The sequence below is a fragment of the Haliaeetus leucocephalus genome, unplaced genomic scaffold (genome assembly GCF_000737465.1).
Source record: "Haliaeetus leucocephalus isolate CR32 unplaced genomic scaffold, Haliaeetus_leucocephalus-4.0 Scaffold506, whole genome shotgun sequence".
Taxonomy (NCBI): domain Eukaryota; kingdom Metazoa; phylum Chordata; class Aves; order Accipitriformes; family Accipitridae; genus Haliaeetus; species Haliaeetus leucocephalus.
In genome coordinates, this window is record NW_010972942.1 from 2007701 (window position 1) to 2151879 (window position 144179).

The 144179-nt window shown below is 41.2% G+C and overlaps 1 protein-coding gene across 1 annotated transcript; it reads left to right on the forward strand.

Moving 5' to 3' along the window:
* The first annotated feature begins 15855 nt into the window (after window positions 1–15855).
* On the forward strand, window positions 15856–87810 carry ZNF704 (zinc finger protein 704). Its single transcript, XM_010575854.1, has 8 exons — window positions 15856–16082; window positions 64717–64820; window positions 68890–69122; window positions 72621–72721; window positions 74758–75019; window positions 80016–80120; window positions 85541–85635; window positions 87432–87810. Exons 1-8 carry the CDS (start codon window positions 15856–15858, stop codon window positions 87541–87543), a joined length of 1239 nt encoding a protein of 412 aa, XP_010574156.1. The 3' UTR covers window positions 87544–87810.
* The last annotated feature ends 56369 nt before the right edge of the window (window positions 87811–144179 follow it).

Consider the following 144179-nt stretch of genomic DNA (forward strand, 5'->3'; position numbering starts at 1 on the left):
TTGTTGTCCTTTAAATCAAACTTTCAGCTTCACTGTTTGAATGGGCTATAGGCTCATCTTGGGCAAAACAAACTTTTTTTTTGCTTGATTAGCAAAGTGCTATTTAATTTAGCTTTCATATGTGTGTGCAAATATATTTTAACAGGCAATTTGCAAAATGCAAACTTCAGATACCACATTCGCTTAGTGTGGAGAGATCTCCAAAACCCATTAGGAATTTGCATGCTAACCTAAGAGTAAACTGAAATGTTCCCTCTCAGACTAATAATGATAAAGATATTTTTATAAATACTACTAGTTATTAGAACACCAGAACTCATGTTCTGATCTTGGAGCAGGATCCTGTTAGGCTAGGCTGTGTACAAACTCAGAACAAGCGTGATCCTGCTCTACCCTCTTCTGTGAAGTTGAAGAGTAACACAAGAGATAATGAATGGATACTGATGGACTGTGGGGAATAACTAAAGGGTGAGACAAAAGCAGCAGATAAACACCAGCAGCTTAGCCATATTTTTGTAACTAGATAATTAATTTTTAAATTTCAAACTTCATTCAGTTTCTTGCAGTCCTTGAGTGAAAACCTGGCTAGTGAAGTTGGTGTGGAAACTGCATGACTAGACTTGGGATTTTTTTTCTTCCTCATTAAAAATAAAAAAAGTTTATACGTAGTATGTATTACTGGAGGCAGAGCTTGGCGTGGTGAGATTGCAAGATGGTATTTTTTCTCCACTGTCCCATAAAAAAGAATGGATAGGAGTAATTTGCTGAGGATTTTTGATGTAGTCTTGTTGTTGTTTGTTGGACGCTGACCAAACATCACCACTTTGCCCTTAAAAGTAATTGTATTAGAAAACTGTAACTATGTGAGAGTAATGAGGTACAGTGGAGCCACTAGAAGTTTTGATCCTTATTTGCTGGACTGTTTTCAGTCTAGAATGAGTTCAGTTGAGAATGATCAGTTGGCTGCCTTCAGGTGTGCAGTACTTACTGGTGGATAGAGACGTGCTGCTCAGTCTTTATCACACAATCACAGAATGGTTGAGGTAGGAAGGGACCTCTGGAGGTCATCTGGTCCACCTCCTCTGCTCAAGCAGGGACACGCAGGGCAGGCTGCCCAGGGCCTTGTCTGGATGGCTTTTGGATATCTCCAGGGTGGGAGACTCCACAGCATTCCTGGGCAACCTGTGCCAGTGCTCAGTCACCCTCACAGTGAAAAAGTGTTCCCTGATGTTCAGAGGGAACCTCCTGTGTTTCAGTGTGTGCCCCTTGCCTCTGGTCCTGTCATGGGGCAACAGTGAAAAGAGCCTGGTTGTGTCTTCTTTGCAGCCTCCCTTCAGGTACTTCTAGACATCAATAAGATCCCACTCTTCTCCAGGCTGAACAGTTCCAGCTCTCCAAACCTTCCCTGACAGGACAGATGCTACGGTGTGTTCATTGTCTTTGTGGCCCTTTGCTGGAATCTCTCAGTATGTCCATGTGTTGTGGTTTAACCCAGCCAGTAACTAAGCACCACACAGCCGCTCACTCACTCCCCCCACCCAGTGGGATGGGGTTGAAAATCGGGGGGGGAAAAGTAAGATTCATGGGTTGATACAACAGTTTAACAGAACAGAAAGGAATAAACTACTAATGATAATAACAGCATTAAAGTTACAATAATAATAAAAAGATTGGAATATACAAAACAAGTGATGCACAATGCAGTTGCTCACCGGTTGACCGACCAATGCCCAGTTAGTTCCTGAGCAGTGATCCCCCTGGGCCAACTTCCCCCAGTTTATATACTAGGCATGATGTCACCTGGTATGGAGTATTCCTTTGGCCAGTTTGGGTCAGCTGCCCTGGCTGTGTCCCCTCCCAACTTCTTGTGCCCCTCCAGCCTTTTTGCTGGCTGGGCATGAGAAGCTGAAAAATCCTTGACTTGGTGTAAACACTACTTAGCAACAACTGAAAACATCAGTGTGTTACCAACATTCTTCTCATACCGAACCCAAAACATAACACTATCCCAGCTACTAGAAAGAAAATTATCCCAGCCAAAACCAGGACACCATGTCTCTCCTGTACTGGGGATCCCAGAACTGGCCCCAGCCCTCCAGGTCTGGCCTCACCAGTGCTGAGTAGAGGCACAGGATCACCTCCTTCCACCTGCTGGTGATATTTTGCCCAATGCAGCCCAGACTACCATTCACCTTCTTTGCCACAAGTGCAAATTTCTGGCTCGAGTTCAACTTGGTGTCCACCAGGACCTCCACACCTTTTCTGCAAAGCTGCTTTCCAGCTGGGCAGCCCCCAGCATGTACTGGTGCCTTGGGTTGTTCCTCCCCAGGTGCAGGACTTCACATTTCCCTTTGTTGAACTTCATGAGGTTCCTGTTGGCTCCTTTCTCTAGCCTGTCAAGGTCCCTTTGGATGTCAGTATGACCGTCCGGTGTATCAGCCACTCCTCCCTGCTTTGTGTCACCTGCAAACTTGCAGAGGATGCACTCTGCCCCATCGTTCAGTTCTTTAATGAAGATCTTGAACAGGACTGGATCCAGGATTGACCTCTGGGGTACACCACCATTTACTGGCCTCCAACTAGACTTTGTGCTGCTGATCAATACCTTCTGGGCCCATCTGTTCAGCCAGTTTCCAACCGACCTCACTGCCTGCTCATTCAGCCCATACATCAACAGCTTGTCTGTGAGCATGTTACAGGAGATGGCATCAAAAGCCTTCTTTAAGTCTATATAGAGAATATCCACTGCTCTCCTCTCATCTACCAGGCCAGTCATTTCGTCCTAGAAGCTCATTAGGCTGGCCAAGCATGACTTCCCCTTGGTGAAGCCATGCTGACTGCTCACGATGATTTTCTTGTCCTTCACATGCCTGAAAGTGGTTTCCAGGATTAGCTGCTCCATCATGTTCCTGGGAATCAAGGTGAGGCTGACCTGCCTGTAGTTCCCTGGGTTCTCCTCCTTGAAGATAGAAGTGACTTTTTTTTTTATCTGAAAACTTAAGTATTCAGAAAATGCTTTTCATGGTCTGGTAATTAACATTTGTAATGTGTCCTACAAGTGCAGATGCACAGACCATTTATGCCTTTCCTGACCCTGTGCTCTTCCAACCTTGCTTCTGGCCCAAGGTTAGGGAGAAGCCTCACAGTCTTGTAGATCACCTTTGAACCCTCGAGTCCTACTCTGTGTTTTCCCAGCTGCTAGATAGGAGAGCACCAGAGGGATCTTAGCAGACTGTGGGATAAATCTGTGCCTCAAACTGTGCTATTTGGCCATCTCAAGGATGGGAGCTTTGACCTGGCTGGTGTCTGCTCTGTAAATACTGCTGTGGATTGAGCAATGATGCTCTTTTATAATTTTTTTCCCTCAGAATGAGAGAGCCCATTGGCTTTGTAATACTTTCAAGTGATTTACTGAATTGCTTATTTCTAAAAATAGTGAGCAGCTTGAACCATTCCCGCTGCTTGAGGCCAGCCGAAAGACTACAGAAGGACGGCAGGCTGAGAGAGACACTCTTATTAGTGTTTTTGTTTATTTGTGAGAATTGAACAGGAAATATGAAGTGAATAGAAAGAGTGTTCATTAGCTCCTGTGGTGATCAGCTTCAATTTCACGAACTTGTGTTGTTTCTCACTGTAGCATGTTGCCAAACAGAGCATGTAGGAATTTAGTATTATTGGCGTTGCTGAAAAATCTGTGATGGGATCAGTTTCACCGCTCTGGCACCTTGCCAAACTTTCCAGTCCCAAACGATGATTGCAGTGACATTTGTCTCATTGTATTAAAAGTACATGTGTGGGTGGTATTTGTTGTTTGACAACAAAACTAATGAAGACAGGAAACTGAACAACTTCTGTTGCTTGAACTTTGGATAAAAATACCGATCTTTTTGTTGGTGTTTTTGCAAAACATAAAGAATCAAATTTCCGTAAAATCCTGAGCCAGCTGAAGTTGATGGAGAAGTCCTGGAAGTTTAAGCAGATTTGGGATTTCAGCCGAATTAGGTAAACCACAAGGGTGAGTCCATTAGTCTCCTAAAACCTTTCCACAGTGGTCCTAATAATTTTTAAGTGTTGCTTCAGACTATAGAAGACTGTTATGATCACTGGACACAGAAACAGAGGGAATGTAAAATGCCTCAGTGATTAGATACTCAAGTGTGAAATGATACAGTTTATTGTTTTACCATCTTTAATGTATTTTTTTAACATAGTGGATAAAAGGTTACTTGAACTTTAGATAGGCAGCGCAATTATGACAAGCAGTCATAAGACTGGATGGTTACTTAATTTTTTTCTGCCTCAGCAGATAAAATGGCTAATGCCTGCATCATATTGACGTAGAGAACAAACTGTACAATCACCTTCTATAAACTGGACTTTGTGAAGTTGGCGAGCTAAATGTTTGAGCTAACCTGATCTTTTATGTATACATGCATATCCCTTTGAAATGGCGGTAAGAACTCTCTTTGGATCAAAAATGCTTTCGAACTCGTATTTCTCAAGAAGTCTCTTTTTTTTTTTTTTTAATGTAATTGTGAGAAATGTAAGTATTGCCAAAGGAAAAAAAAAATCTGATTTTTCTGCTTTAAAATACTTGTAAAGAGAAAACTGTGATGCAGTTCTTGCTGCTCTTAGGTCTAGGCTAGTGGTAGTTCCTCTTTAGCTTAAGGTTCATAAGGCTGTGGAAAGTGGTCCTCATCTGGCTTAGAGCTATATGGAAAAAGCAGAAAAATGAATAAGGGTGAACAGGTGGTTGCTAAGGATTTATAGTGATATTTTGCTTCAACATGTGTGGCCACCACCGTTCTGGACAATTGTCCTTACTTTGTCAGGGCAGGAGAGAAGTGGTTGTTTTTGCAGGTGTGCCCGGGCACTGGGTAAAACCAGGCGGCGTTTGTGGAGTCACGGTGAGATGATTTAATGTTTTGTCAGTTCCAAAAAGGGTAAAGCATTCCCCTCTCCGGCCTTCCAGCCTTCCTCCAGCTCCCAACCGCGCACTAGCTACCTTGGGCTTGCGCCAGAATTCGTTGTGCGTTTTTGTGGGCTAGTGAAACAGTGGGAAACACGTGCAGCAGAGAGTCTGTAGACTCTGTAACTCCAATAAGTTAGGGTGACTCAGGGAAGGTCTTGTCAAGCATGTTGATAGTGCAGAGAAAAAGATGGGATATCACAGCTAGGGCATGCATAGTAGGGAGGAAAAGAAAGGCAAGAAAGGGAGCAAGCCTTCCTCCTTTAGAGGACAGCAGCCATTTGACTGCTGGTTGGGCCAGGCTTGACTTCGGGCTTGATTGTTCTTCAGGTTCTGTGTGAAGGCTCTTCTCCCATGAGACATCGTTGCATCCCTCTGGTGGTTTGGGAGAGGGCTGGTTTCTGGAGTGGCTGAGGAGGAGAAGGTCACGTTTGGCCTCTGCAGGTTTCTACTAGTGTTACTCCATTGCTTCCAGGGATAATGAGATGTAACTCTGTGATACTACTTCTCTGTGTAGTCAGACCCAAAAATAAACTCATTTTTGGCACCTCTCCCACTCTGAACAGGAAAACTGCTAAATGTTTTTGTCTGGAGCTGAACATAGATTTGGGAGAATCTCTTAACAGGGGACAGCACTCCTTGCCTCTTGATCTCCTCTGAAGGACCATGTTTTCTACTTACAGGCTTGAGATTAGTTAGAGGAGATAAGGATGTGCACTTAATTGTGATTTTGTAATACCTCCTCCAGGCTCTCAGCTTCAAGGATCAGCACAGGACCTGGAAGCTTTCATTCACAGCGCCAATTTCATTCAGAAGTTACAGCAGTTGAATACATCTGTGAACTACCTTGGTTTAATTTCACTGAAATCCCATCATTTAAACAAACAAACAAACAAACGAGCAAAATCTCTTTATTCCCAGGATGTTAAGGCAAATGGATTCCATTTCCATACCCTTTTAAAGTGGTCTAGGATCTGCAGCATCTCATCTCAGCTGGCTGCTTCCAAAGTCAGACAATAGCTTCTGACCTTAGAAATCTCGCACCTCTCTGAACCTTACTTGCAGGAGATCTTGAAAATAAAGCTAATCTGTTTTTCTTTTCACTAGACACACTCCACTGTATATCTATATCCAGCCAGAGGAGGAGGGCTTTCAAATGCAGATGAACTGATCAAGGGTTTCTCACTGAGAAGCAGTGAGGCAGCATTTCAAAGTCTTCTACTAACTGTGGGGAGCTCCCCACTGCCTCTTGTGTGGTCTGATTTTTGGGAGCTCTGCTTGCTTGATCCTGAATGAGATGGTAGAAGAAGTGATGGTATTTCTCCCTTCTGCTTTGAACCACTGCCATCCTTGCCAATCCCAAATCACCAACAAATGAAAAGAGAAACAAGTGGAGTTTCTCATACATCTTCAGCAATGGTCTTGAAATGGTTGAATTTAAAGATATTTTATTTGCACATGAAATTTGGGAAATACAGGCCAGATTGATATTTCTGTCCGTAAGACAGTCTATACACAAGGCTGTATTAAGCTACTTAAACCTTAAGCTGTTGTGTACAACTTCTTAATATAGACAGAATCAAAATTAGGGGCAGCAAAGACAGTAGATACTTGCCCACTGGCTTCTAGGTCCCTCTTTGCATCTCTGGCAAGTAGGAAAAATTGTCATTTCAGAGAAAATAGATGTTCATAGGCATATCGTAGAAAATACCCTGACGTGAGGTTTTGGAGCTTCAGCCAGTGCAGTAGGAACACCTGATTTGATGGCTCTCACTAATTACAGCTTGTAATTACAACCAGTAACGTAATAGAAATAAGAACAAAAAAATTTGTTTGAACTTCCCTGCTACCCTGTGTTAGCACGCTCGTTTTTATCTCCAATTCTAGTCTTTTTAAACTTTCCCAGAGGTGGCCAGCAGCACCCAGGTGTATCCTCCTCTTCTGTCCTTCAGTGCTCCTTGGCCAGCCCAGGGCACATGTTTCCAGTCCCTCTCCTGTCCTGTGCGTGGCCGCAGCTTGCCCCGGCGGCACTGGGCACTGCTCACGCTGCCTTCGCCGCAGGAGAGGCGAGGGGAACCTGCTTCCCGGCAGGCACCCTTCCCGCTTGGATGGCCAGGCACGTACGTCGCTGTGAGAAAAGGTGGTAATTGTTTGAGTTCATTTTAAACTCACCGTTTGTGAAACCAATAATTGGGAAGGCAATTATGGCTGCCCATTCTTAGCCCTCCAAGTCCTTTTTAGCCTGGTGGATTACGCGAGTGCTCAGTGGTGAGCGTGTTTAGCAAAGCTTGAAGTGCGGCAACAGGATTGCTAAATGAAAAAGAAACCTGTTTTTAGCAACTGTGATCCTCCACTTTCCTTCTGTTTAAGGCTTTCCAAGCTAGCTTCTTAATTTTTAGATGTTTAGAGGCAATGTGTTTCTCAAGGTCTTGTTTTATTTAAGAAAACAAGGCTGAAAGACCTCTGCTGAGATCTTCCCAGAGATGCCATGCCCAGGGGCCATTGTCCAGTTGAACCCAGCTAGCCGGGTTTGCAGAGCGGTGACTGCAAGTCGTCCACTGGCATGCACAGCATACCCAGAATACAGAGCATGGAGTCGCTTCTTTGAGACTTAAACATTGCAAGCAAATTTTGAAGATGCATGCATTCAATAATTAGTATTAATATTTGGTAATTGTTACTAATTGGTGTCTGATTACCTTAGAAGTCATGTCATGTACTTTTCTGTAAGGAACTTACTATGGCTGTTTATGGGATGGGAAGGGAAGCTGCCATACTTTGACGGCGTCATCCCTTTGTTCATGTGGTGGAGAGAAAAAGGCTCAAATATCTTTGAGACGTTTTTGTTTAGACCTGAAAATGGTGTATGGGAAGGACCATGGATTCCCAGTGTTCCTCGCTGTCTTACCTGGTAATCTTAGTAACACCTCCCTGTCCCGTTTTAACATCTATGCTTCTTCTGCCAGTTAGTGCAGAATTACAGATGTCACAAGTTGGTCGTTGTTTTATTTGGGGTACAACAGGTACCTGGATGGGTACTGAATTTCAAATGTGGGAGTGAAAGTTTCTGTCCTTCATCTGGATAGATGCTGTATAATTCAGAAACACCTTAGGCTGGTGCTGGGATAGACGGTTTTTGTAGATGCATTATATTTAGTCAGATAAGCACTGATGTACACGTGATGATGAAAGCGTAGAAACTTCTTGCTGACTCCAGTTCTTGTTGCCTAACACCGTATTGTGAATCCTGGCAACATAAATGTTTAGATTTGTATTTTAATATCTAGAAAATATATTCTGTCGATCATTTTGTATATTCAGTGAAATGGTGAAGATAAGGGTTTTGTCCTAGTCTGGTTGAAAATGAATACTACATTACTATACATTAATGCATACTATATATTGTAAAGAACACATACAGTGACCTTAAAATGCATTATCTTCTGTATTGTTAAGAGAGCAGCAGTTTACAAATGCTTAGAGTGATTAGATTGACATGGTTTATGTGTAATGAGCAACCACTGGTGAAGTGAGTAATTAAATGCAAAGTATACTTGAAAATGTAATAATACATTGAAATTCAGGGCAGATTATTTCCAAGCATCATTACGAGAATCTCTCTTATCTCTTTGTATTCCAGTATGAATAGAGATTTCTGGCGAAATGGAAATTCAGTGCATTCTTTCGTTCCAGTGAGGATGCTGTTTGGGGATGGCAAAAATTAGAGCCTTTTTACGTAAAAAAACACTGTTACAGGAACTTGAACTGGAAATACTGTACGAAGTAGTACAAATAAACCAAAACCTTTGTCCTTCCGGGGATTTAATTTAAATATTTTTTACTTGCATGATGTTATCTTGGTAATAAGTTTGGTGTTTCTCATTGCTGCTTGTTGTATTTTGCTGTGAACTTTACTCCTGATTTCTTTCTTGCTCAGAAAAGTGGCTTATTCCTGTCCCTAGAGCATAGCCTAGCTGTTCAGACTGGCCTGAAAGGAGTCTTGCAGTTATTGAGCTCTTGTTTTGGCTGAACTTTTGAAATGTGTATCATCTTAAATATATACATTTCATTATTGTTTTCCATTAATACACTAGGCTGAAATACACTGATTCCTTCTTTCACTTCCCCCATTGAGCTGCATATTTGTTCTGTAGTGGATCAAAAATGTTGCTAAAGCCTTGTTTAAAAAAAAAAAATCCTGTGACTTTTGTTTTCTTACCAGATGGAAGTTTTATTGGCAGTCCCTAACACTTAGCATGCTTACATCTATTTCAGAAAATGGAAAGAGATGATCACAAAGTCAGAATGAAAAAATTGTTTATAAAGAACGAGTTATACGGCAGGTTGGCTGGTGCTAAACTGTCTTGTAGTTATTGGTGGTTAATCAAAAGTTTTTTGATGGAATTACACCAACTGATTACATAGTAAATCAGATGAAAATCAGAAATCTTCATCCTGAACTCTGTCTTCTTTAGCAGCTATATAGTGTTAATATTGCACAATTGAGTTAAAATTATTTATCTGTTGACAGTGCAAATTGATCCAGAATTGGAGCAGTGTGTTGGGTGACTGTTGTTGGGGTGGGGGTTTTTCATATGTGTTTTTAAATTAGCATATCCCCTCCCTCTCCTGCCTCCCCCCCAGTCTGGAAAGCAGCCAGTGTGGCCTGTGAGGAATATTGTTGTTTTTGGAATGAAGTGACACTGGGGTTGAGTCCAGTTATGGTGGCCTGTGGCTGAAGTAAAGGAAGAACAGCTTTACGAGTTGAGGGAGAGAAGGAAGTTTGTACGAAAATGGAAACATGGCAATGGCATCAGGATTATTAAGATAAGCATATTAAGTTTTTTTAAGCAGCTAGTTTCCCAAAGCATATTCCCACTAGCATGTTTTTTTTTTACAGGGAGTTTTGGACGCAGTCAGCTTTTGTACGGATACTTCCCTCCACCCTTGTAAAGTATCTTTAGTGGTTTTTAGAGGTACTTTAATGCCGTCGTTGTAAAATGTTATCTGTATGAACAAAACATAATGGCACAAAATAGTCCATAGTTGCGAGATTATTTAATTTATCCCGGCCTCTAGGCTTCAAACTGTGCACGGAGGGGACGTTCTCAGACATCTAAGTCCTTCCGGAATCCCAGTCGGCAGCGTGAGGAGAAACAGGCGTTAGCTGGTGTCCCCCCGGGAGATCAGGGGAGCCTGCGGGGCTCTCACTGCCGTCCCGCTGCCTGACAGCGCGACGCAGGCCGCGCTGCGCCGAGCCTCCGTTCGCTGCCCTGCTCCTTGGCAGGCAGACGCAATCCCACGTGCGGCCACGTCGTCTTCAGCTGACGGACATCGGCGTAGCTTTGTCGAGGGCGACGCTGCGTCGAGTTCCAGGGCCGGAGGCAGCGCCGCCCGGGCGAGCGCTGCGCTGCGCTGGGCAGCTGCCTTCTGCCTCTGCACTTCGTCACGGCAAGCGCCCGCTGCCCGACTCCTTGTCGGTAAATCAGCCCCCGAACTGTTTACGACACCGTCGGCAACGGAGGCGTGGTACGTGGCGTGGCGGTTCTTTCAGTGGCTTTTTCAGTTGCCACCTCTCCGTGTAGACCATTACAAAGCCTGTTAAAAACGAGGTCTGTCCTCCCGGTGCGCCCACCTGGATCCACGGGTGCTGCACAAAAAAATAGGAAGTTTGAAAGAATGTAGGTGGGAGTCAGTTTTTACATTGGAAGGCATATTTCTATACGTTTGGGTCACATACAGGTAAATGATGCTAATATTCTCGGGAGTTTAATACTTGCCATTGTATAGCAAACACAGACATCTTGATGCCTGTTAAATGCTAGTGAACTATTTGAAAATAAGTAACTTCAGTTTTTAGGCAGCAGTGCACCAGAAGCAAGGGAAGATGCTAAAGCCCAGTCAGGTTGTACTCAAGAGATGACATATATAGTCTGTCAAGTGTAAGTCTCTGCATTTGCATATAAATATGATAGGTCTGCTTATTCTAGTGTTTGCTGATCCTTTGACTAGGCGGTTCAATACTTGAGCTGTCTGTTTGATCAATAATTTTTTTGCTGTTCAGGGCAAAATCCAAGCTGAAATTTAACTGAAATTGGAGAAGACTGAAGTTTGATTGCAACGTGAGTATCTTATCAGGATGTGCTTTTCGGCATAACAAAAATCGACTGCAGCTAAGTTAGGGCCTAAACTACTGCAAAATTGCAGTCTGTACATCCTCTGTAAAGAATAAAGAAAAAATTCTCTAAATTCCTCAAAATTTGTGTGGATGTTGAGCATGCTTTAATTTGGGCAGGACTTCCATTGCAGTGCATGGTCTTGATTGGGACATGTGGAGTTTAGGGCTAGCAACTTGGTTATGACAAGATACCACCAAATACAAGTTCCTATAGGCTGGTTAAGATGGCTTTTGCTATGAAAAAATATTAATACACTGCTGAAAATACTAACTGTGGTAGTCATTTAGCTGTCATGTGGAGTATTAAACTTCATCACTTAAATAATAAAAATGAGTCAAACAAGAACTTTAACTTAAAAGTAAACCCCTCAACCTAAATATATACCATTGACACCTTCAAAGCAGAAACTAAAATGCTTTCCTTTTTTTGTTTAATAAAGTTTCTGCTTAGAAACCAAAGCAGGAAATTACTTTCAATTTTTGCAGAAAGATTACCAGACTCCCTGGTTGGAGCGGCACCTGTCTCAGTCTGCCGGAGCAGGGCTACCACAGCACCGTGCGAGCAAAAATACGTCAAAATGAGCAAGGGAAGACCACTCTGTGACCCAGCTTTTGAAGAAGTTAATGGAAGTGGTCGTGCTATGAGGTGTTGACAACTCGGAGGAGAGTAAGGGGAAGGCCAGTGCTTGCTGAGAAGCAGTGGAAGGAGTAAAGCCAGATCAGACCCCAAGTGCGGGGCAGTGCCAGAGCTGGGCTCCATGGGGGGAAGGTGCAGGTAATACCGAGCTGTCGTTTCCAGGCGGCAGCGTATCAAAAGTTTCCCTTGCCCAACGCTGATGGGAGGGAAGTTGTCAAAGGCAGATGAGGGTAACTGCAGACAGAAACAAAGCTAGTTTTTAAAATTTGCAAATGGTTTATAACTCCTGTTTCTGTGACTGAACTTCCAAGCAACGTTCGTTGCCCGAGGCCAGGTTGCAAAGGACTCGGTTGAAAGTGAGCTGAAGGTTGCTAATGGCTTAAGGGTGAAAATATGCAATTAATTGCATAGAAAAAGAGCCTATTAAAAAATGGCTTGTATGAGCAATGATTATTCAAGTGTATGGAAAAAACTGTAAGTTTTTATCCGCAGTTGATAGCGGAGGCAATAGGGTGACAAATAGGGAGGTACGATGATAAGAAAAGCCAGACCTTTAGGGAACAACATAATCGTGGAGTTTGAGAACAACTAAGGAGAGAGAAAAGCAAAGTATTGGAAGTAAGCTGAAATAAATTGATGTTACAGTGTTAACATCTGGCTGTCTGCGAGACAGGCTGCATCTGCTTGGACTAGACCTTCCACAATATTTTTGCTGAAACATGTTATGGACTTGACCACCACAAGCCTCAAAGTGGTTAAAAGAATATGAAGGCTCTTTGGCAACAAAAAAAAGTTCCTGATTAGATGTGACAGAACAGTTAACTTATCTAGAAAGATATATTGGAAGTTGCCTGTGTTACCTCCGAACTGTGAGTGATGGTGAAGCAGAGCTTGAAAGCAGAGGGGTCCTGGTAGTTAACGTGTTTGCCACAAAGCAAGGAGCCTGATCAGTCAAGTGACTGTGGCCCTCGGTGCTCCCCACATCAATGGCTGTTTGGGTAGGTGGTTGGATTTCCAGCAGAAGACCCCATACCCTTCCAGAGGAAATGTCTCCCGTAGACATGGATGAATTAAAATAGAAGAACTGCCTGTAGAGTGGGAGAAAGCTACTGGAGAGTGGCCACCAAGGGAAACTCTTGGCTTTTTCTCATGATCACCTGCTTTTAAAGCAGAAAAGATTCTTTATCTGCAGTTGCTCTCAAGGGAAAGTTTAGAAAGAGGTTGATATTTCCAAACATCTGTTGAAAACGAAAGGAGAGGAAGGGGGTTAGTCTGAGCGTTGGAGGTGGTCTTCTGCTGTTTCTGGCCATTTAGCCAAAGGACCTGAACTGCGTGGTGGCAGCTCTGCAACCTGAGCACTTGCTTCTGTGGGTTTTGTCATTCCTCACTTCCATACGCTTGCACGGGGTTGGCTATTAATTATGGCACATTGACACATGAAAACCAAGCTGTTATCTGAATATATCTGAACTGGATGTGAGTAATTTTGATCTGTATGATTAGATTATCTGGTATCACCGTACAAGTATTCTGCTCTTTATGTTTTAGGCTTTATTTGTACAGCTGTGGTCTGAGTCTGCAACCTTTTGTCATTACTATTTAGGCCTGTAAAGAAAACTTAATAATATATGGCACAATACGTTTGCTAAAACTGAGTAAAATATTACAGTTCCACAAATTGAGGGAAAAAAAATCATCCAGATGAATACCTTGTTCAGTCTGGCATCGGAGAGTAGGGAAGGAGGGAGGCTGCTCCTCTCCCATGCTTTCTCCAGTAAGGGTTATGCAGAGCAAGGAGAGTCGTGCCTCGTATGTGGGTGCACCAGCACCCTACCATGCACAGAGGGTGTAGCTGCTCTTGCCCTGTGCAACACCGTCCTCTGCACCAGATAGGGTGGAAGTCCTGGGAAGAGAGAAAAAGGTGTGTGGTCGTGCAATGGAGGAAGTGGAATTCAAGACTTATACGTACCTTTGTTTGGCATTATGTAATTTCTAGGGACTGGATATTGGAACTTGGCTGTTTTCAGGCTTTTTTTTTTTTTTTTTTTTTTTTTTTGCTTTAGCGCATCACTTCTAAGTCAATTTTCATGAAAATTGAAGGCAACACAGCATCTGTTAAGATCTTCAGACCCTCAGAAAAGGGCTTACTGTAAATCTAAGTTTTCAAAGAATTAATCATTAAATCAGAATTAAATTTATATTGTTTATATGTCTTCTAATTCTGTGTGACCACATGCTGACTGTTTTGTCTTCCATTCAGATTTTCTTGGTAATGTGTCATCTGTTTGTGTGTGAAGATGTGTAAAATGACTAATTCTTCCTACTTTTTACATTCATAAAGTAACAATTCTGGTTTTGTTCTTGAAGGAACTGCTAAAAGGCCTTCTGTGGAAACACTAGAATGAGATAATTAAATCATTGGTCCTAAGTGTTTATGTGTTTGTGATGACATGTACTTTACTGAACAGAACAAATTACCTTGGCAAGATTGACTTTCCTGTGAACTTAAAATAGTTTGCAGCATTTTTATACTTGCCAAGGTTTGAAAGCTATAAAAGGGGAGATTTGTGAGGAGAGAAATATATTTTTATTTATTTTTATGCATAAATATATACACATACATATTCATTAATTTTTTTGGACGATGAAAAGGAGGAGGAGTAAGCTGGAAGAATTTACGCAGGAATTCCAGCTTATTGGTGCTGTTACTATCTGAGGGTGACACACCCTGGATTTCTCCACTGTAAAGATCATCAATAATTTACAAGTATATAAAATCCAGTTTGCAAGTCCTAGAAGGCTTCTGGATTTCTCCAGGGTGCTGCGTGTGGCATGGAAGTACCTCTGCTCAAGGTGGGACAAGCAGACATTTAGTTGGGATGTATTTTGCTCGGCTGTTTGGGTTGGGTGGAGGGGTTGCCACCCTAGTGCATCTCCTGGACTTTCAGCAAGTTAGTAGTTGAAGCTCCTGATATTAAAAACACAGATCTCTAGAAATTACTCTGTTAGCAGATGCTTCCTGTAGGCTTTGTCTCTTCCACATGTGTTTGTAGGGACGCGAGGAAGCTCACCGGCTGAGGGCTGGAGGAGTTCGGCCGATGTACGGCAGGGCGAGAGGCTCATGACAGCCTGTGAGATGGGTCAGCCCCCGTGAAGCTGGGGAAGCCTAGCTCGCCAGGGAATGGTATTTCAGAGGAAAATGAAGATACTGGGTTTTGTTTTGCTTGCTGGCGAGGCGGAGTGGCTTGGTTCTGTTGGCTTTCCATGCTCTTCACTGCAAGCCTGCAGTAGTTTGCTTTATAAACACCAACACATTGTATTCCAGAGAGATAGGGTATTTGTTAAGATACCTATTTGCTTGGGAAGTCTTTGCTTATGGGAAGCAGCAGGCCTGAAGATCTGGGAAGCGCTGGCAGCCAAAGAGGCAACCTGACACTGCTTCTGTGTGTGTCCACGGTCCTCACCGCTGGCTGTCGGTGGTGGAGCTGGCCAGGCTCCTTGCAAAGATCCTGCCAGCATCACTTGCTCCCCTTTGCCTTCTGGCAGCTGAGTTGGATCATAGTGAATTATTTTTATGCTCATCAAGAAACCCTCTTTACAAATACAACTGTTAAAGAACCCAGTAAGTGACTGTCAGAAGCCTTTGATTTCTTGGTTGCCTTTTATCTGGATAAATTCTGCCTTTTTTCCTGAATTTTAGGAGGAGGGCAGCTAGGATTTCTTTTGCGTAGTTATGCAGTGCAGGTGTATCTACATTAAATACATGTGTGTATGCTGTCGTTTCTGATACTCCAATTCACATACCTTTTTGATTTAGCATTAAGAGGTAACTGAGTGCTTCATCAAATGGTCAAGAATTGCTTATTTTCCTGGATAGTCTTCAACACTGTTGAGAAATTAATGGCAGTTTCAGACTTTACGAAGGGCAAAGAAATGGTATTCTCTGTTTCAAAGAACTAATTAGAAGTAAATGCCTGTGGGTATTGGATTCTCCCCCTTACATTTTAGGAGAATTAGATGAAAATTTAATAATTGCTTTTAATTTTACAGGCAGCCAGCATCAAGCGTGAAATGACCTTCTCTGCATTTCAACAGGACGATGTAAAAAGTGACATCAGTCAAAAACTGCCAGACCAACAGTTTCTCCTGTTCACCACAAAGGAGGAAGATTTAAAAACAGCAGAGACCAAAAAACCAAACAGAGCTCATGAGTATGAAAAGGAAAACACTCGCTCTGTTTGTCTTCTGGAACAGAAGCGCAAGGTTGTTTCTTCAAATATTGATGTGCCTCCAGCAAGGTAAGGAAAGTTGGCAGGTTTTGTGGTGTTTTGTTTTAAGCTTTTGATATTAGAGGCAAATTTGGTAAGCAGTATAATGAACTGATAAGACTAGTATTTGTCTCTAAGCAGTCCAAAGTCAATTACAACTCCACTACTTGAGAGATCTGCTAGAAAGTTGAAAACGCTGGTAGCAGAAACTGGGACTATCTGCAGCGTAGGACTTTGTATTGCTTTTGCAATGTTTTTGCTTTTCTGACATGCTGCAACTGAGGTACTCCCAGAAGAGGACGTGTCTTAACAGGAAGAGATTGTTGACCCAGCTTTACCCTGAGAAGTAATCTTCTAAATTAGATGCAGAGTCATCTTACCTGCTAGCAATTGTTTGTTTGGTTTGTTGTTTTGGGTTTTTTTTACTGTGATACCTGCAGCCGCTTTATACTCATGCAGTGACTTACGCTGCATAGTGAGGATGTAGTATCTTATGTTCTGTTATATCCCTGGATAGGTATAGAGCTGAATCATAATGTGGTCTATGAAATTAATTAATAGAAAAAAGTAGTGAGGAAAAGCCAAGGCAGAGAAATAAAATTTGTACAAAACGTGGATTTGGGGATTTTGGTATTGCTTTTTAGTTTGTTGTCCCTTGAGGATCTGTTGTGAATGCACATAAATGTTTGCGTCTTCAGCATTCGCATCTGGGCAGTTACACTTTTAATTATAAACTATTTCTAGGGAATTATTTTGAGAAAAATAATTGTTCTATATCTGAGACTTGATGTATATCACAGCAAGAAATTCAGGGTTTATTTGTTGATTTTCTTCCTTCCTGCTATTTAAGTGGAATAATAGTAAGAGAAGGAGAAACCGAGAATTTCTTACTGGCTAGTGATTTAAAGAGAAGGGGCTTGAAAATACAGAGTCTAGAACCTTGAACTTTGGGGAGGGACTTCACTTTGAGAGGGAAAGGGAATGACTCCTCTAGGAAATGCTGAACATTATTATAAAAGAAACATATCCAGTAATGCTAAACACGCACTTGTATCAATGGTGAAAAACTGACAACAAATTGGATATTCTGCATTGTGAGATGACAAGTGCTTTTTCTTTTTATTGTTTGTGATTTCATGTTGGCATCAGTCTGTCTGCAAAGATTTTTTCCTTAACCTGCCTGATAAATTCAATTGCACATAATATCCAGTGAAACACCTTCCAAGTTTATAGTGCCACTTAAAAAATATGTAGTCAAACTGGATGTTTTGTTGTTTTTTTATTTGTTTGCTTTCTAAAAGCCAACATAAACCAGCAGGTTCTGCCACATCATCCAGAACAGGATGACTGTCATTTTCCTCTGGCTCTCATAGATGACGCTTGTGAAAACTGCAAAGTTCACGAGCATTTTGACAGGATTTCCCCCCATACACACATATCTAGTAAAAAGCTATGCATTAAAAGCTTGAAAATGTTAGGATACTTATTTGAGATTTTCACCAGTAATCAACCCTGTAATGGCTGAGTGCCCTTCTCATTCATGCTTATGTCTCTCAAAGCATATAGGATCATCAGAAAATGGAGGTCAGCAGGGACCTCAGGAAGTCACCTAGTCCAACCTCCTGCTCAAACCATGTGTTAGCATTTTCATTTTACAATTCAGGCAGCCAAGGTACAGGATTTAAGTGCCTCTTTGTGTGGCTTCATGCAGATAATCCACCTGAAGGAGGAGTCGGGCTCCCTTTTCTGTAACTGCAAGATATCCGTCCTTGGAGGGATGGACATTTTTTCCCCAACAAGGTGGAAGAGAGTGAATAAACATCTTTAATGCCACCTTAAGACTAATTGTGACACCAGTTGTGAGCACAAGATGCTTAAGATGATAGGAAATATGTTCATTTGCAAAGGTATCTTCTAAAACTGTTCATTGTTCCTGTGTTTTGCTGTGAACAGATAAATGATCATATCTTGTTGCATGTTTTCAGACATGCAGGTTGAGCGGTGCTACATTAGCAGAATTAGAGAACAAAGTAGAAAACAAACCTAGAGTTTAAATTTGGTAGTATGATAATAAACATCTCAGCCACTATTGCTACAGTTTTGAGGACAAGTTTAAGTTTCCCTTTAAATGTGAGGTGATTTATTGCACCATTTGTCCACACGGAACAGGATGAGCGCTAAAAGCTTTGCTTGGAGATCTTACTAAATACTTGTTGTTGTATTGAGGGGAATGCCACATCTCTCTTCCCCTTCAGCATGGTTTGATCTCTTAAGTCATATTCTCTGAGAAGTGAGAGTCTAGGCATTTGATGTTCTCCTGCCTCTTTGTAAGTCCCTTCCAGTCTTCTGTCTAGGACTGTGCTGGTAGAGTTGCGTGTTCCCCAACGGTGAATTCCTTCTCTGTTCTCCTCCTGCCAGGACTTGTTGGGTCGACTGTCCTCTCCTCTGGTGAGAACGTCCATCCACCTTTGCAGCTTGCTTTCTTTGCCTTCACAGATGATGTGTTGTATCCAGTTGTGAAGGGTAATCTTGAATTGATCAGATGATGTTTACAAATGCATGGGAGAAAGAAGGAGTTTAATATGATCTTCAGTTTCTTATTGCTACATAATCCCTCTTTTCAAAAAACTTTCAGCTGTCATTTTGAAGCAGAAAAATGCTATGGAAATGAAGCTTGCTTTTTTTTTTTTTTTTTTTTTAAACCTTAGTGGAGCTGAGAAGGTTACCCACTTTACTTCAGTTGCCAAGGTAGAGGGTAATGTTAAAATTTGCTGTATCCTACTCAGGAAAACTCAGGAAAATATGTAAGGGATTTTGAGACAGAAGTTTATCATACTGCAGAATCCTTATTAATGAGGGCATATGAGTATCTCTGTAAAAGCTCTGAAAAAGTGTGTGCAAAAGAGCTGGTAACGTGGATAAGTATACTTCACTTTGACCACAAAATGAAACAAAGTCCATCCCATTTTCCTGTTTTTAAGGATCTCAATGAGTAAGAATGAAAATCTTTGTGAGGTATTGTATCCAAAATAACTGACAGCTCAGAAAACACCAGCATAATAATTGTTGCTTCTGAGGCATTCAGCCGCAGGGCTTTCGTTATTACTTAATAGACTCTGAAATTTTAGAAATGTGAAAATATCTTAACTGAGTCCCTGATATTTCAGGTGATTGGTACTCAGGTGCAATGAAATTACAGTAGATGGAACTGTAGAGCTGTGTGGTGGCTGGTGGCTGTCTCACGCGCACATTTAGGAAAATGGGAAACTAATGGAAATCGTGGACACTTCAGAATTGTGTTTGTTAATGAAATCTGGAAAGAAGGGGTAGATCTAATTAATTAACAAAAGAACCTGAACCCACACCTTCCACGCTCCAGGCAAGTACGTAACTGTTGGGCTAATTAGATCTAACTGATAGCCCAACAGTTACACACTTGCCTGGAGCGTGGAGGGTTGTGGGTTCAGGTTCTTTTTTTGTTGTATTTGGAGCAAGGACCTGAACTAGGGTTTGTGGTGTACAAGGGAGGTGTCTTAACCATCAAAGTCCTGGCATATTCAAGGTGCTTCACAGGGCAGCTCTTCGAAGTAATAGTGTCAGCCTAAATGTAGCAGACCTGAAATAAATATTTTATTGCATGCAGGAGAATTTTAATATTGTAATGAAATTAAATTTTAAAGTTCATTGTTTACATTTGCTATTTCATCTTGCAAAAATACTGCAGACCTTTCTACGTTACGTGCTGTACTGGAAGTGTCTTTTGGATTAAAATAGGAGGAGACCATAACTACTACTTACTGATTTTTTTGTTTTGGAATGCAAAAATGAAATGAGAGGTTAACAGCATTAAGTCTTCCCCTTTTCAGATTTCTTCATTTGGTCATTTTGAACAAAATTTATATGAGTTAAGTAGCTTTCCTACTTCTGAAACTCAGATGAGCATAAATGAAACTGTTCAGCTTGAGTAGATGAATTATTTAATATAATAAGGAAATTTGAATTCCTTACTTTACCTTTAAAGTTTAAATTTATTGGTAGTTTTGGTGCATAAAGGACTGCTGTCTTGGAGGAAGGGGTCTGACCACTCAACTATAACAAACTGCAGTTATCTCAGAATTGAGTTGTTATCTGTACAACGGAAGAGAATACACTTTAGATTGACCTCCAGTTCAAACATGAGTGATCAAACACAGCCCAGATCCCTAGGATCTGAGTAGTGAAAGGTCATTTTCTAAAAAGAGAGCGGTGTCACTGAGGGACTGTTCGCCTTGTCTTGTGGGCAGAAGCAAGCACAGGTCTACCAGTGTTTGAGGCAGCTACATCTGTAGAGGTCAGATGTAATCAAAGATGATGTCCCCAGTGGGCAGTGGCGTGGAAGTTGACAGAGCCTTTTTGCTCATTTGTATTTTCATCAGTTACTTACAGTAATGCATACTTACTCCCAAAGCAAGTCAACAAGAAAGATGAGAAGAAGCCTGGGCTGCTGATATGGTGGGTTTGAGTCATGATGTAGGGACCCAGTGCAGGTCAGGCACACGGGGAATGGCTTCTGCCTCTTGGAGGATGAGGATGGAAGGGCGGGCAACGGAGAGCAAGGGGTGAAGTTTCCTTTTTTGAGTAAAATGTGAGAATAAATGTCTGGAAATAGTGATGGGGTTAAAGGTCCTTTTAGACAGAAGTGTTTTGACCAGCTGTAGCTGGAAACCCTTCAAAATTTACATGCATTAGTCAGAAGTGGTGTCCTTTCTGGTGTCCCAGAAAGGAGTAACTGGAAACATCCGGAAGGTTAAGAGAGTCAAAGAAGGAACTAGGCAGGCATCGCTCCTACCCCTCTGATGGGTGGGAGTGTTTGAACAGTTTTGCTTTTGTTAGCCTCTTGCTAGATGACATCAAAATACTGTGAAATTTGTTATTATCCCCTTGCCACATCATCCTCCTTTTCCCCAGTCCTCCTGTATCCTATCTTCTCTAAAAAACCAGAAGAAATATAAACTTTCTAACTGCCTTTTTCTGCCTTAAGTTTGTGCTCTTAAAGGACAAGCCAAAGCTAAACCTCAGCTGCTTAAGCACTTCCTATACTGTGAAAATAGCTACTGTGCAATAAAACCTTCTAGTTCCTGTGCCCTTCTGGTTCACTGCTATTAAACAGTGACATTTGCCATGATAATAATATATTGGATTTTGCTATCTTCTGTTTCTTTCATATAAAAAATAGTTGCTCAATTACTGCGAAATTAATTTTTATTCATGTACCTATACTTTATCTACTAATTAGTTTATAATTTAATGAAAGAATATGTGAAATCATTGAAATAAAGTAAATGAAATGTCTCTAGGAGTTCTCACCCCCGTTGCCTCTGTAGGTCCTTCTAGAATAGCTACGGAAAACTGGGGCAAAATGAACTTTAGCTGTGTTTTCTGACCATCATTATAAAGAAACAGTATAGGCAGTGCTGCATTTTCATCCCTAAATGATTTTCTTGCCTGGTCTCTCCAGGATCGTAGCTCTGGGCAGCCTTCTGATTAGTGAATGTGTTGTTGATCTGTAAGGCCTGCTGGGCGTGATTGATTATGCACTGTGCATTTCACTGGAAACATTTGCATATTTTCATAGCCAAAACTCTCCAGGAGCCTGACTGCAAGATCAAAAGCAGTATCTGCTTAACTATGATATCCTCACTAGGAGGACTTCCCAGTCTGCTTGCAGAGGGAAGAACCTGATGATCAAGTTGTGCTTTTCTGTTTATCCAGAGGTGGTGTTTATTCAGAGATTGTCTTCTGTTATTCTTCTTCATCTGTTTTAGAAGGCTTCTCAGTTCTCCTTGGGGGAGCTCCTTTCCCGTATCTCTCACAGTTTTGGCAGAGGGGATTGATGGAGCAGCTTCAGAGGGCATCAACTATTTGTTGGCTGCTGAGGCTTTTCAGTCAAATTGGATGAAAACAAAAGGCCAAGAAACCAGGCTGTGCTTCAGATTTACTGACTGTAGCTCTGCGAGCTTCTGAGCTCTCTAGCTTTCCTTCTAGCCCAAAAGCACTTTTCTCCAAGTTTTTTCACCATCCTATAGGTTGAGTGCTGCTGTTTCTTACGCTTCATTTTCTGTGCATCCATGATAGTTAGAAACTTTGAAAATGTGGTTGGGTTTTATGTAATGAGAATTAGTCCCAGAGTTATTCACGTATTTCAGGGCTTCTGTAAAAATGTTGGTAGATGGCAATACCGTGCGTTTAAAAGCAGTTTCTCCAAATATCCACACCAGCTAATTATTGAAGTAATAAATTGTTGCTTTGTTTTGCTAGACTTCTTTAGTTAAATATGTGTGCAGCTTGATTGGATTTTACCCAAGCAGTCATTAGAGCTTGATTATGTTTAATATTGATGGTAAACTGCTCGTCATGGTCTGCTGCTAAAAGGTGTGGTGCCTTCTAGGATCTAACTGTTAATGGGAAAAAGAGGCTTATCCAAAGAGCAATCAGAGAATCGGTCTGTTAGCACATTTTGAAGTAAAAACCTATATATTTCTTGATACTGTTTTCTAATACTAAATTTTCTTTGCGTTCTAGAAGGACTGTATATGTGCTTTAAGCTCTAGATGCCTCTGATCTGCCTGCAGCATGCAAAAGCAGTGTAGCAGAAACTTTTTTGAAAAGTGTAGGTTAAATTGCAAATGAAAACTCTGCAGGTAGCTACCGCAGAGCCAAACCAGAACTCCAAAAGTCACCTTTCTCATTTAAGTGGCCCGTCATCTTCCAGATTACTTGCCTGGGTGTGCGTAGTGTTTGTTGCCACGATAGCTGAATCAGCTTCTCACGATGCTGAGACAGATGATAGCATTTGTGACAGCTTGCAAACTGTTGAAAAATCACCTTTGAAGTGGTGAGATGGATCAAGTCTCGAGAGCGCTCGGGAACAGAGGACACACTCAGTAGGACTGTCCCATTCAAAGGGTCACGGACCATAGGAGTGGTTGAGCTTGCTATAAATAAGGTTGGATTTCATAGCTGGGTGATACAGACTCGGGCATTAGCATTCAGAAGTCCCCACTGCCAGAGAGCAACAGCGATATGTTGGATTAGGATCATTTGTTGAAAAAGGTGTAACATCCCCTGCTGTAGAAAAAATTTACTCTGAAAGTGTGCATAATGTATCCTTATTTTTCAGTGGATTTTTGTCAGTTGCCCCATTTTTCTCTTTTGTGTTATACTGTGTGCATATCTGAGAGTTTCGAGTTGCCTCGTGCTTAACTGTATTACTGACATCCCCACAACAATCTTGTTCAATCAGTTGCAGCTTGTAGAGGAACCAGTTATGTGACTAGCACAATTTATTCTTTCATCACCAGTCTTAGATATGCTGGCTGGCCTATCCAGCAGGATTTTGCCAACATAATATTCTTGTTAAAGTGTGAATTTTGGATGAGTTAACATTACTCTTGAGTTTTTTTTTTTTTTCCCCAGTAACGTACAAAGCAGAGGGAATATGAATCTCATTAATAAAGCAAAGTGCTTTTTCTGTTCTTTACTCATTTTGCATTTGATAGTGATTTTCACACAATTTGGTATAATGGCAGCTACATGTGGTTGTGGTCTTTGAGCCTGGCTTACTATACTTGATCCTGTGAGAGCAGGATGCGATTTAAGGATGATGGACCTACCAAGAAAGCGGATGAAGTTTACTTCTAATGAATAAATGGCTTTCTGTTTGGTGGGGCTTTTTGTAGAACCTGGTCATCACATGGACCTCTTAGTTCATTGTTCCTGGGTTTCCATAATTTTCAAATTTCACCCTGTCTTCTGGTCTGTGCAGTAGTATTAATATTAGGAAGGGGAACTTCTAACACCAGCTGGTGTCTTTAACCATCTGGATTTTTGGCCAGTGTTATTGTCCAGTTTTTTAACTGTAGACTTGCAATGGTGTTCCCAGGGAATGAAATGCCAGTGAAAAATAAAAGTGTAAAAATTTGATTGTGCAGTTAAATGTGGTAATGCTAAGTTGTCCTACTGCCTGATATTGGAGTCTGTATTATTTTAGGTAATTATTATTTTCAAAAGATTTTGCTTGTGCGTGTATGCATACATATGCACATACATATGTATATATATGCATATAAATAAGTTTCCCATTTCTGTAGAAAATCCCATATTCAAAACACTGCTGAGAAAGATTTGTCTTCATCTATAGAAGTAAACTACTTCTCTTTAAAATCTTCTTTCGCTGGTAGCCAAGACAAAAGGCTAAATAATTTTATCTGTGTGATGGAAGTTGCCAACGGACAATGATCTCATTACCAGGCAAATTTCAATGAATTCTCTAATGTGGCGTAGAGGAAAAATGTGTCCTTAATCTGCAGTGACCATTAGGCGCTGCTTCTTGAAGTGCTGCATTCAGTCAGCATTGCTGCTTTATCTGTTAGCCACTGATGTGAATGCACGGCTTGTTCTCAGCTCTTCAGTTCCCTTAAAAAATGGAGTGTAATTTCAAAACACTCTTCAACAGCAGGCAATATTCAATAAGAGTAATTTCTTTGTGGTTTGTGTTAACTGTGGCACAAAAAAAATTCCTCTTGAAATGCCATCTGTGCTGAGAAAAAGAAAAAGTCAATGGGTACGTAGTTTTTAACTTGTGTATCTGTGAAATGTGCAAGAATGGGCTACCATGTATATGGTTACATGGATTACATACATCATAGCTATGTTCATAGCTATAATTTTATTTAAATGCTATAAAATTAAAATATTCTAGTTTATGCAGTGGTATCTGATGTTTTATCATCGAGGTCAGCAAAGACACGAAGCCTGCCTTTCTGAGAGAAGTTGTATCTCTGATTGTTGTTTGTAAAATATTTTTAGAAATTTCTGTCTTAACTCCTTTAGCATCATCTCCATGAAAACATTTAAAAAAAAGAGGAGGTAGAAAGTGTGACTTTTCTCCATTTATAGTAATATGCTTGCGTTATGTGTACAAGGGTTTTTAAGTGTTTTGTTTGTATCTGTAGGACAGCAACACTACAATGAAACTCATCTAACCCAATTTTTTTTATGTGGTACATAAAGTGTGTAATTGGTTTGTATAGATGAAGGGCTATTTTAAGATGCCTGTTATTAATTTCTGTAAAACAGATTTTCTAATCTCTATTATATGGTGGTATATAGGCCTCAGATACCTGTTCTGCCTATTACTGCTTCAGTTTTTGTGATAACAGGAGTGTTGTCAAAGGATGGAGCACTTAATCACTTTGAAATATCAATATCTAGATTAGGATATGTACGTAAATTAGATTTTTCCAATGGGTTACTTTTATTTGAAGCAGAACCACACCTTCTTATGGTTTTGGTAACTTGCACAGTTTAATAAAAGCTCCAACTCTTTCATTTTTACTCCCTGATCATTTAGGGAAAACGGTGGAAGAGAACTGTTGCTAGATACACAAGGTCTGCATGAAGCAGCTACAATTTTTGCTAAGTTGCTAGTCTTTCCAAATAAAATATCCTTTGACTTTGTTAATGAAGCACTCGATGGCAGTGTATTGCACTGGACATGTACTGCATGTGACTTGCAGTGTAGCTTTTGTTCCCTACAGAAAGCCTAGCTCCATACGTGGCTGAATGGCTGCTTTTTGGCAGCTTGCAAGAATTAACCTGCTGTGTTCAATGTATTTTTAATACATACTGAATGACTAGTTCACAGTTTTCTTGAGCCAACAGTAAAAAATAGTTTTTGTTCTTCAAGTACGCTTGTCGAACTCACTATGTAAGGAGTTTTGTGATTTTGCACGGGTCTGTATTTTAAATTTTGCCACAGCAATTCCTGCAGGTGATCTGATACTGTGTCTGACAAGTGACCTCGGGCCGTCTGTGCTTGCTACCCCATGAACGGAACAGAGGTAGTAGCATCTTCAGTGGACCAGGAGGCAGCTGTGCGTGAAATATGAACTTCTGCTATTAGTGGTCCCAGCAGAGAAAGTATATCCCGAAGTACCTTGGCTCTTCCATCCATCCATAGAATAAAAGATGAAATGAGATGGGACATTTTGCTAAAAATATTTGACGTTCTCAAGCAAATGTATGTTTACACTTTGTATAGAACCAACATTTAGAAACATAACTTTGTTCTCATTTTTGGGATAAAAACATTCACTGTTAGTTGCTGTGTATGTGAAATGGTTTGTTTGATAACCACATCTTCAAAATAGCCTCTTTGGGGAACTGAGGGAAAAAGTGTAGAATAACATTGCCAGAATACAGCAGCAGAGTGTTTCTTTTCTGTAATTATACATTATAGGTATCCGAGAGTTGTCCTTCCTTCTCTCCAGGAGCATTCCAGAAGCCCACATGTGGCTGGACTCCTGAGCTGTGTTGTCCTGTGGAAATAGTTGTCCTCTGCAGCATCAACATTGGCATACTGCATTGAGGGCGCTTACTGTGTTGACATATGGATGTTTTTAGTAACAGCAGTATTCCAGATGGTAAATGGAATCAATAGCCAATTGATGCTTTTAATAAGTTATTCTTATAATGTAATACTGTTGCTCCTCATCTGATTTGGTGTGTTACCCAAAACTTAATGTCTTGGCCATTTCTTTGAGGAGGGACAGCGGGTGATACTTCCACCAGCAGCAGAAGTACTGTCATTATGGTCAGCTTTATAATGAAGTAAAACCTATGTGTAGGTAATGCTTTCCCCCGGAAAATGCTGGTTAAAATACTTTATAGTCTTGTACTTAATTTTGTATATGAAGGACATTCTTCATCCCATAACGTGCTCCCAAACTTAAGCTCCCTGCTGTGTCTGTCCGCTTTTCCCCTTTATCTTAATTTGGATCATCTCTTTTGTTTTCACTGTGAATGTCTGATTGGTTCCTCCCTTGAAGCTGAGGCAGGCAGTTGAAGTAAGGTTTAAAAAAAGGCATTTAGGGCTTTCCCATATACACACACACAGTGCCACTCACCATATGGAGCGGGAAGCACGGTGCATCCAACGGCTTGCCTGGCTGGGTGAGGAGGGAAAAGGTGATGAAAAGGATGTATGTGCTGAGCCTATTTTGATATTTCTTTCTAAGGAAAAGCATCTGTGAAAAAAGGTTTGATGCTACTTCCTGATAAGTCTGTGCCAGTGATTTAGAAAGTATATTTTGGCTGCTTTTTCCTAGCTTGTTAACTTCTGAGAACTGCATCCTGAAGTCATGGACCTTTGTTTTGTTGATGTCCTCTTGGATTAAATTATTTGGCCTTCCCTCTTCCCTCTCCTCTCTAAATTGGTGATAGTGGGGCTACTAGCATAGGGCATGTTTGTGCTATCTCTTGCTTCTCAGGGTTGCTTAGTTTATTTTACATAATGGCGGTTGCTTTTATAGGGTTCACTTAGCCCTTGGCTCCAAGATTACAGATGTGTAATTCTCATCGTAAGTGCAGAGTAGCTATTAAATATTATTTTTATGTGTATATACATACATATATATAATCAGAGGGTAAGCATGTGTTTGTTTGACATACTTGTGCGCTCATCTGTAATATCCTGAGAAATACCTTGCTGATATTTAACCTTTCTAAACTAGTGTTTCTACTTCAGTACCTAGCTAGAGTACTTTTAGATCACAGGATTAATAACAACAGCAATAGTAAAAATCTAATCGATGTTGAAAGCCCTTTAAAACATGTCACATAAAAAGGCTTGTGGTTACACTTATTTATATTTTGTGGTATAAATTTTATGATGATGTTGACAGAAATTCAAAGTATTACAAAGGAAGATACATTACTATCTCTTGCTAATCTCTGAAGCAAATATGTGCAGGGGAATTTTGTCATTTTATTATGTTTTGATCTGAGTAAGAAGCTTGGAGAGAAAATCTACATTGAATGTATAATATGGATCTTACCAAAATAAACTAGATATGTACTATACTTATAATAAATCATTAACATTAAAGCAGTGCAAACCCAAGCTTTCACATCTTAATTTAAGACATAATGTGTAACATTAATAAATATGGCTTGTATTGGTCCTACAGATAGAAGCTTTGAATTACATTATGCAGCAAATGTTCTTAGTTATCTTTGGGTGTTTTTTTTTTTCTTTTTTCTTGGGAATTTTTTTTTTTGGCAACCTGTTTTGCAGACATCCAAACTGTTCACAGTATTAATTGAGTTTGCCTGTCATTATTATGGCACAGGAATTGGAGAGGCAGCATATCTGCAGTAGGGAGTTGGATATATGAGCCAGGGAAAAATGTAGTTGCTGTGAAAGAAACCATGAGGGGTCAGTAGATGTCCCGTGTACCAGCGCTACCCAGCAGGGCTGAGGCTTCCTTCTGCAGGACAAGAATTGAGGTCTCAATTGAGGAGGAGCTCTGCATAGTTGCAGCTGAGCCTCTGCAGCAGTAGATGCTGTCCTTGTTTCACTCATGAAATCCCCCTGAGATGGAGGGGACTGCTCGGGTACAGCGGAGGAGACCCTGGCTCCCAGCTAGTTTTTATTTTATGTGTCTGGTAAAATACAGCCCTCATAAAGGAGCTCTGATTCATCACAGTCCTTCAGTGCCATCTGTGCTTTTTAAAGTCCTGTTGGCTCTATCGTTATTTGCCTCTCTGTGGTCCTAGAAGTATGGCTTATTTACCTGCTATCAAATCTATCAGAAACAGGAAATATGGAAGATAAAATCTTTAGTCAGACTTCAAAACTGGAAACAGCCTGTCCTTCTGTCCATCCCTACATCGAGCGGCAAATATTAAGCCATTCTATGCGTTTCTGCCTTTCTTACCTATTTTTTTTAAATTAAAGTTTGTCCAAGCTAAATGTATCCCTTGATGGCATGGGAACTTACAAAGCATCTGGCCTACATTGCCCTCCTGCGTTGTAAAATCTCTTCTTGACTCACTGTACTGTACAGCCTCCTACCTACCCATCTATTGCTGCATATTCTCTTCCTCCCACTTGTTCTCCTCGTGCTGTTTCTTCTGTGGGTATGCCTCTGCTCTAGCCATCCCTTAAAAAACACCAGCGACTCTCCAAACCTCACCTTCTTTCAAATACTTTACATTTTTCACAGTTGGACTTCTAAAACCTTCCCTTCAGTTCCAATGAGGAACACATTTTTCTTCCTCTCCAAAAGATATACTTCCAAATAATCTGAAATTACTCTCTCCTCCTGATTCTGTGATGTATTCTATAAACAATGTTTTGGATAAATTGTATTGTGCTGAATTAAGGAATTACATGGTTAAAAGCTCCTGTTCTCATATTATGCACTGAGTGTATTTGTGTGCCTGGAAAATATCCAAGTAAACTTTGCCTGCCCTACCACATTGGGAAGGAAGGCTCCTGAGAGCAGTGCAGGCTCACGGAGGTAAGGAAGTAGCTGGGAGAAAGCAAATCTAGCTAACCAAACAAGTGAGCCCAATTGTCATTTTTTCACTACTATTTTTGTGAAGTTATCAAGATTTGTTGTATAAGCTGATTATATCCAATATTTGTTTGGGATGGGGGGTACAGTGGACAACAGACTGAAGTTCAGAGTCTGCTTTGCTTGGTGGTAAGTATCTTCACTTCTGTGATCTAGCCAAAAGTAACATTTTCATAAGCAAGGGCAGATGTGTATACATGCTAGGATATGTTTCTATACAACAGTAAATCACCAACAGGATAATTAAGATTTGCTGAGTAATGCCTGTGGTGAGGCCACAAACAACATGCACATTATTTTCTTTATATAAGCAATGATGGACAAATTGTTAACAATTTCTGTCAACAGTACAACCTAAAGAAAACGCTAAACTTTGAAGAAGCTTATCTTTCCAGTTTAAAAACAACAAGCAAACAAGCAGAACAAAAAGACCCCTAAAAAAACCCAGACAAAACCAACCAAACAAAAAACCCCAAACCAAAAACCCACAAGCCAAGTAAAAGGTAGACAACAAAAAGCCCAGAAAACAACCATTATAAGCAGGTGGCTAATTTTCTCTGTTCCTAAACCAGTTTTGTCAGTATGTATTGCTAAGTCTAATGAGTCGTTTTTTGTTTACACTATACTTGAGCCCAAAATGTGCATAGTTATCTCTAGACCATTACAGGAGCCTGTTCATAGGAGTATTTTACCCCATTCTGCCAGTTCTGCACAAACTTGAGTGGGTACCTGTAATGGAAACTATGTTTTACGGGGTTGAGGGTACCTTGGTTCCTCCCTGCATACAAAACCAGGCCCTTTTAAGCTATCAGAAAGCTTTCTTCATTACTCAGTAGGGCAGCTACCTCTAGAGGAAAAGAACTGGCGATGGAGTGAGCAATGCCAAGCTGCACATGCAATGGGCTGCTCTTGCGACTAGTGTAGCTCCGCTGAAGCGAATTGGCTCTGCTGCCATACATCTTCCCTAACTGATTTCAATGAAAACAAGGTCTGACCATCATCTGCAGTACCCAACATGCATAGAAAAAGTTGTGGGATTTATAAAAGATGTTACAGAAGGCTATGCTGTGGTTGGTAAAGATTTATTTATTTCTTTGAAACATCTGTGTATGTATGTACATAGACTAAATTCTTATTTTATGTTAGAGTTTATCTTGATGGGAAAACTGGATATGCTGTCATTACCTCAGAGCCTTGTCTTGTTGATAGAATTGCTGTTGTTTTAATGGAAAATATTTGAACAGATTTTAACAACCTTAAACTCAGACCATGTTCTGTTTAAAAAATATGCTGAATACTTTCCCAAACTCTATCTTTTAGAAGATGCATGACTGCGTGTTTTATTTCTGGTGTATTGCCAGATTTCCTGTATCATCATCTATGCCAAATAATTGCTCACTTATTATACTGGTAGCTTAAATACTGTTGCCTCAGAGATGTGTTTAGAAGATCTGATAGATATTGGCCTATTTTGGTTTATAGCATTGGAACAGCAAAAATACAGGTGGAAGGTCCTCCACGTGTCATATATGTCTTCACTTGCCCCCCAGCAAGATCAGTTGTATGTATCCCTTTTGATAACTGTTTGTCTAATCTGTTCTTACAAGTTGGTACCTATTGACAGGTCATCGTTCAGAAGGACTAGAATTTTTTCCAGTTACAGCTAAAACCTCCCTTGTTGCATTTTACATCCATTGCTTCTTCCCTGTTCCCCAGTTGGCATGGAGAACAATATACCCCCTGCCTTTATTTTCTCCTCCATCATTTTATATAGTGGAAGACGGTCTCTTTTTGGTGAGAGGAAGGGACACCTTTTATCCAATTGCTATTTAATATGGCTTGCATGAATAAAGTTGAAAATTAACATCCCATGGGTGAGTATCCCATTTCATGGTGGCACAGATGTTCAGGCTCTGGTCTCTTGCTGAGGGCAAGGGATTGAGGCACCCTCTGGGGAACTGGGGGTCGGTTTGGGGATGGGATGGAATGGGATGGGACAGGGTGGGATGGGAAGGGGGCTGACGCCGGTCAGCAGAGACGCACAGTGGCAGAAACCCTTGACCATGTCACAAGCAGGAACCGAAGGTGCCTGTGGCTTCTGTGTTGCTCATGAGGAATTTGTGGATTGTGCCCTTTAAGCATCAACATTTTCTGTGGCTTTATTATTATTTCTTTCCCCTCTGTCTCTATTCTCCAATTTTAACATAGAAGGTAAAATATTGATGAAGAAGGTGAGAGGAGCTCCACAGCTGGTCGAGTACCTCTGTGAAGTTAGTGAGTAGAATAATTGGGTGACACTGCTGGCGTTTTCATGTGGTAATAGAAGTAACAGGTTCTGAAAACTGAATCCAGCATTTGTTTTCTGGGAAAGGGAGAGTAATATTTTCCACATTAATGCATCGTATGGGCTCAGCATTGGACCCGACCCAATCTGCTGTAGTTCATGCATGGCTGGAAGCCCAGAAATGCCACTTTTGTCCACTGAAGGATGGCACTAAAACTAGTTTAGAGAAGGCATATCTATTGTTCCCTTATAAAAGCAAGTCTTATCGCCACTGCTAGCTTTGCAATTTAAACTGAGTCGTCTCTTTTTTTATGATGTTTAATATACTTCAGCTGCTCCTTCTGCCCGCATCTCCTTCCCTCTGTGCTCCCCAAAATGTACGTAGGCTCCCAACAGCAGAGTGCCACTGGAGGTACGGAGACTTGGTTTGAGGATTTGGTGCTTTGAGTGCCGTTTGTTTACAGCAGGTATAAAGCAGATGCCTTTGTTTATGCTCTAAAGGAGGCGGGGGGAGGCTGGCAACCATCCATCTGTGCGGCTTTGAAATTTGATTACTATTCGTTTGAATAGTGATGCACTAGATAGCTTTTGACAAACTCCAGATTGCAAAACAGTGGTGATGAAGCATTCATTTTGTATAAGTATATATTTTTGCATAGTATATATAAAATATATATGCCTATCTGTAGAGCCTTGTGAACAGGAATTCAAAAAGTCTGTGGTTTAGATGAGTCTCAGAGGTCTTTTTTATTTTCCCTTCCCCTCCCAAGGATACTTTAATTGTTTTCTGTGGGAATTAGGTTGAAGTTAGACCTGGGGATGGTTGAACAGTTGACCCTCTGTTAAAAGTGAAGGACTGTTTCCTACTGAGTGTTTTCCGGTGCATCATCCAGTTGAAACACATGGAATCCAAAAATTAATCACTCTGAGAATGGCTGTTTTGCTAACTACATTTGATACGAATGGTTTCCCCTGTACTTTCCCTCGTCCATGTGTGTGCACTGTTATGTACTTACGTACTGTAGTGCATCTTATTGGTGTGCTGTATAATTTAGAAGAGAAGATGCTTTCTGCTTTATAACTGAACTTCATGTGTGCACAGGGAAATGACAATTTATTTGGGGGATAAAAAAAGAATTAGTTACATGGTGATACCTTCAAAATTTATCAAGTCCACTTCAATGCGTGCAGGATAGCAACTCTGCTGACAATAAAAATAATAATGCTTAGTACAGCATTTTTATGATTCATTGCTGTACAGACACTAACATGTTCTAAAATAACAGAGAACAGTAAGCAAAACTGCTTTAAAGATGTTCAAGAAGTGATACAGCAGGAGGAAGTGGCTGCCCATCAAGGTAGGGGCTGTACCAGATTAGAAGTGGAGATTTCCTCACTGCCAGCCCTGCCCTCCTCCTTCTTCTGACACCCAACAGCCAGCTTCTGTTTCTAACTTTTATGCCCCATTTATACTTCCTATCTGAGGTCTCTCATTCGAAATCTTGCCTCAAAGTTGAGTTGAAAAATAGGGAAAAACCTCTGATCCAAACCCAAAGCAAAATACTTTCTACTCCATATAAAAGCTTACACCTCCTCTTATAAAAGATCTGTTTCGTTCTTGCCCTGTATGCCTAATAGCCTTAAAAAAAAAAAAAAAAAAAAAAAAACAGCCCATATTTTCTTTTAGATCTTAAAATGCTTTTTCTGTTCTCATGTTTGGATTCAAAGGATGGTCAAAAACATGTGTTCTTAAAATGTCATTTATTTATTTAAAACCTTTTGTCTTTCGGTGATTAACTCAAGTAATGTAATGCAGTTGTCCGGGACACTTTGCAGTGAGACCTGTGCATGAGTTTGTCAAACTGGGATTCATCTGCTTTCTGAAAATGTTGGGGTAAGTGAATTGTCTAGATGGACACAACAGAGTTGTTTGCCTTGATAGTGGATTCCAGCTATCCGTCCTGCTGCACTAGCAGTTTTAGGTTATTGCCAGTCTCTGATCAGTCCAGATGAGGTGTTAAACAGCAAATTTTAATAGTGGTCTGGGGATGAAGAACTGAGATTTTTATTTTTTCATCTGGTTTAAAGCGGATTTTGTGGTTAGGCTGGTCTTCAAACAGAAGAGTGTGTTTCACAGCAGTAGAGATCTAAAAGAAGAATAAAAGCATCCATAATTCTTTTTTTTGTAGCTTACCTTATGAAGAGCTCAGTGTCTGTGATACCAACCCTTATACCTCACTTACCCAAAATATAAAAGTAAATAGCAGAAGAAAGGAAGATTTTTCGGGTAAGAAGACACATGTTCATGAGTTTGATGTTCTCTACAGCTCAGGCCACAGGAATGAGCTGGGTGACTCCTTTGCTACTAGAAAGTAATTCAAAGCACCTGTACTGTGTTTTCAGCAGTTACACGCTTATCAACCTAAGCCTCATGAAGAATTACTAAAAATGGGACTTAGGCTCCCATGTCACTCCAGCTCCTGAGGAAAACCTCAAGGGAAGCAGACTCCACATAATCTCTTAGCTCCAATGATTAATTACATCTAGTTTGTTTGTTTTAATTAAATAACAAATAACAAAGGAAACACCTGTGGACATTGATAATGTTTAGAGTCTGATGGTGCTTGTAGAAGAGGTTACAGCTGCCAGAGACTTTCAGCTGTCTAAATTAGCACTGTGTATTGTAACTGAAATGCATTACAGAAATGAGGTGCAAGCAGTCCTGCTGGGGGAACATGCAGCTGATCACCTCTGAGGAGTACGATGGGCTGGCCACTTTCTACACCTGACTCTCGATAGCCTTTGAAAAGCCTTCTTGTGTGCTCATAGGAGGAAGGTGGGAGCTCAGACTTCACTGGTTTCTTGCAAACATGTTTATTCTCAACGAGATCTTTGAGACAGAGTAGGTCACATTCAGTCATTGCAGATTTTATATGCACATAAAATTTTTTAGTATAACATATGTCAAAAAATGGTTTGTTTTTATAGATGTAATGCTCAAACTGCTGAACAGATTTAGCTAAAATGCTCCAGATAAACAACCTGCCTGTCCCTCTGGGTCAAACCCAAACTCACAGATGTTTGGGCCAAAGTGAATTTGAGAGGTTTTTTAGGGGAGCTTAAAAAGGTGGGCTACCTTTTAAACTTTGAGATGAGTTTGTGATTCACAAATAATTGTTACCAATCACCTATTAAGTAAATGGTCATTCTAGGATTGTTGTCACTGAGGTTTGGGTGATACCTGGGGAAGAGGAGGAGGCAGTGCCTGCAGTGAGCAGTCTGGCTTAGCCATTAGTCATGCCACTGTTACGCCCAGTTGGACAAAAGCTTGAAAGGTGTGGAGGTACTAACCCCCTACTCTTAGATCACCTTTAAAAATCAGTGTAACTGATTCAGAAGCAGGAATTGATTTGGAAGCATTTTTGCAAGGTGGTTGCAAGGACTTGCCGTGCGGCTCAACGCAGGTTGCTCTGCCTTGTCAGCTGCAGCGTGAGGAGCACGAGTGTGCTGGAGGTCCAGGGTAGTTGGGTAGTTGAAGCTAAATGAAGGTCTAGATAATTGAGATCTACTGCATTGCATCATGTATATTTTTTCTCTTACTGTGCACCATTATCTTAAGGCTAGAGATGTAAGAGGGAAGGTGAAGAAGAATTTCTTCTCAAAGCTGTATGGGCAATATAAATTTTCGTGCATTAGGCCATTTCTCAACTGTATAATAATTTCCAAGCTCTTGTTCTAATTTTCCTGTCTTACTTTCGGCTTATTCAGATCTTCCTTTGTTTGCTGCATCTCCAGTTGTGATACAGCTGCAAATTTGGTCATGCTTTAAATGTCTACTGAAGAAGCATCTAAGAATGCTTTGTAGAGAGAATTTTTTAGGTTAGTTTGCTGAAAAATAGCTTCTGGGAGACTTAAAACGGGCTATACAGTGTGTATGTGTGTATTTTATAAGTATATATAAATAAATGAAACAGTACTACAGAAAATACATGTCAATCACAATCAAAGTGGTAAAAGTGGCTCAGTACAGCATCAGTGGTTCCTACACCTTACGTTGCCAGTCTCTCACAGTGCTTCACTTTTGTTCAGCAAGACTCTCCAAACTAAGCATCACATCGCAAGGATCGAATAGCATGGAAATGCTTAAAAGACTCTAATCTCAGCATGATAAACTCCTCTTTCTTGTTCCACATAGTGGAAACCTCTGAGTCCAAAGAAAACAAAATTGTGTTTGAAATATAACGGTCTGCTGTTAGTCAAAGGAAACAGAGCTAAATAAATGATTATTTAAGTGCATGGTTCAGCTGAAGAAAACGTATTTAATGACTGATGTGATGATCTGAAATAGCACATTGGTGCCCTGCAGTTCTTGTCTGTTGTTTATCTAGCAGCAGACATTAGATGAAGTTCCTTTCTTTTTACAGCAGATGTTAGGGACAGGAGGAGCGTAGAAGAGCAGAGTTAGCATTCTCCTGATTATGCCAGTGCTGTTTAACTGGAGAATAAGCATTTTTAGAACAGGCAGTAACTTGGCTCTATTTTAAAACCCTTTTTTAAAAATATTGACTAGAGCTGTGCTTTGGTGAATTGGTGATTTTCCCTGTTTAACCAGGTCAGAACAAGACCTGGGCTGATTTTCTGTCTCCTCTTTTACCAGTAATATTTTATAATGCTTCAGTGGCACATCGAAGACAAACTGTACAAGCAGAGAAATGAAGTAGCCGGTGAGGAAGTGCAGTTTTGTCTTCTCTGATGGTTTCTGAAATCCTGCGCTAGCCAGGGAGCCCTTCCACTCTGCCCACTGGCATTCCAGCACCTCTGCTGGTGCGTCCGCGTCTCTCTGAGCTTTGTCCTACAGATTGCCCGTTTTGCTCCCTGGGGATCTGTTCCCTCCCATTTTCACCTCTGGATGTGTTTTCTGGTCCACTGGGACCTACATCGGTGGTGAATGCTCTGTTCTCTGCCATGATTTTACTTCCACCTCTCACCTGGCACATAGTCCTCTCTTTGCTGGTTATCCTTCTGTGTTGTCCAGCTCCAGTTACTTCTGACCATCTTAGCTCTTCAAGTCTTTCTGGTTATTTCATCCAAAAGTCCCTTTATTGCTTATTCTCCATATACTTTCCTCGTGCCGAGCTGCCCATTTCTTGTGGTTTGCACAACCTTATTTGTTCCACAGGTCTTTAGATATTCCTTAAAGTGCCTCTTCTGCCTGATGTTACACAACAGATTGACCACCTCTGTCTGTTTTCGGGTATGCACCTTCTTTTGCAGCTGGTGATGGTGCATCTGCCCATCTTGCATCAAGTTTAGATCCCTGCCTGTGAGAAACTGGCAGCAGTCATTGGGTCTGATCTTGTGTAATGCAAATCAAAGAAATGTAAATTAATACATACCATTATGAAAAAGCCACATAAGGAAGTCTTGCATGCAGTTAAAAGTTGTAAATAGGTTAAGCTTGCTGTCTATATATATACATAGTAGCAGTGTCATTGAAACAATCCCCAGAAAAGATATTTTATATTTCATAGGTTTTCAGAATAACTTTTACAGAATTAGATTATTTAAAAAAAAATTAATAATAATAAGTAATCGAAGTGCACCTATCACTTTGACTGTCCAAGTGGGAATCATTCTGTGCATCTTCTGAAAGCAGCAGAAATACAAGTCTTCTATGTGAATAGAGTTTTTCTGTTATTGTAACTCTTCATTTACATGTTTTCTGCCTGGAGAGGCTTATTGAACACTAAAGACTAAAACTGTGTGCCATTAGTCACTAAATTGCATTAAATCATTCTGCTGCTGTGTGCAGATGGAAAGAAGATGGGGAAGAGCTTAGGTAAAAAGTTTTTTTTCTAAATTACAAATCTAAAATTACTTTTTTTCAGCAGCATTGCTGACGCATTTTGTTAGCATCTTCTGGGGCAAAGTAATAGCACAGAAAGAGTGATGAAACGATCTGTTGTTTCATCCAAACTTTCTGCTTAGCTGCTGTCCAGATTAATTTGAAGCATCCCATTTGGGGGGGGGGCAGAGAAGAGAGAGGTTCAAGCTGTTTGACATTATAAGAAGAGTAAATATTGCAGGATAAGGATGTATCCTCAAACTGTGGTAGAATCAAGCCACAGAATTTGGATCTGGGGGCTAACTGCCGAAGACTTTGATGCTAAGATGGGAGATTTCCAAACAATTCTTTGCAATACAAAGTCTGTTTACAAGATTCAAAACCTGTGCTTGGATCAGAAGGGATGTTTTGACTTGTTTTCCTCTGCTGAAATCTTACTTTTTGAAATCTTGAGCATGTCAATGTGCAACTGTTTACATAGGAAGGCTAGGCCGGATTCCTCGAAGTGGAAGGAGATTCAAGGAAGAGCTGAAGCATTTGTGCAGGCGTTCCTTTACTGCATCCTGTGTTTGTACATGTCCCAAAGCCCCCCTCCTCTGAGGGGGTCAGGCCTTGCCTTACTGTGCCCTCTTGTGATATGAGCCTCGGCTGTTTCACTTGCCACTCACCAAAAGGGCTTTGAACTGCTCCACCTGATAAGCCCCAGCAAGAGATGATAGAATCATAGAATGCTTGCAGTCCTTTGCTTTGGACTTGTTGTTTTGTAGTAGCGTTTGTCTGTGCAATGCTATGGCTGAATTATGGTTTTGTTAATGCATTTATTCTTTTCTGGGTATATGTATTTTAGTTTTTTTTAATCTCATATCTGAAAATGTATTTGGGACTTGTATTAGTTTGAAATTCCTGCTCGTTCATGGAAAAATTACTCCGCAGTTCAGTGAGCAATGAACCTCTTCTGTTTTGTTTTCATGTTATTATCTGAAAAAGGTCCTAGTCCAGGAATGACACCACTGTGCTAGACACTAAAAACGCTCTACAAAGTCATAGTCCTAAAGTCCTCTAATCTAAGAGTCTGGCTTGTTCCTCTTCTGCTTCTGCACCAGGCAGGTCATGTCAGGCTGTAACGGTCCTTTACCCCTCTGTATCCCCTCTCCTTGTGTCCTCTGACCAATTCCTTTCTTCTGCTGGTTTTTCCAAGTGCTCCTCAGACACTTCTAACCCGTTCAAAACACCCTGGTTGTGTTTCCCTCTGAGGTGAGCAGCCATGCCTCCTTGGTGACTGGAAGACCCCTCTTGCTGTGGTGCACCTTTTTTCTTGGCTTGTGCTGGGTGGTACCGGCTTCTGAATGCATCCTGCTGCCCCACATCTTTCATCGCTGCCACGTGCACTGCTTCTGTATCTTGTCTGTGTTCGGTTACCTCTCACTTTCTATTTTTCCTGTGCATCTAAAAAGCAATGATCTTTATCTTCAGAGGCCTGTGTTAATTCTCCTGTATGTTGCTGTCTGCAAAGCTCTTCAGATGTTACCGAGAATCCACTGTGTGCCTTTTTTTTTTTCCTCCAAACTGTGGATTTTAGATAGCATAGTTCAACAGGCAACATGAAGCCTAGAAAATCCAGCAATTTGGAATTATGACTGGCAAGCCTGTAAACCTCCTGCAGCCATATTCGGTCACACACACAGAGCAGAAAGCTGGTCCCTTGGTTTTGATCTGGACTACAAGGCAAGAGGTGATACTGCACATTAAAGCTACGTTACTTAGCTTTGGGTATGTTAACTTAGGTTGTTTTTTATAAAGGCTTTTACAAGTGGACAGAAAAAAACTATCTATAATTTCAAAATTGCAGAAAGCTTGGGGCTTTTGTGGTTTATGAGAAATACATAGTGATGAGGTTTAAAATTTTTTGTAGATTATATTTCTTCCCCATTACATTCTCATATGGGGGTTTATATAGTATACCCTTATTCAACACAAAGAAAGAAACCTGATCTTTGCATGGGCTGTTTACCAGACCGGTAGATGCTATGAGACTGAGAGATGTTTCCAGTTTTGTTTCATCGAGTGGTATGTGGACTGCATCAGAGCTGTGCTTTCTTCTGCAATCAGTAATTTTATGAACTTCTCCAGTAAAATAATAACTTTAATTATTGAAGAGTATGAAATAGACCTAAATGAGCTTGTTAATATTAATGCTTGCTGTACTTGCTGAAGTTACTAAGCTTGTTAAGGACCTGGGCTAGCATATTCATCAGAGTAAACAAATGCAGCTGCCCTTTCTGTTCATGGACAATTAGGAAAACACCTTGGTTTTCTGCAGGTTAGTATCAAAATCATTCTCCGAACATTTCATTCCCATACATTATTTCTGTCTATGGGCTTTTGGGTAACTGTTTAGTTTGCCTGTTAAATTATCCATTATTAATAGGTTCTGACTATTCACCTATGTTGCATATTTTTGTATCTGCACCTTAAGTGTCTGATGGCTAACTGAAACAGGGTTAGAGAAATGAGAGATTTCAACAGTATGGCTATATGAACATTTTCTTTTACTAACACATCTGTTCGAGACCTGGTTTTGAGAGTGGTTTTGCGAGCTAAAGGTCATGAAGTTGCACGCTCAATGAAAATCAAGTAAAAGCATTGAGTAGTCCTTTGAAAAGTACTTGTGGATCTTATTCAAAGGCATGTGTCTAATACTTTTTTAAGTATTTTTTGAGCTGGACTGATAAATATGCAGTTTCATTCTTTTCCAAATAGAAAGATGTATCTTTCTTGTCTGTACTGGAGCTGTGACAGATCTAACAGGACTACACCCATGGTTTGGTGGCAGGTCCTGCAGCTTCTGTTCCTTCTACCTAGGTATATCGGTATATAATGATCTTTTTTGGAAAAAAGCTATGTGAATAAGTAGCAGAAATCCTCGGTGGGGAGCAGGAGACAGGGAGTGAGTGTGAGCGCGCGCCCGCGGCTTTGCAAGCATGATGTCATTCTAATTTGCACTGCTAGGGGATGAGCTCATCGGGGAGGGGTCTTGCAGATTTACAGCTGTGCCAATTCATCTCTGGTTTGATTAACATTCTCCAAGCTCTCTCCTTGAACTAAACAACAGGCGCTGCGTTATGAATTATTTAAAGACCTATGAGAGCTTCTACTAAATAAAATCAAGCATCAGTGCAAAACAAAAGGGTGAACTCTCTATTTTGCTTCCACAGTGTTGTTAGAAAACGGCATGTCTACCAATCCCAAAAGGATAAGCAGGGTTTGTTTTTTTTTCTCCCCTCATTCCTGCTTGTTAACATTTTTGTGCTACTGGTTTTCAACAATCTGAGTTGCCTTTTTGTGGAAGGTGGGTATGTAGACCTAATATGTATATATGTTTCTTGTTTAGATACAGTGTAGCATTGGCAAAGCTATATTATTCCACTCAATAACTGGGTTTTCATTTCTAATAGGAATTTAAATTTAAAACTTGGACTGTTAGAAAAAGCCAAGCATATTCTTATATTTCTAGAAGCCATGTTTAGACTCATTATTTAATTTTTAAAAAATAATCCATAAATAATATTTAAAAATATCTGCGAACTAAATAGGTTTGCCCTTCACTGTTTTCCCAAAATTGACTGCATTTAATGTATGATAGTTAGGATTTTCCTTACACAAATTCAAAAAGAGAGTTTAAAAATTCTGCCCCCACTGTGAAGGAAGTTGGCCTCCTAAAATAGCTGAAGATCCAGTCTGGGTTTTTTCACAGAAACCATGCCATTTTGCAAATGGGTCAGAGCAGCCATTTGAAAATCAGATAAAGTACCTGGGCATTGCTGCTACTGTACTCTGCTTCTGCATTGCCATGGGCTAGAGGTGTTAGCAGTTTTGCATACCTACATGCAGTGAAATTCTCCTCAGAAACACGTTTAACAGATTTTTCCAAAGATTAAGATACTAGGTTGAGATGTCGGGTGCAAATGGCGAGAGCAGAATTGTGCCTAGAATCTGGAAAGTACTTTGGGACCCCTCTAAGAAGCATAACACAGGATAAGCGTTTGACAGTATTTTGGTTTCTCATAGGTATCTGGTACCTTCTCCTTCAGTGTAACACCCACCTTCTGAGACGAGGATAGGGTGAACTTCTCTGTTTCTAAAGCCCTAATTATTGCTACTATCTGTAACAGCTTTATAGCGTTATACCCTTCTGATGTAAGGTACTTTAGCCAGTTCCTTTAGATGCACCTGTCTTAGTAACTGTGGTACAGCAAGCAATACAAATACAGGGAAATCTGAAATTAAGTAGAGGTTGGGCTTGAGTTATGACACCTGGTTACTCTAATATCACTGTGTCCCCCTTTCAGATTTGCGTTTGGGGTCTGGGGAGAGTCTGGCTGAATACCCCAAAAGTGAACAAACAGCTGAATATTTTGCTGGGGAATAATACTAAAAGAGCTTGTTGCTGGGGGAAGTAACTCAATCCAAAGGCCAAGCTGGTTTTATCAGTAAGTTCACCAAAAAGTGGCCCAGTAAGAAAATAATAATTTCCTAAAAATCAATGCAGCCAGTTAGAGTATGGAAATTCTGCACTAGCCACCCTGTTATCTGAAGGGAAAAGAATAATATTCTCTGTATACAGTACTACAGGTAGGTTTTTAATTAAAAAAAACCCCGGATCCTGCTACTGAAGGTGTAGAAGGACTTAGTGTAGTTCTCGTAGTCTCTATAACTCGGAACAGATGAAGCAGGTTTTATAATCTTCCTGAAAATATTCTAGAAGCATGGGCAGCAGGTAACAGCTCTTCAGCGCCTATGAAATGCTTCAGCTGGGAGCCTGGTGGTGTTCCCTGTCCTTCCCCCACTCTGGGAGCTTTAGGAGAGTCTGGAGTAAAGCAAACAGACTTGCAATTTAAGCGCCTGCTTCCTTATAATCAGCTTTATCTGCCACAGACAAATTGTGTACCATGCTAGCTTGTATACTTTCAAAGTAGTAATCTTTTAATTTCACACCATGAATGGGAGCAGTGCCAAAATACACTTATTCAGAGGTGAACTCAAAATACCTTCAGCGTTAACAACCCAGCATGTCCCTCTGAACAAAACCCATAATGTTGAATAAACACCATTTAGTTTCCAGTATTTTACAGCACTTTATGTATAGCTGTGCTCAGGGATGAACTTAATTTTCGAGACAGCAAGCAGTTGCAGAGACAAAAGCAAAAATAAGCCTGCTACCCAAATTTGGAAGTGTTGAGACAAACCCGCACCTTGGTTTTGTTAAGTAAAGCTTAATTGTTTTGGAAAGTTGCCTTGAAATGCTGTTGGGGATGCTGCTGGTTCCAGGAGTAATGGTGGAGGGGGATCTGCTCTGGGTTTCACTGCTGAATTGGTAGCACCAGCTGATATTGATAGTGTAGCTGATGCTGGGCAAACTCCTTCACTCTTTTGCCTTTCCACGTGTAAAATTGGGACTGTTATACTGTATTTTGGGGGGTCTAAAGAAAGAGCTAAATATTACAGGATAGTAGGGTATATCTTAATTTTAGGAATGTAGTTTTGATTAAGCATGTCGCTCAACAGCAAATACCTTGGTAAAAGTTGTTGATTAAATACAGTAGATTTCTTATTCTGAAAAACTTAGTAAGAATGGGATTTTCCTTTCAGATGGTGGAATGTAAGTGTCTCACGTAAGCCGTCAGTGTGGTCAGGATATCTCCTCAATACAGAGGCCAGTTGATTTAGAGATCAGTTCATCTCACCCCAAAGGAAGCACCACCCGGGAGATGGAGTTGGCTAGACATAAGCATCCAGTGCCGTGTTACATGCCGTCAGGTATGTGAGGCACCTCTGCGGAGCTCTGGATGTGACGCGGGAAGGGCCCGAGATCTTGTTATGGGAGCAGCAGCTAACAGCCAGGGGATATATGCTAGGACATCTCGAAGATGCTGGATACCTAAATTTAGGCAAGCCCAGTCTTAACCATGCTGGTAAATGGCTGGTCTCTCTGCTCTGCTAATTACTGTGACCAGGTTTCTGTTGACAGTGGTGGGAGTGCAGGCTCATAGTCCACTTGTATACATAAGCATAGATGTCATAAACCGGAGCTGAATTCCACCCTGTGTCAGCCAGCTTTGTGTGTATTTCTAACCCATCCTTTAACTGAAGCTCAGTGTCATGTATCTCAAGTTTTTGGTTTAAAAATCCTCAAAAGGAGCATTTTAAAAGCACATTTATTGCTTATGACAATGGTTTGTAAAACTTACTAATGCTTTAAAGACTATTTGTTTTAAAATGCAAACAGGCTTCTGTGAGAGAAGCACTTCTTGACAGAAACCCGTACTTCCCTTTGCAGATCCTACAGATGGAGCAGCACTGGGTGTTGCACTGACAAGCACACAGTTCTAGGCATTGAGGTTAAAATGTAGGTTTTTGAGCAGGGGTACTTGGAGGGAGATGTAGTGCTGCTTTCCTGCTAGCCCTTATAAGGATGCAAAATTGTTTTCAGAGCTGCGACCAAAAAGCATCCCTCAATTATGGTAGTTAAGGAAGCATATGGAAACTACAAATCAAGCATGATTGCAGGTGGCTTGCAGGAGAGTGAGAATAATCAGTGCTCTCAACTACACCCTTTTTGTTCCCAAGAAACTGAATTAATCTAGCTGGAGGCAATATTTTACTACATTTAAAAACTTAAATACAGGCATGGGTGTCCTAGATTTGTTACCAAAGCCTTCTGAATATTTTTTGTTTTCTGCTGTTTGCTGTATTTTTTAAGATACTGCTGACTATAGGGTGGGAGGAGATGGGTCTGAGGGTGGAAGGAGGGAAACCACCACTTGGTTTCATATAGTAACAAACTCAGCAGAATGAGGATTTTAAATTCGGGGCTGGGTTTTGATTTCCTGAAGTGCAGCCGAGACTTCCAGGTTCCTGCAGATGGAGGAGCTTTGCCTGGGAGATGGGGGGTGCAGGTTTGAACTTCCTTTGCTGGCATCACACCCCGTGGTCCATTGCCTGGGCCTAATCCTGAGCTGTCACGCTAACGGTGAGCAGCAGCACCATCGTGCCGCCTTCTCCCCAGCACCAAACATCCTACCTGTTGGGACCTGTGCTAGCTAATTTGGAGCTGACTTGTGTGTATATGTACACACACATTTATATACATAGAATATATATGCATGTATATTGTATGTAATATCACTCTGTTGTGTTGTGCCATACAGATGGTTTTTAACTCATGCTCCTGTTTAGTTATTGATTATTTCAGGAGCTCTCATTTTGAAAATGATTATTTAGAAGTAACCCGACATGTACATTTTCATTTGGCCGTTTCTAGTACACAGTTTCCAGAACTGAGTTTTAAATCGATGGGAACATTTTTCCCTCATTTGGAAATGTAAGGCAATTTATCCACTTAGCTATTGCTTAATCCTGCATTTCATTTTCCAAAACAAATAAATAAATAAATAAAATTGAAGTAATTAATCACAGTTCATTTTATAGGGCTAAAGTCATAATACAGATGCGCTTTCATCCTATAATAAATGCCAAACAGGCACTTTCTGGGTGGATGGAGGTTCTGTTCTAGAGGAAAAAAAAAATATGAGTTTTGGTAAGATTCTTGGCACAAACTGAATTTTGCAAGATTAGACCCTCGATATTTATGGCAAGTATAATTAAAAGTAAAAAATTTGAAAAAAAAAACACATAGTTTTCATTAGCTGACCTTTTGATTTTTCTAATCTGAGGACTTCTCAAAGCATTTCATGCAGTGCGCTGGTGGTACCCTGCTTTTTGGTGGTTTCCACAAGGCTTGGAATAGCCAGTCATGCACAAAAACATTGATTTTAGCACATTTGGCTTAAAAACAGCACAGGGAAAATGATCACTTGGCTGAAGGAGCCAAGTATTTGCAGAAACTTCTTGTTGAGTCTTTTGTGTTCCCTGCTGGGAGTTTCTCCCATGGAAAATTAATGGAAATTAAATCAAGTAGCAGCTCACCAGGGCTGTCAGCTGATTTCTGAGTAGAGCAGGTATTTATTTTCTCTTTCCACCAATAACTGTGTTCTTGTCACCGCTATAAATGAATTTTAAAAAGCGTTACATAATCAATTGCTATTGCACATTAACAAGCTGTGGTTCAACCTGTTAAACTTCCCTTGTCAAATTATATCTTACTTAAGAGAAGAAAAAGGGAGCATATAACTTCATGAAATATTTCTGGAGTGCAAATACAGGGGGGAAAAAGGGTACCCCTTTTATCATGTCTGCTTTTTGTTTAGTACAGAGGACTGTGGGCTACTGAAACAAGATTTCAGCTAATGAATTCTCCCAGCAGTCCAACATGGGAAAATGTAGTCTGTAAGTGTGCTGAAATCCTCTAGTCTATACATACAGCTTTGTTATGTCATATTCTAAGGCACGGCTTGAACATGCACAATTTCGATCTGATAAAGTAGTAAAAATCACAACTTCATGGGAAAAAAAGTGGAAAATGGATACTCTAAAGCTTAATTTAAGAGTACAGTTAAAATTCTGCCTGCAGAAAACCTCCTCAAAATGTTCGTTTTTTACAAACTTCTGTTCATAGAAGGTGAAGCTGAAAAGAGGCTCAGGTTAAAAAGATAAATACTGACCCCACACATTTTGTCCCTGCAATCTAGTTTTGGGAACAGACTTATTCAGATCGCTGCCAGAAATCATTAAAAAAGGTCTCTCTCTTTTATAGCTGTCTCTCTTTTCTCAGTGTTTGAAGCAAATACCCCTTTTCAGAACTGACATTGTAATAACCCCCAACCCACTCGTAACAACTCACAAATATTGGATATTACTGTTGCAAACATTCTGCAGTGTTAGAGAACCTTTTACATCTACTATAGAAATAACTGTTCCATGTTGTGTTTGGTGAGAACACAGCCCTTGGCTTGCTAGATTATACTCTCAGCTGTAAGGTATTTGTGAAAATTTTTGTCAAGGCAACTTTTAAAACATTACATGTTTCTTTGACTCTAGTGAGTCTTCTGTGATTTTTTTTTCAATAATGGTGGTTTTAAAAAGACAGCTGAGAAAGAAACTGCTTATTCTTGAGGAATAAAAAATGAGAAGGCTGTGCTTACTTTTTTGATTACTGCATTCGGATTAACCAAAACCTTGACTGTTCACATTGGCAGTAATACTGCAGCAAAGTTGTGCTAGACATTTGGGCTTCCCTGTATAACTCAGATGCCCTTTAGGCTAAAATGTGAAATCAGTTTTACTTCTACACGTCTTGGATTCAAGAGTGATGCGTGAAACTGTGTTGATCACATTGCCAGGCTGCAAGAAGTTTTTTGTTTTTTTTAAAAAAGTTGCTGCCTTAATATTTTCTCAAAAACAGGTCCTTCCAAGGACACATGCAAAAACATAGTTTTATTGTGCTTTATATTTTCATGAAATATTTTGGAAAGATGATATTTTTGACAGGTCTTCCACCATACAGTGATTTGGGTGGTTCAAATGCGCTCCTCTGATTCTGGATACCAAAATAACATCTGCCAGCTGGGATTGACAGCACATGAGTATGTTTACACAGCCCTAACACACATAGCTTTATGCTACAGTTGTCTTTTCTCACATCAGTAGACAAATGTTTCGGTTTGTCTCAAGTATGTTGTTTGGGAGTGAGGTATGCTGGAGGAAGGTGTGAGTTACAGAAATTAGCCAAAGCTTTTTTCTTTCTTTTTTTTTTTCTTTTTAAATATATTTGACTGTGTGTTTGCACCTAGCACTATCCATTTGAAAATCTGTGTTTTCTAGTTATTCTTCTTTGGCTAAGGCGTAGGTGTTATTTAGGTGTGTGTTTATCTGAACGCCATTTAATCTGGGACAAACCTTTGCAGTTACCAACAGGTCTGTTATACAGGCAGAATCGCAGAAAACAGACCAGTTCAAACCAGTGGGAGTCTTGCGCATCCGAGTGCCGGGGCGCTTGGGCCCCTGACAGACCAGTGGGAGCAAGAGGGAGCTGCTTTCTCTTTCTCCTCCTGGGTTGGGGTCTCCGCTGTGCAGCTCAACCACAAACGTGCTCGGTCATCAGGTGTCAGCCTGGATGGAGAGTTGGCAGAATAAAATGGTCGAGGCTGAAGCCTTTGCTTTTTCACCTCCCGTTCCGTTTTTTTGCTGGGTTTCTGCTTTGGAAAGGTAGGATTTTGCCAGTTCCCGGTACCGCAGTCCCAGAGGCGACGTAATCGGTGTGGCACTGCCAGGACTCCATGTGCTGCTCCTCATGAGCCAGGTAAGGCAGTGAGGAGTCACACGAACGTCATCCTTAGAGTTATTTAAAGAACTGGGAGAGCCTTTTAAACACAAAGGGAGGATGCTGACAGGCCTGGCTGTTCCAAGGCGAGCAATTAAAGCCAGCAGAGGGACCACAGATGGACGCTTTGCATAACAGCCTTGCTGGTCGGGCGGTTGATGTATCCCTTGTGACAGAGCATCCCGTCAGCGCGGCGGTGAGCGGGGAGGGCAGGCAGGAGAGCAGGCTTACAGAAACGATCACAGTCTGAATCTGCCCTTGAGTTCATTTTCAGTTCTACAAAGCACGGCCCTGGGTGCAAAGCAAGACCGAAAAAAAGTTAGTCTTAAAGCATGTGTTACTGTTTTAATTATATTTTTGCTTGTGAAATGTTTTTTGGAGGCTGTGACATTACAGATGCTTACTTCAAAGTGATTTATCATGTTCTGCATGTTGCTGTTCATAGCTGAATACCTTTTGTTAGCAAATCCTGTTTGAGGATCATGTACAGAGACAAACATGTGTGACTGATTTTTTTCTGGCATTAAAAGTTAATGGCTCTCTTTTAAGATAGTCCTTTAACTTGAAGAACAAATATGCATCTGTTGCATGGTTCTTTATCTTATTTTACATGAAGGTAATGAATCAAAAGTTCAGCTATAAGGTCCTACGCAGGAGGATGGAAGGTGAGATGCAGAACAAACAAAAATAATTGTGAATGGTAGAATGATGCTTTCCTAATGTTCTGTGCACATGCGCACGCATGCTTGCTCGCTCTCTTCCCAGTTTACCCCAGTTCAGTTGCATACATTATGGAAACATTGGTAAAACTTCCAGCCATTGCAGTTAATGCAGGCTCTGCCCTGTATTTTTTCACTCTTAGCAGTCACCCCTGCAGCACAGAAGGGCCACTCGCTCTCCAAACTGTTTGTCATGAATGTTGTTTTAATCTGTTTTGGTTGGCTGTGAGTCCCACAGTTCTCGAAGTCCCACATCAAGCTGTTTGAAGTCCTTTTTTTCCTTCCTTCCCTGTGGAGTAGGGCCTGAAGCACACTCATTTTTTGGGTAGGTTTCCTCTGTGTGCTGTCTGTGAACAATACCTTTCTGATAATACAAACTGAGGAGTGAGTTGAACCTACTGCTGAAGCTGTAGCCACAACTATCAGGGTTATAAGAGTTAGTATCTTCTTTCCTTGAAAAAAAGGAGGAGTTTTGGATAATTTCCAAAATGTTCAACATCATCGACAACAGGACGGTGGGCTGCAGTTGTCCGGGGTCATATTTTTATCAGCAAGCTATCGTTGCACTACTGCTGTAACGCACTTCAGCTCACACCGTTCCCTGCCAGAGCTGGCTCCTGCCAGAATGAGAACCTGACTCTTGAGTGTTTGAGCCAAGTGCTTTGGCATTAGCGAAAGGCAGAACTTCACAAATTGAAGATGGCACAGCCTGCTAAGATAAACTTGGGCTTCCTTACTCACAGCATGCTGTAAAGAAAGATGCTGGCCTAGATTTGCTCATCTGCTAAGATCTGCTGTGCAAACAGCAAAAACCTGTCACGTAGAGGATAGAGAGCAATTCCCGCTGCCCAGGGAGCTCTTTGCTGGGCAAGTTGTCAGATGCACCTCCGTAGTCACTTGTGTCAGCTAGACCATGCCGGTAGGGTTGGGAGGGCGAAGGGGGACTTTTAAAGGGAGGAGGAGGTGGGATGGGTAGTGCATCCAGGAAAACTGCCCTACCTGCATCTTTGCCTTAATGTCAAGTTATGTAAGGACTTTGCGCTGGAGGTGAAATGAGGCAAAGATTACCCTGAGCAAGCTGGGGGGATCGGTGACCTGCTGAGTTGTGCTGAGGAGGGGAAGAGAATCAAGGTTGTGTGTGTGTAAGAAGAGATTGTTGAAGGGAAGTAAGAGAGAAATAATATGATTCATCTGTTTTGAAAAGCCAAAAGGTGATGGTAGAGAAGAGGCTGCAGTTAGGCTGGGCTGTCAGCTCCACTGGGGACTCGCAGCTGCATTGCAGTTTTTGCATCTGTATTGAGATGTGCAAAGGAGAAAGAATAATTTCAGTTGCCTTAATTTTTCTGGGGGAAAAAAAATCAGAAATTATAGCTATTCTAAAGACAGCTTATTCCTTAAGTAAAAACGATAAATTCTCAAAACACAGTAATGTGCTGCAAAGACAGTGTTTAGCTGCAGTGCTCCAGGTTGCACAAAACATAGTGCATCTACAGGATAGCAGTGTAATCTGCCTCTGGAAGGTCATGTTTGTATTGTATTAAAAAGTGCTGTCACGTGAATGCTGCTTTCAGACAGTGACTCATGGAGAAGTAACTGCTCTTTGTGAAGGCCACATCTCTTTTGTCCGAAGTAGGTAACATCCTAACTGGGGGCTTCCAGGAAAGCAGTGAGGAGGAGGCTGTGGTTGTGCAGCACTGCAAAGAGGACTCGATCAAAGTGGATGTTAAGCAGGCACCAGACCTTGACTGCCAGCTTCTCACAAGCTGAAGTGACTCCTTTTCATCTCTTTGATTAAAAGATGTATTTATTGTTAATGGCTTTATTTATCTTCACCTTTGAATTTTCATTTAATTGCAGCAGAATTTTTTTCCTCCCAGAAATTCTCTGATGGCTGTAGAAAAAGGCAGGTGTGCTAGGGGAAGTCCAGTGTCAATCAAAAAGGGGAGGATAGGGAAACCAGAGCAGAGCATCGCAAGACAGAGGGACTAACATGACAGGGGAGAAGCTGAGGAAGAGAGGATGTCTGAATTTACAGAAATTATGGACCATCTGCCTGACAGTATGCAAAGTGGGATGTTTCATATTTGCAGTTCCCTTTGACCCTCCAAGCCTACGCTTCTAGTGGGTATGATTTTAAGACTAAACTAATAACAGTGCTCCTCTGAAACTTCCCTCCATTCTGAAGAAGGAGGTGCCATTTGCTGTGTTGTGTGTGAAGAAAATTATTTAAATATTTTTAGTGAAAACTTTAAATGTCAATGCCTCTGTGACTGCAAGTACCCTCTTTTGTTATTATGGAGCATTGCATATGCTCAGCCGCTTCTAGGTTTGTTATATGAAGACAAAGAAACTAGACCATTAGGCCAGTGCTAATAGTATGGAAATAGAAAAAAAGATGGAAAATGTTGTGCATAGTTGACAAACAGTGGAAAAGTATCCACTTCTCTATATGGCAGTACGAAGCAAATTGAATTCTGTAATGGAAAACTATGCCATCTTGTCTGTTATCTTTGGTAGATAGAAGTAGAAAGAAGGTTAGTAGTATCAGCTGTAACATGGACATTTTATAACTATTCAGTAAGACCCTGGTGAATTTTTACAGTGTGCCTCTGTAGTTTAATGCAGAATACAGCTTCCAGGGGACAGTATGGAAGGTGGTGAAGGTGGTATCTTAAACTTGAAGAAGGTATCTTCATCACAGTTAAGTTTTTCCTGTGATTGCTTCAGGTGACTGTTACTGTTGTTCATGTACCTCTCAGTATCAGGAGTAACTTTACGGAAGTGTGAGATTGGATAACATGAGCATAATACCAGACCCACAGTAAGTGACTGGCTGTTTTATGTCATGGTAATTACTGCTTGTAATGTTTGTTACAGCAGCATTTTCCTAGACAAAAAAAAAAAAAAGCAAAAGCATTCTCTGCTATGTTATTTAAAAATCTACAAGAACAAATTTCACGTAACTGAGTCGTACAACAGTGTTACGGCTTCATGAACAGTTTACTAACACAAACACATGTATTACCAAGAAGAGTGTTTCCGTCTAACAGAACAAACTGGAGAACAAGTTGGACCTAGTACTAGCCAGAGGCTGGACAGTGTATTCTCAATTTCCCTTTGATATCTGCAGGCCACAGTTCAGTTAGTTTCTCGTAATGAAAAAAAAAGGTTGAATTTTGGACAAGAACACTAAAGATGACAGTAGAGTTAAGCCAGGTGCATTCTTCTGCTACCACATATTATGTCAGTGGTTTCATTCTTTTAAATGCAAAGCATTCAAGTAATTAAAAATAAACAAACAAAAGCCAACAAAAAACCCCACACCTGGACTCACAGAGCAAACTTATTATAGCACAATGAATGTTTAATGTTAAAAGCACCTTGGAAAAACATTTAGGTCAGGAGTACTTATAAATATTCCTGGTACCTCCTTTCAGTTTTAATCCTTCTAAATTAACCATCTTTTATGCTTACAGTGGTTTATCAGAAAACCAAGCAAGTTTCATAAGACTTCCTAATCAACTTTTATTTTCATAATATCTCCACACTTTTATAAAGTTCTGTCTTTATTTCATTCAAAATATAAGTATCTATTTTGGTTACCTTTTCCTATAATGATGTTACAGATCATAGGTAAACTAGTTAGAAACAAATGACAAGGCAATGATTTGCAGATTGGGCTTGCCCAAATCTCCCACCACCCCAATAGGACCATAGGTGGTAATTGCTGCCCCCAGCTTTTTCTGGGTCCTTTACCACTTTGAAGGTGTTTTATATATTACCATTTGCAGATTATTAAATATAAGTCTTTCCCTGCTCTCAAATGGTGTGTTATCCCCCCCACCTGCTTCACTGTGCTGCCTATATTTTTTTGATGATTTGATATTACTGTGTTGCAGTCATCTCAGTTACAGGGTCAGATTCCAATTTCAGGTCAATTTGTTCCACCAGGATTGTTGCATGTATTTTGGAAATATAATCAACATATAAAAACTATGATTTTTTTTTTTTTCTTCATTGCCATCTCTCCATAAAAGGGCAATGCTTTCCCTTCCCTCAAAGAAGGGGATCAAGGGTGAAAAATCAGAGCTCTGAAATTTCTCGAGGGTTTGCATGACTTCCCAATGGCTTTAAAGAGAATCTGTTGTGTATCCATAGTTGTCACAAATCACCACTTGTTTGCTGCTGGTTTTTAAATACTAGAACTGTTTATAAATGAACAAATCTATGTTAATTGGTGGCGAAGGGGTCCAAAATAAAATGCTTATTTAGTTTAAGGTAGATCTGAAGGTCTGATATAGATACAATAATGTTGCACAGTATAAGTGAACTATGGCAACTTGCTTGATGGTCTTTAGTGGAGTGTGGTGCAAAGTAGTGGTGCATAGTACTGTTTGCCCTACCATGGCCAATCTTTTCACTTCATGCTTTTCCAGCAGGCATGATTATTCGCAACTGCAATGTCACCAGATTTGTGCGTGAAACATCACTTTTCACACTGGGACATGTGTTCATGGTGCGTTTTGAAAGCACAACTCTAGGTCTAGTTTTGTGATTTTTTAACTCTCATAATTTGAGATGCAGGACGCTTAACAAATAATCCTAACACGAATGAAACAAAATAATGACTCATCTGCCACCAGTGCTCATTGCAAACATCAGTTAGAAAATTGTACCCTGAGAGAACATCCTGAGTTGGGAAACATGGAAACAATTTCAATTGTTTATGGACTAAAGAGGGGCCTTCCATGGGAGATTATTTTGAAGTCATCATCAGTGGGATTGTTAAGGAGGAGCATCTTCAGTATAGTAGTTAATGTCGAATAATGAAGAAGTATGTATAGTAATGGAGTCTCGTGTCTGACATCAGTGAACGCTGGTTGCCGTCTAGAACAGATAGTCCAGACTTCCTCATTTTCTTGTCGAAATCATTCTGCTTTACGTAGACACGCAGATACTCTTGTGAGGTCGTTCCTGCCTGGGGTCTCTGGGGCAGTGGCGTGCCCACGCTGTGCAGCACCGAGGCAGGGGTGGATGCTCTGGGGAGGCCCTGACCCTTCCACGCGCTGGCTGCGCAGGCGCCTTGGTCGGCCGCAGGAAGCTGGCGGCCCGGTGATGCTGTGGCAGGGCGCTGCGGTGTCCGTCACCTTCGGCTTGTGCCCAGTAGGTCCCGCTCTGCCCAGAGGCCTCAGAGGCATTTCCTTACTGCACGTGCAGCTCCTCAAATGGTCTGGCAGATTTTAGGTGTTCTGTAGTGTCTGTTTTTATATCCACCGTTTTTAAAAGATCTACAGTTCATATTCGTGCAGCAAATGTTTAAATCATGGGATGAGAGGATGGACATCCATGAGGTTGTGTTTGGTTCCTGTGGAAGAAATTAAGTTGTTACGGACATTTGAAAGGGTCGAACAATTGTTTTAAAGGCAAGAAGAAAGATTGGTGTTTAGCTTAAATGTATTTCATCTTTTTAAGAGATGGTTCAGAGAAGAGATGGCTTTGTGCCCTGTTTGTTTCAAGACCAGGTGCCCTTGTGGAGACACTCTGTGTTGGTTAGGCCTGGAGATGCTCCGGTGGTGGTACATCACAGTTCAGAATGTAATGTTCAAATTTCAGGTGCTAACCGGACAACAGAAACCTCTCGTGTAATTGTGAGATTTTAAAAAAACAAACAACAACCACAACCTGCCTGAAAAAATCTGAAAGACCTAATGGTAAGCTACATGTCAGCTGAAATGAGATTATACAGTGGAAGGGAATTATACAGTGTAGAGTGCGTGCAGATATGGTTTTACTTACTGCAGAATGTATTTTTAATGTGGTGGTATCTATTTCAGTCTGTGATCTAGCATGCTCTTTCCTAAAACAGAAGGACCCAATCTTTCTTTTGGTCTTCAACACGTCGCCAATCAGTCAGAACATCAGCTTGTCTCCTGAATCGTTGTGGCACAGAATCAATGAAGGCAGTTTCTTGCCACTAGAATAGCCTTGGGGGCTTTGCTTTGTATTATTCACATTTAATTTGGAGCAACTGTGGCTTGATATAAATCATGCCAAACAGTGGCCACGTCTCTGGCTGACTGAGACATTATCATTCAGAAACTCCTGTTACCTTTTCTTGCTTGGCAATGGGGCTTATCCTGAACTGTGGCTTGATAAACATAGGAGGAGCTTGGTGTAAAGGAATAATGAAGTTACTGTGTATGTTCATGTCAAAAAGGAAATTTATAGGAGGGGTCATCATAGTAAATAAAGCAATGATGAGCAAAAGTTGCACTTTGAGCTTCTGCTCTTCATGTCTGATAGTGTGAAAACAACAGGACAGTCAGAAAAGTAGCTAAAATCAAACCTGCTAAAAGGTGATATTCATCTTCTGAATAACGTAACTGTATTACAGTGCTTCTTGCCGTCAAACAGGACTGAAGCCCAGACACAAGGACAGTGTACAGAGGAGGGAGATACTGTGGAAGGCTATCCCAGAGCCATAGCTGATAGAAAACGTATTGGAAGATCTAGAGCATTTTGTATGTGGCTTTTTTCATTCCAATTCTGTTTACATCTAGCTTGAAAAAATGAGGAATCAGAAAGCTCGACAAGACATGTAAATACTAACAATAATCGGAAACTGGCCCCATGGGTCATTCTTGAGACTGATTTGATTTCAGCAAAATGCTTGCCATCTTGTTCACTTTAGTAGTTATATGTGGCAGCGGGACAGTAACCTTGTGGTTCTTTGATTTGGTGAGAGGAAAATGGGATAAATATGGTGTAGACTTGCAGGCTTTTTCAAATGTTTCATCAATATATATTTTATTAGGAAAAAAATGTGTATTTTAATGTGTGGAGGGAAAAAAGCAGTTAAAATTATTTTAGAATTTACTTACAGCAGCTTTTTATAGATAAAATGTGCTAAACAAATTATCCATCTAGATGTGTTAGGACTGTTTATAGGCATTGATAGTATAAAACATATTTTAGGAATGTTAGAATTAAATACGTAGCAAGTGCGAATCATACTGTTTGCAACAGATTAAAGGGGAAAGAAGAAGGAAGAGCAGAATGTTCCCGGCCTTGCATTTGGTATTTTACTTTGGGAAAAACAAAATTGACGTAGTATCTGCCATAAGGATATCTTCATCTAATCACTAGTAAAATAATTATTCTCAAAGGTTAAGGAAGATTTATGAAGAAAACGGTTCTGCAGAAGGCTCACTGAGAGCATTGTGAAAAAGAGACGTCAGACACAGTAGTGTTTGGGTGGCCCTGACTGCGGGGCCAGGTGAGGGCAGCAAACGGTGCTGCTCTTCAGCAGCAAGCTTTGTAGCGGAAACGCCGGCTACCTGGAGAGGCGAGGTGTCCCACCCTCTCTGGGTGTTACCAGGCGGCATCAGTTGTCCCCTTAGCACATCACAGCGCTTCTTGGCACTGTTCTTGTTAAATTTGGTGAGCTGGGACATCTGCGGGTTTTTTAATCTCCATCTTTTTCCATTGTCAGCATGATAGTTTGCGTTGCGTTGAGCAGCACCTCTTGGGTGTTGTAGCAAGCAGCCCAGCCCCTTTCCCTGAAGAAAGCATCAGTGCTCAGAAGTCTGAAATTTTCTTTCTGTACACAGTACCCTCTTGAAGCGATCCCGTTTATGAGAGGGGGTGTGCCTTGTAAACAAGCTAAAACAGTAGCTAAGGCAAAGGCAGAAGAGAGATGAACCTAAGTATATTGGATGATATTTGGAATAATTGGGTTTTTGCTTCAGGGTGCTGTTAAGACTTGTAGAGACTGAGTTATTTATCACATCAGGAAATGGCCTTTAAAGTAGAGGAGATGGGACAGAAAATCTTCAAGGTTTGTGGGTGACCATAGAGATAACTGTTTTCTGCAGGTTCTGTTATTCCTTTCTGAATTTAGTTTTTGCATTGCACTCATAATCTATCGAGTGATTACCATTTATTTGATTGCTCTGTTTTGAAGCAGACAGTTTCTATGTCATATTCCTACTTCAGCTTCTGTCGTTGCCCCCAGGGCTGTTTGCCAGATAAGCTCTCCTGATGTGTCGCAGCTGTTTGAAAAATAAAAATTATTCATTGTATTAACTTCTTCAATATATAGAATAAATTGTTCCTGTAAACTGCAGCTTATCTCCCAGTGTTGAATTTGGCTTGCTTAACTGTTCCCATTTATGCAGAGCATTTAAAAACTGTAGATCTTATCACTGACCAGTTACGAGAGCAGTGTTTTACTACCCATCCTCTCCCTCCCCGCCCCCAGCACACTCTATCCTGTATTTTGTAACTCAGAGAGCGAGACCTAGAGTTCAGTCCTGTTCCCATTTGGATAGGTTTGAAATTTCAATTGCCTTTAAGGAAGGCAGGCGAGTTGCTTAAGAAGTGGTGATAAAAAGGCTTCTGTGGAAAAGAGATTGTCCATCTGTTTTGCAGGCTTTGCCTTAAGCAACCTTTTCTGGGGAGTCTTAGAGGGCAAAGCAGCTATTCTTGCCACTGGGCTGCAGAGGGGACGGTGGCAGCAGAGCGTGTCCGTGAGAGGTGTTTGCACCAGACAGCAGAAATCGCTGTAATTTCGCATCCTTTTTGTTGCTGGTGCAGCTCTGCCAGCACTCCCTGAAGAGGTCTGGTGTGGTAGTAGCCTACAGAGCAGCCAGGGCAGCATCACTGGGTTGTAACCCCATAGGCAGGAGAGGGGCACCGGGAAAGGGGGCTCCAGGTGCTCCCGGGGACATGCCTGGCTTGGAAAGCCGTCTGCCCTCCAGGGGCTTCAGGAGGAGGCAGGGACGGCAGAGGGAGAGACAGGCGAGACCCCCGTGTATGGGAGGGTACATCAGCCAGCCTTTGGAAGGAAATGCTGCGTTTTCTTGGTGAGCTAAATCTGTTAAATGGTTGTAGCAACAAATAGGTTATTTCCTGTCAAGTTGTAGTGCTTTTAGCAATAATGGCTAGAGAAATACCTCTTTTTACAGAGTTCTTTCTGAGGAGCAGGGGAAAAATGATGCATTGTCTGACACGAGGAAAAATAAAAGACTTTGAGAAACACGCCTGCATTACACGCTGCTTTCTCTTCAGTTTTTCTGTTAAATGCATTTTCTACTCCAGGATGCTGAGAACCACTCTGTGACTATCTCCCATCTGATACGACTAATTTGCAGAGACTTTTTGTTGTCTTTAAACCATTATGGTCCAGATAGACAGTCAGTATCTGCGTTACTGAGGACTCTATCAACTCATCTTGGGATCTAACACACCAGCCAGATTTCCAAAGGTCCTTTGAATAGTTGAGTTGCAAAATCTATCGGCTTGGCCAGGGGGAGGTGGAGAGCTTTGAAGTGGCCTTTCATGCAATTTTCTTTTTACCTTGAGAAGTTCAGGTATATGTGTTTTTTAGAAGAAAAGTTCCTATGTTTGTATAGTAAAGATTTTGATGATAATTAATTTCTAGTAGCTGTCAGTATCCAAAAAAATTGCTTGCATATAGCAAGGACAGCAGAGACGGAATAACTGGCCTTTCTTTGTCTGTGTATGAAGTAGTCTGCAAATGTCACAAAGTTAGTGTGGAAAAGGTTAATTTTATGTTTGGCCATGATGAGCAATGGCTGAAATCCCTAGCTTCTAATTAGTATTAGTGCATCGTAGTATTGTATCTCTGCTTCAGATATCAGACACCAGTTCTCTTTTTAGATGTGTGTTGTAGTTTAACCCCAGCCGGGAACTAAGCACCACACAGCTGCTCATTCACTCCCCGCCCTCAGTGGGACAGGGGAGAGAATCGGGGAGGAAAAAAAAGTGAAACTCGTGGGTTGAGATAAAGGTAATTTAATAGAACAGAAAAGGAAGGGAAAACAATAAGATGATAATAATAATAATAATAATACAACAAAACAAGTGATGCACAGTGCAGTTGCTCACCACCTGCTGACCGATGCGCAGCCAATCCCCGAGCTGCAGTGTCCCCCCCCCCACTCCCCCCAGTTCCTATACTAGATGGGACGTCACATGGTATAGAATACCCCTTTGGCCAGTTTGGGTCAGCTGCCCTGGCTGTGTCCTGTGCCAACTTCTTGTGCCCCTCCAGCCTTCTTGCTGGCAGGGCATCAGAAGCTGAAAAATCCTTGACTGAAAACATCAGTGTGTTATCAACATTCTTCTCATACTGAATCTAAAACATAACACTATAGCAGCTACTAAGAAGAAAATTGACTTTATTCCAGCCGAAACCAGGACAATGTGTAAATAGTAATGCTCCCTTATGTTTTCAGTTGTATCATTGTAGTATTGTACTGATTTAATACAAACTTTGGAAATACTTTGCTTTGCTTTTACTTTACTGTGAAAAGTTACAGCTTTTACCATGGAGTGCTGGGGACCTCGGGCTGTTTATATGGCTCATTCTCTCTATAAAATTTTTGCTTTTGTGTTTGGCAAGTGGGTTAATTTTTAATCTTCGTAATTAACAACCAGACATAACAGCAACAAGCGAGATCATTTATTTATCTGTACTGTCAGTATTTTGAGTTGTTAGATGGTAATCAAATACTGTTGTAAATGTAGAGTATTTTATGGATTAATAGTAATTTTCTGCATAATATTTTAGATTTTTGCTCAAGACAGAAGAGAGTGTTTGTAGTTACTTTAGGTATCTGGAGACACAGCCACATGCATGGCTTTCCTTGCTGGTTCCTTGTTAGGAAGTTGCCTTTGCCGTTAATGATGAATTGAAGAAACCTAAAATCTTTTTATTTTACCTGTAGAATGTAATTTAGGATTTTTCCTTCTTTCAGAAGTACTTCTGTTAATACTAGTGCACTGATTACAATGATTCATTATATGATGAATCATATTTTTGGTGTACAAAAACCTGTAACAACATGTTTGCCTATCAGTATTGATAGGGTGCTCAGTATGACAGCATCAGTGTGATGCGTTTATAATCAGGTGGTCAAAGTAAGTCTTTGGAGGTCTCTATGAGCATTTACAAGTGTGGGAGGGAGAGAGCAATTTCAATATACTGTCATTTTGTAGCATATTAATGCATACATATTTATATGGTACTTTCTTAACAAAGATCAAGGTGTTTTGTGAACCACTGTCATAAGTTGGTTTTGGGGTAGAGGTCAGTAGCCAGGTAACATAGCATATTAGCATTTTTGTGCTTGACTTCCCCTGTTCTTGATCAATCCTGTTAAAACTTTTTATTTTATTTTTTTTTTACTGTGTCCCTCTGGTGACGATAGCAGTAGGAAATAGGTAAGCACATATCTCTGCCAAAACAAAGAAAAATGTAAGCCTTTTAATAAATCTGAATATTTAGGGCATATGGGCCTCAGGTGGTTGTTGCTTATAAAGTAGGACAAAGAAAGGCAAGCTCAACACTGCTGGAGCAGCAGAGGGACGTGGCTCTGGAGAATAAGGCTGGATCTGTGACCGTCAGCTTCTGTAGCCAACCTCCACTTGAAGTAATCGGAAATACCCTTCCCCTTCCCTTGTCCATGGGCTCATCTACTGGTGCTGGAGCTTCTACCCCGCTGCAGTCAGGTCCTGTTGGCTGCAGGATGCTGCTGTCCCCGCTCCCCCATCTCACCTTCTCGGCGGGAGTGGAGCTCTGGTGAAGAAACGCTGCCTGGTCCACGCTCACGCTGTGTTGGGGCAGCTCCGGAGCATAGGAGGGCACTTCGTGTAGTGAACCCGTGCCTCATTGCTTTGAGCATCGCGTGCTGGAGTTAGAGGTTGCTGGTCAGGGAATTAACTGAAAGCTTTGTAGTTGTGGGCAGGAAGAATAAATTTGTATGGTTTTTATTTTTTCTTTGCTTAAAATGGACTGAGTTGTCCTTTTGAATAAGGTAAATTTTATCAAAAACACCTGCTATCACTACCAGTTTCTCTGCTCTAAGAATATTCTCCAGAACCCTTAAAATATGTTTGGGTAAAGTACTGACCTAAGATGTGGTCTTTCCAAGAGGAGGAACTGCAGGCTTTTTGATCTAAGCCAGGCAAATAATACAGAATAGACTACAGACTTCAAAAGTAGAATAAAGTCTGTATTTCTAAAGACTTTTTTGAGACAAGTTTGAAAAATTAGTTCCAACCATAGATGATGGTGTGGCTGATAGGGAGAAGAAAAACCAGAGGTGTGGTATAGGTGTGTCCAGATGGGAGTAGCACTTAATAGGGAGAGTGAAGGTGACAGTGGCCAGAAGAGGACCTGTGCACCTTTCCCAAAGGGAGGTCAGGAGGACATCCCCTCACCAGAAAGTTGTTAGTAGGGCAGAATTGCACGAAGAGCTTAAACTGTGGATTCAGTCCCATAAGGAAACACAGGTCCTAAGGGGGAGTCAGCAGCTGGCTGAGGAAACAGGACAGTAGGAGATTGGGTGTTGTGTTGATTTGGGAAACTTGCGTAGCCTTGGACTCGTCTTGGACCTGCTTTTGCTCATCTTCTGGAGCTTAAACCCAGCGTTTCCTTGCAGAGAGCTCAGACTGAGGAAGATGTGGTAGTTTCTTAACACCATTAAATGATTATCAAAAAAGCAGTAAATTCATCAGCAAAACCAAGGAAGGATTCAGCAAGAGTGAGGGTAGTAACTAAGTTTAATTTGAGCTTGGCTATTAAAGAAAAGGACAATTTTTAAATACCAGGCTGGCTAGGTTAGGGTAGTGCAGGGCTCAAGGGAAACCATTCTCCCTGCTGAGGAAGCAGGGAGACGTGAAGCTGTGAGACATGGAGTGGTGGTAAAAGATCTGTCCCCAAAGTCCTCTAACTTCTGCTGCTTATGTCTCAGCTGGTTCATTGTAATTCAGGTATTGGCGTGTGTTTAGATTTACAAAGACTTGAAATAAAGGATCCAAAACTGCTTGGTCTCACGTGCAGACTGGGCTGACACAAATATATCCGTCCAGAAGTTGGGGAGAAGGCATTTGGAGACTGGGGTGTGGGATTAGAGGAAAGAAGAAATCTTCATAGCTGATGTAGGAGATGATCTTAAAACTGACTGAGATTTAATTACACCTAATAACAGTATAAGCAGCATCAGGGATTATAACTTCAGTCTGCAGAAAATCACCTTGGCAATGGTGGAATAAGTGGTTTGTGAACAATCAATGTGTAACAAACAAGTTATTCTCCTCTCTGAGTGCAAATACTGTTGAACAGCTGTGTGCAGGTTCAACTTTCCAGCAGAGAAAGCTGGGAAAGACTGGGGCAGTCTTATGGCATCAACTCACATGTGATGCTGACTAAATGCAGATGGCTTAAGTGGTTCCTGTCTTCAGTTTTATGCTTTGCCTCTTTCTCAAAGACTGCTGTTGCTGCAGTGGTGCTGGCTGAGTGATATATGAAATATGTGTGTTTACATTTGTAAGCCAAACTGTAAAAATGTGTTTGGGAGCAGAGTCACATAAGCCAGCACTTGTAGCTGCTAAAATTCTTGTGGATGGGAAGTACGAGCGGAGCATTCCTTGTTTGCTGGATGCAGCTGAGAAGCGGTAAGTGGTAAAAATGACTGTGATTCAAAATGGGCAGACAAAAAGTCCAAAGTTTTATTTATTAGGGCTTTCCATGTTGAAAACCTGTTAAATTGGATCAGGTAGAAAAAAGCATATCAGTAATTGCAAGAGTGTGGTTTAGCATGGCTAGAAATGGCAGGGATTCTCATGACTGTTCCTGTCCTTTGCCTACCTGTGAAAACTTTCATCTTAGGCACAAAATGCCGACAGCTGGGGGCATTATTGACAAAATTATTTGGAGCAAACGTTAGTTTTTCAGAGCAGCAGTCTGAGTCGCTGGGGGGGACACAACATTGATACAGAAGAGCTAGAAGAAGTTAAAACTACAGACTATTTGCAGGAACTTTGGGATTAGCTCTGGGTCTAGACTCTGACATCTTGACACCAACTTGGCAAACACTTACAACAACTGCTGTAGTGTGATTTTGCTATTCTGTGCCGGGGCCTGGGCAGGAGCATGTTAGTCCTGTTGCCACACACATAGAAGAGCCTTGTTGGAAGGCTGACAGCAAACACTAAGGATCAGCTTCTCCAGCATTATCAGGAACCTGTGGTCATTTTTTTCCTCATATGTTGCAGAAGTGCAAATATTAGTGATTCATCCACAGCAGGATAAAGGAGTAGGGACAGTCAGTGTAGTCTTGCAGGAGTGGACTACAGAGCAGCTGAATCCTTCTCAGAGAGTAGATTTTCATACTAAGATATTAGGTAATTGGAAAATCATCTGGCAGTGTTGGTCTCCAGAAAATGTAGCATCTCCGTGTCATCCCTAGGGAAAGGTCTTCTGAGTCCAGAGGAATTTGGCATTCTGAGTCAAATACTCCTCTTCAGGTGAGAGGACCTGCTGAGTGACGGATTCAGGTATTAGCTGATTACAGCAGACATCCAAGACCTTCCCAGTACTTGATGATGGCCATATGGCTGCTGTGCTCTTTGCAAAAGCCTTGGCTGAAGGAAAGGATCATTTCTATGGATATAATCAGAACACAGCAGGAACCATCATCAGCGTTTCAGTTCCAGGCACTGATGTGTTACAGAAGACAGTCATGAGAGCTAAGCTGTCGTGCGGCATGGGAGAGTGTTCATCGGCATCTGTGTGGGTTCTTGGATCAGCCAGAAAGCAGCTGTGAACTATTTCATGGACAAGTTCAAGGTTTGCTTACTAAAATATCAAGAAGCTTTGACTGTAGCACAGTTTCCAGTTAATGAGCCTTCCAGCTGATGGGTAATATGGGATTCTAGAAAAGCTGGCTGACATGCAGCCAGCATGTCCTATTCCTCTTGGTGGCTTACTGATCAACAGTTGATGGAAAACATTAGGTAGCTGAACACTTCTCATATTGGGCTTTAAATGAAGACTTGATCTGATCGGTTAAATAGAGCTCCTGGCAAGACACAGAGGAAACTCTAGAAACCCCACAATGCAGAATAGAGGGGAGAAAAGTGTCTTTTTGTAAGAACAAATTTAACTTGATCTCTAGGAAATGAGAAGATGGTTTTGGATGATCAGTTGTATGTTTGAAAGCAAACGTTTACAAGAAGCTGTCTGCTTTGATTCCACTGTCCCACAAGGGTGGAAAGCAAAAGTCTGCTAAACCTAGTGGGTTTAGTAGTTTTATTTTGGTACATTCACTCTTCAGTAATCGTACATTGGCAGGAATAGAGTTACTTTGGGGGAAAAAAAAAGATAGTATATACATTTTTACAGACAAAGAAAATCCTGCATTGTCTAAAAAAACATGACTCCTTGAGTGATGGGTCACTGAAGCCTGGTTTCTGGTGGCATCCATTGTTCTCCATATCCTCTCCTCCCTCTCCTGGAAAGCTGGCCGTCCTCCTCTCCCTTCTTACCCTTCCCCATGCTCTGTCCTCTGACTTAGGGCTGGTTCCCAGCAAGACCGAGCTAAGGCAGCGATGGGTCCCTCTCTTCCTACTGCACTGTCCTGCTGGCTCCAGTGCCGATCACACCTGCAAAAAAAGTCTTCTCTTTTTTTTTTTTTTTTTTTTTTTTCCCCCTGCACTGTTTTTCTGCCAATTTGCTGATTATTTTAAATAACTGGTTTATAATCTGACCTGCAAAAATTTAGGATCAGTCTTTTGGAGAGAGTACAGGAAGGTTAATAGCATTAACCAGAAGCAACAAAGAAAAAATTGCATCCCTTAGCTCCAGTTCATAGTTGTTCCTCACCCTACAGAGAGCAATGTATGTTATTAATGCTACTAGTAATCTTACCTGATTTTGCATCTCTATGTCTTCATCCGAGGGAAAAAAAACCTTAAGTACACAATTAGCTCTAAGGATATGAATAGCTGAAATTCTGAAGAAAAAGAAAAGGGGAGCAGAGTCAAGCTTATGGAGGGTCACAATAATCCTGACAATTTTGTACGAAGATAGATTCTCTTTTCCTGCTGCTTTTCCTATTTACACTGAGATGGTTTGCCTAAAGTAGCCACTTGACATGCTCAGGTTGCCAGAAGACAAAAGCTTTGAGAACTCTGCTCAGCACCTTGCTTTTGTTACTGTTCTGGCTTAGGGTTTGGGCTGGAATTAAAAAAAAAAACAAAAACAAAACCACTAGAAAAAAGTTAAATATTTGCTGATGTGTTTCCTGCCTCCCATTCACTGTGTTTCAGAAAATCTTCAGAAGAACTGGACATGGATAAAGTAACAGCAGCCATGGTACTCACCAGTTTATCCACCAGCCCCTTGGTCCGCAGCCCTCCTGTCCGACCCAACGGTAAGCCTTCAGAGCAGTGCCTGGGCAGGGGCTGCAGGGAGGGGTGCCAGGGCTGGGGGGGGGGCTTGTTTCCAGTTGCGGCTGTGGTGGAGGACACAGGGTGAGTGGCTGTCTTCGGGCAGTGACCTCTGCATGCTGGGGATCATCCTGAGCTTTGCTCTGACCTAGTCCAGGTCTTTGGTGCAGCGTTGGCAGAAATGAGAAGGAGTCTTTTCCATAACTGTAGAGCAGCTCCAGTTTATGAAACGGGAGATGCCCTGTTTCATAAGTGGAGATGAGCGCTGCAGAAGGTCTACTGCCCTCACTGAAATGCTAATTTTTCAAAGAGCTTATTTGCATTTGCACATACGCAGTAAACATGACAGCAGTTGTTCTTGTCCCCACCCTGTGGAAATCGGATCAGATTTTACTCAACACTACAACGAGGCAAAGCACTTCCAGACCACAGCCCTCGGCCGAGAGGCCGTGCACTAGTGGTCTGCACCGTGACAGGTCTGTTTCTGCCAATGCAGGATTAGACCCTCAATTCCTGTGCCCTTTGTAACTCTCTGATGGTCTACCATCAGGTCCATAATCCCTTAAAAGACTACTCCGTTCGTGGTATAGCAGAAGATAGACAAATAAAAATAAATCTAAAAAGTTAGTGGTAATAATGAAATATAATTATTCTGTGCAAGCTTGACTGGAGTTACAAGAAATTTTTAACAGTGTTATATTTTAAGGAATAATTTAAATTAGGACACCCTTGTTAGGATGTCTCACCATTGTTTGTATGACTCTGGTTTTTCTTACTCACTTGTAACTGTTAAACAGCACTAGATGCCCTCCTACTGTAAATAACTGGAGGACTTTGAGGAATACTTACAGATGTGAATTAATAGGGAAGTAGTCTTTGCATTTCTTCATGGAAGCAGGGGCGATCCACTGAATGATGTACTTAAAAGGAATTTGAATTAAACATCCCAGCTTTAAAGATATTTGAACAAATAGTCTGGTTTTTCCATTTCTTTCCAGAAAATGTAAGTTTTACCCATTTAGCTGGAATTCTAGCCATGAACCCCCATGGCTCCTGTTTGTGTGCTTTCCAATGTTGAAAACCAGACATATTTATGGAGTACCACTGCTCTGAGGAGCCCTGGGAAACCTCCGGCAGTGACATCCCTAGTGACTGTCTTGTCTCAGGGCTGGAAGTTGCTAGCCCCCAGGGAAGGCCAATGGAAGGGTGAAAGCATACCTGCTATCCAGCTGCTCAGCTCTCAGCCAAAACCACAGATGAAGACGGATTCATGCTGATGTGCCAGGCAGGGATTTGGAGCGGCCGAGGCACGCACATGTCCCACATCGCATCCCTGGTCACGAGGAGCTACTCTGGTGTGGGGCAAGGCAGAATCTGCCACCTTTGACAGTTTGAGCAGCTGACCCTTGTCAGGAGCCGTAGTGCACATTAGCTGGCAGCTGTCAATTGGAAAGATCTTCCAAACAAGTCCTTTTGAATTGCTAATAGGTAAATGGTAGCTGTTAACTGCCTTTGATATTTCTTCATGCAGTCTGAGTGCTCTTTGATGTTTCTTCAGGTAGCTTGTCTGCTTGTTTCCTGAAATCTGGGAAGACTAGCCTGAAAAAGTAATTCACATGTTTTCAGTAGTCACAGACAACATTTTGAAGCTGTTGTCGGGCACCTTCTCCCTGAATATCTTAGCTTTGCCTGAGTGAAGACTTACTAAAGACTTAAATAAAAGTGCAAAGATTTGATAACTTAAAGCTCATTTGGTATTGCAAGTCTAGGCTCTGATCTTAGTAATATGAGCTACAAGTGTACTAATGATTAATTCTTTCTACATGCTTTTCCAAAAAAGGGCAGTAAGTAGCAGTGTAATTACAGGAACATTTGTTTAAGCAAATGGAACTTTGCCTAGAAGTAAAAAAAATAACATCAGCATTAATATTAAAGTCTGATCTGTGCTGGAATTACTGGGGACAATCACCCATGTAAACTGGATCAGAGTTTGGCCCTTGTTTCCTTGCAGCTGAGTAATATATGGTCTGGTTCTCTTTCACGCAACTCCAGCAATGTGAAAAGAGCCCCAAAATAAGAGTAAGTTGCATTTATTTATATTTTAAACTTCTTTACATTGACAGATTTGTTAGTATTAATGAGAACCAGTGTTTGGTTTTTTTCTGTTGTCAGCCTCATTCAGTCTTTTCCATACTACTTTAAAAATGTTCTTGATTTACATCTCTTTCTCAGCAAGGTGAGGAGAAGCTGTAAACCTTGAGAATACAAAGTGCCACCATAAATGTGTCAGAAAGTAGTAGTTGAAAGAGTGCCGTTTCTTTTGTTTTTCTGAAGAAATGGAAATTTTAAGCTATGCTAAGGTCACAAGTTGATACCAGATGTACTTCTTGGCTTTGGCACAAGACTCAAGTACAAATACTTAAAAGAAACAAAAACCACCTCCATTACAGTCACATGAAGGCTGTAACCATGAACGAAAACATGACATTTTCATATGTTAACTTATTAGCTACTGGAAATGTGTATGTTCTTTTCCAAAGAGGAATTTGGGGGTGGAGGGAGGGTTGATTCCATTTATGCTCTGTGGCCCCCATCAGCTGCCTACACAAGGGGGTACTTTCATGCATGTGCTTACGTGATGGAGCACTGCATTCTGTTTTGTGAGCAGCTGATGTTAATGATTAAGGGTTTCATCCAAAACCAACTGAATCAGGAGAAAGAAAATAAAAATTCATTGGTTTTGGGTTAAGCTTTTGGTCGCAGGTGGTAGACATTATTTTCTTGCTGATGTCATTAGTTAAATTTATCTGTAAGAAATTGAGAAGGAATGAAGGACTGACTTCTGCAGAACTCTTAAAGGCAGGCGCTGGCTTGGAAAGACTCCTGTCTCACACTGTAGAGTTTCACAAACAGATAAGATGTTATTTGCTTGCCAGCTCCAAAGTTGGATATTGCACAGTACTGAGGCACCTACAGTGTCATTGGGAAAAGCTTCCAGTGCCTGACTTGAGGAGTTGCTGCACCTAAACCATCCCTGCACGTGTGCCCGAGCCCTGGGAGAACCTGAAGCTTTCGGCAGAGCTGCCCATGGTTGCACTGCTGGACACGCTCAGGCCATACCTTTGCAGAGCTGATGACCTACATACTCCTCTCCTGCCAGAAGCCCTTTAGGGATTGGGAAGAGTGACATGCCAATGTCTAACGCCTGAGGACCTCAGGAAGTGAAGCATGGCTCAAGCCGTGCCTCAGGCTGCGAAAGCAATGCCGTTACTCCCACCCACCATGTTGTAGAGTAACCCGTTAGTTTGAGTGTCTGCTTACCACCTAATGTCAGGGGAACTGCCGCAGTGAGGAGGGGGTTCCTCCAGCGAGTAGGTGTGGAGGTGTGCCAGTGTCTGTGCGTCCCACTTCTGAAACCAGATGCCCAACAATACACCTGTATGAAGAAAAAGGGATATCCTTCCAAGGATACATACCACCTCATTTAGAGATTCAAAGTAGGCAGAGGCATGTGCACTGGGAGATTATGAGAAGACAGAGTGTAATTATGGTTTTCTTTGGTGTTTTAGTACTGGGATGACAATCATGGTTTTGCAGATCTGCTTAGTGTCCTGGGGCTCAGAGTGTATGTCCCCTTCCCAGGGGATCTCCTGTTGGCCCGTGCAGTGGCTTGGAGCTTGCTCTGATGCCCCACCACAGTCGTGTGTTCCTGTTGAAAGTTGAGGATGGATTTGAAAGTTTTCCCTTAATCATGCATGCAATATCTGACTGCTTATTGCGGTTTGTGCTCCAGAACGGGTTATTTTTCCAAACCCATCGTTTCTTTATAGAAAAATAATTTGTTTTTTAAAAAAAACTGAAAAATCAAGTGTGGAAAGTATAATTCGTGTGCAGTGGGATAGATGTGGTTGTCCTCTCTAGACCCAATGCTTTTGTTTTCCGTTATTGAACTTCAAGTTAATTACCAACATGGCATCTAAGCCTTGGATAAAAGAGCTCCTTAGCCCTAACACATGATGCTGTTGTAATCATGGCTCTTGTTGTTCTTGACAGAATCCCTAAATGGATCTTGGAAAGAAGGAGGATTTGTGCCTTCTAGTACCAGCAGCAGTGGATACTGGAGCTGGAACGCTCCCAGTGACCAGTCCAACCCATCCACCCCATCTCCACCTCTGTCAGCGGATAGCTTCAAAGCTTTTCGGACACCTTCTCAGCCAGATGATGGTATTGATGAAGCTGAAACAAGCAACCTTCTCTTTGATGAACCCATTCCTAGGAAGAGAAAGGTTAGCCTCATGTTAAATTCCATATGCATGGGCAGGTGGGATGTTGCTAGACTTATTTTGCCATGAGAAAGGAAGAGGTCACCCAAACAGCTCTGTATGTGTATCCCTCGTTGGCATCCAGTTAACATAGGTACTTAGCCTAGTCACTATGTCTTGTTCAACCTAGTCACCTACTGCACACACGTTCTGCCATCAGCACCACATATTTGCTGGCAGATGGTGAGGTTCTACAGAGCCTCCTGCTCAGAAAACACTAGAGTGATTTCCAGAAGGTGTTGCCTCTGGCCATTCAAGGGATTTCTGTCCTACTTTGGCAAGTTTTTTGTATGCAGGATGCAACAGGCAGCCTTTACATGTCATCACAAAAACTGGATATGGCCTTAATACTTCTTGTTCCCTGAAAGTGCTGTTTGTCTGACAGCATGTCAGATACCTTAATACTGTGAAGCTTTCTCTGTGCAAACATATGGAGTGAAAAAAGGAGAGAGAGATCAAACCTGATGGCTTTTGATACAGTATTAGCAGTGGCCAAATTTATCCTTAGTAGGAGTGCAAAAGCAGACTAAATAAAACACAACGTAAAAAAAAAAAAAAAAGTCCAAAACTAACCCCCAAAAAGCACCGTTATGCTAGCAAGCAAGCTCCTCTCGAAGAAAAAAGAAAACAAAGAGATGGCACTAGTCCAAGTTTCCTTCCCTCCCAACGCAACAGGACAGATTTTACATAGCAAGATGAAAAAGGGCTTTTTGTAAGGAGAAAAAACAGAGAATTTATTCTTCTTAGTGACTTTGTTTCTGGCTCAGTCTGAGACAGTTAATTGCTTCATCACCAGCAGGAAGAAGTTTTAATGATTGTTTCAACCTGCTCAGATTTATCCTTTTGCTCCAGAAGTTGCTTATTTGCCGACCCACGCTGTTCTGCCCCTGTTTGTCGAAGAGGGGTGTAAAATGTTTGTGCTTCTTGCTAAAAAGGAAAAAAAAATATTTGGAGGAAACCTTTGCTATAATAATTTAGAAGTTAGAGGTGACTGTTAAACTAAAGACAGAGATGATTTTGAGGGGTGTGGGATAGGAGGAGTAGGAATGCAGAAGTGTGCTGGTTTGCCTGTTACTTCTCAGTTAAAGTTCAGCTTATTAGCATCACTCTTATTGCTCAGCTGTGATGAGACAGATGGGTTTGCAGCTGCCATCTTTATTGTTTTCTAAGTTGTCTTCGAATATTTCTATTTATGTACCCACCACAGATCTATTACACTATCTGTTCCGGTTTGCAGGGATTTTGCCCTGTATGGCAAATGTTTAATTTAGATAAATAATAACACTACCTGCCAAACTTTGTTTTATAAATGAACTGCGTTTCCTGCAGACTTTTTTAGTCTGGCCCCAGCATAGTACTTTATCTGAGTACAGCTTTGCACCTTTAGAAGCTGAAATAAAAATGTTCAGGTTATTTCTTCTTCCAGGCTGCAAAAATCAGAAAGAATAAACTTGGAAATAGAGTGATTGGTAACCTTACTTTTACTCTTTAAAGTTTCTTCCATTTCATGTTTGGAAAATGTCATGTTAGCAACCAATTCCCATTAAGAAAGTTGTTTGCTTAAAGGTTTCCACTAATGTAGTTACTCCTCACCAAACCATTTATGTTCCATTATTTTCTTAAATAAAACATTAAGCCTGATTAGGCAATTTTTGGACTAGTCAGAAATGGAAGCATGGTTTATGTTCTGTATTTCTACTGAGTGAGATTTCATTGGGTTACATTAAAATGCATGGGTTTTTGCAGACTCCTAGCACTGACGATAAAGCCAAAACCACAGCGGAGCTACGAGATTGGTTTTACCATCAAACTGGAGATTGGTATTAAACCATTCTGTGTTCATAAAGATGCATATGGTGTTCATGATGTCATATCGGAATTCCTAAGATGTAAATGATAAGCATGGTCTTCATCTTGTTGCTGTGGTTGGTTGTGGGGTTTTGAGCTGATGATAGTATTTTGTATTATATAATAAAAGTGAGAAATGTATCATATCAGAATTGCTAGATAGATTATATTTAATTTTAGGAAAAACGAGTTCTGTATCTATTTGAATGGTAGTTGTATTATCAGATCAAAAAATTATAGAGGGAATTTATGTGTAATTTATTCCAGAGTAGATGGTTTTCATACAAACAGCATGATCACGTACCTCAAATCTTAAAGCCCTTAGCATCCGTACTTTCAAACAGATGTTAGACTGCCAAGTAACTATGAGAATGTGCTACTACAATCAACTTACATTTTAAAAAGCCCACCAACTGAGATTTTTAAAAATTATATTCTAACCATCCTCTTTCTAGCAAATGCTGAAACTTACCATCTACTGTCATGCAGTTCCAAAGGGTCCAAATTGAAGAAAGGACCAAGTCAACTTTTGTTCAAGAAAAAGTGAAGCATGGACTTAACTCTAAGGATGTGCTTGTTCCCTTTTTTTTTTTTCTTTTCAAATGAGCTTTATATGAATATATTCTTCTAATCTTACATGTAACTGAAATTATAGGATAATAATACAGTATTTTGAAGCTCTTCCTCATGTTTTCTTTAATAATGTGTTCTGTAACAATAGAGAAAATTATTTTTGAGAAGCACAAATCATTTAGATTTTTTTTTTAATTTAGAATTTACAAAGTAGATTTCATTTGGGGGTAAAATTAGCTTTTAAAAAACCTACAGCTCTACACCTTCTGTGTTGTTTGTTACCCCGTACTGTGCTTTAAATTAAGACATTTTCTCCAGAGTCTTCAAAATATTGAAGATTGGGCTGGTTATAGCCTTGTTGGCTGTGCTCTAAATCAATGATAACTCAGTTTAGGCCAATGAAGTTATATTAAAGAATATAACAAGAATATTAAAATGAGATTATACACATATTCTTTTAGAAATGCTGAACACAGCCAGATGGCTTCTCATTCTCTTGTCCATGTAAGGGTCACAGCAGCTTCTGAACAAAACAAAAGGAGGTTTTGCCAGCTCATGGGTGAACATCGTCATAGCAGAAGCTATGGTTTTCTGGCACAACATTTTTTATGTGTTGCAAAATTCATCAGCAGAAGTCTACATAAGAGCTTGCTTTAGGAAGATCGTAATTTAAGAAGATGCCTTGCATTAAATGAGAAGTCCTGATCAGTTGTTCTTTGAAAGGCTCCAAAGAAGTGTAGGAAGTTTTTATATCGTCTACCTCCTTTAGCGGGGAGACAGAAACTGGAACTTGTAAGTGAAAAAGCCATGCCAAAGAGCGGAGAGGTAAAGTTTTGTCACAAGCTGCTCCTGCAGCTTTTCACTGGGATTCTGTTGAGTTCAGTAGGATGACATTGTTGACAGAGACTATTACATCATTACAAATTTGGAGTTAGAGGCTCTGAACCTTCACAGTGTTTTGTAACTGTATATCTGGTTTGGGTGGTTTGGTTTTCTTTCTATCTTCCATAAAACTAATATTGCTTTACTCATAATTTTCAGAACTCCATGAAGGTGATGTTCAAATGCCTGTGGAAAAACTGTGGGAAGGTACTGAGCACAGCTGCAGGGATTCAGAAACACATACGGACCATTCACCTTGGGTAAGAGAGCAGTCTCTTCGGAAGTCTGAAGGGTTTGGTATAGAAGGGGAGCGGTCACACTTGGCTGGGGAGATGAACTGGGTTGTCCTTGGCTTTTCTATCTCAGATCCCTAGGTTTCTGAGGAAATTGCAGAGTAGTGCGTCAAGGTGAACAAGAACTTATTCCAACAGCGAGGCATTTTCTTTCCCGAACTTTTGTGAACTTCGCTAGAAGGTCAAATACAGCTCTAGGTCACACTGCACTTTCCTCACGGCCGCACAACTCAGTGGCATTTACTTTGTATGTGTTATCTGCACATCACATCCGAGCTGACGCTGTGCGAAAGACAGCAGGTTTCAGGGTCTTGTGTGAATACTTTCCAAGCCTTGTTTCACATCAGATCAGATTCTTGCGCTAGTTCTGAGCCAAATTAATGCAAAAAACCCCAAACAAACCACCTAAGAAACCGAAACTGAGCTGCAATTCCATGAGTTACTTGGACGAGAAGCAAAAGGGAATGAAACTTGTACAACACAAGCTTGTTTCAGAGCTTTAGTTTGCAACTGAAATCTGTGCAATTCACTGAGTGACCTAGCTGTCTCATATATAGTTATAGTGGGGACCCACGGTCTTCACCTGTTAGTTATGTGGAAATATATCTCTGTTGTGTAAGTCTGTGTTACCCAGTGCTTAAAAATTAAAGTGACCATGAGGAAGTAGTCTGGTGTGGAGCCCAGGAGAGTCTTGCAAAGGTCATAGTAATTGCTGTTGGGGTTAGGCTTTGAAGAGTGAACAGCGAAACAGCGAAAACCTCTCAAAATGCAGTTATGAATGTTGCTTTGTCCTTTTTGTGGCATGGGAGAGGGAGAAGTAAACAGCAGAACTTCCCTGGAATTTGGAGTTTGTAACTTTGCCAGAGAGAGGAGTTCTGGTGAGTGACTGGCTGTGGTCTGATGGATGGCACTTCTGGTAGAGCCTTTCAAACCTGCTGAACCCATGCTCTCTCAATGAGTTCTATTGAGTAAGGTGATGAGAGGACCACAGGTAGAGGTATACAGGGAAGCAGGCTGAAGAACTGTCATGGGGCTGGTTTTGGGGTGCATGTCTGGAAAAGGAGAGGCTCAGCATTCAGCCATGATAAGGCCATGCAGGCAGGAGGATGCTTAGGGCTCTCAGATTTCCCATATGGAAGATCCAGGAGAAAATACGCATGTATGAGCTGTGAATTACCTCTATAACATGTGGATTATGAATGTGCTAAAATAGTGGTTTGTTTTGGACTTCAGGATAATGTGTAGCCTACTGGGAATTACTGCTTTGACTGGGCTGCTTCACTCCTAGCACTTGCACTCAAACACGCAGCAGGTAGTGCCAGGGATGCAAGGGCAATGAAACCTTTTACATCTCTTCCTTCAGTAAGTCTACTTCTGGAGAGTAGGACCAGAAAGTCCAGCACTGGCAAGCCAGCCTGTGTATGTCCTTTCTCTACCTGTGTCCGAGTGAGTTGCATGGTGACACTGTTTTCTAGCAGCTTCTTCTGTTATGCCAAGGAAAGTTACGGTGAACTGTGGCCATAACTATATTTGGTTTAATTAAGTAACCTACGATGAGATTACATATTGTTTGCCGTAACATTAGTGAAGTATATCTTGCCCATGTTTGTTATCTTTACCCGTCCTTCTGTGGCTGCTCTGTCATTTCTGAAGTCAAAGTGCATAGAGCTTCTTGTTAACTTCAATAGTTAGGAATGAGAAGCTGATATTTAATCTCAAGGATAGAAGTTAAACATCTACTCCAAGGTCAAAGAATTAGTCAAGGATAACACAGAGAGAAAAAAAAAATCTAATTCCTACTTCTCTTCCCTTCAGACTAGATGATTTTTTTTTCCTCTTGTCCTTCCCTGCAGCCAGAATGCTGATAAAGTAGGTAGGGTTGAAACTGGGAATATTAATTTATTGACAGTATGAACGTATTTGCTCATGCATCTAGAACTTAAAATTTACCTTGGGGTTCTTGCTTTCATTTAATCAGTACTTCATTCTTTGTCTTGATACAGACGTGTAGGAGAGTCTGATTACAGCGATGGAGAGGAGGATTTTTACTATACAGAAATCAGGCTCAACACGGACTCAGTAGCTGATGGCTTAAGCAGTCTCTCCCCAGTCTCTCCATCTTTAGCATCTCCTCCTTCCTTTCCCACCCAAGATGCAATCCGTCCTGAAACTTCCTGTGCCAAAACCGAGACTAAATTGATGACACCTCTGAGCCGCTCAGCTCCTACCAACCTCTACCTCGTACACACGGACCATGCTTACCAGGTAACGCTAGTGAGAGTGAACTCCGTTGATTACACTAATGTCATTAATGTATAAAGAAATGTCAGATCACAGTGTTTGGGTTTTAAAAAGCCAAGTCTAGTTTTAATGAGTTGAAAAGTTTTCAGGGCAGCCCAAGGGGTTCGTCTCATTTAAATTTAGATGTCCACTTCTGAGCTAGTTGTTTGTTTGTTTGTGCTCCCCTTAGATTTTGGGGTGCTATTTATCCAGCCACATATAGGTGCATACTTCAGGTTGAGAAGAGTTGCTCTGTGTATCCCACTGCCTACAGTAGTTAATTCTCCAGTGACCATAAAGAGGGCCCAAGGTGATGTGCTCAGATATGGTCTCGGGCATTGTAAAAATTCTCATTCAGTCAGCTGAATCCCTCCCAGAGTCTTCATTTCAGCTCTCCTTGTACTGGATGTGTCTGTAGGCAAGTACCCAAGGGATGCCGGGAACAATTCATTTCCTTTATTTGTACAGTGCGAGATGTCAGTTTGCATATGTGAAGTAGAGCAGGAAGAATGAAAAGGCATATATGGTATCCTCCTACTCTTAGAGGTAGTGCTTTGCAAATGGCAAAAATCCAATCAGATCCAAAAACTGCTGTTCCAAAATCTTCCAACTAAGTTCAGACAGAAAGCATTAATTTTAAAAGCACACTAAAATTTGACATGTTTTGGTCTGGATACCATATGAGAAAAGAAGAATGGAGGCTTTGAAGTAGTGTGGTCCATGACCTGCATATGCACTGGAGACTTGAACTCTGTTAAATTTATCAGATGCAATAACTTTTGTATACAGCATTGTGCAGATGAAACCTTTTTGTTGTGTGTTTGGAGCAGGCCCACTAAAAGGGCAGAGGGAACCACAGAGAATTCACAGGCTCATTGAGGACTCTTGTGCATGGGTGCATCTCAGGTGGAAGCTGCATCGGGTGGCACACCAACCTCAGGACTGATCGAGCCAGCTAGGAGAAAGACTTTCTTCTCAGTCTAGCTTAAGCCCTGCCTCTCTGAGTGATGCACCAAGTCTAGGCTGCTGAGAAGAGTCTCACTTCATTTGGGATTTGCACTTACGACAGTCTTCCCTGCAATTTGGAGACTCAATCCTTTTTTTATAAGCAAGCAGCCTTGGCATAAAGCACTTGCCTAAGGAAATCCTAGTTCAGATGTTTAAGCCTCTTGAATTGGATTTGAACTGATGTATTCCATGACACAAGACTGCAAGTGTCTGATCCCTGTCTCCTTTTCACGTTGCTCTGGTTTCAATACGTCATTTCATCAGCGAGGTGTGACACAGTCCATGCTGTTCAAGGCTTTCTAGTTGGAAGCTGGAGGTGGAGTCCCTGCGCAAGCATTCTGGTTGTCCTTGGAAAGGAGGCAGCTTTTGCAGGGCAGGGCAGCGGCGTCCTGTGCGAGGGTCCCTCTAGCCCAGCAAGAAGAGCGCTCGCCAGGAGGCAGGCTGGAGATTCACCAGCAAGAGGAGGAATTGAGCCCAGCTTTCACTGACAGCATTTAGGCATTCTTGGGAGTAATCTGTTGTGTAAAAGGCAATAGAAGAGAAGGTGACGACAGCATCTGTAATACCACCATATTTCCTGCCATTTGCTTGCTGAAGTGAGCCATGTACAGAATTTCAAAACTTTTTTTACTTCTGGTATCTGTATCAAAACTGAAAGTATTGAATGGGAATGTAGTGATGAAGACAATCTCTCATATGAATGAGAACATGAAGGTGGACGTTACTTCACTGGCAGCGAAGAGGGAAAATTCACAGCTCAAGGAACTCGGATAAGGGAGGCTGAATAATGTTAATCCCAGGATTCCTGTTAAAAAAAGGAAAAAAATATGGAACCCAAAGCTGGGCTGCAAGAATCCTAAATAGATCTCTTAACTGCCATTTCCCATATGACTGGAAAATGGCAAATATAATACCTGTAGTACGAAGGGTGTAAAGGGGAAGTGAGCAGGCTAGTCCTGACTCTCTTCTCTGACCCAGTCCTATGGATGAGGAAAGATTTAGAAGAATAATGGAAGAAATTGTGGAAAGTACAGCAAACGAGGTGAACTGCAATGGAGGAACTCCAAAGAAAGATTATGCTAGAACAGTCTAATCTTCCTTGGAGAAGGTAGCTTCGTAAACAACAAAGAAGCGGTACAGAAGAATAAATCCCTCTGGATTCAAGGAGAGCATTTGATCTTAAAACATGTAGGCAGTATTTGTTGGGCTAGAGATGAGATTTAGTGTAGGAGAGAGAGCTGGGGAGCCAGGGAGAGCAGTGGTAAGTTATTTTGAAAGGACTATTGAACGTTATTAGTGCAGTTGAATGAAAAGCTGTATTTGGGCCTGATCTCATTAATCATTTTGGTACTAGACAAATACTATAATAAACTTTGCTGATAAAGAACTTGGGAGACGTCAGCAGTACAGGGATTTGTATAGCATGCTTACGTGACTGGGTGATCTTAAGAATAATCAGGTTTGGATGCAGTTTTATGGTAGAACATGCAATGTCCTGTACCTTAGGAACTAATGAGATTTTTCTGCTATAAACTGGGGTAGTTAGAAAATTATGTGAGGAGGAAACCTATGTTCATTAATCAAGCACAGAATGATCATGAGCCAACAACAATAGAGTTGTGAAGGAAAAAAAAGTTGTCAGCTTTCTTAGTTAAGAAATACCTAGGAGAGACAGGGATTTTTAAAGCCATTTTACAAGACCCCTGGATAACTTCAGCTGAGATCCTGAGTAGAGTTCCGGTCAACCAACTTCAAGGATGATGGGCTCCAATTAGAAGAGGTAGAAAGAAGGTGATCAGAGCGAAGAGAGAGGGCAGGGAAGACACGGAGGGCCTCTGCAGCCCAGGGACTGACAGCTTGGGCAAAGCAGGCGCAAGGAGAGGATGGGATTGCTGCCTGGGAAGAAAGTGAGAGGACAAACATGAGAGGGGAGGAGAATGAGCACGTGCTATCTCAGATATAAGGGCAATTGGCACAAATAAATAATTATAAATTAACCATGAATATATTTTGATTGGAAATTAGATGGAGGTCTCTAAGCAAAGTGCAATCAAGGTGTAGAAACTCTTCAGTTTGTTGTAATGTTATGGTTGCTTACCTTAGGGAAGAAATTGTCTAAAATGTTAGCCTGAAAAAGGTGACTGTGCTTGATCAGCAAAGACGCACGTCTGGGAAACAAATGAACAAGGTGATTGACTGTCTAAATCTGATCATGTCTGAGGTAGATATTTAGGCACTGAGAAAAAAGAATTGAGCACCATGGTATTTTAGGCAACTGCAAATTACAACAATTTTAAATTTCTCATTCTTCATGTTTCATTATGAAACTAGTGCCTGTACCTGTTAAATTTAGCTACAGAGGAACTACAGGCGGGCTCTTCCAGCGTCGAGGATTTCCCTTGCAGGTCTTATTCAAACACATGAGGAAGTCGCCGTGCTGACCCCGGCTTTGAGCTGATGTCCTGGTGGGATGCTGAGGAGGGGCAGTGCCACCTCGCTGGCCACCCAGCTGCCTCCAGTTGCTTCTGGCAGGAGTGCTGTGGTCGTTCCCTCCTTCCCGTTTGAACAGGGTTGTGATGAAGCACTACTGGTACCATCTGGAGGTGCCAAATTTTTCTTGATGCCTTTCAGCAAGGTTTTTATGTTTTGTGGAGCTCAGTGGACGTTAGCTCCACACGTCTGTACGGATTCTCTTGGCGCTGTCAGCAGGCTCGGCAGCCCGCAGAGCATCGCTGCCGCAGACGGAAGCATCCGGTGGTCTCGGTTTCTTTTCCTTGGAGAGACTCCAGGGATTGCTTCAGCACTTGTTTACTCTGAAGATTATCTTTAATGGGGACTATCAGGTTGTAGTTTGTCATCACTTCTCTCTGCCTGGCGGCTCAGGGAAGCGCTCTCTTCCCTGAAGTGGTGAGACAACTTCAGCAGCCTCAAACACAAACACTACTTAAATAAGTGTATTGCGTTATTGTCAGGCGCAGGCAACTGAAAGGCAGAAGTAAAAGCTCATTTTTAATAGCACTTTATTTATAAACCAAGGAGCCTTTTTTGTGGTGAAAGCTTGAAATTCAAGAGTCAAAGGGAGCCTGTGTTCATGGTGGCCACTCGTGCCCCTGCTAGGCAGGGTAACTGCAAAGGTGTGAATTTCCTGACTCTGTAAATTAAATGGGATTCAAATAGGATCAGGGAAGAATTCTTGAGGGCTCATAGCCCAGTGAGAAAACCAGAGGGAAGGCACAAGATGAAAGATGCTCAACAGTCTGAGCTCATTATCGGGTATTGCACCCCAGGGCAGCACTGGGTATTACAGCCCAGCTGGGAAGAACATAAAGAGTTCAAGGGGCCCAGGGGTCCTTCAAATGCTTGCTTTAGCTTAGTCTTTTAAGAGCTGGTTTTTTTGAATCCCAAGGATGATTTTCAGCTCCTTGTTTTTAATAGGAAAGACTGTTTTAATTGGGATGATTCTTAACATATATCTAATAAACAAGAAATGGCCATCCCTTACGGTTGATCATTAACCCTGTTGTCCAAGAAGCCTTGCCAACTGGTCTTCAGTTGTTTAAACCAGCTGCTATCAGTTTAAATACTGCCTTGTTTATCACTGTGGAACAGGTGATCATTTGTAACATTTTTTGCTGCTAGCTGGCATTATTTAAAAAATTATTTGTATGTGATGTTTGATTTTCTGTGGGTTTTTATCAGATCTAGCTTTTAAGGCTTTTGCATGGATTCTTATGAGAGCTATCGTCTTTCTCTAAACAAGGTTTTAAGAACAGTGATATATAAATATGTCCCTTCTTACTGGCTTATCCATGATTATCCCTCTCATAAGGGTAAAATGCTTGTCACCATGCAGTTCTTTTCCACCCCAGAAAGTCTCTCATAGCTTTACAGTTTCAAGGAGTGAAAGATCCCTTGAAATGCTTTTGAAGAGGAATGGTTCTTCTTACTGGAATAATATTTTCTTTTCACACAGGCCACTCCTCCGGTGAACATTCCAGGGTCAGCAAAATTCACTCCCAATGGCAGTAGCTTTAGCATCTCTTGGCAGTCGCCTCCAGTTACCTTCACCGGCATTCCAGTAAGTGAATGACAAAAAAAGAAAGAAAGAAAAAAATAATAAGTTTTTAGAACTTTTAGTTTTGTTTCACATTGTCTCACGATAGAAGTAAAATTGACATAACAGATACTGAAAAGAAACAAATTAAATATATGCCTAGTTTGCCAGCATGGCTGATTTTAACACTTTTGCCAGTCTCTTTAATTCAGTACAGTTACTTTTTTTTGCATCAGTGTCTACAAGCAGAAAATTGGATCTATAGTATACATTTTTTAAACTATATGCTTACAAAAGACTGTTCTGGTAGGTGCAGAGCGTGGCACTATAATATGCTCCTTCTTGTGCCACTAAAAGATTTCTTACAAAACTAGATGGAAAATCAGCAAGGTGATGGTTATGTTAACAGACTAAATGGATTCAAGCAGTAGGGCTGTTACCTAAATGAACTCTGAAGATGAAGCATATTTGAAAGGCAACTGAAAGAAACAATAAGATAAAATGCAAAGTCTGATTCTAGGAGGCTACATATATGTAGCCCCTACTGATAGCAGAAAATTGTTGCTTTATACAGAAAATACGTTTAATACATATCGTACTTTGATATTAATAATATTGCAGTTTGACAACTTTTTAATGAAGATGTATTAGATGTATGTATTAGATGTAAATTCAACTCTGACCCTTTCCTCAAAAAAGCTGGTGTACAAGGCCTAATTGCATGAACAGCACTGCAGAAGTGCAATGTTTGCTTAAACATGGACTTCCAGTAGTCCTAAACGTCACACAATGTAAGTGTAGATACTGTAGGGGGAGTTAAAAACCTTTACGAAGAGTTCAAAGGGATTAGGCTTCTAGTGCCTAGCATGGCGAATACTAAATGTAAATGTGAATCACTATTTATGGGTAATGGAAAATCTTCTGTACAATAAATAGAAATAAATATTAATGTAGCGTATCCTAATTTTTATTGGAAAGCATTTTTCAGTATAAATTGATATTCTCTAATCATAAACCTTTTTGATATCATAACATCTCACTTTAATATTACACTCTATGAATTTATGAATTTTAAAGTGTGTTATACACGGCACATTGCTCATCCAAAGAACCATATAGCTTTTTTTTCTCCTGACAGTGAATAGTAGACATGGCAATAAGAGATACTGTTTCCCTCCCTTTTCTTCACCAAGTGAATCTCTAAAGCTTCTTACTGTCAACCTTTGGCAAATCTTGGAGATTTTCTGCAGAGGCTGTGGCATCCTGCAGGGCTGATAAAAAAATGAAAGTGGCTGAATCAATTACACTGCACTCTGCCAATGAATATTTATTAAATTCCATCAAGGAACAACTAACAGTGAAAGACATCATGCTGGCAGCAATTTCAACAAGAGTGCCTTGACAGAGCATGCTATCCATAAAGTTCCTTGAGAATTTGATTTCCCAACAATGGGGTTGATACAGAGTAATTATGAAACTGGCTCCTTTTGTGGAGTAGCAGAAATTGGTGCCAGGAGTATTGGGAATCTAAAAATGCAATTAGCCACATTGTAAATCAGACGCTTAAGAGGACAGGATTAGACACCTATGCGTTGAGTTTACTTGTTCGAGCAACAATGTTGATCTGTGGCTGTAGAGTTGAGAGTTCTCAAAAGAATTTAAGAAATGCCAAATCACTTTCTGAGAATTGTATGGAGATGCCAATGATTTAAGTACAATTTAAAAATAATCCAAATACAAAGACCTGGGGAAGCAGTGATGATGGCAGAATTATAAACCGCTTAGGGAACCATACGAACTGCCTTTATATCTCTGTCTAACAACATTTATAAGGCTGTTCAGCAAAAAAAAAAAAAAACCAAACAAAAAAAAAAAACCTTGTAGGTTTACACACATTTGACTGTTCTGTCATCAGTGAGATCATTTATGAATTACAAAGGCTTGCCTGCAGTGGAAAATCATGTGCAGTGTGTGAGGGTGCAAATGCAAAGCGATGTTACTCTATATTAAATGAAAGTTTCATTTCTCCTGTTTCAAAGTAAATTATATACTGCCTTATATAAAAACAGGGCTCTGTCAACTCCTACCCTTACACTGAGTGTAACTACTTTAGGAAAGCTATAGTATAGGGGACTTTCTCCTTCTTTTACAAGGTTTATTTAAGCCCAGACTATGTGACAGAGCCAGCGTACTATAAACTCGTGCAACTGTATACATACATGGTCCCTGAGATTAGGTGCACATCTGTAGCACCCAAGGGAACTTCAGAGAGTAAGTCCAAACCATTACTTTCTGCCTGACCCTAAATATTTATTCAAATAGTTTTCTAAAATGGCTTTGGGATACTTTTTTTGGCCTGGACGAACCACTGAGCAGTAAAGGATTAGGTACAGATTTGCAAAAGTGCATAGCTCTACACATTTCTTCACATTACTAGTAATGTTGGAATGGGGCCATTCTGTCCTTGACCCATTAGAGGGCTCTTGAATCCTGGTTTTGAACAGGCTTCTTTCTAGACCCGTAGGTCAGCAGTTAAGTTCATGAGAGAGACAAAATTTCAAAATAGTTTTCTTTTGTGTTTTTTTTGACACCTGCCTTAGGTGTTTCCCCATTCATTCCTGTGCACATTGAATTTTGATGACACTGAGCACTCTGTGCTTGCTGTCCTGGGAATGGGGGTGTTCAGACAGACATCATGACTTGCATTAAGCCCTCACTTTTGGGCAGTCTTTAGTAGAGCAGCACCAAAAGGCCGTTGTGAACATGAGTGTGCTTATCAGTGAGTTCCTAAGCGCCTCAAAACAAGCTGTATGTACAGCTGGATCAGTCGGGGTTCAGTATGTGGCTGCTTTAGGCTCAGGGGTATTCACAGTGTCTAACCATAGGCATTTATCTAGGAAGAATAAGAGGAACCTCCAAAGTTGTTATACTTTGTGCTCTGAATCATGCGTAAGTTAGATTCCCAAGGCAAATGGGAAATACACTTTTTCTTACCATTTTCCCAAGATAACTTTGCAGGTGCAAGAGAAGGTTGAGTGTTGGCACAGCTGTGAGTCATTGCTAGTGCGATTCTCTGCATAAAGCAGAAAGGACAAGTTCATGTTTGCTCTACTGCTTGAGACTGAACGAGGAGAAAAAATAAGGCACAGCATGGGGATGGATGAGGAAGACAGATTAAATGATGCAAGTAGGATGAGCGACAGTGGAGTCTGTATCTCTTGCTACTGGAGGACTTAACATAATGACCATATAGTTCCACTTTTATGTAATGTAGGATAAAAGTCTTCTTGAATGCCGGAGTGATCTCTGCTGTGTGATACTGATTTTTACCTGCCTGCTGATAAGACCCAAAAAGGTTGAACAGGAGAGAAGATATCTAAGTTCAATAATCTGTTGTTGACAGATCACAAATCTTCTCTGTAACCATAGTTCCCCCCAGGACATGTAACTGGAAACTCCAGGTCCTCAATTCAAACAAACACTATGGTTTCCCGTTCATTCTCTGTGTTAGACAACACTTCAAATGTGAAAAGCCTTGGAGGGCAAGGATTGCCTTCTCACACCCTCCTCTTAATCTGCTCTTAGTGTCACCTAGAAAGGAGTACAGCTAAGCAGTACTGTTTAGACCTGCTGCAAAGTGTATCAAAATACACTAAAGCTAAACTTCAGTGCAGTTTAGCTGCCTTGGTATGCCAATTTGTGGAAACCATCGTGCAGAGAGACCCTCTCTGGAGAACGCGAGGGGAGATGCAGTTTGCACGCTGCAATTACTGCTCAAGCCTGTTCTATGTTTAGAAGCAATCAGGATAATTGCTTATAACATAGAAGGCCATCAAAGTACTTCTTTGAGGAATATGTTGAGTATCGGTTAGTAGTGGTAGCTATAAAAATTTTCTGGTTTTTAAAATGTTTAAGAACCCTAGCAGAATTGACTAGAGATGTTGCTGGCAATGACTGGAAAACTATGCAGTGTGTGGTAAATGCCAAAGACTAGAAAAGTGTTACTGCTTTGCATTTTATCTTCAGTGTTTCAATCATTCTTAGGTAAAACAAGAGAAGTGGTTGATAAAAGATAGCAAAAAAGTAGTAGACAACAAGCTGCCCTCAATAATCTGGAGTGATAGGACAGGAGTTAGTGTGGTCTCTGGATGTATAAAACATGACTTAGGGTAAGCAGGCAGAGAGAGGGGAAACTTCTTTCAAGTTTTGGAGATACGTGTCAGTAATGGTCTAAATGTGTTCAGAGTGTGAGCTGCACATGCAGTTAAATCAGAAATTTCTGTAGTTACCAGCCAAGAGTGAAAGTTGAAAGAGTGACTGCACTCCATTACAAGTATTAGTTTTTTGCTACTGTGGAGTAGCTATAAAATAGACTTTATATCAAAAATCAAAGCCCATTCAGTAACTCTCTTCAAGTCAGGTCAGTTCCCATTCTTCCAGGTATTATGAGACTTGAAAAGGACAGGGGTGAAAAGTCATAGCAATGCAGGTAACTATGACATATCTGCAGTTCCTGGCTGCAGGAGGCAGTGACTCTGTGTGGCAGATGCCCAAATGAAGCTTGCTACGTTCTGTACATAACAAAAAAAGAGTGTTCATAAATTTTTTCTGGTGTTTTAGATGTAAAGTGGTTGTGGCCTTCACCCAGGAGCAAAATAAGACCCTAGCAGTAAATAATTTAGAAATTACTTAAGGCCAAGCTTTATGCCATGTGATTACTCAAATAATGTTGCTAACCCGCAGGCTCATGTAGGAGGCTTATTTGGAAAGTCTCAGAAGACCAAACTACACCCTTCACTGGGGAACATTCACAAAGGAGGACACCTGCTGAGAAGGTTTACAGTGCAGAATAAAGGAAATAATCCAGTACATCTCGTTAGCTGTTAGATCAGAGGGGCTGCCTTGCATTCCTATTAAAACCTTGAGGGCTGCATCGTAACTGCCCTGCAGCAAACCCCCTGCTCCAAGGCTGTCTCTCTACAAGGAGTGCCAAGTCACAGATGGGAGCAACATGTGACATCCCTTTATTTAACAGGGGGTTACTGGTATTGATCTCAGCACAGGCCTAAGTTTATTTTTCCAGTTATTTTCTTTGCTTAAATTGGAGAAAGTTTTCATAAGAGCTGTTCAGAGTTCTTAAAGAAGAATGAATGCATTTTCTGTATTTCCCAAAATCTGAAATGATGCCGATCTGTATTCTGGTTTGCTCTGTTTGGATGACGGGAAGTACAGAGAAACATAATGGAGCTAATACAATGTACCTAATACTAAATGGTCATCTTTCTAAATAGACCTACAACTTACTTATGTTGTATGTTACGTAATAACCTTCCCTGGGTATCCTTGCCACCATGCATCATGAATTGCATTTTCTGGCAAAAGTGTTTATACTGCATTCATATGTGTATGTTCTTCATAAGCAGCTTTTTTGTCTGTATTGACAGGTCTCACCAACTCATAATCGTCCTGCAGGGAGTGGAGAGCAGAAACAGTCCCACACAGTTCTTTCATCACCGCCTAGAGTAGCATTTGGCTTGAGGTATGGGACCATTAGCTCCTGCTGACAGACCAGCAGCCTCAGAACCTGGAGGGCATTTAGTAAATAAGATGTCAGTGGCCAAAGAAACAGAAAAACCACACCGCCAACTGTGATTGCAGTTGTCAGGCAGTTCCTTACTAGAATCCTTTAGAGTAAGTGTTCTGGACCTGTTTTGCTTTTCATTACCATCAAAGGTAAAGTTCAGGGGAAAAGTGAGTTGTTGCAAAATGAGAAAGGCAGACTGTGTAGCAAAACTGCAGGCCTTCTGCCAGGCGTGTCTGGAGTTCAGATGCAGATCTAAATCGCCCTGTAAAGCAACGCTGCCCAGATTCACTGCTCCAGCTGAAGCATCCTGAACTGCATTATGTGGCTTTGCTTTTTTCCCTGAAAGACTGGGCTGTCTTGTGTGTTCATCACCATTCAGTCAGTATGGTATTTGGCTTCAACTGAATTGTAAGAGACCGTATCTTACAATAAATAAGATCAAAGCAAAGCTTTTTATACCTTGTCTTCCTAGACATAAGCTACATTCGATTCCATTAAAGCTAACTGATGTTTGAATGGAGCCTGCTTTAGAAGCATTCAGAACATTATGTTAAAAAATCAAACTGACACGCTAAATTTCTTACAGTAAAGAAACTCCTTGTTTCTCACAGTCCTAAAGGTGACTGTACCCTAAAACAAGACAAAAGGAAGATTTCATGCTTTTCATTTTCTTCATGACTCTCAGATCATTGCATATGCTACAAACCAAACTTAGGATCTTCCCAATTCATGGATTGTGCCCATTAGTGAACATTCGGTACAAAAAATATATAGGTATGCAAGAGAGGAATCACCAGGCAATTCCCATGTGTGCCACACAGCATGTAATACAGGTATTAAACAATTCTGTCTGTACAGTTACTTGATTTAAAGATGACAGGACAGATGGCGTTGCTGTAGCGAGCGTTGGGTTACTTGTTGTAGCGTTGCTCCTCAGGTTTGCTGGCTTGCTATGTGTTGAATAAAAAAAGTTCCATTTTAACAGTTACTTTGATCATTTTCTAAATTTGTGACCTTTTGTGTGTGGTTATAAGATGGAAAACATGACAATCGTTACAGCTTTAAAAGCGGATACTGCCTACCTTGCTGACTTGGGGACAACAGAGAAGCAGCACACATGAACGTGCTGCAAATGAGGGCAAGGGTTAAAACTTGTTTTCAATCACTTTGTTGTTTTTCAGTCAAGGAGCTCAGAGCAAACCATGAAGGAAGGACTGGCAAACTTAGGAGCTGGTAGCTTTTCCCCTCTTTTGCATAGCTGCTACCTGCTGGTAGTCATGGTCCGCTGCTCAGAGCTCTGCAAAATATTCATACCACAGCTCTACAGCAAAGAGGACTTCTCCCTGACGTGACCTGGGCTGTATTGTAGAATAGCGATGACTATCCGTTACACCTTGGCACTTCACCGTGGCTAAAGTACCATTTATCTAGACTGGGTTTAGTCGCTGGCTGAAGTCAGGGCTGTATGTTCCCAGGACCATCCCTGGAGCAGAGGAGCCGGCTCAGCAGCTGCTGCAGAGGCTGTAGAAGCCAGGCAAGGAGAGGGACTGGTCGCTCGGAGCTGTGGAGTCACGGCCATATGTCTGCCTGCTTCGTCATCTCCCAGTTGACTCGAAAACAAGCCAAATCCCTTTGAAACGCCAGGGGTTCTCTGCCTGCTTCGCTCCATTGAGATTGTTGTCCTGATCTTAGGGTGATAAAGCAAAGCTACAAAAGCATCTCGTTAACAAGCTTCCCTTTCTCTCTGACAGGAAGCCTAGAGGGGAGGGGAAAAAGTGTCGGAAGGTCTATGGGATGGAGAACAGAGATATGTGGTGTACTGCCTGCCGATGGAAGAAGGCCTGCCAAAGGTTCATCGACTAAAGATTGAATTATGCAGAGGATTTGGGGATGGGGGAGGACAACAGCAGAACCAGATTGCTGCAGCCGCACTGTATCACTTCCCATTTTCCCTCCAGTGATGTGGTGTTGGGGGTTTTGGTTTTTTGGGGTGTTTTGGTTTTTTTTAAGAGCTTTGTATTTCAAAGTGAAGCACTTGTAGCCAAGGAGAAGCACTAATCAAAACCTGTGTGGAGCAATAGAGCAAAAAAAAAAAAAAAAGAAAAGCAAAACCAAGGACATACAACAAAATTCTGTCTTACTAAGTATGGAAACCAGAGCAGCTATTAGTGTTTTTCTGTAAAAGAAAGAAAAAGTTAATTTTTTTTGCTAACTCTGTGAGCTACCTGCTCCTTAGGGTCATTTTTAACCATTTCAGTCTCTGTGCTGTGAACGTCTGTATTTGCTAAACTGAACAATTTTTCTTTTCCTGAAACGAAGATCCCTTTTGAAAGCTTTCTAATAAACACTTCAGAGTCATATAAGCTACAGTTTTCTCAAAAAAAGCTGTACTAAGACTGGAGACTGCTAAATAATTCTCCTGATACGTATGATAATGATTATATTATATTTTTGGAAAGGGGGTGTGGGGAGGAGTTGGGATTTTTGTTTGTTTGTTTATAGGAGAAAAGCAAAGTCTGAATTTGCAAGAAGGACAGGCAGTGCTCCTGGAAGATTTTTAAACCAGGCACAGACCAGTGGAGTGGAACAAAGTAATTTTAAGTACCAAATTGGATTTTGATCCTCTAGAAGAAGAAAAGCAGCAATGGAGAGTCACCAGCAGATATTGTCGCAACAAGAAGTTGAGGGAAGAAATCCAGTGACGCTTGATTGAAACCCGTAAGAATATAATGGGGGGCCAGTAGCTTTTCTTACCACTCTCCCATTTCTGAGGGAGGATGAACAGTTGGACCAGCACGTCTGTTGCTGCAGGAGACCTGTAAAGAACTGGTAAATGCATCCACTAGGATTACATGTAGTACCTATTCAGGGACACGATCCAGCCCAGCAATTCTGTTCTTGCTTCCTTTTCTCTTATTTGAGAGACTGTTGTTAAGATAATGGTTTGCTCAGCTTTCCCCCCCCCCCCCCCTTTTAAGGGGCGAAAATTTTTTTGACACAAAAAAATGGTAGAGAAAAGAAAATACCCCCTTTCCTCAACATCACCTCAGAAAAAGAAGTACAACAGCAAAGGAGCAACGTATTTATGGTAAAAGTCCATTTCTTAACTCATTTTGATATACGAATTAACAAGTTTCTCTGCTTGCAGTACTTTGATAGATTTGGGTACTTCAGTTTCTCTGTCCATTAGAAAGTATACACCGGAATGTGGCAAGCTGGTGTCCTGTCTCAACTTATATTGAATTATCATTAATTAGTGATTATTTCAATGCAAAAATAAAATACAGATTTACTAGGATATGAATGTATATGCTTAAACAATACTTTCCTATTAAAGAAAAAAAAAAAATCAAAGAAAGACACAGAAGCAAAATTTTGCCTATTAATAGAGGCATGGAGGCCTGCAAATTCCTGGGTTTTTTTTCCATACCATTTGAAATTAGACCAGATCTTTTTCTCTTTTTTTTTTTCTCCCGCCCCCCCGGCTCATTCTCACTGAAATAAGGGGACTCTAGGTATCTAAACAGCTTTCTAAAATCTGGTCCAAAGTTCACTTGATAGCTTTATTAAGCGTGCATTGACGCTTATGCCTATGTAAAAACACAAAATAACAATGCAGTTGTTGAGAATATACACTATGAGTTCAGTAAAGTAGTACTGAGAAGTAAAATTTATAATAGGAGCTACCGAAGATTATCATCTGTTTTTCTTTGAACAAGTTAATTGGGCAATCAGTTGCCTAATTTGAACATGCTATTTCTGCAGTTGTTTACAAATTGTGTAATTTACATGCACAAGCGGCAAGATATGCTTGTGTGCACGTAATTACTTGATTTTTTGCCCAATTGTGTTCTCTAAGTCATTTAAAAAAGAAGAAAAATAGACTCTGAAATCTAGTAAGACCCTGAAATATATAAACATATGTGTGTGTATGAGCATTTATATATATATAAAAGACTATATATTATATTATATATATTATATAGGTTTATATATATATAAAATCTGGGATCAACAGGGAGGAGGAAGATTGTTTTCTTTATAAATATAAAAACCAAGACGCTAAAGGTCAGTGGATATACATAGCCACTGTATTATCTTCTTTCCTCTTAATAAAATGAGGGTCATGGGATTTTTTTGGATGTTGTATTTTTTCAATTTCCTTAGTAAAATACCTCATAGTAATTCATAGTCATTTCATCTTCAAACACTGAGCTTGCTGATGGTGTATTTACTTTGGTAGGACTTAGAAAATCTGGGACTTTTCCAAGATACTCCTGCCAATTTGCCCCCCCCCCCCCATTTTTACAAGCACTCCAAGACTAATTATAAAGCGTTCCATAATTAATTTGACTTTTGTTAGACTGACAGTATTTGCCTGTATATTTGTTGTTCCCCTCCTTTTATATTTTCCCTTCTTGCTTTGGAGGATTTTTTGAAAATAATGTATCAGATTGTATATTGTTTCTATAATGTCATGGCATTGTGAGCACCTTTCCCGAGGGCACTTTACGAATTATTGTAATAAGATTATTCTTTATTAATTTCTGCACGGAAGAATGGTTTTGTCTCCAGACCGGATTGCCCTCTGGTACAAATTTGATATGGATTACATATAGGCACAAAAGCCTCAAATCATCAAAACAGGATAGAAAGTTGGTGTTAACAGAACAGAGGACAAAAGATACTTGATAAATCCTGCCAGGACAAAGCTAAATTACCAGTATTTTTACACAACCTTTAATCAGCAGTTTATATTAAATCAGTTTTGCATCTTACGGCTGTGGCATTTTGATTCAAAAGTAGGCACTCCTCCAGTTACTGTGTCTCAACCATGGCCTGCGGTAGCGGGACGGCACAGCCGCCTGGACCGGCGTGAAGCGTTCACCAGTTGCTTCGTGCTTTGAACTGAGATTACTTCATGTTGCAGGAGCACTTCAGCGCCCGCTGAGATCCCCTTCGCCTTCCCAACACGCCCAGCAAGTACAGAAATGTCAGCAAAGCCTTTTCTGTGCTGGCAGTACTGAGTGTAATCTGGAATAACCTCTTCAATTTTCGGTCTCTTGTTTCTGTGTTGCTTTAAGCTGCATCACTGTCCTCCTAACATCTGACTCATCTCATACTTCTGCACCGGCCTCTCTGAAAGTCAGATTTCTTTGTTTTCCTAGGGAAGAGCTAGCCTGAATGCTGTGGTCACTTATTGTCATCAGTACACGCCATTTCCCCTATTTTTGGTTTCTCTATGGGAGGTAGGTCATTGTCTCTGACCTCCCGGAGAAGTTGGAAAGAACAGCCTGAATGCATCACACAGTCTCTGTGTGCTACAGCGATTTGGACATGGGTTCATTTATGTCAAGAGCCAGAACTTCCCCCTGAGATACAAAAATGGAAGGATCTATTTTATCGGGTTTAACCACTTACTAGTATTGATGCTGGTAACAGAAGTTGCCAACATCAGTATCAGAGTGGATATCAGCTGTATAGATCCCAAATATTTTTCTTCAGGAGTTTTCTTGCTGTAACAAAGCTATTTCCCACTTCCCCATTTACCCCATTCCCAAAAGATCTGGCAAAGGAGGTAATTTTAGAAGTGGGAAATTTTAATGGCAATTTTTAAAATGCGACTGTGCTCCAGCTGCTCCTGTATGAAGCTATTGGACAGCACAAACTCAGATCATCTTAGTCGTAAAATGGTTTCCACCCAAAACAATGTGCCTGATTCTCTAGTGCCTTGCACAAATGTAACAGGATACAGAAGATGCAAAGTGAGCAAAAACTCTTCCATTCCAATTTGCAGGTTTACACTTACTCTTAACCAATACCAGTCATCACCTAGCAGGTATCTGTTGTCATGTAAGCCAGACGTGTAAACCCTGCTTGTGTGAATAAGCTGAGCAGAATGCCTATCTGTTGAATTACTTTTTCCAAATCATTAGCCTGGTATGAACGTTGGCTATCTAATGATCTGCAGATTCCTTGCACGCATTTGCCATCACTGACATCACTTTCTTCATTCCTCTTCCCCTTCATTTTTTTAAGATAATGACTAGGTAAGCAACACAACAGGAGGCAAAGCTTTAGCCAAAAGTTCTTCATGTAAGAACGGATTCCAGCTCCATGCAATATCACAGATGTTCTTGTCGCTGACTTTTTGTTTTTTTATTCATTCTGATCCAGTGAGTCGGGATGTTTTTTTATTGCCTGCTATGGTCTGGGACCATCTAGAGTGGCCCTGCCAAGAATTCAAGACAATCACTGTAAGTGTGGCAATGCAAAGTGATTTCTTTTCTTCCCCTGCCTGTAAATATGTTGAAACACCATCTCAGAAACAGGTCATGAAATTAGAAGCTTGCTAGCCATGTGCAGAGATGTAAGAGGTTGCCAGTGAGGCTTGTTTCTGTTGGTTCAAACTTCAGTCATCTGTTGGAGAAAGTTGTGCTGCACCTTTTCTTAGAAACATTTTGATAAGGAAACGTTTGTAAAGTCTGATCTTGATCTTATTATTTATACTTGATTCAATCTTCCTGTAAGGTGGCAGCACTGGAGCTGAAACCTGTACAGAGTATGGGATTTAATCTGCATTTGTCAGGATTTTTCTAGTAGATAACTGCGGGCTGTTGCAAAGCACCGTAGCGTAGATTTTGTTCTAGTATAAGTTCAGGAGAGTTTTATGGCACCTTTAGCAAAATAGCTAGAAAGTAATTCATGAGCAAAAATTAATCAAGCTGAGGGTTTAAATACATTCTGTATCTGCTAGATGTAAGCGGCCCTTGTCTGCATCTATGTAGAGCTTGAAAGCCTTCAAGATTGCAAAAAAGCCAATGTACACTTATAGTTGATGGTGCCCCCTTGAACTGGTTTTTCCATCTAAGACTACAGTGCTTTTGCATTGACCACACTCTCACTTCTACCCAAATGCAAGATTAAAGAAGATGTGTATCTTCCACTTGCAACTTCTTGAGTTTATTCCTCAATAAGAAAAACACTAATCATGTTCTTTGTGCTTGACATGGAGCATTTCTAACAGCAGTCCAGAAAAACCCTGAAAACAGAAATCAGTCTGTTTCTGATGGCACCATGCAAATTAAAATATGGTTTGCTTGCTCATACTCCCAAAAAGAATTCGTTTGGCCAGTCAGCTGATGAAATGTAAAGGAATGGATACATTTTAGTAACAAGCCAGTGTTCTGCTTTTTTGTAACACAACACCAAGAATTTTTTTCCAACTGTGGTTGAATCTGAATGTGAGATCTCTAATATACCCTTGAGGGAAATTAATTTAGCAATAGAAATGCTGTTTCAGCTTTCCTATTACTTGGGCATATACACAATATTATACTAACAAGGTAGGGTTTCAAGATTAATTCCGAATTCTTGATGTAATTCGATGCTAAAGATGGACTTGAACATTTTAAAATGTTTGAATGTTAGTGTTTACTATTTGCCAGTCCTCTTAAAAAAATCAGGTTTGACTTTAGAGTCCTTATCTTAGTATGTTATACCCTGCAGCAATTAGTACATGCTGTGTAATTGTCAGATAAACAAAAGTTACTAAAATGGTTGTAAAAAACTGCCTTGGGAAGACAAAAAAATAAAAGTTAATACAGATTTCCTCAGGGAACATAAGAGGGCTGCAAAGGCAGGATGTAGGTTTATTTGAATGGAAGATGGCTAAGAAATTGGGGGTTTTTTAGTATTCTAGGCAAAATTTAAAAAGCAGTATGTCACTACTTGAATTACTAAAATTAGAAGGAAGTACTAGTTAGTGAACATGGTCTTACTTAACGCTATAGCTTATGAAGTTCCAAACAGAAAAAAAAATTAATGTTAGATGATATAAAAATATAGAAAATGAGCTTGAACCATAACCTAATTATAATATAAATCTATACATTTGTATAAATCTTTTTAGGATCTACTCTAAATATAAAGGCTTCTTGTTCATAGCGTTGCTTGTTCAAAGCATTCTTTGTCTATAATTGGATTACTTCTTACCAAATTACTTCAGCAAACAAAAAAATAATATGTTAGCATGATATCCTGGAGGTGTTGAGTACTCTACTTTGCAAAGTGCTAATTCTACGTGAAATTAAAAGAAAACATCCCACCATGGGTTTTTTTCATATCTGCAGAGGTATCAGCGTCAATAAGCCCAAAGTTTTATTGAACCATGTTAACTAGTATTTTGAAGAAATACATAGGCAAATTCTCAAATTTTTCTTTATTTGTATGCAAAGAAATTACTTTTGGTCCGTAATAATTTTTCCTATCAACTCTTTTTCCTGTGTCCAGGGACTCCATTCTGCAAATTCTCAAATATTTATACTGAAGTGAATAAAAATCAGAATCTTCAATATTAGGACCTAAAAATGTAAATAGCACATGGCATCAGAATTCTTAGTATCAGTATGTAACTGTAGTAATTAATTCTTACAGTGATGCCAACAAATCTGTCATGGTAGGGGTGCACATAACCTATAAATTACCAGGTACAGCTATGCAGAGTTAGAACCACTGATAGTCCAATAATAAAATGTAGGTTCATATTCATCAGAGCACTCAAGTATGTGTTTAACTTCACTTGCGGAGTTGGTGAGACTGTCTTTCTAAAGTTAGGCACACAATTTTACACTCTTCTGAAATCAGGCCTTGGCAAGAGCAGATACTCTGATAGCTTTGTTTGAAATAAGCACTTTGTAAGACAATCTATCTTTTTCTGATTTTATGCAATTTATCTTGTATTTAGAAGACCAGACAAACTTAGAGAATTCTTTTTTTAAATTATTTTTTCCATTGCAAAGGGAAAGTGAGAAAGAAAACAAGTTTAACTGTACATTTCAGCATGTGAAGGCATTGCTTAGGTTTGTAAAAGGTGTCTATTTGCCATCAAGCTCAAAAGAACTTACTTGAGCACATCAGAAAAAAAAATGCATGACAAGCAGGTCACGTTATATAAACCTATATAGTTTCATCTGTATTCCCAGTACGCTCAACACTCCTCCAGGCAGCTGAAGGCATAGGAGCGGAGTGTGCAAGGAAATAACTAAGTTTACCTAAAAACTTAGTGTACTTTTAAGCCACAAATGATGTTGTCTAATTTTTAGTGTTAAAAGAAAATAGACAGTAGCCTTATTAACAAGGTGCAATACTTACAAAGGGCTAAATTACGGAAACAAGTGGTGTGTGTTTGTACATCACTGCGAAACGTGCACTCTTTTAAAACTGACTTTTATAGCACTGGGATCTTATTACCTCTCTGAAATGATAATGTTGGTATAATTTTATAACCATTTATTACACATTATGAAACAGGATTTGGGATTTCCTAAGAACCAAAAGGAGGAGAGGGGGAATTGTAAATCACATAGGAGTATGTTGTTTTACATGGCAGAAGTAACATAAAACACCTTTACAAAGCTATACAAATTCTGGAGTACTGAAAGAAAAAAAAATATATTGCCCTTGGTTACAGATAGTTTAGTCTGAAATTTCCCATGATGTCATGAAAATGCCTACATCAGTGTTCAGTGTTTGCTTTGTCTCTTCCTTTTTATTTTTGGGTTTTATTTGTTTGTATTCTGATTGTGAAGATATTCCTAAATTACCAATACTTAGCTTGAAATTGTATTCTTTTGAAAATAACTTCTAAAATGGAGAAATTTCTTCATTATCCTGTACAGTCTGAATGAAATTCTACAACATGATCTGCTCCAACTTATGTGGAGAGTTCATGCAAGCAGGTTGTATAGGAAAAGATTATGCTGAGGGTTTGTTGTTCAGTTATAAAAAGGGTTTGAACAATTAAACTAAAAGCTCCGCTCACATATTTCTTCTCTCCATCTGCACTGTGGGGTCAACAGAATATAGGTTGCCAAGTATGGTGTATCTTGCACCTTTTTTTTTTTGCTGTTAAATAATGACATACATGTCATTTTCCCATCTCTCTTATTGGTTTTGTCTTATGCTCAGAGTCCAGAATTAACTGAAAGGCAGAATAATCAGATCTGTTGAACAGAAGACAGTTTGGTTGTTTCCCTGTTTGACTGAGTTCTAGCAAAGGGCCAAAGGACAAACTGAAATTTAGAGACATTAGTTGGAAGAGGCTTGAGCCAGTCAAGTAAGACCTGAAACAAAATTGCTCAGAATTGGATCCGAGTAGGAGGAAACTAGTGTTAAGCAGTCAATTACAGAAGTTTTTTGTGTTGTTTGTTTTTTTTTTTTAAATTACAAGCCTGATAAAAAGTCTTGTTACACAATTAAGAGCAAAATGCAGATAGCATTGCAACTAGGTGAGCCCTCGAAACATTACAGATTTTCTCAGGAGAGTTGCAATTATTCCCGTGAATAAGTGCATTGACTAGGACTGCTCACACAGGTAACAGTTGTAGAACAAAGGCACTTAGGTTTTTCTCTGTGTGACTATTTCCACTGTAATTGGGAGTATGAAATTGTGAATCTTCCTACCTGAGTGCTTGAGAAAAGAATTTTGCTGTTAGGCTTTGTGAGAGGGATGGATACTTACCGAGGCACATTCGCCCGGCTGTTGGCAGATGTTGGCTCAGTTTTTACTAATACCAAAGTGGCAGGACTTTGGATGTATCACTGAGTGACAGATTTAAGGGCTGTTAAGCACATGGTATTCAGTCTGTAATCCATCCTACTGATACCAGGCCCAGGGAGAGGAGGTTTTTCAGAATGGGATCCAGGATAGCCAGGCTGTTGTGGAGGGAGTTATCACCATAATCGTGTGCTGTCACCTGCAGGAAGTGCTCCATTGGTTGTGTCCAGCTTGAGCGATGTGGTTATCTGCATACATTCCTGACCCACAGTACAGAATGCTCTTTTAAAGAATATTCTTTCTTTCAGGGATTAAAATAAAACTGTTGGAGAAGTTTTATGTTACAGAAGGTCACTGAATAAATTACAGTATTGTCAGAGCTGAAATCCGAAGTGGTGGTTTCCCTCTTTCCAGAGCCATGCTGCAGCTCCGCAAGTAACCGGTGCGAGTATGCTCTTGTCTGGGCTCTTGTGGAGCCCTGTAACCTTAACTAAATCCTTTTCCCAAGACTTGCTGGAACCTAGCAAAGAACCCTAAAACCACACCAATGTGAGTTTGACCCCCCAGGTAAAGGAGGTTCTTTCCAACTCTTTCCCAACTCTTCCACTTCCCAAGCAAGTGTTCTATTAGTAGACTTTTATAAAGGGGACATTGCCCCATCACTTTCCAGTGGCATTTCTAGCACAGCACCAGCTACCCCTGCATTTGCAAGGAACCAGACATTATCTTTGTGAGTCATGGGATTTAGGGAATATTATTTTAGATTCAGATCTCTACATTTCACCTAACAAACACTGTAGTTCCACAGCAGGTTAAGTTGGGATAAGCTTGTGCTACTGTTGAAAGAGCTGTTCCTACCCCCTGGCAGAGGCATTTCTAGAGAGAAGTATCCGGGGTTATGCTGGCTTGAAGCACTCCTAAAAGTGTAGGTCTGTATAAAATGCCTGAAGGCTAGATCAATATATGGCTTGCTGGGTTTGTACCTCTGCTCTTCATGTGACAGGCATGATAATACTGCCTTTATCCCACGCTGTCTTGGCTGGAGTCTCGTTAAGGGCCTGGACTTGCACATACTCCCACAGCAGCTAGCTCAAGAGAGCTCTACTAACGGCTGGTTGCTTAGCACTACTAGAATACCATTAAAACAGCATTGATTTTGATATGAAATGGAGTCTATAGGGGAAAAAGAAGAGTTAGATCAATAATCCTACATACAGTGAGCCTTAAAAGTACATCTTAACTGTGCCATGGTTTTGCTAAGCAGATACTGGAGAAGTTAAGGGACATGAAAAGCAACCTTACGGGACCTTGCTCCCCCCCGACCCCAGGGGTGTCCTGATGTTTTTCAAGGTCATCTCAGGCCATAAAATGTTTATCGGGGGGTGGGGAGACGTGGTCTCTCTAGTACAGAGTTCTCTGGGCCACAGAAAACCAGGGTATACTTCTTACCCAGACTTGGTAGCAAATAGGAAAGATCCTCAGCTGCTTTGCTACCGCAGTTTTTCAGCCTCTTTTTATTCTCGCATCAGTGTAGCGGTGATGGGGAAAAGGTAACGGTTCATAAGGTAGCTGAAGGAAGATAAATGTCAGCATCAATTGCACTACGTTTTTTTAAACTCTGTGAAAAAAGCAATTATGTTTTCTTGTCATCTGCTACTCATATTATTTCATATGAGAAAAGTATTTCCATCATAGAAGGGGATGAATTTAGCACATGTTAAGCAGCTGTAGGAAAACAAAAGCCCAATTGCCCAGTTTTTATGAAGATGGGATTTCTAATGCACTCTGCTTGCCTAAGACGGCAGTATTTAGATCCATGCACCCTTTTGTCTGGCTTCAGTCACGAAAGGGCAATATCTGCCCACATACATTGTTTTTCCTTTGTTTCCTATCAAATATTGTTTTAGAGAATATAAGGTAAGTTCTTTTTCAAAAACATTTTTTCTGAATTGTTATTTTTAGAACCACAGCATATCCTCTTTAACTCAGTGTAAAATTACTGAGCTTTAATTTGGTCTGCATTGCACTTTATGTATTTTTTCACTTGTTGGGCCAGGTATTTTTGATATACAAAACAATAAAGGTTTTGTTAATCTAGTTTTAACTAGAAGTTAACCATTAAAGTAAGATGTTTTTATTAAAATGCAAGTTCCATAAAATACAGCAAATAATAAACTATTTAGGTCAGAGACATTTTTAATGATACATTGAGAAATATTATAGCTTCTGAAATGTTTTACCATTTGGTAAATTCAATACATTAATGGATAGCATGGTTTAAAATGGAATATGAATAAGCAGGAGACAAAGGTCTAGACATTGGATTTGCTTATATGCAAAACCTGCATTAGTTTAATTGCTATGGGTCTTAAAAAAAATTAGCCTAATGTAGTTTAAAGAAGTATAAAGCTATTTAATAAGCCAGGTTAAAATGAAAAGAGCTCACAGAAAAGTTGAAATCGGTTTCACTTAATTACCAGAGAGACACATTTTTCACTATGCTAATGCAATGCTGTATAGCGGGCAGTCTGAGAAGCCCCTTGTCTCTGGAGGGGCTGAAATCATGCAAGTACAAGGCACCACCAGAAGCTGTAAGGGAGTATGTATTTTCCTGCTTTAAAGAGCAGCTCTCCAAACTCTTGCATTTACAGGCCCACGTTGAGGTTGACAATGGTATTTCCATTTGTTTTTTCCTGCCTTCATCCCCTCAAATTGTGGGAACTACTGTCCTAAAAACAATCGTCTTGTTCCTAAATGAGCTAATGAAGAACTCGTCTTCCCTCTGGTTTTGGTGTTAAACTTAACAACCCTAATAAAATACTATTCCACATAGTCTAGCTTAAGAATTTTTAGATGCCAGTTTCAACATTTTAAGCAAAGAACAGCTACTCTACCCCAGCACAGAATCCTTTCAAGTCTTGTGGAGGATAGTGACAAATAAAGACCTTTTTTACTTTTACTTTGTCCAAACTCTTTATTGCAAATCACACCTAGAAAAGTGGAAGTCTGCAGTGACTGGAAGACAAAGCACATAGCAGTAAAGAGAGGAGAGAGAGAGAGAGGGCGTGCTCTCATTTCCTTCCCAGGTGAGTCCTCCGTGGGCTCCCCTCTCCCAGGCTGATGAGCATGTGTGCACAGACCACGCACAGCGCTGAAGTCCTCAACGCCACCATGTAAAATTCCTGCAAAAGTGCTTTGTCAACCACCTCCCAGAGTCCCCAGTTCCTTGTAAGAGACTTTCAGACATTCTGCTTTTTCATTTGTACATCCATAGGTAAAAGCTAACCGCTGCTACAACAGCATGAGTACAGTGTCACCTTGAGCTGCAAATATATCATATTGCCATTTTTAATCAAGCTTCAGTTTCACCTACAAAAGACGTGCAAGATCCAGGTATTTCTGCATGCTGTAAAGCTGTTTTGTTCTTTCAGGGACTAACGGGCATCCCTGGAGCATGGCAAGCGCACCGCCAGTGCAAGTTTCATGCTTAACATTGGTGAGCACCATGTTACCTGTGCTGAAGAGAAAGCATAGATTAATGTTAGCTATACATCCTACCACAGAGATGAGTGCTGCACAGTGCTGCTGAGGTCTTGCAATTGTGGAAAAATTAAGCTTAAAACCTTTGCACTAAGGACAGGTGTCTGAAAACTCAGTTTGTGTTTGGCTGAAGAGCAAGAGCAGCAAGAGGTCTACTCCAAGGTGACAGTCCATCAGGCAGCACAAATAACAGTTCTGTTGCCTGACTAGTTTCTATGCTTTGGTATACGTTTGAAGGAAAGCTTAAAAGAGAAGAAGACTTTTGCATGTCAGTGATACTCCTTCGCAATCTGATTTGATTCTGCCCTCTGGGGGCAGTCTGTGGGCCAGCACAGCAGATTTAGGTAAGGTACTTCCACTGCCAGTGACTTGCAGATAGCAAAAAACTGTTTCTTACTAGAAGCTGGTGCTTTTTCTTTACTTAAGATTAAAAAAAACCACAGAACAACAAAATGCCACCGTGCAGACCTTCATTAAACTATCACTGTCTCCCTGTAGTGGTGGCAGCTAGGGAGAACTCCAGAATTCAGAGGACCTTGGCCACAACTTGCCAAAAAGCCTCTGCAGTCTACTGCCACTGAAAATGTTTTAGTGCTAGATCAAAAACGTACAGACTTGGGCTCTCCAAAACTCCTCTAAGAATTTTGCTGAAAGAAAGTGTTAAAATCTTTGTGCCTGCATCTGAGTCGATTCTGCCTGCTGAACCAAGAGCACTTCCAATAGGCTTCAGATATGTAGGGAGTCGTTCTTGGTACAAGTCACAATGCTCCAAACATTTCAAATATTTTTCTTAACTTAAAAACATTTGTGAAAGTAGCAATGTGTATATTAATGCCTGAAAGTCTATGAAAATAATTGAGTTATTTAAAATACTAAAAGAAGTATGTGCTTGCACTTGAAAGAAAGACTACTGAATTACTGATTTGCTAAGCACTGGCTCCTGCTTTTTATTAATGCACTAAATCAGCTTTGGACAGAGTAACTTTTTCTAAAAATTGAGAAAGAATGTTTTTTTCTCAAGTTATTCAAGTCATTCAGGGAATGAATTGTTTGTTTCTGGTCACTGGGTTTTAGTATGAGCAAATCCCATCCTCTTGCACTTCTAATATTCATTGTTTGTATGGAAAAAAGTATTTTCTGCTTTTTCATTTCCCAGTGAACGATCAGTTCACTAGCTACAGGCAATGTTTCTTCCTTTAGATTGCAAAATATGCTTTGATAAATTTACTCTACCCTATGTGAATCCTGATTATCCAATTTTTTTTTTTTTTCTAGCTTCAAAAATGCTTTTGTGCAATTTTCATAGATATGGTTGAGTAAAAATCGTGAGGAAGAATCTAAGTCATATAATAAATGCATTAACCACTTTTTTCCTAAGTAAAAATTAAGAACATGAAGAAATATGAAGTATCATGAACAAAGTCAATTAATTGCTGAATTGAATGTTTATAGAACATCTTGATTAGTAAAAAGCAGTGATCTTTCTTTGTTAAAGTTACATTTAGTAGCAAACCATTGTGTTTTAGTAAGTATCACAAGTGAGAAAGCAATTTTTCTTCAGAAGGAGCATAAATGGAAAACTAAGATTAAAACAGATCATTTGAACTAGGGTTTACTCCTTGTCTTTGAGCCCATCCTGCCTGGTACATTACTGTTATACATTCAGGGATGCTCAGGACAACAGACATTCCTCATGGGAAGCAGCTAGGTTCCAAAGTGTTAACTGAAATAAAAGCAAAAGTGAGCAAACTCATAGAATTTTCTAAATACTAGCTCAGCTATTGCCAAAAAAGCAAAAAAGCACTACTTGCCACTGAACTAGAATTTCAGCATTTTAAAAGAATCGTGTTTTAATCTAGCTCACACACCATAGTTAAAACATTATTTCAGTTGGTTTGCTTGTTTGTCTTGCAGGGCTTATACTTGTTAATAAACCTCAGAGCAGGGTATGCCAATACTCAGATGACCATGGTTGAACTGGAATCTCCTGAAATCCCCAAATCTATTTTACATTGTTACAGAAATGACAGTCTTCGAATTAAAAACTACTTAAAATTGTCTCCAAGAAGTGAGAATAAAAAGAAGCTAATTCTTTATTTGGGAAATGCCATTCAGCTACCATTAACTCCCAAGCTGTGTGCTTAACGGGTCTCCTGCAGCTTTGTCAGGTTGCATTTTTGTTGAAAGCAGATGGTGATTAAACTACATAGCAAAGAAAGAACCTTCCTTTGATCTTTGTAAATGAATGTATACATACAAACTATGCATTTTCATACAGCTGCATACTGTATCTTGAATCAGTTCAACGCCAACCTTTTCCCCTAGGTTAGCAACTCCCAAACTTCAGGGGCTGCAGGTGCTCCATGTCCTTCAGCATATATTTGTCTCCTGTCTTGTTTCTGCTCTCCAAAAACCCGAGGCGTGGAACAGCAGAGTGCTGAGCTGCAGGGCCCCAGGAGCAGGGTTGCTGGGGGCCTGTGGCCAAGGCAGGGACCTGGCACGCTCCAGGGGACCAGTTAGGACTCCCGGGCCCAGTGTGGCCAAGCAGAGGGACATGTGGTACCTGTGCTCGCTCAGCCAGAGCTGCTGCTGCTCTGGCACCGCTTGCACTTTGGCTCAGCATCTTGCACGCTCAGGCAGCGGAGCGGGACCAGCAGCTGCTCTCTCACACAGGGTCAGCAGGAGTTTGCAGCAAGACTAGCACAAGCAATGCCAAGGAGGAGGCCACTGCAAACTGGGCTTGCCACCATGATCCTCCCCCTCGGGAGAGCCTTTTCAGCCACCCTACCAGCCCAGTTTCGTTCTTACCACCACTTCTCCACGGTGCTCTGCAGTACGCCACTTGGGAGGCATGGACAGCTCCTTAGGAGCTGCGGTCTCACGTCTGAGACCTGCTGCCCCAGATGATACATTGCTCAAAACTCTCAATCCTTCATCCTAATCATTGACTGGACTTCAGGGCTGGGGTGTGTAAGAGACGAAGGATCAGGCCTTGTTTTTAGTGTACCGTCTGTTGGAAGGGAGTAGGAAAGATGAAAAACAGATGTCTTGCTCTTGTAGCTGGTGTAATTAAATGAAGGAAAAAGGTATTGCGTGTAACCTTCTTACACAAATTTTGGGTTGTTGCTGTAATACATTTCAGCCCAGCCTGGTCAATGAATGAAGTGTGTTTCTAACAGTTTATCCTACAGGAAGAAAGACCAAAAAAATAGAAGTATTAAGAATATCCTTGCTTTAGAGTAAAGCAAGCCTGGACTCAACAACAAAGGAAGATTTTGTTTATATGCAAACTATTCAAATATTTGATACCAGTATGAAGGCAGTAGTATTCTTAGCTATCCAGAGATGTGCACTCATCTAGGTTATGTTTAATTGAAAAATATTTTTGCAGTATGTATTTGTATTTGATGGGCTAAGGCCTTTAATTTTGTATTCTTTACAAGAATTAGTGTTGAAATTATGTTTTCCCATTTATTGAGCTACCTGTCCATGCTAGTTGTCCATTTGCATAAAGAATATTTCCACTACTTCAGAGGTTTTGGGGTTGGTTTTTTTTAAACACTGTCCTTTTGAAAAAATGCAGTGCTTTTTGTATGTTGCTTAATAGAAAAACATATTCCTTACCAGGGCCCCTACAACGTGATTCACAGAACGCAATGACTTGAAAAAAGTGCTTGAGGGCAGGTCTTCAATGGTTATCAGCTGCCATATCTCCCATAGCTGTGACCATTTATATCGGTGGAGGACCTGCCCCCAGGAGGGTTACGCAGAGGTAGCTGTAGGGATGCTCAGTGTGGTACAGGAGGCTCCCTGGAGCTGGCAGATCTCCGTTACCAGGATGTGGCCTATTACAGCAACAGAAAGACACTACTGCATTTCTCTGCAATCTGCAACTGTCCCATGGGCCTGGTGTAGCTTCAGCTGCAGTCCCTCAAATCAAAGCTCTTGACTGCAACCATCAGTCCTTTGCTGTCACTTACTATCACAAAGTTAACTTTTTAAAATGAGGAAGAGCTTCCAATTCTGGCACTAATGGAAATACTGAATACTTTTAGTATATATATATATATATATATATATTTGGAAAGAATTTGAAAAAAGTTTTGTCTTTTTTTATACAACTTTTAGCCAAATAGAAGTATTCTGATTATTACTTCTGTGGATACCTGTCCACCTGTAAATAATCTCATATTCAGGTACATGAACCTGAAGAAAAAAATAATAAAGACTGTTCACCAGCTATGCGCTTTGCTAGCTGTTGGTTCCTTTGTACATAAGAGGTAACTGTTTAAATGTTGGTTGGGGTTTTTTTTTTATTTAATTGTTGTTCCTCTAAAGAAAGAAGAAGAAAAAAGCTTTTGACTTTGTTTTCTCTTTTCTGAGTTAATACAAAGATTTTCTAACTTTTTACTGCAGAAATGGATAAATACCTGGTGCTATGTGAATTTGAGTCAAACTGGCCATAGCAGACACACCAGTTAGAATGCACTTTTCCTGTGGCACACAATGTATTTTCTCAGAAGGGACTTTCAAAGGACCATCAGATGTTTACATTTCTTCTTGTTGCCCCAAATAGTTTTGAATATTGAAATAACTCCCAAAAATAGAGAAAGTCATGATCCATTACTGATGTGACGAATCCTTACATTTAGGTATTGACGACAGGTTTGTACAAATACCATTTTAGAGATAGTTGAAATATTGGGCTTTCATACTTTGTAATGCTTTGATGTGACAATAAATATGCTGTTGCTATCTAGTCTAACCTCATTGTAGACCTGTAACTTCCTGTTTATGGTTATGTCATGAATTGCACTGGCTTGAATTGAGCCAAATACTGACTGTTCTGCTGAAATATTCCGACTGTTATGATGTCCACAAAACATTAATTAAATGCACTTGTATCTGACTGCCGTGGAGTATGTCAAATTATTCATGTAATAAAACCCTTGTGTATAACTTTTGCCATTTGTGTATGTGAACTTTAGTTCTCTTACAACCATGAATGTCAGAGCATCAACCAAAGACCACCTTGAGTCAGTGGTAGCCTTTGCATCGACTTCATTACAAGCAGGACTGATTCCTTCCCTTCGATCTGAAAGCAGATATTTAGATACCATAACATGAGCTAAGACACACAGGACAGGAATGCGGCCCTTGAATTTTGTTTTGGCCCTGTGAATTTTAAGTGCAGCCTTTAGCTAGTGACTGTGGTTCCCACTTCCAGACTCATGCTATAAAACTGGCCTTCCTGATGCATTAAGCTAGCAACTCTTTTCCTGTCCTGCTCTTGCCGGGCAGTGGAGGAGTAGCCTCCCTGTGCACAACCAGGAGCACTCCTGATAGGCAAAGCTTCATTTGAACAGGATATGCATTTCTCATGGTAAAGCTAATGAAGCTACTTCTTTAAACTTGCAAGTTGGAGAGACATTCCTGAAACAGGAAGTAGTTTCTTAAAAAAAAAAAAAGTATAAACTAGTACCATTTCTGCCCAAGTTCTCAACTCCGCTTCTAGCTTTATTAGGTTGTATATAGATTTTCCTTTCGCTAATGCATTCCTACCCACTGCTGCAAAGCCAACTCCAATATAAATAGCAAGGCTATTAAATTTAATGAGTGGTTTAATCACTCTTCTTCTCTTCGCATTTTCCTTCCTTCAAGCAACACCTCCTCACCACACACACACTCGGTCATCCATCTGCAGTAAAGAAGATCTCTAATCTGTTCTCTAAGCCAGAGGCAAAACAGCTCAGGCAAAGAGACCCTGCCCTGCTGCCCAACAACATGTATCGTCACTCACAGTCGGGCTTGTCCAAACGGTCCCTTCCTGAATGTGCGTGTAATCCAGCGGATACCAGGCACTGGTGGAGTGAGTGGTGCAACTTGTAGCTTCTGTTGGAGGAGTCTGTTGTCTTCATAGCCCCACTCCTGCCAGGCAAAGCTGTCTGACTTGTATCATTAGAGTAGGTAATCCCACAGCTGATTCCTCTAGGTATAAAAAGAAAGGGATTTGAAGTCATATAATTAGCCAGGAAGCGTTTTAGTGGTATTTCAGATTAAATTCCACTAATTAAATGCTACTTTAAGAGAGAATAATCTCTGCTGTAATTGATATTTCTGATGACAGGCAGATGGACCATTACAGTTCTCTTTATGCAAACAACATGTTTTCTACTTTTGTACATTAAAGAAAAGGGATTTTATTTTAGGCCAAAATTCAACACCCACAGTCACCCCTCTCCACTCCTGCACAGGCTTTGTCTCTTTTTGAGCCAGTTCTAAACAGTTTTAAGAAGTGACTACCTTAGGTGCGTTTGGTTTAGAAATATTTCACACCCTCATGTACTTTAGAAAATTTTGAGACAGAATGACTCTTTCTCTGCCTGCATCAATAACTTCCTCTAACCTCATTTCTTTTAGCTAAAATAATGCACTAAATTCAAATGTGGGCTTCAAATACTCTTAGCTGCAAGAAAACAAGTTTTGTTGAAATGTCCTGTGCATTTTGTACTTCAAATGCTGCCATCGTCTTATTTTATGCCACTACCTTTGAGACCTGTTCTCCAAATGTGGCGTTACAGAATCATTATGTTATAATCTTACTTCTTCTGTGAGGTCCTACTGGGAACCTGCTGCACCAAAAGCAACTTTTTAGCAATGAAAATACCACTTAGAGAACAATAACATTATTTTGGTGCCCTTAATTGAATGTATTATTTTCTAGTTTATTTGCTTAAACTGCCAACTTTTTTATCCCTTTCCCACCCACTCTTTTTTATGATGCCAAGAAAAATATTTAGGTTATAAAAATTGTCATATTGGTTTGGAGACTAAGCTACATTTCTCTTTTTGGCTAACAAAATAAAACCCAAACATTATTCTAAGAAAGATTTATGTTCTAAATTTAGCTTTGGGGAGGAGAAAGAGAGAGAAAGAATTTGCATTTTCCTGAATTATATTTTCCTGCTTTATAACCAGATGATGCAACCATGAACAGATGCAGCTTTTTTTTTTTTTTTTCTTTTACAATTTTGGGGGAAGAAGAGTTTTCAACCATTTGTTTCAATGCAAGGCAAACGACAAGCAAATTTCTCATTACTCTTTGTCTCAGTTTTGCTTTGTGGTCACTATAATACAGTGTCTTGCTCTGAAAGAAAACAAGACTTCATTGATTTTTTGCCAGGTTGTAAAAACAAAACAAAACAAAACTTATGGATGGGGAGACAGGAAGGAACCACTACCAAAGACTGGGTTAAATGACCAAGCTTGGTTTTAACTAACCTTATGGCACAGCTCCAAGTGTCTTGATTTGAGATTTGACTCTGCAGATCACTGGTCCACCAAACTTTAACTGCAGTATTTCTCAGTAATACGTGAACATTCCCTTTTGGCTAAAAGCAGACTTACCCCTCCTTCCCAGAGTTTTTAACTGTTACCTTTGCAGGCTTTTTAGTTTTCCTTCATAATACTATAAGCAGCATTTTATATATTATAACATATAAAATATATGTATAAAATATATATATTTGTGTGTGTGTGTGTATATATACGGTTCAGAGACGCTTTTCACAAAATTAGTTTTCAAAATGAGAACATGCAGAAAAAGGGCAAATAACTAGAAAACAGTCCTTTTTAGGAGCGATTACATTAAAAATATGTGCAAGCTAAAATTGTATTACATACAACTGTCGCTGAAAGCAACTCGGTGCTCACCAGTTTTCTTGAAACAGGTGGGAACTACACATTCTCGATAGCGGAAAGTTTTTTTAAGACCATTCATTGGAGGTGCAACCTTATCCAGTGCTGTCCTCTTGTGGTAAGCAACGAATCTGCAGTGGCCAAAAATTGGCAAAAGTCAATACCACGGCGAGGTTGGAGAAATAGGAGTAAGCTGGCCCTCCAGACCCAGGCTGGGAAATCGTAGAACACAAAGAGCACATCCCTGAGGGCAAACACACCCACCTTTAAATTTGCATTTTTAACTCTTGAGCACACAAAATCCTACATCTTTCTTACACAATACTGAAACATGGCAAATCTATCAGGTAAAACCAGTTCTTAAATTTGAGAAGGATTTATCTAAATTCTTCACAAAACTTTTGGAACAGCTCTAGCTGGGAAGCAGGAGAGTAACAGAAATCTCATCACAGATCCTTGAAGATCAGAGCTGTATTTGTATCATTTTATCACAAATATTGAACTACCTTGTTGTGTACAAGGCATGGAGCATCCCTCTCTCATTACTTGTGGTTGAGTGCATTTGACTAATTAATCTACGGAAGTCCAAGTCTCCTGTCTCTCTTCTGATCTCTTTCTTGTTGCCCTGTTTCCTACCAGCATGCTATAACCAGCCACAGTGAGGCATATATGCTCTACATCTCCATTATTCACTCCTCTAAGCACTTGTCCATATCACTCAAATCACTTTACCCTTTCTACTTAGGCACCAGAGGATCAGAAAAATGAGTCAAAAAGTGGAAACCCAAATATTTTTAATAACATCCCTCAATGGTGAGCCCATTTAAGGTCACAGGAAGCAGACACTACTAGCTCTGCCAAGAGTGAACTGTCAGAGCCTGTGGGCTGTGACAAGGAGGACAAGATTAATCACATTCTTACCCCACTGTGAGGTCCACCTGCACTAGGCATGCTTTCATTTTGTTACACTTATACCTGTCCCACTAGATCTGTTTCCCACTCCCCGGGATACACCTTGCCCACTCTCCAGCCTATGCAGGGCATCCCCTTCCCTCAGAGCAGCAAGGCTCTCACTAACAATACTCATACAAGCACTAAACAAAAAGGGTCCACTGAGTCCTACCTCAGAAGAGGGAACAAATTCATTCCTGCAGCCTTGCTCTTTTAGCGCTGTCAGAAAAAGCTCTACATACAAAGGAGGCCTTCCCAGTGCAGCCTCAGAAATAGGAGCGCGCCATGGATGCCTTCACCTTCCCACACAGCTGGAACTGCTACTCCAACACAAACACGAGAGTCCAGGAGCTGAAGTGCCTGTGCTTTAAAGTCTCCCCCCCCCACAGTGAGCAGAGAGCAAGCCACCCCCACAAATCAGTGCCAGGCATGCTTTTTAGTCCTTTTTAGGCCATCAACACACCTTCTAGCCACCTTAGAGCAGAAACTGGCTCTTTGTTTTCACTCCTCTTTATTTTTCCCCTCTTCTGTTCCTTGCAGGTTCCTTGCTCTGGTGTATATTAGTATCACCGCTGTTATTTCCCATCATGCCTGAGCCATGACGTTTGTAGAGTGGTGACTCACGTAACCAAGTTTAGCCTGAGCTTTTAAGCTAGGAGTGACCAGGCTTTCTGAAGTGCTGTAGTGTGGAGGTTTCTGTTAGGCAGCTCAAATGATGTCCTCTTTAGAAAGGGCTGGTTCCTTCCTTCTGGTCACAGACCTCTTGACCTGTGAAACTAAACAGGATACAGAGTAAGGGATGGAAGGAGGAAGGAAAATGTTTTTTACTTCTGCAGCTTTGGTAAAAAACAGAAATTTCCCAAAATACCTGCAAAATCCCACTCCCAGGCTGCTTCTTTCTTGGCTTCTCTTTTCTTTAAATGTTTACATTTTCTCCCACAATGGTGGTCAGGAGTTTTGGCATTTCAGGCTGAACTTACTTACTCCATGTGGAGTATCACCCTGCTTGGGGTGATTTTCAGAGCTCCTCCCTCTGCCAGCTCTGATGCTTCCCAAAGTCAGCAGCAAAATGAGAAGTACAGTCTCTCACTGAAGATGTTTCGTGTTTAGAAGCAGCACTTGATAAAGATGTATCCTGCACTGCACTGCTACAAGACATGTGGAGGGAGGCAGACCTGGTGTAGTGTCAGGGCAGGGGAACTAAAAAGCTATCAGAGGAGAGCAAGATGAAAGTGGAAGGGAAATGAAGTAAGTGGGTGATAAAATAATTCTGTTATATAGGGAGAAAGCCAGAAGGATCAAAAGATCTCTTTTATTTGCATTTTATCCTAATTTCTGTTTCTTGCAGTTTCCTTCCTCTGCTGTATATTATTATCACCTCTATTATAAAACTTTCTGGTTGCTTGCAATTATCCCCCCTTTAATCTCATGCTAGGCTCTTCCCCTTTGATCCAGCACAGTACACGCCTTCTTGCCATATGACTGATTGTGTGACTGCTGCATATATATGTAAAAACGTATATTTTTTTTTTTCAACCTAATTTCCCCATTGTGTCTCCAGTTTCAGTCTATAAAGTCTAGGCAAAACTGTCCCCTTCACAAAATCCTTTCTACTTACCTCAGTTAGGGTGGATTCAGCTCCCAATAAAAATGTTACAAACAGAAAGCTCCTTCTAACATCTTTGTTTTATTTTTGCACGTAAGTTACAGTTATAATTTTATACAATAAAAGAACACAAGCTACAGAGAGGGACATCTAATTATGCCCTTCATTGCAAGGCTAAGCTGAGTTCAATGAGAAGAGACAAACCTGTTACTGGCAGACCCTTGATCCTTCCTCTTCCATTTAAAAAAACCAACCCACCTTCTCCTGGTATGGCCTCCCTCCTACCACCCTCTCCTGGGACCACAGCTTTCCTTGTGCCCTGTCCCTGCAAACCAGGTTTGACAGCAGGGCTGGCAGGGCTGAGATATTACTGAAGAAGGCTGGGACCTGAGGGCCAGGAGAAGAGCCCTGAGATGACAGGGAACAGGGCAGACTCACTCAGAAATTCAATAGGAAAGATGCTCATTCTCCAAAGGATGAGCCGGTGCTTCCTTCTCTGGTGGGAAACAGGAGGCAAAGCAGAGCTGCCCAGCCCGGCCCCATTCCTCTGCAGAGGGCAGCTCCCCACTCAGGAGCAGCTGCTTTCTCACAGGGCTGACACCAGGCAAGGCCAGGTGAAGCCGTATTCTCTTTCCTCTCCTTCTCACTGGTTTTGGGTCATATTCTTTTAGCTGTATGAAACACGCTGACCCTGGTTGGCAAGAAAGTCTCATCTTCATTCTTCTTCAGAGAGAACACTGAAGGAACAGTCTGGATGATCTGAAATAGTCAACGGTATTTCTGAATGCTATAAGGAGTGTCAAAAAATACCAAAGCCCACACAATATTTAAGCAGTTTGTAGCATGAATATTCTTAATTAAACCTTTTTATTTTAAAAGGAACATAGAATTGTAGAACATGGTGGAAAATTTCTTCCTTACCTTGTTCACACAAGCTGAATTCCTGTCAAACAGCTACAATAAACACCCCGGTAGCTCAGGAAAAAAAGAGCCACTGAAAGGAGCCATAGAAAGGAGCTAGAAGAGCACCTAAACTGTAACTCTCATCCTGGCCTACACAAATCTTCCACAAAGCAACACATCTCCCAGAAAAATCAAACTTTCACTCTCCTTGGCTATAAAGAGCATCTGCTCTTGATGTCCTCCAGAGTATCAGTTCCCTTCCAGATTCATTCTCTGTCATTCCTTGACTTCCACATCCACAGTTACAAATTTCTATCCATCACCAACACCATACTGTCTTCACTATCACCTTCCTTCTGAAGGTGAGAACTATTTGAGATTTTAAAAGAGCAACAAGTGATCTCGTTTTGTTTTCCTTCACGTGAATTTTGTACTCACTTAATAGGCACTGAACAAAGGATCTGCAGAGATGGGAATGACAAAATGTATTTAGATTTTTTGCTTTAAGCTCTTGCACATGCAGCATTGTGTCTCTGGAATTAAATGGGACCACGGTTGTTTCTTATGCTGCTCTGCATTCAAATAAATTCACTAGCAATAATGCAACATGCAGTACCTCATTTTCCAATATACTTAGATCACAACATGACCTTGAACAGCTTTCCACTGCCACCTTCACAGACTACACTGCAGAAACACAAATGCTTTGCATATGTTATTGAGTTAAAAGAGAAACCTCAAGTTCTTGCTACCTCACTTCCTTCATATGCCCTACTCTCCTCAACACACTGGCATATCTTAGATGATGCAGCACAGCTTGCTTTTTCTCTTTTTAAAATCTCAAACAATGGTGAGTTTATTGATGCCCCCCTGTGCTCTGCCCTGGTGATTACATTCCCCTCAAAAATATATTTCACTTGATATAGTTTTGGAGGTTCTAACATCAAGAGCAAGAAACTGGATCTTGCTATGCAGAACTGAAAAGCCCTGCGCTAAAACACCTTTTGCAGCTGTAAGTATCAACACCCACTCATCACATTGCCTTTTTCAACCTTCTCTTTAGTAAGGTGCATTAGTCAGGCTCCTGAAATAAGCACCTTCAGGGCTTATTTTCAGTTCTTGTGGTCCTCCTTTGAACTCAAGCCAGCCTGTGCCTTCCCAAGACATTAACAACCCTGGTAATAAATATATCTGATAAGAGTTCACAGAACATCAGCGAGCCAACAAATGACTACCAAGTGTTGGAGAGCATTACATGTAAGGGATATATAACAGACCGTGGAGGCCCTTTAAGACCTCCAACGGGCAGCTGCCCTCCTGGGGAGTGTGGATGGGCACAGCTGACATGAATTGACTCTACAGGGCTGGATGCCCAGCTCACAGACTTCAAAGGCTTCCAGTTTGGGAGAGGACTAGGTTGTTTGCCTTGCTGATTCAAGTTTCTTATGATTGACTTGAAAAAAGAAGGAAAGTAATGGACTCTGTTGGTTTATTTTTATTGGGTAGTGGTGTTCTGATTTCCTAGGCTTTCAGAGAGAAATAATGTTTTGTATGCATTACTACTGAAATAATAGTGGTAGCAGTTATCTTAGTAGGCTGGTATATTGGGTCTGGCTGAGATGGAGTTAATTCTCCCCATAGCAGCCCTCATAGCGCTGTGCTCTGCATCAGTAGCTAGAAAGGTGTTGATAACACACCAGTGTTTTGGCTACTGCTGAGCAGTGCTGGCACAGCATCAAGGCTGTCTCCCCAACATTTTTGCCCCCCCTCAATGGCAGGCTGGGGCTGGGCAAGATCTCGGGAGGGGACATAACCAGGACAGCTGACCTAAACTAACCAAACAGATATTCCATACCATATGACGTCAGCTCAGATATAAAAACTAAGTAAAGGGAGATGGAAGGGGGGCATTTTTGTCTTCCGGAGCAACCACTACGCGTACTGAAGCCCTGCTTCCCAGGAAGTGGCCAGACATCACCTGCTGATGGGAAGTAGAGAATAACATCATCTGTTTTTCTTTGCTTTCGTGCGTGACCTTTGCTTTCACTTTATTAAACTGTCCTTATCTTGACCCACGAGCCTTTTGTTATATCTTCTCCCCCCTGTCCAGCTGAGGAGGGGAAGTGATAGAGCGGCTTTGGTGGGCACCTGGCATCCAGCCAGGGTCAACCCACCACAGCTGGTAAGAGGTATGATGCGTGGTCAGCCTGCTAGTTCACAACATGAACAAGAAGCTGTGGATGGGTTGTGGGGCTGGACCTAGAATATGCAGAGCACTGGTGAAATATGTGTACAAATGTACTCTTTGTGTGATGTGGTGATGTGTCTGACACTCACAGAGGGGAGATGGATACACTAGGGGGTAACTTCTGATGTTGCTCCCACGAGATGTGGGTTCTGGGGTTCTCTGTTTGGCCTTTCCTGTATTAGCAGCACAAAGTAGAAGGGCTCTCCCAGGCTATGCTAGGAGCTCAGATTTCCTGGGGTGTCAGAACTTCATAGGCAGCCTCCAGCTGCCTGGACCCCAGAGTTGCAGTGTGCAGAAAAATCCCTTAGTGGCCTGCTTTCCTAGGGTGAGCTAGACTCCAATTGCCTGAGTGCGGTGTCTCCCATCATAAGGGGAGAGAAGTGAACCACTAGATACTGAGGTCTGTCTCAGGTTTTGATGTTTTCTCTTCTGATCTTAAGGTTTGATCTTGAGTCTGTGTGGTGCATGTTTCATCAGGAATCAGGTTTCGGCAGCATATGTAGGGGCTTTTGGTTTTTATAGCTTAAAGACTCAAGGCTGTGCTCAGTCTGTTCAGGTGCTGTCTTCTCTCCGGTGCCCACAGCCTATATATTTCATCTAGATTGACTTCAGAACACTTCAGATACACAAAGGCTATCCACCATCTTCTTGCTAAACTGTATCTTAACCACCCAGCAAACTACATGGCAAGCTCTGGTGGGAAGGGAATTGCCCACGGAGTCTAGTTACATCTGCAAAGGGGATGTAGACAAGCAGGGTGTAACTATCCAAAGTGGAAGCTGGCCAGGGCATAGGGCCGTGACTCCTCCCTGTTACTCCAGGTTACTTCTGGGGGAAGGGGAGAGTGTGCTGGCAACTGCAATCCCACAATTCAGAAAGGAGACTCTGCAGTGTGTATTGTTCACCTGCTGACTTCAAACACTGTGTCAGAGCACAGATATGAAGGCTATGGGGGGAAGGATGCACATGGACTTCAGAGGAAACACTTGGTTACCGTAGCTTGTCATCCAGGCAGACGGGAAGAATTATTGAATTCTCATTGTAGGGGTCATAACTGCAGGTGTCTCCGGGAAATTCAGTGCAGCTGTCTTAAGGCGTAGACAAAGACAGTAAAATTAGGAAAGCGGTACCTCTGACTGAGGTACAGTCAGTCAGCAGTGAGGTTATCTGAACAGGAACTGATATTCCTAATGACTTGTGACAGAAGATGAAAATACAGTTTTTATATTGTGAAAGCTGCAGTACTGACGACTTCTGCTTCAATTTCACGGTAACACTTCCCTGCCATTTGGTCTATTTCAGACTAAACTGGCTTCTTGGAACGTCTGAATGGCATCCATCAACCTCAGCCCTTCTTCTGAGAGTTCAGTTTTATTCTGAGCTGACACAGAACTTGTGGCTGTGCTGATTTCCTTCTTTCACAGCAGAACTGTTCTTCTGCTTGTGCTGCAGATAGCAGGAACTCAGTTACTGGAGGGGAAGATCAACATCAGGGGAGAATCAAGTTGGAAGTGATATTTCTGTCTAGGAAAACTATGGTAGAGATTAATCCAGTTTATAGTAGTCATTTGAACACTTTCCTTTCTTTCCTGCCCAAAGAAGAATTGAGTCTGGGTATCCTTAGTCTGTATTAAGGTCCATAAATAAGAGGATGATTGTAAAATATATTAAGTTTTACAGTTGCTTTAAAACTTGCACCAAAACACTTTTTATAGGAAAATGCAACTATAAAGAAGTTAATATTTTTTTTTCCTAGAAAAACAAAGTTTTTGATCTGTGACTCAATCATCTTAATTCAAACATGGCTTGCCGGAACACATTGGAAACAAACTGGATCGGTTTGGTAGTAACTTGTTTGTGCCTAAGCCCCACAAGACATTTCTGGGAGAGGTAATCTGAGGTACTTAATCCTTTCTCCTCTGTGGGATGGTTGTTCAAGATGTTTTTTCCCTTAATGCATTCTGTTCTCTGGCTGGAATGGAACATTGCACTAAAAGAGAACTGTGACTGTTGAATGGGATATAGATCCTGAGGCCTATAAAGCAGAGGCACTAAAACTACCTGTGAGTATACATTGCCATGTGAAACAAAGAGAGAAATGAACTGTTTTGAATTGGAAAATGTCAAAATGAAACTTTCCACATGAGAACATTTCTAAATATTTCATTGGGGTGGTGGTCATATTTTTCAGTCTTTATCCTGAACTTGAGATGAAAACATAGTGTTGAAATATTAGAACTTAAGTGTTCTGATTTCTTACTTGTTCAGCAAAACACCTGCAACTCTCACTGAGGTCAGCTCAAGTCAAAGTTTCTAAAAAGATTGAGAACTACAACAGCAAGAAAGCTCTACCCCAATGCTAGATTGTGCAGCCAAGCAGTAGGGTGGAAGATGTCTTTTCTCCTATAACGTGCCCTGCTAGGAAGCATCCTTCCCTGTTACAGATCCAGGATCGCATGTATGCTTTCTTTGAACACTGACAGAGTATGTAAAGGGGCAACCTACTGCAGTCTATTCATGCTTGCCTTGTCTTACAGTGAATTCACAGATGAGCAAGCCAGGTGCTTTCCTCACTTACCCAACCTCCTGTGCAGACTGAGGGCTTGTCACCTGGGAGTTGGAACACATGTGTGGGACTAAAGGGTGTTCTCCACTGAGAAAACAGGGTGCTGCGGCTAGCCCAAAGGGCTGGCAGGTTGTGTTCATCACTGCAGGGCTGCTGCTAACTGGCACTGCCCAGACTGCAACAAGTGCAGATCAAAACTCATCAAAACTCTTTGTAAGAAACCTCCCAGCAGTGGAAAGGCTGTGTCTTGAACCAGACAGGAAACATGGCTTGCTTAAACCAGCATGGTTCCAGCACAATGAAGGCCAGCATGCGTGTAAACCATCTCTGAGGATATTATAATCTTTCCCTGGCAGGTTATAGCAGGCAGAATTCTCTGCCTTGTAAACTGAGCAAATTATTCTTTCCGAGGACAGGCCACCAGATGTTTTATGTCACCTGGTTTCTGATTTAAAAACAGACTTTTAAAAATCTGACAAAGGTGTCTGGCAACTTCTTTGATCTGTCCCAGTTAAAACACAATTCAGTTTTATGAATTAAATTTACATGGAAGGCAAATTATGCTGTTAGAGGGCAAGTGACAGTCCAGATTAACAGGACTTGGGTTAAATGTCCAGCGTACCTATCTTGTTTGTTGAGGTAATCACAATTATTACTCTGAGAACACCTATTCCATTATTTGTGCCATCCATATGAGTATAATTCACATCTTTGTGCAATGCTCTGTTTGCTCTAGGGAGGTAAAACAGGAAGCACCCTTTTGTTGATCCTAGTTTTTGAAAGGCCAGTGCTTGTTGCCCTGCTGTAAAGATAAATTCTGAGCCCTTCTCTTGCACATTATTGTATGTCAATAGCTGGATCCTACTTTTGGCACAAGCTGAGGTAGGAAATTGAAGAATGGGCTTGTAGGGACAGCAGCCACAGGAAAGGAACAGGCGAAAGATAAGATAGTCTGTGCTCATCATAGAGCTGTGCTTAGCTGCAGTCGAAATGTTTTATCTTAAGCTGGCAATGATTTCTGCTTCTTTGATCTACCAATGTACAGTTGGGGGAACTGTAACAAGAGAGGCTTCAAAACTGGAGGAATTTTAACATAGTATTTTCTAAAGTACCTTAAAGTTATCTGAGAGACATGATCAGACAGTCCCTGGCATGGGAGGGAAAAGGACTATAAAGTTGTGGACAGCTAATGAGCATCTTATGCGGAGAAAAAGGGAGGGACAGGAGGAACTTCTCAATGGATTAAAAAAAAAAGAAAGAAAAAAAGAAGAAAAAAGGAGGGAAGCCAGTGAAATATTTGGCTTAGATGGCAACATAAATGAGTGGGTTGGAGGCAAAGACTTTTTAAAGGTCTTCCTGATAAACTCTGTAAGGCACTGCCACAAAACACAGCACCATAGTATAGACACACAAGCACTTTGCTGAAAGTGTCTTAAAATGTTCTTCTGTCTTTTCCTTTCTTCAGCCTTTCTGTATTTGTCATGGTTTAACCCCAGCCAGCAGCTCAGCCCCACACAGCTGCTCGCTCACTCCCCGGCGGTGGGATGGGGGAGAGAATCAGAAGGGTAAAAGTGAGAAAACTCGTGGGTTGAGATAAAGACAGTTTAACAGGTAAAGCAAAAGCTGCGCACGCAAGCAAAGCAAAACCAGGAATTCATTCACCACTTCCCATGGGCAGGCAGGTGTTCAGCCATCTCCAGGAAAGCAGGGCTCCGTCACCCAGAACGGTGACTTGGGAAGACAAAGGCTGTAACTCCAAATGTCCCCCCTTCCCTCTTCTTCCCCCAGCTGTATACGCTGAGCATGACGTCCTATGGTCTGGCATATCCCTGTGGTCAGTTGGGGTCAGCTGTCCCAGCTGTGTCCCCTCCCAACTCCTTGTGCCCCCCCAGCCTCCTCGCTGGTGGGGTGGGGTGAGGAGCAGAAAAGGCCTTGGCTCTGGGTAAGGGCTGCTCAGCAGTAACAAAAACATCCCTGTGTTATCAACACTGTTTCCAGCACAAATTCAAAACATAGCCCCATACCAGCTACTGTGAAGAAAATTAACTCTCCCCCAGCCAAAGCCAGCACAGTACTCCTTCAGCTGTCTTCTATACCTATTGGCTACACTGCTGTGCACTGTAGTTCATCCCTCTACCACATTCATGCCTTCTCTTCCTGCCACTCCCCCTACACATCATAAGAGTTCACAGAAACAGTTTGACAAGGTCAGCCCACCAGCCTTTTAAAAGTGGGATGGGAGAGGTTAGTAGTGTCTAAAACGTGGGCTGTTCCAAGGGGCTGGTGGCTTGGGCACCTAATGTAAAGGAGTGCTGTTTCTGTAAAAGACACAAGGTATCAACTCATGCCTTGCATCAACTCAGGCAAGTAGCAAGCAAATAAAAAAAGATAAACAAAGGACAAGTTCTACCACTTTGTTTCATTCAATTCAGTGCTTAATACACCAATTTCACCACACAAAACACAAGCTGTGGCAAGTACCCCAGGAACTGAGAAAAAGAAGAAACAGGGATATTTTCTTTTAGAAGTGGTTTTCATGTGAAATTCCAAAGATGAAGTGTATTTTTAGCTACTTATTAGCTTTAAAAATATGCTATACAAAAATCCACTTGAATTTTCTGTAAGATTTCATTTAAGTTCACATAGAGATTTTTTCTACTGTTCTCATATTTGATTACTGAAATTGTTTGGGGAAATGTAACCATTTTTCTACATTCCACAGTTCTGAGGAAAGGCTGAAATAAAAAGGATAATAAACAGTTATGTGGCTGTAGGCTTGTGTAGGTCAGAGGCTTTTGACACTCACAACACCAAGCACAGAAAGACTTCCACTTGACAGTGATGCAAAAGCAGTGACAGCTCATTTCAGAAGCAAGGCAGATTTCTTTGGGTCAAGCCAGGATGCCCTTCCTGTAAGATAAAGAGTAGGATCAACAAGCATTTCAAAAGAAGCTTGATCTCCTCCACACTGATAAGGAAAACCTAGAACCTTTGAAAGCCAATTTACAAAAGCACAATGGCTGGAGTTGCTCAAGGATACCACTCTCACTGAAACGGTGCACACCTATGGCCACTTCATGGGAGCTGGGAGCACACACTGGCATCACTTTTGGTGAAAAAATAACTACTCAAAGTCACTTAGCTCTTCTCTTTGTGCCCTCACTGTAAGTCTGTACTTCTAACTACTGCATTTAAGCATCCTGGTACCACTGCAAATTGAATACCTAAATCCCAGAGGCACCTTTGGAAATTTCAAACTCAAAAAACAAAGGACTATATGAATTCAGTGCATTATCCACATAAGTCTGGATTAGCACATCCTGATTCCGCACACATCCAGATTTGTGCTGGAAATAGCTCTCCTTCTCTATCATATGTACGCATATAACCTTTTCCTTAACATCTGTGTCTTTCCTACCTTAAAGACCTGTCTTAAGTATGTAGCAGGTGAGCTTGTTACTTGATTTTAAAGGCTGATCAGCTGCATAGCCTACCTGATCTTCCACAGACAGCTGTTTTGGGTTATAAGGCTACTGCTCTGATGAAGCTTCAAGTCAGCAAGACACTTACTCTAGTGAAAGTCTCTGTGACTTCAACTCCCCAGGTATTCATATAGCCTAACAGGAGGAGAGAGGAGCAATACCTCAGGGATTTTAAAGCAGAGCTGCTTTAGAAGTGAGGACTTGCACTCTCAGTCTTGTTTTTAAGGAAGGCAGTTTTAAGGTGCATGTGGGTCCCCTTGTTCTGTTTCCAGGCTTAACTGGACTTCACTGTTTTCAGATGTGGCAATCAGACAAATTAAAAGTGCTTTGAGTTAACTGCATAGACAGCCTTCTTGCCTGAACAAACATCATCCAACCCTAAATGCGGTCTTAACGCTGTGAAACTGTCAGTAATTGCTTTCAGTCTTAACTGATGCGACAGTTCAGCATCAAGTACTGCCTGGATTTTCCCTGATTCTCTACTCAGGCTACTAGGTAAAAGAGCAATAGTAGGCGAGGCCTCTACTTTCTTCTCATCTTTTTTCCATTCCCTATTTTTGCTCTTATTATCACAAAGCCATATCCTCTAGCAGTGAAGGAACACATTCATTCCTATAAAATGACTGCGGTAAGTGGAAACTTTGCAAGTAACCTAAATAGGTGACCACAGACATTATTTAGGGAGAACCCAGGGTGTGTGGGGAGGGGAAGGGAAGCTGGAATTTATTTTGTTGTTTTACAGCTGCTGTATGCCTAAGCTCAGTGGCTGAATAGCTGAAGCAGCTTGCTGAAGGAGACAGGTTCCTGACACCTCCCTTCTCCTTCAAATTGATGTTGGTCTCTCACAGACAAACACTGGCAGGCTCAGCAGTAACGTCTGAGGTGTGAACACACCCAGCTGACACGACACTCACTGCCAGAGGTTGCAGACTTCCAGTACAAGAAGAAAATGCAAATTTTATACAGCTTCTTTCTTCCTTTACCTTGTAGCTCATATTACACATCCTAGAGGAAACACACATTTTTCTGATGAGAAGAAGACTACTCAGATATATCTGGCGCAGCTGAAATCAGCATTTTGTTACTTAAGTCACTGTCCACTCTATAAAGAAACCAGGCAAGCAGCTCCATGCCCCCTACGTGTTCCACTGGCTTGAGACCCTCCTAATGGATTCTCCTGAGGACCAGGACCATTACACAGGAAAGGTGTAGGACAGCTAAGTACTTAATGAAGCTGAGATTTGTGGCAGCACTTCATACTAGTTACCTGATTATCAAACCCTGAAACATCAACATTGTGAATCTATGGCCCTGAAACTTAATAAAAAGAAGATTTGTGTTGTATCCCAAGATCTCCTATTGCTTGCCCTGGCTGCTTCACCTCACCATTTGCTCCTCAGCCTTACACTTAAAAATGGGGAATTGCCTCCTTTATAAATCGTTTCAGTTATGTCTGTATTAGTAACCTGAACAGGTGCAATGCCTGTCCTCTGACTCTAAGGGCCAGTGACACTGCCCAGCTTGTGTCCCTGTGGCAGCATTATCCTTCTGTGCTAAAACAAGTCTCCATGCTGCCTACTGGGAACGGTTTCTGGCTTGTGCCTGGGCATTGCATGAGCAGTACTGGCAGCATAGACCAAAGCCATCCCAAGAAGCATGCTATCAGCAAGAACAGTCACTCATCAGTCACCACGTGTGCCCTGTTTAGCTCATTATTTTTGTATCATAGTTATTCCGAAAAAAAGGGAAGTGCTGTTCATATTTTCTTATTAAAAAGAACAAAGTTATGAAAATGATTTCTTTGAATACAGACTTACAGGCAAATGTGCAACAGTAAAGCAGAGTATGGAGCGCTGTGGGGACGCAATGAACAAGTCCTAAAAACATGCAACAGCTCAATCTGCATTTTAGGAGGTTTTAGACCATGATTTTAGGAACAACTAAAAAAACCCCAAAGTAACCACGCCTGGCAGCGTAACTCTTATTTACTGGGAACTGTAAAATAAACTCTGGAGACAATGTTATGTTCTTAAAGAGTCACTGTCAAATTAAAAACAATAGAAAACACACTTGCATTTCAAACCTATTTGTCTCCTGGTGTTGTATGTCACACAAACTGCAAAACAGATGCTATTAGCAATATTTTTTTTCTTTTCCCTGGTGTGCTGGCAATCTTCAGGGCTATTTTGGTGGATCTTCTGCACAGCAACAGGAAGGAGAAAACATTTTTGAAAGTGTGATTGTAAAACCACAAAATACTGGCTTGGGAACTTGGCCACTTGTCCCTGAAGCTGCCCTTATTTCAAACCAAAAGTAACCCAACAAACATGCACTAAACTCTCTAGATTCCCCACCCTTACCAGTCACCATTTTCCCCAGCTATAGACAACCTTAAAACAGTCTTTAAAAAAACTGTCACTGCTGGGTGGGCTGTGCTACTTAGTAAATAAGGAGGTTATTCCCTTCTCTATATCCCGAATCATTAAACCTATTTCCTTATATCTTTTTTTCTATAAGACAAACACAACAAACGAAACTTCTGCCCTTCTAACTTCTGGCTTTGCCAGCGCCTGCTGCTCCCCAGTCTGCTGAAGCTTATTGATCTCTGGTGGAGCAAGCCATCCTCTAGCAGGGCCCAGCTGACCTGTTCTCTCTCTGCCCTCCGGCAAGTCTCCCCCAGCAAATCAATAACATATCCCAGAGCCTGCCTTTCCCTGGGGAATGCAGGCGGCCTCTCTCCACCCGAACGGCTCTCAGCTCACGTGCTGCTTTCAGGGGAAAGAAATAAATGAAGCAGCCCCTGTCCGGCTCAAGGGCTACTCTGGGCTGGGCTGCCCCAGCAGCAGGCAGGACTTGGAAGGCCCCTACCAGCTCCTTGCCGCTCCTCGGGCACCAGGATACTGCTCACAGTGTGCAGCACCCTCCCAGGTGTCACAGGCAGGTTGAAATGGAGAAAGAGCCATTCTGACCAGATCTAAAAGGGAAGAGAGGTATTTTTGGATTAACAGAATGTCTCAAAGGAATTTAGTATTTTAGTCAAATGCAAGGTTAAGAGCTGTGCCCTTTGCTTAGCCCCTTGCACAACTGTGCAGTCTTTAACTACATGTGATGCTCTAGGGTGGGTTTTTTCCTGTGGGATTCTGGCATCATTTGGTGAGCAGAACAGCCAGTGACCACTTGGTGAGTGCCTGGTCAATAATTTGATTTCTCCTCTGTTCTGCCTGTGCTTTTGTGTCCTTATTCACCAAATGTTGCCCCAACTCTGCTCTGCACAAAGAATTATTCATCAGTGTTGCTCAGGGGCTCGATGGCAGAGTTATTCACCAACATCAATGTAGATGTTGTTACATGCCTTTTGGAGGTGAGGGGCAAGTTTTCACACCACCATTACTACTCGAGTGATGAGGGACTCAGGCTGTAGTTATAGGAAAGTTTCCTACCATGGCAAAAGCAGTTGAAGACATTCCCTCTCTCTTGGCCCCCATCTCCAGCTGCCCAGTCCCACTCTTGCAGCACAGTTCACTGTCTCCATAGTAGCGCTGATGCAACCATTTATGAGATTGGCCTGTAAATCATCTGCACTGCAGGCCCACAAACAATTGCATTAGTACACTTGGGGAGCTGGTAGCTGCCATGCAGAAGCAGGGAACAGCATATGGGCAGATGTGATGTGGAGAAACAGAATCTAGCTTTGGTATCGCAGAAACTGTTCATTTAACTAAACCTTAAGGCTGGTAAATAATACGAACAAGGGACACGGTACTTCGGATTCTCAGTCTGATACACCTCCAATTTCTGTTTTGTTTGCTTTTTCAGAGTGTTTAGCATTTTTTTGCACTCTCTTTATTGGGACTAGAAGTCTGGTGATCTCAGCTGTAGCTGTGACAGCACAGGTTGGACATCCGAGCAATGGAGTGCATACCTGCAGTGCCCAGCAGCTCTCTTGTGCAGGCAAAGAAAGACTGCAGTTCAGCTAAGTTGTGTTTAACTACCTTGCACCTGAGACCATCCTGTCTCCTTCGGACCTCCCACATATCATTCACTATACATGTTCCAGTTTCTGCAAACTGAAACAGGAGCCAGCCAGATAACATCCTCCTTCACTGCCCAGCTACAATTCATCCCCAGAGCACCATCCACCTCATGCACTGAGGAAGAAAGGCATCCTGTGCAAAAAGCCACACAATCATGCCATTGAAACCTGCAATGTGATGAATATATGCAGAAGGAGGATAAATTAAGAAGGAGTCCTGCAGCATAATTTTCAGGTTGTATTAAAGGCAATGAGAGGACACTCATCCCATCATCAGAATCCATGTATGTTACCGCATGATCATTAGCAGGCTTGATGAACACTGTAACTCCACAACATGCCCTTCTGCCATTTGAGCTGGAGGATTAACCTCTGCCAGTGGCAAATTGCCATCTTTCATCCAGATGAGCAGTGTAGGGACTTGACGGTTTCTCGCTGTTATTTGTTGACAGCAGAGGAATAGGAAATCGTGGGTGCAGTTCCACATTTCCAGCCCAGCTGGTCTGTCAGCAGGGGACATCCTATTCCCCTCAACTCTGCAGTAGTGACTAGCCTCTCCACCATTCTGTTTCCTTGCCCTGGTTTTGGGCAGGATTAGCAGAGGGCAGCACAAGGGATGAGGAGAGTCCGAGTGAGGCAGAGGTGGAGGGCCGTGCAGCAGCACTCCAGCAGCAGTTGGCCTTGGGGCCACCTCAGCTGTGTGGTCAGTTGGCACCCTGAGGGGTGATGGGCCCTCCTCCACGTTTCGGAGGGGAATGGCAGCTGATGAAGAGTAGCCTTGCTGCCTTTGCTCTTCCCAGGCAAACCTTAGATTCCTCCCCTTCAACCCACTGTGTTGCTTTCTCTGCCTTGCTCAGGACCCCTGTTTTACACTCCAGCTTCTCTGTCTGCCTCCCCATCCACCCCAGATCCCTTCCCGCAGGCTGCACACCCCATGCTCCGGTCCTTCCAGCTGCTGAAGGAGGAGATTGCAGCACCATCTGCCCACACGAGATCCCGCCCGACCTCTCTTTCCCGACGGCCACAGCTGCCCTTTCCAGCCCCCGCTATTCCACCGCCTCCTCCAGCCCTGTCAGCTCCCGCCCGCCTTCCCGCCCCGCCAGCCTCCCCTCAGCGCTGCCTCCCCTCAGCGCCTCGTCCCCCCCTCAAGTACAATTCCTCCCCTTTCAGCCAGGAAAAACTCCCCACCAGCTCGGCCGGCCGCCGCTTTCTTAGGTTATTAAAAATAAATAAATACACAAGTGGTGCGCTGACTAAATTTGGACTCCCCCCCCCAACCCAGCACTGCGTGCCACGAAGGAAACCCCATGACGCTGCGTTTTGGGCTGACTTCTCTCGGGTTTCTCTCAGTCTCTCAGCGGCACGGGACGGGACGGGACGGAACGGAACGCGACGCGGGGGCCCGCCGCCCCCACTCCCCCCTCTCCCCCCCGGCCTGCTGAGGGGAATCGCGTTTCCATGGCGGCAGCGGCGGTTCAGTCGGCGCGGCACCCTCCTTCCCGCTGCTGGGAGGGAGAGGGCGGGAACGGCGGCGGGGCGGGCCGGCCCTGTCATCCCCCCGGCGGTCTCCGAGGAGCCAGGAGGGAAAACGTGAGGGAAAGGGAGAGCTGACACGGGCAAATCTTTGTTTTTCATCCCAGAGGATCCTCTGTTACCCCACAGGCAAGCTCTGGGGATGGCCTGTGAGAAGGCGCAGCCCTGAAGGCTGCCTCAGTGCCCCAGTTTCCAAGCCAGCAGTTTTCCCCATCCCCGGGTAGGCTGGCAATGACAGCTGGCTTTTTCCAAGGGGAGTCTGGTCTTCCCCAGGAGATTTCCACGTCCCTGTGGAAAACACGCTGGTGCCTTCCCAGGACCTGCTGTGGAGTCGAGCACCAGAAATGGAAAGTATTGGTCAACATGCAAGCCTGTGCTGCATCAGGGAGAGGGGCTGTTGCCTGTGTCTTAGCCCCTTTTGGGAATGCTGGTTTCCAGGACAGCTCTTTTCCAAGTGCAGACTTATATTGCACTCTAAACCATTCAAGTTTTTACTAAAACGTGTATTTAATGGAAAACTTGGTGATTAGGATCTCTCTGAAGGTTCCACTGCTGACCAGTGGGGGGATGATGTTGTAGTCAAATTGGTCTGAAGCAAAAATCGTTATTCAAGGATATCTCTATTTTTTTATACATAAGCAACACTTCGGTCACAGGTGAGACCACAAACTCCAGCAGCAGTGTTAACTCAACTCGGCTTATTTTGCTCGCAACTTTGGTACTGAAATCTTCCATGAAAATAGAGAACAAAATGTTCTTACAAACACCAGGGTTGTTGAAATTATATATGACATCACTTAAAAAAATCAAGACCATTAAATATAGGCATCGACAGTGTATTGCTAGTGTGTGTGTAACTGCATACATTATCTCATTTCTTATTTCAGGAAACTTAAAGAAATCCACTGCTTCCAAAATTCCAAAACTCCTCCAACCTGGCACCCAGTTTCAAGTGAGTAGTGCAGAAGAGTAACACATCCTACACGTTCCCTGCAAACTTTGTTTAAAAATCAACTTCAGGAATCTGGGGATGGGCAATGCTCTGCCACAGCCGAACTATATACACATATTGCCTTGTGCTGGAGCTCACTTGGCTATGTAATTGTACAAACTTGTTTGATATTTTGCCTATTATGTCGATGCTAAGAACTCTCACCCAAATTAAATAGTTTTGGAAAGTTGCTTTCCAAGCACATGTGATTAGAACCCCCTTAAGATTCCATTTATGAGCTATTATTATTATTATTATTATTTATGTAATACCATTCTGTGCTAAGTACTTGTGACTCCATGTGCTTAAGGAGCTTACTGGATGGATTCCAAAGCAAGGATGTTGCAAAGCAGGAGAGGAAAGAAAAAGCCTGCTGCTTCTTAGAGGAAGGCAGCATGTTATGTAGGGCTTATGGAAGAACTTGTTGTATTTAAGCATATAGAAGGCAGAAAGCATAAGAAGAGTTGGTAGGTGGGTTTCAAGTGTGTGCAAAGTCAAGTCAGTGGGAACGAGAAGCTAAATTCACTATGGGCATTTAAAAGGTGCCAGCAGTTCCTTTGAAGCACCCTAGCTTTTAACTGCTCTGATACCTAATAACATCCACAGATTTGAAGTAAGAGACCTGTTCCATCCTGAAATAGGTAGCACCAGCAAACTGAACAGGGATCTCTCTGAAATAGCTGTAGGAAATGCTAAGGAGAGAGCCACAAGTTAACCCCAGGGGACTTAGGCTCAGATTCTTAAAGGTAATTAGGTGCCTTTAAATACAAGTTAGACATCTAAATCTTTGAGGCTCAGGATCTTACTTAACTAACTCTGGACTGGAGGAAGTCTCCTTAACTGATTCACAGCCATGAACTCTTTCCTGGATTTGGATCCTGTTTGTCTATCAGAAACTGAACAGGGCATAGTTTTATTATCATGACAATTAGGCTGGCATGGTGGGGACTCTTAACAGTCTCCAGAAAACAAGGGATAGAAATGTGGGGTGGATAGGAAATGCCACAATCATTGGTCTCTTGTGGGGAAAAAAACAACTTGCTTTTGGTCAGCACTGAGGTTTTCCTAATATGAGAAAGCCAGTGAAAGTAAGGAGAGAAAGGCCTAATTTATCATGCACTCATTTTACAGCTATATTCCTATATTCCAGGAATATAGGAAACTTGGTTTTATTCATCTCAGGCATAAAGAGCCTTGAAATTGCAGTCAGAATAATTTACACTACATGCAGGAGTCCTATAGTATTTTAAATTAATTCCTTGAAATATTTGTATGCATTCCTCGTTTTGGGCCTCTGGCACATACTGCATTCCACACACAAGTCTTGAGGGGTTCAAAAGGATTCATAGCATATGTTTGCTGAGAGTTACATTATTAGAAATATAGTCATATTTTTGTTTCTGCATAACGTTCAGCTTCTAATACATGACCTTCTCTCTTTTTCTCTCTCTGTCTCTCTCTTCTGTCCCTGCTGCCTACTGTCATAAAACTACAGTTTTTCTCTTTAGGAATCTTGACATTCATTGCTTTGACATTATTTGAGGTATAATACTCAACAGTTATGAACCCTATCCTGCTGTAATGTTATGAGGTAAATAAAGAAGAGCTAAATTTAAAAGCATCAGAGCTCATTTTTGTACAGTGTGAGAAATTCATAGTAATAGAAATGTTTCTGTGATTTAAGATCCAGTGGAAATAATTTTCTTTCAAGTTTCCTGAAGCATTTACAGCCCAGATACTACAGTTTTACAACACTAAATAACATACCTGTTAGAAATAAAATGTAAAAATGTTTCTTTTCAGTTGCTGATGGAATGAGATTCTGGAAAATTGATTTCATTTTTTTGTATTTCCATTTTTAATAACTTGGAATAGAGCGAACAGAACAAGCTACCTGCTGAACAATGATGCATTGAACTAATTCACTCCCTTTTCCACAAAAAAAGATGTCAAGAGGGAGTCTGAAGTACACTCCTCTTTCTTGCTGAGCTTCCTGTGGAACATCTCTGCCCACAGGACTGCGGCCCTTTGCAGTGCCTTTCCTAGTCTCCACAGAGCTATACAGCTCACATCCTCCTGCCCTTTCTCCCAACTTCTCTCTGTCTGAAAAGCCATTGCACCCTTCCACACCTGGCCAAACTAGAGCTGTGTATTTGTACTCGTATTATGCACAAGGGAATGGCGTAAGAGCCCTAACAGTTTCTAAGGATCACATCAGGGCCAGGTTATTGCAGCTGAAGAATCATGAAGGATCACAACCGTAGTAGGAGAATTGTCATATCTTAAGAGCTGTGTAGGACAGCCATAAATACTTCCACACAGTAGCTGCTGTACAGGGAGTGTTTGCTATGGTGACTCTTATGTGCTATAGGGGCTGCTGGAAAAAATTAAAGGAATTCAAGGGCTGCTAAAACAGACTCAGCTCTTGATGCATGCGGATCCCCTAGAATCCAAGCAGAAAAAAGAGCTGCCAAGGTACGTTAAGTCACTTCTGCATCCCTTCCCCCATCCGTGCCTTTGAGAGGTGATACAGCTCAGCATTTGGTATCTCGTTATCCAAGTTAGCAGATGTGGTATAAATCTAAAGGGTTTTCATAGCAGGAAGTGGTAGGTGGAGACATCCTAAGGGCTGGAGCAAGGCTAAGACACATCTGCCAGGGAAACATGGGTGGGTGGGTGGGAGGAGGCAAGAACATGCCTGGCAAGAGAGAGCTGTCCCAGGGATGAAGACAGATGAGAGACAGAGTGATAGAGTGTAACTGAGCAGCAGTGGCTGGGGTGGGATTTGTCCAGCGCTCAATTTAAGGCCAGATGTGGAGCACAACTCCCTCCATTGTGTCATAGAGAAGTGAAACGGGAGATGTGTGAATCTCTTCTCTTACGCCTCCCCACATTTCCCCTCTCTCCAAGTAGAAGAGGAAACTTTATGGAATGAAGGCATTATTTCCTTAAAGCCAAAACAACCTTTTCACTCCTCCCAGTATTCTTTTCACAGTGTTTATTGATTGTGCTGTTGTTACCAGCAAAAAAAGTCTGAGGAACTCCAGTCTCTGCTGGAGCAGAAAAATGTTCTGACTTGAGACCGAGCCCTCAGCTTAGAGATGGAAAGTGAGCGTCAGATGATATGCATGGAAATTCCAGCTGTGTTGCCTCCTTTATAGGGTCTAGAGCTGTATTTGTTCTTGAAGCCAGCTCCGAGGGAGCATCACTAGGAGGCCTGCTGGCACCTTCCAAGGACTGAGTTGGCTGGAGCAGCCAGCAGCCACTGCTGCCCACAGGGGTATAGGGAAGATATTTAGGGTGTCAGCTGGTCAGAGGCCATGCCCCCTCTAAATCTGATTGCTTACCAACTTCTCGGAGGGAAAAAAATCACTAATAGTTAGGTCCTGATTTTATTGGGAGATCTTGCAACAGTAATTGAGAGGTCTGCCTGTGGGCTAAAACAGCTCTTAGGAAGTTGCAAGTAAGAACATGATACAAAGCACTAGTACAGAAGAAAAATCCAAATTCCAGACAGGAACTGTAGATTTGCACATAACTGACATTGTCAGTTCTGTCCAGGAGCTCACAAGAGGGTGTTGCAAGTAACAGAGGTAGAGGTGGCTTTGCTGGAACTGGAAGGCAAGGGCATGTCAGCTAAGGGCTCAAAGGCATTTTTTTAAATCCATGCAAGCATAGCAATCTTTGACCTTGATTGTAAGAGGTTCCTAAAGCCTGTTACTCAGCAAAAGGCTAATAGAGCAAAAGCAGATTAGAGAGCTGTTAAGGGTTTTTTTTTTTTCTTTCCTAAACGAGTTATAAACATCTGGGTTTGGTCCCTTTGTTCTGGAAGCAGTAACAAATATTTGTCATATGAACATATTCCCTACAGACTTCAGAAAGATAGTTTGTATTTAAAAAAAAAACTCTTTTCATTCTGTCTTTGCAGACAGACAGGCTCTCCCAAATCAGCTGGAGCAGAGAATACAAAGAAGCTAAAGAAACAAGTCTGCCTACTGGAACTTGAGACATCTTTTCTATATCCTTTTGCAAAAACAAAACTGAAAGCATAGGAACTTCAAAATGCTGAAGTAAATGTGTTCATCTAGGAAAGTATACTTAAGCCTTTTTTAGGGGAAAAATGATTCATTTGACTTACAGTAGGGAAAGAGGATGTTTTCCTTTGTTCAAGAATCCATGGAGAATTCCTTATTTGGAAACTGTGTGGAGTTCCCCGTATTTGGGAGAATCTGCTGTTTCCTAAGGGTGTGTTCCTAACTGTGAGAACAGCCTAGATTTTAAAGGCAGAGGACTTTCTTCCCACTAAGAATGCAGTCTACCAAGCTGCTTCAGCTGCTTTGCTGTCCAACTGAACATTTGTCTTTCATTTGAATATATAATTTTGTTATCTGTTTGGAAAATACAGATTGAATTACTGTCTTGTTATTATGTCCTCTTTGGATCCTAAACTTAAAGGCAGATAGTAGTTTTAGCCATTTATCTGAAACAACAGGTGGTTTGATTAGGAAAACATAGAACATGGCAATAGATGAGAAATTATGCAGCTGGAATAAATTAAGTGTCTCCATGTAAAAGTCTGTATTTACCATGGCTCCAAGAGTGTTTTGCATTCATTCACTAAAGCAACAGCATAGGATTTTGTAGAATGGGGGTTTTATGCATGGCAGCAAACTAGAAAATGTCAAAGTGACTGGGAAAATTCCTTAGGATTTATGTTTTGAGTTAATGCTTAACCAGACTTTGCAAAAGCCAACCAATCTGATAGAGTGGTGAGATACGAGTCAGGTCAGACACAAAATCCCTATTATAACATCGGTAATAACATTATAGCACAATAACTAGTAGCTTTGTTTTCAAGGTAGGCTGTAAAATGTGCTCTGGGTTGAAATACAGTGTATGTAATTTGATTTTCCTGCAAAACTTGTTTCTGGAGGGCTAATATTCCCAGCTGCTCTGGGTCAAAAAAAAAAAAAAAAATTCAGAGAAAAGCTATAGAAAAGATGTCAGAATTCCATGTGGAAGGAAAAAAAATTAAGTTTGCATTTTTCATGGTTTCATTAACCTGTAGGTACTTCTGACTTCTCCATTTCTGCAGTATCAGAGTACAGCTGCATCTCACTGCTCACCGAAAAGTTCTTGGGATCAAATATGAAACAACTGTTCGACTTTGCCTGAATTGCATTGAATAATTGCATGTTACCGTTCTGAGCATTATATTGTCTCCTTGTGTGGCTGTGGCATTCCTCGGAGGGGATCTACATGCCCAAGAGCCGGAGTGGAACCTGGGCAGATGCTATCGTTTGCAAGGGCAGAGGGAAGTCATGCAGGTAAGTGGACTAGTGCGGGGTTTCTCTTGCTAATACAACAGTTATGGTCAGATGTCCTCTCCAGACCTAAAGAGCTTATGGGACAGAAGAAGAGAAGTTACAGGTCTTCATCATGTTCTGGTACCGTTTTACCTGCAAAAAGGAAGCTGTAGGCCTTATTTCCACATTCTACATGTGGTCAGTAGCTGCATCTAAGAAAGACACAGTATGGAGGCTGCGCGTGGGCTGCACATTCTGCATCTGGGCAAGTTTCTCCTTGCAAAATGAAGAGCCATTCCTGAAACAGCTGGGGGCTGTGCAGTACTGTTGTCACCCCCGAGGACTGAAGGGGAAATTAGTCATCTACGGTGGAGGAGTAGGAAGGAAGAGGTGATAAACAAAAGAAAAAAAGTCACATGCATATTTTTTTCTTTATTTCTAAACCTGAACTTTCTCCTGATGGAAGTAATACAGCAGCCAAGGATTTTGAAGGGAGGAGAGACATAAAATCATTATTGTAGGTAACCTTAGTTCTTGCCTCCCTCATTTTCAGTGGAGTATTGCAACTTCTTTTTTTTCCTGTCTGCACATCAGATCAAGTAAACCAGAGAGTGTCTGTACTGCTGCAGAGAAACGTGAGAAGTAAGCTACAGCCTCACGTTACCTGGAGCCCTGTGCTACAGGCCCACCCCATCATCTGGCAGCCAGGCAAAGTAGGGCTGTACCCACCCATGCTAGGGGCACTGTTTTGTCATTATAACTCTGTAGGTAAAATATAAATATGTTTCCTAGATTCCTCCTTATGATAGCATGAAAATCTCTTGAAACTTTGCAGTATCTAACTGATACTTAAGTAGTTTGCGGCTTACACTAGGCAAGTCTCTTCATTACTAGTTCTTCCAATGTTTCATGCTTTCTCCCAGATTTGGCCCTTTAAGTCACTTTTTGTATTTTTGTTGGTTTTTAATGACAGCTATTATTTTCCTTCCGAAGAAATCACATGCGTGACTTCAGTGCAAAAATCTCACCATGTTAATCAGTCTCATGGTTTTTATGAATTTGTAGTTTTGGCAGTATTGGTGATTTTCAAAGAGATCAGAGACTCTCAAGTCTTTAATATACAACTGTTAATTAGATACTGCTGCAATTAAATCTAAATAAAGATTTGCTGTCTAAGCGATTTAGCTCTGTTAAGACTGTCCAGCCGTCAAATAAACCTGCTTTGTCATTTTACCCAAAGACCCCATTATCGCAAAGATTCAATAAAATCTCTAGGACCATTGTTTCAGCTTTACACCTAAAAAAAGGAATCTAAAGCTGCACTATTCATTGAGTTCTGATCAAATCAACGTGAGCCTGAGCAGACAGTACTTCTCACGAAATAAGGGCTATATTGGATTTGCGTGGCAAGGTTTTGGTAGCGGGGGCTACAGCGGTGGCTTCTGTGAGAAACTGCTGGAAGCTTCCCGCGTGTCCGACAGAGCCAATGCCAGCCAGCTCTAAGATGGACCCGCCGCCAGCCAAGGCTGAGCCCATCAGTGATGGTGGTAGTGCCTCTGGGAGAACAGATTTAAGAAGGGAAAAAAAGTTGCAGCGAGCACAGAAACAGCAGCCGGAGAGAGGAGTGAGAACAAGTGAGAGAAACAACCCTTGGTGCAGACCCCCAGGTCAGTGAAGAAGGAGGGGGAGGAGATGCTCCAGGTGCCAGAGCAGAGATTCCCCTGCAGCCCGTGGTGAAGACCATGGTGAGGAAGGCTGTCCTCCTGCAGCCCATGAAAGTCAACAGTGGAGCAGATATCCACTTGCAGCCCGGGGAGGACCCCATGCCGGAGCAGGTGGGTGCTCAAAGGAAGCTGTGACCCCATGGAAAGCCCATGATGGAGCAGGTTTTCTGGCAGGACTTGTGACCCCGTGGGGGACCCATGCTGGAGCAGTGTGCTCCTGAAGGACTGCACCCCGTGCAAGGGACCCAAACTGGAGCAGGGGAAGAGTGTGAGCAGTCCTGCCCCTGAGGAGGATGAAGCGGCAGAGACAATGTGTGATGAACTGACCTCAACCCCCATTCCCTGTCCCCCTGTGCCACTGGGGGGGAGGAGGTAGAGAAAATTGGGAGTAAAGTTAAGCCCAGGAAGAAGGGAGGGTTGGGGGTAAGGTGTTTTTAAGGTTTGGTTTTATTTCTCATTACCCTACTGATTTGATTGGTAATGAATTAAACTAAGTTCCCTGAGTTGAGTCTGTTTTGCCTGTGATGGTAACTGGTGAGTGATCTCTCCCTGTCCTTATCTTGACCCACGAGATTTTCGTTATATTTTCTCTCCCCTGTCCAGTTGAAGAGGGGAGTGGTAGAGCAGCTTTGGTGGGCAGCTGGCATCCAGTCAGGGTCAACCCACTGCATTGTTTTCCAAATTTAACAGCACTTCAGACAGAAGTAATTTTTTAGACAGTTGTAATCTGAAGTGAGAAATGTGAGATGACGATTAAGGCTGGCTAAACTGTAAGAACAAACCTACTGTCATAATGCTCCTCAAGCACTCCAGAAATAGCCCCCATTCAGTTATTTTCAGAGCACTTACTTGTGTGTGCTCTATTAGGTCTACTCATTTGGTCAAAGTTAGTTACTTATTTGTCAATCGGGCCAGTAATTCTAGCATCTTCTTAACAGTTTCCTTGGTATTCATATGATCATCACCTTTAGCCTAACATAGCATCTTGAGATTGAAATGTTACAAGCCAGTGCTAACCCAGAGAACAAATACAAAGAAATAATATGACATTTCCTGACAAGTTTTGGCAAAGTTGGCTTTAACAGTTGCTGTGAGTATGAAAGCATTTAGGAGAGGAGCACATTTACTTGTTAGCAGCTGTCATTGTTTTATCCTTAGTCTTGCACCGTGGGTGTTTTTTTTCCCCATAAAACCATAAACTCCATTGCTGGAGTTATGTGGGAATTCTACCTTTTATTTTATTTTCTGTTGATAATTCTAATGGTTGCAAAGAAAAAAGAAGAAATTGTATTCCATAAAACACTGAAATTTAAAAAGAAAAAGCAATGCTTAAGGTTTTCATAGCTTCTGATTTAGAGAGGCCTGACTTACTGTGACTGCTCAGCACTGCACATGGCTACACAGGCACTATGATGGCAGAGAAGCCATGGAAGGAAGTTTACTAGTAAATTTAACAACATTTTGCAGTGTTTATATTTCTCTATATATATTTTTCATAGTAGCTGTTGCTAGTTCTTAGATTAAAATAAAGTGGTTGGATAAACACATTCCCAGGATTTCAGCAGAAGGTTTATTTGGCACTTCAAGTTACTTCTCTGAGAAGCACTCACCTGTGACAGATTACTATGGCTACTAATTTATGTCTTAACCTGTTTTACATTAGCTTGTCCTTTCCTGACTCCAATAACGATTTGTTTATTTAGTTTGTGGCAGATGTGCCAAGCTTGAGGATTAAAAAAAAATTAAGGAATTCTCCCCCCCACACCCCCCCAGTCAGGTGCCCCCACACTGTGGTTATTTATTTTGGGCAACACTGTTAGGTTCTTTTATTTGCTTTCTGGTTTCTGAGCTTGAGGGTGGACCTGACTCACATTTTCCAAGCACTATGCAAGCTGTAGGGCTTATTTTATTTTTGCTTTAGAAAAGTTCTGTTCTATTGCAATCACTCTATTCCTACAACTCAAACCTTGAGAAGGAAAATCTACTATAAAATGAGCTGCAACAGAACCCACAGAAGCTGGCACCTCCCTATTGTGCATTACTTAAACAAGATGGAGAGTTCAGACGTGGTATGCGGTGGTCTGTTTGTTGCAAGATGAAAACAGTAGGTACCGTATTAATTGTTGTATCCAAATATTATATTCTGGCCAGAAGTAAGAAAATTGCAGCTAGTATGTGATTCCAATTACCACGTGATCTTTGCAAAAAACAGGCCCATACTGGTCTATGACCAAGCCAACAATTCCTGAACAGTAATTTATCATGAGAGCAGGCCAACAAGGTTACCAGCATCCAACCAAAAACCACCACTCATGCAGAACAAGCCTTGCAGAAGATGAAGGTAGTTTTCTAATTCTGAATGCTTACAGCTCTCACTTGTATTAAATCTCTGAAGTGTGACCCCCCAGCTCACTGAGGTGTGCCCTTTTTCCCCTCCAGATGTAGGGTCTCTGGTGGCTGCCGCCTGCTACCCTGCACCCTCCTCCCCAACCAGTTTGACAAGGCCGTACAATCACCTCCAGGCCCTCCAGCCTGACTGGCCTCATTTATTCAGGAACTGTTACAGTTACTGCTCTTACAGTTCTGGCTACAAAACTATTATTCTGTAATGAATTTGAGAGCAAAAACTTTCATCCAAGTGTACACAGTGAATTTCCACCAGATGAAATAGCCTAGTAGAATTCATTCCCTCCCTTTTGTTGAGGTGCAAATGGGAAAAATATATTGCAATCTATCTCATTCAGGAAAATTGCTGGAGGAGAAAGAGATTTTCCCTCAGCCTGATCCCAACTGTGTTTATTTTCTATTTTAAATACGATCTCGTGTGCTCATAGCAGTTTCAGTGCTCAGAGTGCTCTGCCATGGTCCCAAATAGAGCTTTGCATCTCCCAACTCCATTTTGTGATACTGACAGTATCATATATTGGCCCAATTTTTATTTGGTGTTGGACACTGAGAGCCTAAAAAAAAGGTGGAGCTCAAAACCAAGTGAAAGGAGGGATGCCTACATTATATTTGCCACCTGCACAACTGAGGCAGAAAAAAATTACAGAAAGCTCTGTGCCATGCAACTCTTAGACAACAGCTCCACTAGACATGTTTTAAGGCACCCAGTATAGATGAAACTTTTGCAGGCACAGAACCCAAAGCATTAAACCATTACAAATCCATTAGAAGAGAAAATTTGAAGATGTAACTGTCATTGCTAAATCAGTTATTGTTTTCCATTTGCTACATTGATCTAATTCCATATAATTTCAGGTATTGTTTGTCCTCCTCCAGTATAAAGCCACATTGAAAAAAAAACCTGTATGGACTGGTCTGCACTTAATGTGCTTATGCCGTAGAGCCATGGCATTAGGCATATGAGCCCATATGCTTCTTGGCATTTAAAGCAGGACTGTCATTCCCCATGCTTGAGGAAAGTAAATCTTGTCTGTGTCAGCATGCAGAAACATAAAAACCAGAAGTAAAATGCTGAGTGTTGACTACAAAAATACTTGTAACTAGCCCAGATTTGGCCAACCTTCTTGAGCCTCCCAGCCACAGTACTGAAATCTTCATACAAATCAATAGCCACAAGCAACGTACCATATTTAACTTTGCAATCGGGACAGAAAAGGTGCTAGAAATGGCTCGTGGGCAGGAAGAAATGGTGCCCAGGAGTCCCGTAAATTCATTGCAGGAGGAGCCAGGCTGGCGGTGTAGCCCGGTCTCAGTGTGATTCTGCAGCGTTAGCGAAAACCAGCGTGGCTGATTCACTCCTTCCTGCAGGGTGTCAATAGCCTTGATGCTACAGCACGTGTTGGCCCATACGCAGGAAATGTTTCACCTACCTCTGGGTTGAGTGGATTAAAACCAATAAAACATGTGTTACCAAAGACGTTTTCTTCTGTTAGTTTTCTTCTTTTTCAGGGTAAAGCTTCACCTTCTTATCTGTCCATATCTTGCCTAAAGAACATGAACTAGAGCACATTAACCCCAAGTGGTCAGGTAAAGCTGTTCTGTTAAAGAGGAGCTGCCAGTTTTAACATCGTATCTCATATTTGTGAGCATTTTGAGACAGAGTATTTAGAAAATCCATAGAGATTCAGATATCCTCCAGGAAAACAGCAGTCCGTTAAATTGTTTAGAGGTAAAAAAAAAACTTTTAGCACATTGCGATGCTGAGGTACTGAAAATATATGAGACGTCTGAATAAATGGTGAAAGTAGAGGGTTTTGCAGATGAGTGAAGAATGAGAAAGGAGAAATTATTAATATTCTAAAATACAGCAACACTGCACATTAAGTAACTTAAATGTCTGTAAATGTAATAAGGACTAGATACAAAAACAACAGGGTTTTTATTTCCTTAGAAACAGAAGCAATAAATCTAGATCTCTGTGATAATACAAGGTGGAAAGCAGAAAAAGCTGCTGCATGCAAATCTGCCTCCTGCCTTGTAGTCTCCTCTTTATAGTGCTGAAAGGCCTTACCTGCGCAGACACATACACACAGACATGTACGGTGACATGTTTACAGTGACTGCATGTTTAAGAAGTTACCATCTTGTTAGCTGAGTCATGATACCTGGGCCTGCCTCTAAGCCATTGAAATAAGATCGAGTGAGACTAGGCATCACTGGATGTAACTTAGCATCCCCTGATTAACCTTCTTAAAAATCCTGTGATATTTGTGATTAAATTGTATTAACCTCTGCCTGGTGATTGGACTGAGCAAGTCTCCTTGCAATGCATTTTGCCTACTGCATGGGTAATGACAGCAGTGAATATTGGAAGCAACGCCTTCTACACATGCGTGTTCACCAAAGAATCCAGAGTATGAACCACAGTTACTGAGGTCTGTACGTGCAACACAGTTTTAGTCAGCACAGGCATGCCTACCGGTGCTGCTGCACGCTCCTTTCTTTGACAGTTAAGCATGCACTCCAGTGGGGAATTAAGGCACCCGCAAACTGGTTTTGTAGTATCTTAAGAGGGCACAGTAGAAGAGGTTCCTTTACCCTCGTGTCTGCAAAACATTGGCCACCTCTCCCCAGAACAGAACGAACTATATATTCCTGCCTGAGCTGCTCCCATTCCCAGCTCTTTACATCAGCTTAACCTATTGAGAAGGGTGAGTTGATGCTACTGAGGAGGAGGAGGCTGCAGCACAGCCATGAATCTGTTGTGGCCTGATGTTCTCTTTGCTTGCTTGGGCAACACGAGCTCTGTGCTGACCTTAGGTATGTCCACTACCACCTTCGTGTGATTCAAGAGAACTCATCTGCCATCTCAAAGTCCCTTAGCATAGGTTGGGCAGTTTGTGTCAGAGCTAGGATTAGAGCTGGGAGGCTCCGGATTGCTAACCTGACCTTGCTTATGCCTGGACTAGGTCTATTGTGCTGAACTGCATTGTGGCTCTAGATGGGAAAGCTCAAAAGATTACCAGTTGTTTCACTGCGACACGGGTAAGGACTTAGGTCTCCAGAAGCACTTTTTAATCCCTTGCTGTAAGAGTTTGGTATTTTTTCTGTAGAACATACTACTAGTACCAATGTCAACGTACATCACAAACCGCAAGTTTTTCCCTTCCAGCAGTTATAGCACATCTACTCTACAGTTGGAAAACAGAAGCTGATAAGCCAACGATTCCAGTTCTGGCTACCTAAAAGCTGAAGTGTCAAGATATCAGTGTTCAGGCTAATTTCTGACTTCTCTTGCCTATAATACCACTGCTTTCTAAATCTGTTCACATCTCATTTTGACAGAAGACAATTGCCTTTTATAAAGTTTAAGCCTTTAAGCCTTCTTCAAAAGCAGATTTTTAACTCATCTGCAGAATACATGTCCTTTGGGATGGAGACAAGACCATTAGCAGACAATAGCGGTGCACACAAGTGGCAGACTATTTTAAACTCACTGTTGTACTGTCTAATTTAGAAAATAAATTATAAAATTGAAACTGAAGCTCTGATGGAGTTTGTGGTGGAACTAATATGACCAGCGCTTTTTAAAAAATTTTACATAGGAAGCTCCAATCAATACGTGTACTTTCATGCGCATGGTTAACACATGCACTAGGAAAGTTGAGCCCTTCATCCAGATTGGGAGACTGCTGCAGCCCTGTATCACTGTTGATACATCTTTATAACAACACAATTAGGAAAAGAAGACACCAGCATTTCAGATACCGATATTTCAGTTTATATTGCCTTTTATGGTACTCTAGCTAAAACTTAGAAAAGTGTGCTAGCGAGTTTCAAGCTTTGCTCCAATAATCAAAGCATTGTGAAATGCCGAGAGAGAAAGCCCTTGCTTTTCTTTTACAAGCACTTGGCAGGTCATAAATAAAGTATGAGAAAAACAAAGGAAGTAAAATTGTGCCAGCCCCCAAAGCACCTTAAGGTTCATTTAATTGTCAGAAGGATTTTCCAAGTGAAGGGAAATTGCTTGTGTAAAGTAAGATGCAAAGCAATTGATATTGGCAGCATTCAGTTTGCCTGTGTATCCTATCTATTTTGTCTTATTCTACTGTATCACAATTTTTTATAATGTTAGCAGCTGCATACTGGATAAGTTCAATTTAGGTTAGTTATGAACATGTCCTTAGAAATTCTACAATTTTTACTGTTGTGGGGAGTCAAATGCATTATGATCAAAGATGTATCAGATAGCTAAGCACTTCTACAAAAAAAAACCCAAACCAAAACCAAACCATGTTGCATAAGATACCTTGAGTTTGAAGTTAGGGTAACCTACATTTTTGTGAAAGGGACTTACTGTTGCAGTATGAACTGTTCAACAACAGTGTTCCCCCCCCCAAAAAAAACCCAACTCAAAACTGAGGAACTTTCATATCAGCCAATTCTACATCCGTGATATATCTATTGGTTTTAATCCATTTTAGTTTTATATAAAGTCCTCTATGTAGTTTATTCAACATTAGGAGAAAATACCCAAGGCAAAAGATGTTTGTAGCAGCCTATTGTCTGTTGTATATACCTTGCAGGGCCTGATTCTGCAAAAATATTAGTCAAATGAAACTAAAAGTGTGCAAAGAATCTTCCATTATTAGTCCCTGGAAAAAATACAGTGTGTTTTTAGCAAGTTAGCTTGCGTAAAGACCCTGGATCCTCTGGACAGATAATTGGACATTCACATATACAGAACCAAAATCCATACTCAGGCTACAGGTACAAAATCTCGTTGACTTCCAAGTGCAACAGAGAGTTAAACTAAATACCCTAGAATTAAATCTGTTCTGTAGGCTTGTATTCTGATTTTTTTTCTTACTGTGAATCTGCTGGTGTGCCTTCATTCATCATCAGCTCCTCCCTGTCTGTCATGAGATATCTGTGTATTGTGTACAACACTTACTTGGATCTACAAGATCCAAAAGAAAGACCATGTAATAGTTCAGGCCTCAATACGCACTAACATCTGTTTTCCCTGTGAAGTCCTAGGATTTGTTTTCTGGCAATGGGACAGAAATGAAACTCAGGAGGAAATCCAAATCCCAGTAACCAACAGTTTTAGTTCTCAGTCTAGAGATCCTGTATAAAAAAACCAGACATTTTTGCATGGTCTTGGCTAAGTCAGCAGGACTACCTTCTGGTGGGCCTTGAATGCCTTCCTGCCTTTAAAAGACGGAAGCTGTAATAACAACTTCAGCTTGAAAAGGAATGAAGAGCAAAAAATTATATATGTTTTTACAGTTGTAATTCGGTATTCTAGGACTGTGCTGCTACAAGCGCACTTTCTAGAAGAAATGCATGAGACTGTGCATGCGTAAGCTTCTCTATTCAGCATTTTATGAGCAGGTATGACAGACTTTACAAGAAATTAATGGCTAAATATAATTTTACAGCTACATGTACTTTTATAGTTTCCTGAAAGTTAAAGTTTGTACGGACTTGCTTTAATTACCTAATTATAAACCGATTCATAATGCCAACCAGCTATCAGCTGACATTATCTGTGTATGTCAGCACCAGTTTGCTTTGCTGAGCTTTTGCTTAACTCATGACTCCCTTTAATTATTATACTCTATGAATCTATCAAAGGTGAATAACACAGCTTCTCCCACAATAGATATTCTGATATTTTCCGCACATTACGGTGTTAAGAATCTAGTCATAAGCAGCAGCCACTTCTAAAGAAATTCCGATCTAAAGAATTGGATTCCAATCTGAGGATTTCCTTGGCAGGCGCAGCGCTGCGTGACTTTCTGTGGTGCTCTTTGCCATGGCTGACTCATACACACGTGAAAGTTGCTATACCACAGTGTTTTGTGAAATGACGAATAAAGGATAGATAAGTCTTACTTTTTGGCCCAAGTAACTAACAAAAACCTGGAGTCCTCTGGGTTGAGGAAGACAACTGTCAATTGGCTCTTCCATGCATCTCTGCATACTTAACAAATGCTGTTTCCCTCAAGAGAGAACAGGAGGGAGCATCACTGTACATACCAGCACAGGCCTTTCTCAAGGTTGCACACCTGACATTGCTAGGAGTCTTGGCTAGGGCTCTCTTTTAGCTTTCAGCCCCTCTGCTTTTTTGCCTCATGAACTTTCAGAAAGCAACAGATGCATCAAGTGAAATTGTTTTCTAACCAAACACAAGGCGAGCTTTAGCTCCAGCTCAAGACACCTAAATTCAGTTGTCTACCTGTCTAAATAGGCACAATGGGGTCTCTAGGGTGATTGTTTACCCTAAAACAGACTCTCAATAGCTTGTCTGCTAAGTGGCTTTTTAGTCTACATCTGAGCTGGGCTTCCAATGCAGCCAGTGTAGTGACTAGCTCTCCACTGACTCTAATGGACACGTACCTCACGTGTAGATGCCTGCATTGGTTTCTTGGCATCAAACCAAACTCCATCCTATGGAATCAGTTCAGTACTTCAGTTCTTCAAAACATCCATATGGGACTGACAGATACTATGCAGGATCTGCAAGTCACCCACATGCTTTCTGACCAGCAGCTGAAGGCCAAGTGAGATACCTTAAACCATTTGAAATTGGGCCGCTGGATTGAGCCCTAGCTCCCTTCATGGGAAAGGGGTTTCTTTTATAATCATTAGAAAGCATAAGCACCTCCTGGGTTAAGTTCATTTTGTTCTAAAGCAGATGTGTGAAATGGATGAGGTGAACATAGACAGTCAAGGTGAGATGCAATCTAGTGCCGACATAAATCTTGCATATGCCTTTGGGTGGAAAAGCATGCTTGTGTTAAGGGTAGAGATTGCACGTGTTTCATATACATCATTGTAAATTAAGACTAGCAGCTACATTCCCCTATTCTAATGAAATTTGACTGTTTCAGTCTTCCTAGAACATGCAATTAGGTTCTTTTTCCTTTAATTAAAAATGTTGCCTGCATGCTTTCTCTTTGTTCATTTTACTTCAGTTTACTGTTTGTTAAGAAGCCTGGCCTCTTTCCACAAGGAAGCTTTGATGCCTCTCCTGGCGGCACAACTTGGAGAAACACATGGAATTTTTATTCTTCGTTTCCATCTCAGTGGCAGCAGTCAGAAATAAATAACGTCCAGCTAAAACTTGGAAAGAATGACAACCATGATAAGATTTAGGGAGAGAAAAATCAAACTATGTGAAAGTGTCTGCAAAGTCTGTCAAGGATTTAAACCACATTCTGCAGACAGCACTTACCTGGGCCTGTCACAAAGGCATTTTATTTATCAGAGGATCATTTTTATTAATATGAATGTGCATATTAAGTAAGAGAATTAGGTACAGGGAGATGAAACTATTTTAAAACAGTCTAGCACAAGATGAAAGTTCAAAATCACGCTGGGCCCTGTAAGGGAAAGGCCTGCCACACTGGCTCAGACTGAAGATACGGATCTTCCCTAGCGTCACGCACTCCAACAGCGACCAAAGGCAGCTGCATAGATACGAGCGCAAGAGCAACACGGCATACACCGTACTTCCCTGAAAGCAATAGCAGCTCAGGGACTGCAGAGTACAGGACGACACTGAATAGAGGACCACAATAGTGTGATTCAACAACATAGGTAGCTTTAAAATCAATAGCAGCATTTGGTGGGAAAGTAGACAAAAGATAAATGGACTTTTCTGTAATTTCACCAAGGTCATTTATTCAACAGGGTGAAGGACAAAGAACTGAGTCTTGCTGCTACTTCATTTCAACACATAGAACTGGGTCCATGCAGATTCCTGCAAATTAAATCTAATGTGCCTACTTTACTTCTTGACAAGGATCTAAAACAAATGGGTTCTGGGGAGATGCTTGAAAGGGAATAGAGTGGGATTTCAGGAAGATATTTATCCCTGAAAAAGAACTAATTGTTCAATTAAAATTCACTCTTAAAAATGACTTAAAAAGAAGGCTCTCTAACGTTCTTTGACACATTCTAATTTAACTGAAAATACTGTGTGTTTTTCTTCCCCTCCCTCTCATTTTCCAAAGCACTATTCAATATAGCAATTTAATAAAAATTAAATTTGAGAATTCTTTGTGCCAATCTTAAGAACACAGATTAAAATCTATGCAACAGCTATCTGGATGACTATTTCACACAAATGCAAATGACAGGAAAGCTGTTATTAATGGAAGACGTTACACAGCTGAAGGTGGTTGATATTTCCACTCAAGAGATTTCACAAAGAGAGTATCAGCAAGAACTACACAAAACTAGTGACTATCAAAGAAAAAAAAAAAAAAAGAACACAGCACCCATCTTTTAAAAACATGAAGTAATATAATCTCTTTACCATCTTTCCTAAATTAATTTTCATGGATTTTTATGAATTGGAAATAGGATCCTTAATCTGAGGTCTACCAGCCAGCCTACTTAGAAAGCATTTGGAGAGCAAAGGTTTTCACTGCATCCTTTGACTGATTCCCATAACTATGTTTTTGCCTAGAATTTTTTTTTTGTATCGTATTAAAGCCTTTGCAAACTCTCAAGACTGTCAAGCAATCTCCAAAACTCTAGATTACTTGAGGTAGTAAATATTTCAACAGGAGTTCAGCATTCAAGTCTATGCACTAAATTTCTTCTGAACAATATCTTTGCGTACTCAGTGATCGGTATCGCTGGATCAGGTCCCTAGATACTGACATAAATTAAGACTTGGATTTTTGAAGACACTTAAGATAAAACCTACACTCAAGTGCTTTGAAAAATCAGGGCCTATAAACTGAAGCCAAAACTTCAGGAAACATTTGATTAAGCTTCTTCAAATCAAAGAACCAGCATTTTAAGAAGTTGAAATGAATGATCCAGAATGAAATATTTGCTTTGGATTTGTTAATTGTCAGGAGTAACTGATAAGAGTAGTAAATCTGTATAAGATTGTACATGACCAGATAAACTAGAAGCGGCATATAATTAAG

What these genes read in the sequence shown, in the direction of transcription:
- ZNF704 (XM_010575854.1), top strand. Translation starts at nt 15,856, where the DNA reads ATGACCTTCTCTGCATTTCAACAGGACGATGTAAAAAGTGACATCAGT. An exon ending in CCCTCCTGTCCGACCCAACG is followed by an intron (nt 64,821 to 68,889) that starts GTAAGCCTTCAG and finishes TGTTCTTGACAG; the next exon opens with AATCCCTAAATGGATCTTGG. An exon ending in CCATTCCTAGGAAGAGAAAG is followed by an intron (nt 69,123 to 72,620) that starts GTTAGCCTCATG and finishes CATAATTTTCAG; the next exon opens with AACTCCATGAAGGTGATGTT.